Raw genomic sequence first — 144,179 nt, forward strand, 5'->3', positions numbered from 1 at the left:
GAGATTCAGTAGATCATCTTGCCGACTTGTATGTTCAGGACATAGTGAGATTGCACGGGGTCCCAGTGACGATCGTCTCAGATAGAGATCCTCGTTTTACTGCTAGGTTATGGCAGAGTTTGCAGAGTGCCTTGGGCACTAGGTTGACCTTTAGTATGGCTTATCATCCTCAGACTGACGGGCAGTCCGAGCGTACTATTCAGATCCTTGAGGATATGCTTCGAGGTTGTGTTCTTGACTTTAGTGGGACGTGGGAGAGGCACTTGCCCTTGGTGGAGTTTGCCTACAACAACAGTTTTCAATCTAGCATCGGTATGGCACCGTTTGAGGCCTTGTATGGCCGACCGTGTAGGTCTCCAGTGTGTTGGGCCGAGGTGGGTGATGCACCTTTGTTGGGTCCGGAGTTGGTTAGGGAGACGACGGAGAAAGTTGAGCTTATCCGTAGGAGGCTTGTTACAGCCCAGAATCGCCAAAAGAGTTATGTCGATCGTAGGAGGAGGCCTTTGGCGTTTGAGGTGGGTGATCATGTCTTCTTGAAAATATCACCTAGGCGAGGTTTGATGAGGTTTGGGAAGAGTGGGAAGTTATCCCCTCAGTTTATTGGTCCCTTTGAGATCCTTGAGAGGGTTAGCGAGGTTGCTTATCGTTTAGCTTTACCGCCGCAGTTGTCCGGAGTGCATGACGTGTTTCATGTGAGTATGCTTCGGAAGTATGTGCCGGATCCGTCCCATGTGATAGATTGGACCGACTTGGAGGTAGATGAGGATGCCTCGTATGAGGAGAGACCGGTTCGGGTCTTGGATAGGCGGGATCAAGTCCTGCGTGGCAAGACCATTCCTTTGGTGAAGGTTTTGTGGAAACATCACGGAGTGGAGGAAGCCACTTGGGAACGTGAGTTGGAAGTCCGCGAGAAATATCCGGACTTGTTTGTTGATATGTAACCATGTATTGGTAATTTTGTTATATCATTGAACTTTAAGAACATTATATGTGTCCTAAGTTGTAAAACATTGTGAATGTTTTGGCTAATGGAAATTTGTTATAACATTGCGTATGTTAAGTATATTGTGGAAATACAAGCATGTATTATGGAATTGTGGAAAATGAGTTGAAATTGGTAAATTTCAAAGGAATGCATGTTGATATGTAGGATGTTATGAATAATGTGATATGCCTCTTGAAAAGAGATGGGATTGACCGGTAATGGGTCGGGTTGTTTAATATTATGTTGTAATGTTGTTGAGAATTGAGAAAATCTTGTTTTCGAAAAAAAAACTTGTATTTAATTTCGGGGACGAAATTCTTTAAGGGGGGGAGGTTATAGCGATCTCGGTTGTCCCTTTACTGTTCTGTTGTATTCCGGACTCGGTTCCGTAATGTTGGCGGTGGTATACCTTGTTGTCATCCTTGAATTCCACTTGATTGAGTTTTAGGATGTGTTGGGCAGAGTTGTTACAGGTTGGTTAGGCTTTGGTTTCAATTCTTTGTTGCCCAGTTTTTTGGAGGTCCGCTCGAGCGGGTCTTCTTGCGCTCGAGCGGAGATTGCACACTCCCAGTTTTTCGTGTCCCTGCAAAACTTCTGTAGGTGTGATTTTTACGCTCGAGCGGGTCTCTTTACACTCGAGCGGTGGCGCTCGAGCGGGTACTTTGGCGCTCGAGCGAGTAGTACCTTTGGGTGTAAGTTCTGGGAGGGGGAAATCTACGTTCGAGCGGACTGGTTTTCGCGCTCAAGCGGATGTACTTTATTCTTGTGTCTTTGCGCTCGAGCGGGCCTTATTGCGCTCGAGCGGACCTAGTTTTTGTTCTTGACGCTTGAGCGTTGTGTTCTCCGCTCGAGCAGGAATGTCGTATATCCGTTGGCAGCTGGGCATTTTAAAATCACTTTTTACATTCTCTCTCTCTCTCTTACTTTCTAAAAAGACTTTTTGAGAGTTCCTCTCTCTAGAAACTCCCTTCTCTCTAGGGTTTGATCTAGCTAGAGTGTTTCCTTTCCCTTCGGCCTTTGTAAGAGTTGGGTTGATCGTCGAGGGCTACGCATTGATCCAAAAATATTGAGTTTTGGAGCACGTTGAGTTTCTTCATCTTCTTTCCTTGAGCTTCGAATTTGAGGTAGGGATTCCTACTCACTCTTATGGTCTTTGACCTAGATTTTTGGTTGTTTTGATAAAGTGTTGAAGTTCGGTAATTTTGGGACTTAGGGTTTCAAAATGTTGAAAGAGGGTTTTGTTATTTTGATTTCAAGAATGTGTATTTTGAGTTTCAAAATAATGATATTGTTGTTGGTTGTTGAAATATAGACCATTGGGTCAATATTGGGAAATGGGGTAGAAAACCCTAATTGGTTGTATAAATTAATTGGTATGATTAATTTGAGAAAATGGTGGTTATATGGAATTGAGTTGGAAATAATGAAATTGCCTCATTATATGGTTGAATAGTGGAGTTAGACTTATTAATCGCTCACTTTTGAAAACATTGATATTTTATCTGTTGGAGCTTTTATTATCTGTTTAGAAATAATTGCTTAGGCTACCGGTGGAAGGTAGTTTTGATTGTTGTAGACAATGCATGATGATTAGGCAAACTAAAACTAATCAATTGGATATGTCATAGAGTATGGCGGTTGATAGAATACATTAACGTTATGTATTGCTTGATTGTGTATATGACCTTTGTGTATATACATTGTGTGTGTGGGAGGAGATAGGGGATGTACTCCACGGTTTAGGGGAAGATAGGGGATGGACCTCTAAACCGGATGTTGTTTGGGAGGAGATAGGGGATGGACTCTACTGATACAGCTCATATGCTTGTCAGATATTGTGTTGATATAGCTCATATGCTTATCTTTGGAAGTGTTGATATAGCTCATATGCTTATCTTTGGAAGTGTTGATATAGCTAATATGCATATCTGTTGAAATGTAGATACAGCTTGTATGCTTATTGTCGAGATGTTGATACAACTAGTATGTTTATCTATTGTAAAAATGGGAAATGTTTAATATGAGTCACTGTCTCATATAAGTGGTTGGCCAGGTTCTGAACCGTTGATGTAAATTGTGAAATTGATAAGAAATGGAAATTGAAATGAAACATGAACATAGTGGTCATGAAATGGAAATGGGTTATGAATTGGTTTATGGAAATTGAACATTTATCAATTGCTAATGTCTTAGTCATTGCTCATACTGTGTTTAGCATATCTCTACTGGGCATTGGCTCACCCTTTATGGGACATTATTTTCAGGTACAGGTAGTATGCCACCTCCAAGGACATAGCTTGGATGATGATGAGAGTTGAAGACTCTTTTTGTTTATTTTGATGTATTACATGTAAATTCAACCCAAGGGCTTAATATGTATTGAGTTAGCACTCTTCTTTTTGTAACCAAGTGTTAACTTGGAAAGCTGTAAGCCCATAGGGCATTTTCTTTTGTTGTTAACATGTAATACGGTTGTAAGAATCACTCTGATGAATAGAAATGGTTGGTTTCTTTTATATCAATGCATGTCTAAAGTGTTGGGTTTTATGTAATATTTTGAGGGCGTTACACTTTGGACCAATACATATGTATTTTGGGTCTCAAATGAGGTTATTGTTGTTTGTTGTTGGTATTTGAACCTTTTTGGTCAATATTGAGAAAGAGGGAGAAAAGCCCTAATTTACTGTTATGAATTAATTTGTGTAATTGATTTGGCAAGTTATGAAAGAATGAAATTGGTTTTGTGAAATTAGAGGAATGATATTTGTTCTGTGAAATGGGAAAAGTGTTTTTGGAATAAGTGGTGGAACAAGTCGATTTTGAAAATGGAAAATGAATTTGGGAATTGAAATATTGTATCTTGAGTATTGAATACACACATTTGGGGTTTTACCTTTACTTATCATACTAGCGTTGTTGTTGGGTTTAAGATCTCACGATAGTTGAGTCTTTTAATAGATGTACTGAATACATGCATCTAGAAGTTTTGTCCTTGGTTATCGGTGAAGGATGACATGGTTGTGTTGAATTGTCGTGTATACATTACACCCGTGTTGATTGAACAATGTATGTAATGAAGTGCTATGATACATTATACATGTATAATTGTTAGGGAGGAGATAGAGGATGTACTCCAGTGCGTAGGAGGAGATAGGGGATGTACTTCACACATACCTATGTGTTTATATACTTTAACACATTGCTTTTGTATCTTGATAGTTTATGTATATGTATTACACTTGTTGGTTATACTCTGTTGTATCGTGATTATTGGTGTTATACCCTGCGCTTATAATCAGAGGTACCGTTACCTTCCAGCTAGCACCTGGTAAAATGGCATACCGTTGTGAGAGTTGTATCCTTGGCTTGCTGTGCATATAGCCGGTAGAGCAGAGTTTTATTGTTTTTGTCTCAGGCCTCGTTTGGGAAGGCTCTGTTTTAGCCAAAAAGTCAAAAAGTTACTAAATTAGCCAAAAAGCCAACAACCCATACCAAAAAGTCAAAGATTCTCTTTTCTCTCTACTTTTTGCACACCTTTTCGTAATTAGCCAAAAAGTCATCCCAAACATACTAGTTTTTTTTAGCTCATATTTTAGCCAAATAGCCAAAAAGTTACTAAATTAGCCTGTTCCCAAACGAGGCTATGTATCTGAGTATATTATGGATTGTGATGGTTACAATTTTGGAGGGCCGAGTTGCCTCATTTGTTGATTATATACATGTTGATGATTTGTTATCTCCCTTTTATTGAAGGCATGCATGTATAAATATGAATGTATTGGGAATAAACCAAAATGCCATTGTGGGATTTTGGGAAAGTGTGAAGGAAAATTGGGTATTTGAAAATATGTTTTGGAAAAGGGAAAATCTGTTGTAAGTATGGAAAATGGGAGAAAGGTAATAGGCTTAGAGAAATTGACTTTCTAAGAAGTTGTTATTGTTGTGAAAGTTTGGGAACAAAGGGTAGTGAAAAGAAAAGAAAGATGAATCGCTTATAGCGTTGAATGAATTGGCTGTTTTCGAGAAAAGTTCATACTTATGTATATTTTGTATAAACTGCCACATTATTATTCTAGTATGAGATTGGACATTCATGATCATAGCTATCTGTAAGTTGTTATTGTTGAGGGCCATGTTGAGATCCCTACTGGACTATATGTTCATCCCACATTGTTGAATCTTTTTCAGGTGTTAAGCAGGATATGCTACAAGATGTGGATCTTCTTATTTGTTAACCACGGGGCCTCTTTTGTGTTGGCGGAATGATATCTATGTAAAAGGGTTACACCCTTCATTTTGATTCTTTAATGATGTAAGCCTTCGAGTATTTTATTTAGTATGCTCATGTCGTATTTAAATTGCATTCGGATGAGAGAATTGTTATTTATTTCTAAGCATGGGACTAAAGAGTTTATTTCCGCATGTTATCTCTGAACTTGAATTAAGTTAATGAATTTGGTAATGACTTTGAGTAATAAAAAGTGGGGCGTTACAGACATTTTAGTGGTTGACCACCCGGTGGATGAATTATTTTTTATGAAATTATTTGTTGGCTTTTTGACTTTAGAGGTTGACTTTAGTGGTTCACTTTGTCTACTTTAGGTGTAGAAGTATATATTTCCACCCTTTGCTAATACATACATGTCTACTCATTTGCACCCTTTGCTAAGAAAAATGGTAACATTCATTAATATTTTCTTTTGCTGTTGTTTGGAGTCAAATTGTGTTACCAATCCCTGAAAATGTGCTCATACAGACTGATTTATTTTTTTTATTTATTTAATGTTTGGAGTGAAATTTTTATTTTAAAACTATGTAGATGTGCAAAGCTTTTGTTATTTGTTAATTTTAACAAATAGATTCTTGGAAGCAAAGTACTAAGTGATTGATGTGTTTTATTGATAATTTCTGTTGGAAACACAACTCATTTTGATAAATTGTTTAATTTTAGTAAAATTTGGTGGCGGAAAATGTTTGGTAGGTTATTAGTTTGGCATCTACATATCTATGTGATTTTTTATTAATTTCTTGAATGAGCTTTAATACAATTCAGTAGAGCTTAAGCCATCAATATGTTTGATTCCTAACAATAATATAGGAGCCATTGATATGTTAAGTACCTATTGATTGCTTCGTTTGGTTTGACTTAGTGAATTAAAATATGCTATGTATTTAATATTTATTTAGTTAAGTTCACTTTTGTATTACAGGTTTTGACAATACTAAGCTGCATCAACCTCTAAAATTTCCATCCATTTGTTATATTTATATAGATTTACAGTCTAAATGTGATAAGATATAGTGGGATAGTGTGTTTCAAATATAATGTGTTCAATATGTTCCGAATAATGGGTCTCAAATATAATGATAATGTGTTTCAAATATAATTTTAAGTTTCGAGTTATCCTCTACCGTCTATAACTTGTTGTTTAGTGGATGAAGCTCTCAACTTTGCTAAATAAACTTGCAATAGGCTTTGATAGTCAAATATGCCGGTTTTTTGACATTTTTTGGTCCTTACTTTGCTGGTTTTTCGATTTTCTGGGTGTTTGATTATTGAGAAAAATAGAGAATAATTTCATAGCTTCTGAAATTGTGAGATTGGGGTGGTTGAGTTTGACTTTATTAAATTACAGAGGATAATTTCATAGCTTCTGAAATTGTGAGATTGAGTTTGCCTACGTCAGGTGCAACAATATATATTTGTTGACTTTACTACTACACATGTTTCTACTCATTTGCACCCTTTGCCAAGTTGGGATGATGTGGCATATTGGACAATTTTAATATTTATTAATTTGTAAGAAAAATAGTAAGATTCATTATTACTTTATTTTGATGTTGTTTGGATTCAGATTGTGTTACCAATACCTGAAAATGTTTGGAGTCAAATTATTATTTTCAAACTGTGGATTTATTTCAAATGTTTTGTTATTTGTTAATTTTAATAAATACATTCGTGGAAACACAACTCATTTTGGTGGCGGAAAATCATTGTTGGGTTATTAGTTTGTCATATGTGTGATTTTTTTTTCCAGTGTGATTTTTTATTAATTCCTTGAATGAGATATTTTATCATATGAATTAACTGTGGATTTCAAAATGATTGATGATTTTTTATTAGTTTGTCAAATGAATTAACTTTATAAATTTTGCAATTCCATTTAACATCTTTTAGTTCAATTAAATTCAACAAAGCTTAAGCCATCAATAGGTTTGATTCCATTTAAGTATCTATTGATTGCTTCGTTTGGTTTCATTTCGTGAATTAAAATAACTTTACATAAGCTATGTATTCCAAAACCTTTACAGGTTAACTTTTGTATTATGTATTACTGGATTAATATGTATATACTGAAGTCAACTTTCGTATTACAGGTTTTGGCAATATTAAGCTGGAATGACCTCTAACATTATGGATAATGTAAGTTGTCTTTTTTAAAAAAAGCTGGTACATAGATTTTAAAAAAAGTTTTGTATTATAGGTTCTTATTATAAAAAAAAAAAGAATCCTCATTTTTTACAGCTAGATGGAGACTTACAATGAACTGTAATATTCGTTCCCTTTACTCATCGTCTTATAAAATTTCATTTTGTGTACATATTAGCTACTTATTTGTTTTTGTATGTATAGGTTTAGTTTCTTCAACAAAGAATGTCGGTGTAGTGATTCGCGATGAGCATGATTTCAATGTTGTTTGTATTTCTAATGTCAGTCCAAAAATCATTTTCTTATCATTTTTTATTTATTTATTTTTATTTCTTATACTTTGGTTATTTCTTAGACTTTGGTTATTTTGTAAAGGCAATGGAAAAGGAAAATGCAAAGGCAATGTCGAAAGGAAAAGAATAGGTGTCTTATGCTTCCAAGGGCAAGGGAAAGGAAAATGCATGTCTAACGGTATAGTTCTTAATGGTTTTTGTAAATTGTTTTTTTTTTTTTTAAATTGTTAGTTTTCGTATGTTTGTATTTTAAGCCATAATTGTATGTCGAATTGTTTATTTTAAGCAATAAACAATTGTTTATTTTAAGCCATAATTGTAGAGTGTTTTTGAAAATGCGTGTCCAATTATTTATTTTAAACCATAGTTGTATTTTTATCTTTTAAACTGTGCACTTTTGTAAGTGTCTCCTGTATATATGTGGAAATCTGCACTACTTTTCAATGTAACTGGGTGGAAATTTTGAGATAAAGAGAGGAGGGAGAAAATTGGCAACAAATTTTTTTTCTAGCTATGTGAATGGGGATACTTTATGAAGTTCATAAGTTGGCCGAACATTTGTTTGTTTGTATAGCAAAACCACACAATTTATTGTTATAGCGACCCCGGTTTTTTTCCATTTGATTATTGTATCCGGACTTAGGTTTCGTAAAATCTGTTATTGTATATTTGTTGTTGTTGTCCCTTATTTTCTTATTTGGAGTTATAGGATGTGTTGGGCAGGTTTGTTTCAGGTTGGTTGAGTTTAGAAACCTAGTGTTGCTGTCCAGAATTTTGGTTCTTCGCTCGAGCGAGTGGTTGGTCGCTCGAGCGAGATGTTGTTTTTGGTTCTTCGCTCGAGCGAGAGGTTGCGTCCAGTATGGACCTGTAGCATTGCATTCTTGGCTCGAGCGAGATTTTCTTTGCTCGAGCGAGGTTTTCTTGTGTCTGGTCGCTCGAGCGACTATGTCTTCGCTCGAGCGAGCCTGTCCAGTTTATATACGCAGCAGCGGATTTTGATCAGTCTTTTTCATCTTCTTTTTGGTTTCAAACCCTAGGTCCGACATCTCTCTCTCCCTACTCACCTTCTCTCTTAGATTTGATCCACTTAGGGTGTGTTTCTACCCTAGATCCTTCATTAAAAAGGTAGAGTGAGTCGAGGGCTTCCATTTAATCTGAACATTTGGCAATTTGGAGCACTTTGGTATTTGGGTATTCATCTCTGTCTTCTCCATTTGGGTTGTTTTTCTTCAAGGTAGGGATTTCCTACTCCATTTTATAGGTTTTGTTCTAAGTTTTGGTATATTGATATGTTGGGGTTACTTTGATAATTTTGGGAAAAACCCTAGTTGAATTAATAAATTAATTTGTATATTTAATTCATGGAAATGGGGAATTCTTTGATTAAATGGCGTAGTTGGTTAATTTAAATCACTCGTCTATTGAATTGTTGGTATATTTATTTCCAAGTCTAGAAATAACTGTTTTGGGCTATCGGTGGAGGATAGTCGTGCTTGTTGTAGACTCTGCATGTGGATTAGGGATAACTGAAACTAATCATTGATTAAGTCATCAAACTTGACTGTTGAATTAGTACAGACATTATGTGTATTGATTGTGTGTTGTATATGTTATGTGTTTGCATACATTGTTTTGTGTGGGAGGAGATAGGGGATGTACTCCACGGTTTAGGGGAAGATAGGGGATGGACCTCTAAACCGGATTTTGTTTTGGGAGGAGATAGGGGATGGACTCCATTAGCATCACTTTTATGTGTGCTTATCTATATTGAAGTGTTTTTATTGATACAGCACTAAAATGTGTATCAAACTGGAAGTATGAAGTGTTTTGATTTGAGCCTGAGTCTCAATTGTTTGTTGATATTGGAAGAATGTGAATTTGATATATATATGATTCACTGTTGTAAGTTTGGCCAGGTTCTGAGCCATATTGATAATGTTGAAAAGTAAAACGTATCTTAGACATTAATATCATGAAACTGTATAGAGATATAACTGATTATCTTGGTTAACCAATTATTGAATGCTATTGCTTTATTCAATGCTTATATTTGGTTTAGTATATTTCTGCTGGGCTGTGGCTCACCCTTTATGGGAACATCATTTTCAGGTTCAGGTGATAAGCTACCTCCAAGGACTTAGCTTGGGAGGGTTTGGGCTTCTGGATTTTGAAGAAGATTATCTTTAGTTAATTGTCTTTATTTATTAGTACATGTAAACATTCAAGCCTAGGGCTTTTCTAGTATTGAGTTAGAACTCATATTTTTGTATCCAAGTGTTGGCTTGGAAAGATGTAAGCCTGTTGGGCAACTTATTCGATGTTACATGTAATGCTTTTACTTAGTAATACTCTGATGAATGAATTAATAAAATGTTTTCATTAAATAATGTATGTCAATGATATATATTATGGGCTTATTTGGAGGGCGTTACAATTATATAGATTATAAATGACAAAAGTGACTAATTGTAAGGGCAAGCGAAAGGAAAATGCATGTTTAGCGGTATGGTTGCTATTGATTTTTGTAGAGTTTTTTTATTTTTTATTTTTGTATCTTCATATATTGTATTTTATTTAGCCATAATTGTGTTCTATTGTATTTTATTTAGCCATAATTGTATTTTATTTTTGAAACTATGCACATTTTTTAGTGTCTCATGTATATTCTTAGGAAGAAAGAAATATATAGGGGATACTTTATGAAGGAATATATAGTGAAAGGAATATTTAGTGTCTCCTGTAAGTGCATGGGCCCTACAAGAAAATGAGGATACTTTATGAAGCTCATCTACTGATCGAACATTTGTTCATTACTGTTACAAAACCACACAATCTGCTGGTCGAACATTTATTATTCTCATAAGTTGGTCGAACATTTGTTCATTAATGTAACAAAACCACGCAATTTATTATTATTATTATTATTATTATTATTATTATTATTATTAAACTATGGGTAGTCATGGGCAAGAGTATAATGCATTTTTTTTGGAAGAGGGGATATAAAAATAGAAAATGGTATTTTCTTTGGACAGTGGAAAATGGTACTTGATAACATTTTCATTTTAGGCATCCAATGATTTAATATTCATATTTTAGGGACCCAATGGTTATGTTATCTCAAGAGTTGTATTAGCTCAACGTGCACGACGAGAACGTGAAAGAAATGAAAATGCATGCTCTGCATATCAATCGGGACAACGCTTGCGATAGGAACGAGAGAGATTAGGAGCATATGTTAAAGACTTTCCTTCATTAACATTGAGTTGTCGTAGTCACGTTTGCCTAGAACAGGGTACAAAGACACTTGCGGATACTTCGTTGGCACAAAAATGAACAATGGTTACACATGCATCCACATGTTCGTTCTCTATGGAAAGCATATCTTTAGCTTGGAATTGGTAAAACATGTTTAATTCTTTAAATAATACTCTTACTTTTACATGTGTATAAATTTTAATTTATGCACAACAAATATTTGTTGGCCTAATTCTACAGTCACATTTTTTCAAGAGGATCTATGTACAGATGATGAATTAGAAGATATGACTATAAGTACTGCGATTAATACTCAATCACACATGAATTCATGTCGTCATTCTCTCGGCAAGATGGATGTGTTATGTCCTTACTGTTCAGTCTTACATTGGATGGACGAAAAATTAGCACAATCATCTCGAAAACGTCCCTTATTTAGAACTTGCTATTCAAAAGGAAAGACTAGGCTACCTTTGCTTATGACACCCCCTCCACCGCTTCAAGCATTATATGATGGGGATGATTATCAAGCAAGATCGTTTCGACGTTATACTCGAGTGTACAATGTAGCCAATGCTTTTACAAGTCTTGGTGCTACATTGGATCCAAGAGTACTAAGGGGAAGTGGCCTTAAACCATTTATTATCCATGGGGAATTGCGACATCGAATAGGATGTTTTGGGCAGGTCCGTTTCAGGTTGGTTGTGATTGGAAGCATATGGTTGCTGTCTAGTTTTTAGCTTTTTCGCTCGAGCCAGGACTTTGTCGCTCGAGCGAGCCTTGTGTTGTTGCTTCTTTGCTTGAGCGAGAGTTTGTACGCTCGAGCGGGATTTTCATGTCTTCAGGTTTTGTTCAGATGCAGCCTTGGCTGGAGCGAGCTGTTCTTCGCTCGAGCGAGAGAACTGTATGTTTTGGACTTCTTCGCTCGAGCGAGCGTTTCTGCGCTCGAGCATGCTTCTGGGTTACAGACCTGAAGTTTTGTGTTTTTCGCTCGAGCGAGGTTTTGTGCGCTAGAGCGAGGTTTCTTTGTGTTTGGTCGCTCGAGCAACCACTCCTTCGCTCGAGTGAGGAACGTATATATCAGTTCGCAGCAGTAGCTTCTTCTTCACTTTTTGATTTCCCCTTTTGTCTCAAACCCTAGATTCGACTCTCTCTCTCTCTCTCTCTCTACACTCACCTTCTCTCCAGGTATTGATCTAGTTCTTAGGTGTTCCTACTCTAATCTCTTTGTAAGAAAGGTAGAGGGTTGCGTGGGCTTCGTTTTGATCCGAAAAACTTTGGGATTGGAGCACTTCCCAGTTTGGCTCTTCCTCCCCTTGGGTTCTCCATTTGAGGTAGGGATTCTCCTTGTTCTTTTTCAATACTCCGTCTATAGATAGACATGTGGTAGTTTTGTATTGCATGAAAATCATATTATGTTGAATTTCTTTGAAAACCATGTGAGGGACCTAGGGTTGGTTGTTTGAGAATGATTTTTTTTTTTATTATTGATAGTTCTTTGGGCTAATTGGGGTATAAATTAGCATGTTACTGTGGAAAGAGGAAAAAGCCCTAAATTATGTTTTGATTTGGTAAATTAAAATGGAGGGTAGGTGAACAATAATTGTAAATTACCATTGTTAATATGAGTTGGGTGAATGTGTTAATGCCTAAGGGATTAACTATGGCTTTGGGGTTGTTTTGAAATGAATGTATTGAACCGAGTTGACTTATGGCTTTTATTATCCATGGAATTGGTTTTGTAAAATAAAAAGAATGGAATTGATTTTGTGAATGGGAAAAGTGTTTTTGGGAATAAGAGGTGTAACTTGTTGACTTGGAAAGTTTATGAAAGTTGACCTTGAAAATGGAAATGAAATGTTAACTCTATGTGAGTCTCGGAGAATGAATATGAGAATTTAATTATTGTATCATGAGTGTTGAATACACACATTTGGGGGTTTTACCCTTACCTATCGTACTAGTGTCATTGTTGGGTTTAAGATCTCATGTGAGTTGAGTCTTTATAATAGGTGTATTAAAATCATGCATCTAGAGGTTTTGTCCTTGGTCATCGGTGGAGGATGACATGGTTGTGTTGAATTGTCGTGTATGCATTACACCTGTGTTGATTGACCATTGTAGGTGATGTACTCCAGTGTGCGGGAGGAGATAGGGGATGTACTCCACACACCTATGTGTTCATATACTTTAACACATTGCTTATGTATCTTGAATAGTTTATGTGTACGTATTACACTTATTGGTTGTGCTTTGCTATATTGAGATGGTTGGTGTTATATACCGCGCTTAGAATAAGGGGTACCAGTACCTTCCAGCTAGTGCCTAGAGAACTTGGACTAGGTACCATTACCTTCCAGCTTGTGTCTGGAGAATGTGGCTAGTCATTTGATTGTAAGGTGTATCCTTAATTTACCGTGCTTATGGCAGGTAGAGTAGAGCTTTATTATTATTGTCTCAGTTTATCTGAGTATATCCTGGATTACGATGGTTACAGTTTTGGAGGGCCGAGTTGTCTCATTTGTTGATTATATACATGTTGTTGATTTGTTATTTCCTTTCTATTAAAGGCATGCATGTATAGATATGAATGTGTTGGGAATAAACCAAAATACCATTTTGAGATTTTGGGAAAGTGTGAAGGAAAATTGGGTATTTGAAAGTATGTTCTGAAAAAGGGAAAAATCTGTTGTAAGTATGGAAAATGGGAGGAAAATAATGGGCTTAGTGGAATTGTTTTCTAAGTTGTTATTGTTTATGAAAGTTTGGGAACAAAGGGTAATGAAAGGAAAGATGAATCGCTTATAGCGTTGAATGAAATGGCTACTTTCGAGAAAAGTACATACTTATGTATATTTTGTATAAACTGCCACATTACTATTCTAGTATGAGATTGAGCATTCATGATCATAGCTACCTGTAAGTTGTTATTGTTGAGGATCATGTTGAGATCCCTACTGGACTATATGTTCATCCCACGTTGTTGAATCTTTTTCAGGTAATAAGCAGGATGTGCTACAAGATTTTGGATCTTCTTATTTGTTAGCCACGGGGCCTCTTTTATGTTAGCAGAATGCCATTGTTGTAAAAGGGTTACACCCTTCTTCTTGATTCTTTTAAATAAATGATGTAAGCCTTCGGACATTTTATTCAATATGCTCATGTTGTATTTAATTTGCATTCGGATGAGAGAATGATTATTTATTTCTACTCATTGGACTAAAGAGTATATTTCCGCATGTTATCTCTAAAATTGAATTAAGTAATGAATTTGGCAACACTTTTGAGTAATAAAAAGTGGGGCGTGACATTAGTGATTCGCTAAAGTGGGTCTTCTTGAGCTCGAGTGGAGTTTGCACACTTTCAGCATCTTGTGCATCTGCAAAAGTACTGCAGGTTTGTTTTTTACGCTCGAGTGGAGTTCCTTACGCTCGAGCGGGTATCTTTGCGCTCGAGCGGGTGTTCGACGTCTGTAAAAGTACTGGAAGAGCTCGAGCGGGTTCCTTTTTGCGCTCGAGCGAGTGGTGTCTTGTTTTGTGCCTTGGCGCTCGAGTGGGTATTTTTGCCCTCGAGCGGGTTAAGTTTTTGTGTTTGACGCTCGAGCGTTCTATTTTTCGCTCGAGCGGGTCATACGTATATCAGTTGGCAGCTGGGTCATTTTAGATCACTTTTTCAACTCTCACTCTTTCTCTTACTTTTCAAAACCTATTTTTGAGAGCTTCTCTCACTACATTTCACCTTAAGGTTTGATCTAGTTCTAGTGTGTTTCTAGCCTTGTCCCTTTGTAAGAAGTGTGGGGTTTGGCTTGCTCTTCATTTTGATCCGAAAATCTTGAAGTTTGGAGCACTTTGGAAATTCTTCATCATCTCCATTTGGTTTCATCTTTTGAGGTAGGGATAACTACTCATTTTTATGATCTTTAACATAAACTTTTGGTCATTTTGATTTAATGTTGAAGTTGGGTGATTTTGGGTGTTAAGGTTTCAACTTGAATAAAGAGGGGTTTTGCTATTTTGACCAATATATGTATATCTTGGGTCTTAAAATGAGCTTATTGATGTTGTTGTTAATATTTGAGCCTTTGGGTCAATATTTAGAAAAAAGAGAGAAATGCCCTACTTTAATGTTATGAATTAATTTGTATAATTAATTTGGAAAGTTATGGAAATATGAAATTGAGTTGGAAATGATGAAATTGGCTTAAAATAAGGTTGAATGGTGGAGTTGGATTTATAAATCGCTTACTTTCGAAATTGATGATAACCTATCTGTTGATGCATTTATTATCTGTTTAGAAATAATTGCTTTGGGCTATCAGTGGAGGATAGTCTTGAGTGTTGTAGACATTGCATGATGATTAGGTGAATTAAAACTAATCGGTTGAATATGTCATTGAATATGACGGTTGGAATGATACATCGAATGTGTGTGTTGATTGATCGTGTATATGATAATTGTTTATATACATTGTATTGTGTGGGAGGAGATAGGGGATGTACTCCACGGTTTGGGAGGAGATAGGGGATGGACTCCTAAACCGGATGTTATTTGGGAGGAGATAGGGGATGGACTCCATTGATACAACAAATCTATATATCATTTATGAAGTAAGAAAGTGTTTTAATATGGCATTGATACAGCAAATATGTGTATCTATTGTGAATTATGGAAGTGTTTTATTATGAGTTATAATCTCATTTGAATTGTAGATATTGGAAGTGTAGCACTTGGGCCCTTTTAAAACTTTTGGGAAGTGTATTCGAATCATGTATTATGTCTTGAGAATCTTTGGTGTTGTTGTACCTTGGTTTTCGATGAGTGAAAATTTATTTAAACTTGTTGGGTTTGGTTGTTCGCACTTATTCTTGTCGAAAGTTCCTTGGAAACTTACAAATTCCATTCTAGGGTCGACACCAGCCTTTCTAGGGTCGACCCTTACCTGTTGATGAAGTTCTGGAGGTGTTGCTGGAACATATGGTAGACACCAGTCTGGGATGGTGTCGACCCTCTTCTGTTTGTGTGTTGGTTGCTGGGAGATAGGGTAGACACCAGTCTGGGGTGGTGTCGACACCTGCAGTGTAGTCAAAGCTTTCCCAGATTTTTTTTCCTTTTTGGTGTCAACACCACTGTTGCAGGGGTCGACACCTGTGACTTTTCCCAGATTTTTCTCACGGTTTGGACCTACCTTTTTGGGGATATTTTGACTAAATATTTTGAGTTGACTTTGGGGCTTATATCTATTTTGACCTAGTACTATATAAAGGCCCTCACTTGACCTTTTCTTTCACTTTTTCTTCCATTTCCTCTCTCTAAACCGTGAAACACCTTCTCTCTCTTTCTCAAAAGGTACTTTTACTCTAAGATCTCTAGATCTACTCACCTAGAGTGATCTTTTCACTATGGTCCTTTGAGATGGATTGTAGATCTCGTCAAGGGCTTCCTTTTGGTCTGAGTGGTTCGTGGTTTCGTCGCCGGTGATTTTTGGGTGGTTTTCTCTCCTAAGCTTGAGGTAGGGATTTCCTTGTTCTTTTTCAATACTTCGTCTATAGATAGACATGTGGTAGTTTTGTATTGCATGAAAATCATATCCATGTTGGATTTGTTTGAAATCATGAGAAGGAACCTAGGGTTGGTTGTTTGAAAATGGTTATTTTATCATTGATGGTTGTCTTGGGCTAATTGGAGTGTAAATTAGCATGTTATAGTTGAAAGAAGAAAAAGCCCTAAATTATATTTTGATTTGGTAAATTAAAATGGAGGGTAGTTAACCTATGATGTAAATCTCTATTGTTAATGCGAGTTGGGTGAAGGTGTTAATGCCTAAGGGGCTAACTTTGGTTTTTGTAATGGTTTTGAAATAAATGTAGTGGATTAATGTGAGTTGTGGCTCTATTATCAAGGGAATTGGTTTTGTAAAACAAAAGGGATGGAATTGATTTTGTGAAAACAAAAGGGATGGAGTTGGTTTTGTGAAAACAAAAGGAAACGGAATTTGTTTTATGAAATGAGAAAAGTATCTTTGATAAGTATGAAAATTGGATTGTTGTTTCTTGAGTGTTAAACACACACACGTGGGGGTTGTATCTTTAACTATCGTGTTAGTGTTATTGGTGGGTTTATGGTCTCATAGCAATTGAGTCTTTAATGGATGTATTATATATTTACATCTAGAGGTTTTGTCCTTGGTCATCGGTGGAGGATGTCACGGTTGCGTTGAATTGTCGTGTATACATTACACCATTGTTGATTGAACATCTTATATTATGAAGTGTTGAGATACATTATATATGTATACTTGTTAGGGAGGAGAGAGGGGTTGTACTCCAGTGTGTGTGAGAAGATAGGGGATGGACTCCACACACCTATGTGTTCATGTACCTTAACACATTGTTGGTATCCTGATAGTTTATATGTATGTTTTACACATGTTGGTTATGCCTTGTTGTATTGTGATTGTTGGTGTTATACCCTGCGCTGATAATCAGAGGTACCGTTACCTTCCAGCTAGCGCCTAGAGAACTGAATGCGCTGAGAATCTAAGGTACCACACCCTTCCAGCTAGCGCCTGGTAAATTGGTATGTTGTTGTGAGAAGTGTATCTTTGGCTTACTACGCACATAGTTAGTAGAGCAAAGTTTTGTTGTTATTGTTTCAGTGTATCTGGGAACATTGTGGATTGTGCTGGTTACAGTTTTGGAGGGCCGAGTTGCCTCATTGGTTTATCTTATGCATGTAGTTGAGTTGTTATCTCCCTTTTTATAAAGGTATGCATGTATAGTTATGATAGAATTGGGATTGAACGGAAACCCCTTTGTTCTTTTGGAAAGTGTGAACAAAATTGAACGTTTTAGAAATATGTTTTGAAAAGGTACATCTGTTGTTTATCTGAGAAATGGAGGAAAGTCGTGGTTTTAGTGAATTTATTTCCTAAGTGATTGTTAATGTTATGAAAGATTGGGAACGGGGATTAATGAAAAGAAAAGAAAATTGAATCGCCTATGGCGTTGATTGAAATGGTTGTTTTCCAGAAAAGTTCATACTTATGTATATTTTGTATAAACTGTCACATTACTATTCTAGTATGAGATTGGGTATCCATGATCATAGCTATCTGTATGTTGTTATTGTTGAGGGCCATGTTGAGATCCCTACTGGACTATATGTTTATCCCACGCTGTTGAATCTTTTTCAGGTGTTGAGCTGAATGTGCTGCAAGATTTGGATCTTCTGATTTGTTGGCCACGAGGCCTCTCTTATATGGGCAGAATGCCATATGTGTAAAAGGGTTGCACCCTTCTTCTTGATTTGTTGTTAATGATGTAAGCCCAAGGGCAATTTATTTATTATACTCATGTTGTATTTACTTGCATACGAATGAGAGCAATGTTATTCACCTCTACGAGTTGAATATACGAGTTTATTTCCACATGTTATCTCTGAAATGGAATTAAGTAAATGAAATTGGTAATACTTTGTGTAATAAAAAGTGGGGCGTGACAGGAAGGGTTTTTAACATGAGCCTTAGTCTCATGGGAATTGTTTGGCCAGGTTCTGAGCCATGTTTATAAATCGAAATTTGTTAAGTAAAGGAAAGTAAAATGAACATGGACATATTTGTCATGGGATTGGATGGTGTTGTAAGTTGGTTGACCAGTGTTAACATTTATCGAATGCTAATGTTTTAGTTATTGCTCATATTATGTTTAGCGTATCTCTACTGGGCATTGACTCACCCTATATGGGACATCATTTTCAGGTTTAGGTGACATACCACCTCTAAGGAAGTAGCTTGGGAGGCTTGAGGATGATAGCTCTTTTTGTTATCTCTTTTGTATATTACATGTATATCAAGCCATGGGCTTATTTGGTGTAAAGAGTTAGAACTCTATTTTGATGCACCCAAGTGTTGACTTGGAAAGTTGTAAGCCTATAGGGCATTTACTTTTGTTATCAACATGTAATATCTTTTGTAAGAATACTCTGATGAATGGCATTATGTTTTACTTTCTTAAGTTTATGGATGTAATGAATGCATGATTTGTGGGTTTATTTTGAGGGCGTTACAATGTAAAACAACATCTCTCATTCCAGTAACCTCAGTTCCATCACCTGGTATTACAATTGCAATCTCATCAGCAGTTGGTAGGTTATACCGTCGTCAGTCTGTTGCTGAACTGTAGTGAAGATGAGCAGGAAGATTTTGTCCAGTGAAGGCTAATTGATTCAAAATTGCACGAGCTTGGCGAAATTTGTCTACAAATGCATTAACTTGCAACAAACTATCTTGAATAGTTTTGAAAACATCCCTTCATAAGTGAGGATTTCTACGATTTCAAACTTCTAAAGTTGAATCAGGATCATAAATGTACAACTGAGCATAAGTCGCATCCTGACCTGGCTGTGGTAGAAGTGATCTTGTTCGATGTCGCAATTCCCCATGGATAATAAATGGTTTAGGGCCGCTTCCCTTTAGTACTCTTGGATCCAATGTAGCACCAAGACTTGTAAAAGCATTGGCTGCATTGTATACTCGAGTATAACATCGAAACGATCTTGCTTGATCATCATCCCCATCATATAATGCTTGAAGCGGTGGAGGGGGTGTCATAAGCAAAGGTAGCCTAGTCGTTCCTTGTGAACAGCAAGTTCTAAACAAGGGACGTTTTCGAGATGATTGCGCTAATTTTTCGTCCATCCAATGTAAGGCTGAACAGTAAGGACATAACACATCCATCTTGCCGAGAGAATGACGACATGAATTCATGTGTGATTGAGTATTAATCGCAGTACTTATAGTCATATCTTCTAATTCATCATCTGTACATAGATCCTCTTGAAAAAATGTGACTGTAGAATTAGGCCTACAAATATTTGTTGTGCATAAATTAAAATTTATACACATGTAACAGTAAGAGTATTATTTAAAGAATTAAACATGTTTTACCAATTCCGAGCTAAAGATGTGCTTTCCATAGAGAACGAACATGTGGATGCATGTGTAACCATTGTTCGTTTTTGTGCCAACGAAGTATCTGCAAGTGTCTTTGTACCCTGTTCTAGGCAAGCGTGACTGCGCCGACTCGATGTTAATGAAGGAAAGTCTTTAACATATGCTCCTAATCTCTCTCGTTCCTATCGCAAGCGTTGTCCCGATTGATATGCAGAGCATGCATTTTCATTTCTTTCACGTTCTCGTCGTGCACGTTGAGCTAATACAACTCTTGATATAACATAACCATTGGGTCCCTAAAATATGAATATTAAATCATTGGATGCCTAAAATGAAAATATTATCAAGTACCATTTTCCACTGTCCAAAGAAAATACCATTTTCTATTTTTATATCCCCTCTTCCAAAAAAAATGCATTATACTCTTGCCCATGACTACCCATAGTTTAATAATAATAATAATAATAATAATAATAATAATAATAATAATAATAAATTGCATGACTTTGTTACACTAATGAACAAATGTTCGACCAACTTATGAGAATAATAAACGTTCGACCAGCAGATTGTGTGGTTTTGTAACCGTAATGAACAAATGTTCGATCAGCAGATGAGCTTCATAAAGTATCCCCATTTTCTTGTAGTATAGCGATCCCGGGTTTACCCTTGTTGTACAGTGATCCGGACATGTGTCCGTGAATGTTGGTAGTTGTTTCTTTCCTAGTTTGCATCCTCTTTACTTTGTATTTTGAGTTATGGGATGTGTTGGGCAGGTTTGTTACAGGTTGGTTGTGCTTGGGAGCCTAGTGTTGCTGCCCAGATTTTTGGTCCTTCGCTCGAGCGAGGAGTTTGTCGCTCGAGCGAGAGTAGTGTTGCCCCGGTTCTGGACCTGAGAGTTGTAGTTTCTGGCTCGAGCGAGCTTTTCGTGGCTCGAGCGGTCTGGGTTTTCTTCGCTCGATCGAGAACTTCTTGGCTCGAGCGAGAGTTTTCTGTGTCTGGTCGCTCGAGCGACCAATCCTTCGCTCGAGCGAGAGTGTTTTATATCAGCGGACAGCAGCGTCTAAAACATCACTTTTTCACTTCTTCTCTTTGAGCAAACCCTTAATCCGACACTCTCTCTCTCTAAACTTATATTCTCTCTAAGATTTGATCTCCCTAGAGTGTGAATCTAGCCTAGGGCCTTTGTTAAAAAGATAGAGGGTGTTGAGAGCTTCGATTTAATCTGAAAAAGTTTGGATTTGGAGCAAGTTGATCTTGGAGTCTTCATCTCCTTTGTGGCTTAAACTTCAAGGTAGGGATATCCTACTCCTCTCTATGGGTTTTGTCTTTAAATTTTGGTATTTTGAGATGTTGGGCTTGGTTTGGTAATTTTGTAAAAGTTTGGGGCTTTTGTGTAATTTTACAAAAGTTGGGGTTTTATTCATAATAAACCTAGATGCATGTTTGGCATAGAAAAATGGAATGATTGCTGAATCATTGATGAAAATGGAACCTAAGGGTTGAAATATTAATTATGGGAATTGACCTAATTACATTGTTTAATTAATTGGGATAATTAATTGAGAAGAATGAGGAATGAAATGTTGATTGAATATCTATTGTGTGTTTATTTTCTGTTTAGAAATAACTGCTTTGGGCTATCGGTGGAGGATAGTCGTGATTGTTGTAGACAATGCATGATGATTAGGTAAACTGAAACTAATCAATGAAATGTGTCATGGAACTTGACGGTTAATTGAATACATTAATTGTATGTATTGTGTGATTGTATATAGAACCAATGTGTTTATATACGTTATGTGTAGAGGAGGAGATAGGGGATGTACTCCGCGGTTTAGGGGAAGATAGGGGATGTACCTCTAAACCGGATAGGTATTGGGAGGAGATAGGGGATGAACTCCGTAGACAGAGCTCATATGCTTGTCTAGAGAAGTGAAGATAGAGCTCATATGCTTATCTTTGTGAAGTGTGGATACAGCTTGTATGCTTATCTGTGGATATTGTTGATATACATATCTGTTGTAGAATGTGGATACAGCTTATATGCTTATCTGTGGATATTGTTGATATACATATCTGTTGAGAATGTGGATATAGCTTTTATGCTTATCTGAATGTGAGATATAGTTTTTATACATATCTGTGGAAATAATGATAGAGCTAGCATGCTTATCTGTTGAAAAAGGGAAAATGAAAAGTAATTGGGACTTGTAAGTCGTTGACATAAATATGTAATTTATGTGATTGTATCAGTGTTGACCAACTATCAATTGCTAATGTTTTAGTCATTGTCCATGGTTGGTTTAGTGTATTTCTACTGGGCTGTGGCTCACCCTATATGGGAATATCATTTTCAGGTGCAGGAAGCATGCCACCTCCAAGGACATAGCTGGGAGGCTAGTGGCGGGCATAGTTTTGTTGTTGTACTTTTGATGTATTACATGTAATTTCAAGCCAAGGGCTTAATGTGTAAACGAGTTAGAACTCTTTGTTGAATCCAAGTGTTAACTTGGAAAGCTGTAAGCCCGTAGGGCATTTTGTTATGAGGTTAACATGTAATACTTATGTAATGGAACTCTAATGAATGAAAGAATGTGGTTAGTTTATATGTAAATGTATGTCTTATTAGATGGGTTTATTGTTGTTATTTTGAGGGCGTTACAACTTGGTATCAGAGCGTACCGGGTTCGAATACTTTGGGTACGTGGGAAGTGATTAGGATCACAATGGGTTTGTCTCGCTTGATAGAGACTTAGATGTGGTATCATATGCTATGTGCTTAAGTGATAACATGCTTATGTGACTATGTGGGTATGGGATTTAATTTCTGGGATGTTGATTGGATCCTTGAGTTTCTGGAAGTCTTGTTGGAAAAGCACTTGATCAATGCTGTTTCTAACCGGAACTCTAGTAACGTCTTGGGACTATCATTATCCGGAAATGAAATTCGTAAGTGCTTATGTGTTTATGTGCTTATGTGGAGTGAATTACACTTGTCCATGCATTAGGATGTGAGTGTTTAGTTTCGGCACACCTATGAATGTGCTAACGTTCTGTGTTACCTTTATTAGGATGTCAGGACGAGGAAGAGGTGCTAGGCGTGGTAGACCTGCGAGGCAGGAAGTACCGTCACAGGGTGAGGTTCCAGCAGTGCAGGAGGGAGTGGGGCAGGCCAATGTGGCCGAACCAGTGGGTCAGCAGGCTATGGGTGCCTTGGCCAGAGAGATAGTAGGAGCTTTGGGTATTCTTAGAGCTGGGAATCAGGCAGCTGAGGCAGGGCCTTCTTTCTTGAAGAGGGAGTTCTTCCGGTGTAATCCGGACGAGTTTATCGGGGATCCTAAAGAGCCGCTTAAGGCAGATGAATGGCTCGAACAGACAACGAAGACGTTTGAGATGCTTGGCATCGAGGACGGAGCACTGAAAGTGACCTTGGCATCCTTCCAGCTGAAGGGAGATGCGGGTCAATGGTGGAAGTACGAGAAAGCTCGTGTTGGTGGTACTTGGGAGGCGTTTATAAATGCTTTTCAGGAGAGGTTTTTGTCTGCAGTAGCTAGGGAGAAGCTGAGGGATCAGTTTAGCCGGCTTAATCAGCAGGGCTTGTCAGTGGCCGAGTTTGAGGCTACTTTTACCAGTCTGTCTAGGTTTGCACCTAAACTGGTGGCGTCTGAGGAACGCCGTTGCTATGAGTTTGAGCGGAAGTTGAGGCGGGGCCTCAAGTTGAGAGTTGGTGGGTCCTATATCCGGCAGTATAGACACTTGGTAGATGCTGCAGCTCATATGGAGCTTATGATGCAGGAGGAGGATGAGGGGCAGAGAGGCTCCAAGAGGAGTCAGGATGGTCAGGGTGATGGCAGGAGGCAGAGGGGTTCTAACCCTCAGCAGTTGCAGGGTGGTGTTGTTAGATCGACCTTCCCAGTGCCGAGTGCAGGCTCCGGGAGAGGTGGTCAGGGGGAATTCACTTGTTACAAGTGTGGCCAGCTGGGTCACAAGGTTTCTGTTTGCCCGCAGAAGGGTGGAGGTCAGAAAGCTGTTTCTTCTTCAGCTAGACCGCAGAGTCAGAGTTTGGGCAGGGGGCAGCTCTTGACTTGTTATCAGTGTGGACAACCTGGGCACCTAAAAAGGTTTTGCCCACAGTTGAGTGCCACTTCGGGAGCGTCTGGTTCTAGGCAGACGCAGGGTTTTTAGCCAGCTCAGTCTGTGCAGGCCTCGAGGGCCAATCCGGGAGTTTCGTCATCCCAGTCTATGCAGCAGTCTTTTGCTCCGAGAGGTGAGCAGGTAGACCAGGGGCCTACGGGGCGCGTGTATGCCGTTACCGCGCAGGATTTAGTACCGGCTCCATCAGTAGTGAGAGGTACTTTTCTATTTTGCAACTCGGTTGCTAATGTGTTGATAGACACGGGTGCATCTCATTCTTTTGTATCTGCTGCATTTGCATCTGTTTTGGAACTGGAGTTAGCACAGTTAGCATCTCCTATTTGTGTGGTATCGCCTTTGGGTGGTGAGTTGATCCTGAAACAGGGTGTTAGAGGATGTGATATAGAGGTCGCCGACTATAGGCTTCCTTTTCCGTTTGTTGTCATGCCCATGAAGGGTTTTGATGTTATTTTGGGTATGGACTGGTTATCGTCATACCGGGCTGTTATTGATTGCTACCGCCAGAGGGTCACGTTATGTACCTTGAGCGGGGAGTGGTTCCATTTCTTGGGAGACCGGGTTGGTAGTGTTTTGCCACCGGGGTATGATTCGCGAGGGCGAAGTGAGCTTAGTGGTTTACTTGCTAGCCTTGAGAGTAGCGAGTGTGTTGAGACTCAGAGTGTGTTGCCAAGGGTGGTTTGTGAGTATTCGGATGTCTTTCCCGAAGATCTTGTTAGTTTGCCACCTCACCGAGAGATAGAGTTCTCTATTGATTTAGTGCCTGGTACGGCGCCGATTTCTATGGCACCTTACCGTTTTGCTCCAGCAGAGTTGGTTGAGTTGAAAGTTCAGCTCCAGGAATTGCTAGATAAGGGTTTTGTTCGCCCTAGTGTTTCGCCGTGGGGAGCACCGGCCCTCTTTGTTAAAAAGAAAGATGGTGCCTTGAGACTGTGTATTGACTATCGGAAGTTGAATCGGGCTACGGTTAAAAATAAGTACCCTATGCCCCGTATTGATGATTTGTTTGACCAGTTGAAGGGTTCCCGTTGTTTCTCTAAGATAGACTTGAGATTGGGTTACCATCAGTTGAGGGTCAGGGAGGAGGATGTTTCTAAGACAGCATTCCGTACGCGGTATGGCCATTATGAGTTTCTGGTGATGCCATTTGGGCTTACCAATGCACCGGCAGTCTTTATGGACTTGATGAACCGGATTTTCCGGGAGTTCTTAGACCGATTTGTGGTTGTCTTCGTGGACGACATTCTTATCTATTCGTCTTCTGAGGAGGAGCACGAGGCACACTTAAGAGTGGTGCTTGAGTTACTTAGAGCCCATAGGCTGTATGCCAAGTTTGGGAAGTGTGAGTTCTGGCTGAGGGAAGTCAAATTCTTAGGCCACGTGGTATCCGGGGAAGGGGTGTCTGTTGATACATCCAAGGTTGAGGCAGTGCAGGATTGGGCACAGCCTAAGAGTGTGTTTGAGATCCGCAGTTTTCTGGGATTAGCTGGGTATTACCGTCGGTTTGTGAAAGATTTCTCCAGGTTAGCGTCACCATTGACTAGACTGACTAGGAAGGGAGTCAAGTTTGTGTGGAGTGAGACTTGTGAAAAGTCGTTCCAAGAGCTGAAAGTTAGATTGACCACCGCTCCGGTGTTGATTATTCCGGAAAGAGGGTTGGGTTATGCGGTTTATTGTGATGCCTCACGAGAGGGTTTGGGTTGTGTGTTGATGCAAGAGGGGAAAGTGGTAGCTTATGGCTCACGTCAGTTGAAAATACATGAGAAGAATTACCCCACACACGACCTAGAATTAGCGGCTGTGATCTTTGCCTTGAAAATCTGGAGGCACTACCTTTATGGTGAGAAGTTCGAGGTGTCTCGGACCACAAGAGTTTGAAGTATCTGTTTACACAGAGAGACTTGAATCTGAGGCAGAGGAGATGGATGGAGTTCATCGAGGATTATGATTTTGAGTTGCATTATCATCCGGGAAAGGCCAATGTTGTGGCCGATGCCCTTAGTAGGAAATCTATTAGTGATGTAGCTTGTATAGCCATCCGGGAATGGGAGATGTTGGGAGCACTAGGCGAGTTTGATTTGCTACTGGGCGAATCTGTTGAGACTGCGGCTTTGTTTTCTGTTGTTGCGCAGCCTACACTTTTGATTAGAGTGTTAGAGGCACAGAGAGGTGACCTTGAGGTAGAATCCCTCCGCGAGAAGATCTCCAGTGGGAAAGTTGAGAAGGGTTTGACGGTGTATCCCGACCTGAGTGTGAGATACCGAGACCGTTTGTTTGTACCGGAGGCTTGCCGAGAGGAAGTACTCCGAGAGTTTCACCATTCGCGCCTTGCGGTGCATCCGGGAGGTACTAAGATGTATCAGGATTTGGATCGCCAGTTTTGGTGGCGGGGTATGAAAAGAGATGTGGCTGTTTTCGTATCGAAATGCCTTACTTGCCAGCAGGTGAAGGCTGAGCATCAGAGGCCAGCGGGTTTGTTGCAACCCTTGCCTATTGCCGAGTGGAAATGGGAGCATGTCACTATGGACTTCGTTGTAGGTCTTCCGAGGACTCAACGGGGTAGTGATGCTATTTGGGTGGTTGTAGACCGGTTGACTAAGTCGGCGCACTTTATTCCTATGCGCGTGAGAGATTCGGTAGATCATCTTGCCGATTTGTATATTCGGGACGTAGTGAGATTGCACGGGGTCCCAGTGACGATCGTCTCAGATAGAGATCCTCGTTTTACTGCTAGGTTGTGGCAGAGTTTGCAGAGTGCCTTGGGCACTAAGTTGACCTTTAGTATGGCTTATCATCCTCAGACTGACGGGCAGTCCGAGCGTACTATTCAGATCCTCGAGGATATGCTTCGGGGTTGTGTCCTGGACTTCTGTGGGACGTGGGAGAGGCACTTGCCATTGGTAGAGTTTGCCTACAACAACAGTTTTCAGTCTAGCATCGGTATGGCACCGTTTGAGGTCTTGTATGGCCGACCGTGTAGGTCTCCAGTTTGTTGGGCCGAGGTAGGTGATGCACCTTTGTTGGGTCCGGAGTTGGTGAGGGAGACGACGGAGAAAGTTGAACTTATCCGTAGGAGGCTTGTTACAGCCCAGAGTCGACAAAAGAGTTATGCCGACCGTAGGAGGAGGCCTTTGGCGTTTGAGGTAGGTGATCATGTCTTTCTGAAGATATCACCTAGGCGAGGCTTGATGAGGTTTGGGAAGAGTGGGAAGTTATCCCCTCGGTTTATTGGTCCTTTTGAGATCCTTGAGAGGATAGGTGAGGTTGCTTATCGGTTAGCCTTACCGCCGCAGTTGTCCGGAGTACATGACGTGTTTCATGTGAGTATGCTTCGGAAGTATGAGCCAGATCCATCACATGTGTTGGATTGGACCGATTTAGAGGTAGATGAGGATGCCTCGTATGAGGAGAAACCGGTTCGGGTCTTGGATAGGCGGGATCAGGTCCTGCGTGGCAAGACCATTCCTTTGGTGAAAGTCTTGTGGAAACATCACGGAGTGGAGGAAGCCACTTGGGAACGTGAGTTGGAAGTCCGAGAGAAATATCCGGACTTGTTTATTGATATGTAATTTTGTATTTAAATTTTACATTTTGTTGAACTTAAGAGCTTTTATATATGTCTTAAGTTGTGAAACATTGAAAATGTTTTGGTTATTGGAAGTATGTTTGGAACTTGCCTCATATGGAAGTTGAATGTAACATTATAGGTGTTTAGTATATTATTGACATTGGAAAGTTAGTGCATAATGTTGATGCATGTTAATAATACATATGTTATTTACATACTGTGATATGTCTCTTGTTAAAGGGATGGGATGACCAGTAATGGGTCGAATTGTTGAATGTTAAATTGTAACATTGTTTAAAATGGAGGAAAACCTGTTTTTTGAAAACTTGTGCTTAATTTCGGGGGCGAAATTCTTTAAGGGGGGGGGAGGTTATAGCGATCCCGGGTTTACCCTTGTTGTACAGTGATCCGGACATGTGTCCGTGAATGTTGGTAGTTGTTTCTTTCCTAGTTTGCATCCTCTTTACTTTGTATTTTGAGTTATGGGATGTGTTGGGCAGGTTTGTTACAGGTTGGTTGTGCTTGGGAGCCTAGTGTTGCTGCCCAGATTTTTGGTCCTTCGCTCGAGCGAGGAGTTTGTCGCTCGAGCGAGAGTAGTGTTGCCCCGGTTCTGGACCTGAGAGTTGTAGTTTCTGGCTCGAGCGAGCTTTTCGTGGCTCGAGCGGTCTGGGTTTTCTTCGCTCGATCGAGAACTTCTTGGCTTGAGCGAGAGTTTTCTGTGTCTGGTCGCTCGAGCGACCAATCCTTCGCTCGAGCGAGAGTGTTTTATATCAGCGGACAGCAGCGTCTAAAACATCACTTTTTCACTTCTTCTCTTTGAGCAAACCCTTAATCCGACACTCTCTCTCTCTAAACTTATATTCTCTCTAAGATTTGATCTCCCTAGAGTGTGAATCTAGCCTAGGGCCTTTGTTAAAAAGATAGAGGGTGTTGAGAGCTTCGATTTAATCTGAAAAAGTTTGGATTTGGAGCAAGTTGATCTTGGAGTCTTCATCTCCTTTGTGGCTTAAACTTCAAGGTAGGGATATCCTACTCCTCTCTATGGGTTTTGTCTTTAAATTTTGGTATTTTGAGATGTTGGGCTTGGTTTGGTAATTTTGTAAAAGTTTGGGGCTTTTGTGTAATTTTACAAAAGTTGGGGTTTTATTCATAATAAACCTAGATGCATGTTTGGCATAGAAAAATGGAATGATTGCTGAATCATTGATGAAAATGGAACCTAAGGGTTGAAATATTAATTATGGGAATTGACCTAATTACATTGTTTAATTAATTGGGATAATTAATTGAGAAGAATGAGGAATGAAATGTTGATTGAATATCTATTGTGCGTTTATTTTCTGTTTAGAAATAACTGCTTTGGGCTATCGGTGGAGGATAGTCGTGATTGTTGTAGACAATGCATGATGATTAGGTAAACTGAAACTAATCAATGAAATGTGTCATGGAACTTGACGGTTAATTGAATACATTAATTGTATGTATTGTGTGATTGTATATAGAACCAATGCGTTTATATACGTTATGTGTAGAGGAGGAGATAGGGGATGTACTCCGCGGTTTAGGGGAAGATAGGGGATGTACCTCTAAACCGGATAGGTATTGGGAGGAGATAGGGGATGAACTCCGTAGACAGAGCTCATATGCTTGTCTAGAGAAGTGAAGATAGAGCTCATATGCTTATCTTTGTGAAGTGTGGATACAGCTTGTATGCTTATCTGTGGATATTGTTGATATACATATCTGTTGTAGAATGTGGATACAGCTTATATGCTTATCTGTGGATATTGTTGATATACATATCTGTTGAGAATGTGGATATAGCTTTTATGCTTATCTGAATGTGAGATATAGTTTTTATACATATCTGTGGAAATAATGATAGAGCTAGCGTGCTTATCTGTTGAAAAAGGGAAAATGAAAAGTAATTGGGACTTGTAAGTCGTTGACATAAATATGTAATTTATGTGATTGTATCAGTGTTGACCAACTATCAATTGCTAATGTTTTAGTCATTGTCCATGGTTGGTTTAGTGTATTTCTACTGGGCTGTGGCTCACCCTATATGGGAATATCATTTTCAGGTGCAGGAAGCATGCCACCTCCAAGGACATAGCTGGGAGGCTAGTGGCGGGCATAGTTTTGTTGTTGTACTTTTGATGTATTACATGTAATTTCAAGCCAAGGGCTTAATGTGTAAACGAGTTAGAACTCTTTGTTGAATCCAAGTGTTAACTTGGAAAGCTGTAAGCCCGTAGGGCATTTTGTTATGAGGTTAACATGTAATACTTATGTAATGGAACTCTAATGAATGAAAGAATGTGGTTAGTTTATATGTAAATGTATGTCTTATTAGATGGGTTTATTGTTGTTATTTTGAGGGCGTTACATGTAGGGCCCATGCACTTACAAGAGACACTATATATTCCTTTCAATATATGTTCCTTCATAAAGTATCCCCTATATATTTCTTTCTTCCTAAGAATATACATGAGACACTAAAAAATGTGCATAGTTTCAAAAATAAAATACAATTATGGCTAAATAAAATACAATATATGAAGATACAAAAATAAAAAATAAAAAAACTCTACAAAAATCAATAACAACCATACCGCTAAACATGCATTTTCCTTTCGCTTGCCCTTACAATTAGTCACTTTTGTCATTTATAATCTATATAATAAATTATGTGGTTTTGTTATACAAACAAACAAATGTTCGGCCAACTTATGAACTTCATAGAGTATCCCCATTCACATAGCTAGAAAAAAAAAATTTGTTGCCCATTTTCTCTCTCCTCTCTTTATCTCAAAATTTCCACCCACTTATATTGAAAAGTGGTGCAGATTTCCACATATATACAGGAGACGCTTACAAAAGTGCACAGTTTAAAAGATAAAAATACAATTATGGTTTAAAATAAATAATTGGACACGCATTTTCAAAAACACTCTACAATTATGGCTTAAAATAAACAATTCGACATACAATTATGGCTTAAAATACAAACATATGAAAACTAACAATTTAAAAAAATAATAACCTTTGTAAGCGTAAGACACCTTTTCTTTTCCCTTCGACATTGCCTTTGCATTTTCCTTTTCCATTGCCTTTACAAAATAACCAAAGTCTAAGAAATAACCAAAGTATAAGACATAAAAATAAATAAATAAAAAATGATAAGAAAATGATTTTTGGACTGACATTAGAAATACGAACGACATTGAAATAATGCTCATCACGAATCACTACACCGACATTTCTTTGTTGAAAAAACTGAACCTGTACATACAAAAACAAATAAGTAGCTAATATGTACACAAAATGAAATTTTATAAGACGATGAGTAAAGGGAACGAATATTATAGTTCATTGTAAGTCTCCATCTAGCTGTAAAAAATGAGGATTTTTTTTTTTTATATAATCAGAACCTATAATACAAAACTTTTTTTAAAATCTATGTACCAGTTTTTTTTTTTTAAAAAGACAACTTATGTTATCCATAATGTTAGAGGTCGTACCAGCTTAGTATTGCCAAAACCTGTAATACGAAAGTTGACTTCAGTAAATACATATTAATCCAGTAATACATAATACAAAAGTTAACCTGTAAAGGTTTTGGAATACATAGCCTATGTAAATACAAAAGTTATTTTAATTCACGAAGTGAAACCAAACGAAGCAATCAATAGATACTTAAATGGAATCAAACCTATTGATGGCTTAAGCTTTGTTGAATTTAATTGAACTAAAAGATGTTTAAATGGAACTGCAAAATTTATAAAGTTAATTCATATGACAAACTACTAAAAAATCATCAATCATTTTGAAATCCACAGTTAATTCATATGATAAAATATCTCATTCAAGGAATTAATAAAAAATACACTGAAAAAAAAAAATCACACATATGACAAACTAATAACCCAACAATGATTTTTCGCCACCAAAATGAGTTGTGTTTCCAAGAATGTATTTATTAAAATTAACAAATAACAAAAGATTTGCAATAAATCCATAGTTTAAAAATAATAATTTGACTCCCAACATTTTCAGGTATTGGTAACACAATCTGAATCCAAACAACATCAAAATAAAGTAGTAATGAATCTTACTACTTTTCTTACAAATTAATAAATATTAAAATTATCCAATATGCCACATCATCCCAACTTGGCAAAGGGTGCAAATGAGTGAAACATGTGTAGTAGTAAAGTCAACAAATATATATTGTTGCACCTGACGTGGACAAACTCAATCTTACAATTTCAGAAGCTATGAAATTATCCTCTGTAATTTAATAAAGTCAAACTCAACCACCCCAATCTCATAATTTCAGAAGCTATGAAATTATCCTCTATTTTTTTCAATAATCAAACACCCAGAAAATCGAAAAACCAGCAAAGTAAGGACCAAAAAAAGTCAAAAAACTGGCATATTTGACTATCAAAGCCTATTGCAAGTTTATTTAGCAAAGTTGAGAACTCCATCCACTCAACAACAAGTTATAGACGATAGAGGATAACTCGAAACTTAAAATTATATTTGAAACACATTATCATTATATTTGAGACCCATTATTCGAAACATATTGAACACATTATATTTGAAACACATTATCCCACTATATCTTATCATATTTAGACTGTAAATCTATATAAATATAACAAATGGCTAGAAATTTTAGAGGTTGATGCAGCTTAGTATTGTCAAAACCTGTAATACAAAAGTGAACTTAACTAAATAAATATTAAATACATAGCATATTTTAATTCACTAAGTCAAACCGAACGAAGCAATCAATAGATACTTAACATATCAATGGCTCCTACATTATTGTTAGGAATCAAATATATCGATGGCTTAAGCTCTACTGAATTGTATTGAAGCTCATTCAAGAAATTAATAAAAAATCACATAGATATGCAGATGCCAAACTAATAACCTACCAATCATTTTCCGCCACCAAATTTTACTAAAATTAAACAATTTATCAAAATGAGTTGTGTTTCCAATGGAAACTATCAATAAAACACATCAATCACTTAGTATTTTGCTTCCAAGAATCTATTTATTAAAATTAACAAATAACAAAAGCTTTGCACATCTACATAGTTTTAAAATAATAATTTCACTCCAAACATTAAATAAATAAAAAATAAATCAGTCTGTATGACGACATTTTCAAGGATTGGTAACACAATTTGACTCCAAACAACAGCAAAAGAAAATATTAATGAATGTTACCATTTTGCTTAGCAAAGGGTGCAAATGAGTAGACATATATGTATTAGCAAAGGGTGGAAATATATACTTCTATACCTAAAGTAGACAAAGTGAACCACTAAAGTCAACCTCTAAAGTCAAAAAGCCAACAAATAATTTCATAAAAAATAATGCATCCACCAGGTGGTCAACCACTAAATGTCTCCAAGATATAACTAAGCTAACCTTTGTTTATCAAAAGATAGATATGATAAAAAAAATATTTCAATGTACATAAGAAATAACCTTAAAAGATATAAGAATTGACTTTCCAAGATTGTTTCATTTTTGTGAGAAAAAACAAAAAAGAAGCGGAAAAGATAAAAAATAAATTGGTTTACTTAAATTTTTTTTTTTGCTTCCTCAATTTAAGAAAAGTTATGATACACTGCTTTAGGCATTGAAACCATATAAATCCCCAAACATATCTTATGTTTTGCATTGGAAAACGTCTTAACTATGAACAAAAATAAATAAAGCCAATCCCAAAAGATGTGTTATATTTACCATAAGTCTTAATGGCACTTCCAAACACAATCAGACTCAAATCAAAATTGGGTGAATTCTTGTAACGAAGCTAATTAATTCTAGAACTTGAGATCCAACTGATGCTATCTAAGACCTGGAACACATCTTATAGAAAAGGTAAGAATTGGAACACATCCAAGACATGAAACAAACAATAGAAACCAATACAGTGTATACAAACCAAACTGTTTTAAAATTTTTTTTTAAAAAAATGTAGTGATATTGTACGATTTCCTGAGCTGATAAATAAAATAAAATAAAACATTCCCTTAGTTTATTACCAAATAGGATAGAATATTTTCCAAATCCTTAGAAACACAAACACAAACACATATGGAGGCCATTATTGGCCAAAAACAACCATTTATTTGCCAAAAACTGTCCAATTTACTGATTAATCCCCAAAAACTGTTTGACACAAAAATTTCGGATTTATTAAAGCTTGAACAGTATACAATACCACAAATTCAAACCAAAGTATGAATTTAAGAAATCAAATAGTACGATACTACAGTATGAATTTAAAAAATTAACTCATGAATTTATAAGGGCCTTTTCGTTGAAATAGAAAAATATGAAATGTGGTTTAGATATCCACACTTGCCACATCTGTAAAATTAATTTAACTCCTAATAAAATTAATAAAATTCAAACTAATAATAGATTAATTTAACTCCTAATAGATTAATTTTACAAACTAATAAAATTCAAATGTTATCAAATGTTACAAACTAATAAATTCGAATGTTATCAAAATGGTATACAAACTAATAAACATGTGTTTTATGCAATAAATAAAACTCAAACTAAGGCCTTGTTTGATTAACAGGTTAATAAAATAGTACCACTAATACTACCAATCAAACATGCCCTAAGTATCATTCAAGGAGAAAAGAAGAAAAAAAAAAAAAAAAAAAACAAAGATTAATTTAACTCTTATCTATATTGGTTAAATTTGAAACATTATATAAAAAGTCAAAAACTAATACAAAAAATAAACCCATTCAACACAAAAAACATGCCCTAAGAGGCGGAGGAAGGTATGTTTATTTTCTTCCTCCAATTTTTCATTTTTTTTTATAAAAAAAAAAAGCCCTATGTTTGGTTGCCTAGAAAGCAGAAACCCACTTCGGTTTGTTAATTAATTGGCACAGGTTTTGTTAGACATGGCTTTCTTAGACATGGTTTTCAATATATATATACATACTGGAATCATACATAAATAGAGGGTTTGGGGTTTGGAATCATATATATACTGGGGGTTTGGGGTTTGGAATCATATAGATATATATATATATATATAAATCATATATAAAAATAAAAAAAAATTAATTTACCTTGTTTCGATATGAAAGGTCTTAAGAAACTCCACAATGCTTTAGACTCAATGCTTCTATAGCGATCCCGGTTTTCCCTCTCATGTTTACTGTATTCTGGACTCGGTTCCGTTGATAGTAGTTGTTGGCTATATTTCATTTTCGTCCTTTAACTCTTTGTAATTGAGTTTAGAATTGTTTTGGGCGTGTTTCGAATAGGTTGGTTGAGCTTTTGTCCCAACTCTTGTTGCCCAGATTTTTGGTGATTCGCTCGAGCGGATTTTCTTACGCTCGGGCGGAGTTTGCATACCTTTAGTAGTTTGTTCGTCTGCAAAAGTATTGCAGATGTGTTTTTCACGCTCGAGCAGATTTCCTTACGCTCGAGCGGGTCACGCTCGAGCTGACCTTTTTGCGATCGAACGGGTGTTCAATATCTATAAAAGTACTGGAAGAGGGTAATCTACGCTCGAGCGAGTTTCCCTTTGCGCTCGAGCGGGTGTGTTTTGCAGTTGTGTCTTGGCGCTCGAGCGGGTCCAGTTTTTGTGCTTGACGCTCGAGCGTCCTATTCTCCGCTCGAGCGGACTAGTCGTATATCAGATGGCAGTTGGGTGATTTTAAATCACTTTTCACACTTTCTTTCTCTCTCTTACTTTTCAAAGCCTCCATTGGAGAGCACCTCACTCTAAAATTTCAACTTCTCTCTAGGGTTTGATCTAGTTTGAGTGATCTTCTACCCTTGTCCCTTTGTAAAAAGTGTGAAGCTTGTTGAAGGCTACATTTTGATCCGAAAATATTGGGGTTTGGAGCATTTCGAATTTCTTCATCTTCCTCATTTGAGCTCCGAATTTGAGGTACTCATTTCTATGGTCTTTGACATAAACTATTGGTCACTTTGATGTAATGTTGAAGTTGGGTAATTTTGGGTGCTTGGGTTTCAAAATTAATAAAGTGGGGTTTGGATATTTTGACTCATAAATGTGTATCTTGGGTCTTAAAATGATGGAATTAATGATATATGGGACCTTTGGGTCATTGTAGAGAAAAGGGGGAGAAAGCCCTAAATTGTTGTATGAATTAATTTATATAATTAATTTGGAATGTTATGGAAATATGGACTTGAGTTGGAAATAATGAGATTGGCTCATTATAAGGGGGAATGATGGAGTTGGATTTATTAATCGCTCACTTATGAAATTGTTGTCAAATTATCTATTGATGCATTTATTATCTATTTTGAAATAAATTGCTATGGGCTATCGGTGGAGGATAGTCTTGATTGTTGTAGACAATGCATGATGATTAGGCGAATTAAAACTAATCAATTGAAAATGTCATTGAATATGACGGTTAGAAAAATACATCAAATTTATGTATTGATTGATTATGTATATGATATGTGTTTATATACATTGTGTTGTGTGGGAGGAGATATGGGATGTACTCCACGGTTTAGGGGAAAATAGGGGATGGACTCCTAAACCGGATATTATTTGGGAGGAGATAGGGGATGGACTCCACTGATACAACAAATATGTGTATCTATTGAAGTATTGATACAACGAATATGTGTATCTATTGTGAAGTATGGAAGTGTTTTATGTGTTATTGATACAGCAAACATGTGTATCTATTGTGAAATATGGAAGTATTGTTGATATGACTTATAGTCTCATTACATTATTGGCCAGGTTCTGAGCCTTATTCATAAATTGAGAACTGGATAAGTAATGGAAAATGGAATGAAACATGGACATATTTGTCATGTAATTGAAATGGATTATGAATTGATTTATGTGGGTTAAACATTCATCAAATGCCAATGTTTTAGTTTTTGCTCATATTATGTTTAGCATATCTCTACTGGGCGTTGGCTCACCTTATATGGGACATCATTTTCAGGTTTAGGTGTCATGCCACCTCCGAGGACGTAGCTTGAGAGGCTGGAGGCTGTTAGACTTTTTTTTTTTTTTTTTTTTTTTGTGTTTTTGGTTGTATTACATGTATATCAAGCCAAGGGCTTACTTTGTGTAGAGCTAGTACTCTCCTTTTTGCAACCAAGTGTTGACTTGGAAAGTTGTAAGCCTATAGGGGATTTACTTTTGTTGTCAACATGTAATACCTTTTGTAAAAATACTTTGATGATTGTAATATGAAATCTCTTTTCCTTATCATGATTGTATGATGTTATGGGTTTATTTTGAGGGCGTTACAGCTTCAAACCTGTTGTCAATATTATTGAAACAAAAGATTATTGAAGATTATTAAAGATATCCAAAAATTAAAGATATCCAATTCATTAATATTTTGAAAGATTATTGAAACAAAAGATATTCAAAGATAGAAATATAAAAATCAAAGTCTAGGTTTCCATTTTCCCAATTGTTAGCTACTAATTAATGCTTGGTTGGTTGTGTATGAATGACATTTAATAAATCGTAGAGGTTATTTGCAAATCAAATTTGAATGTTATCAAAATGCAATACAAACTAATAAACGGGTAGTACCTTTGATTAACAGGTTAATAAAATGAATAACAGGTTAATAAAATAGTACCACTATTACTACTAATCAAACATGCCCTAAGTGTCATTCAAAGAGAAAAGAAGAGAAAAGAAAAGAAGATTGTTAGGACCCTTGTTCTTGTCAATCCCGCGAACAACTTCGTTAATCGAGTTGTAAAATTTCCTTACTGTTTTGTCTTCCTCGCTCGAGCGAAGGACTGCGTTTGGCTTAAAACCTGAAAGAGCTGAATGTGCGCTCGAGCGAAGAACTACATCTGCATAAAACCTGAAAGAGTTCATTTCTCGCTCGAGTGAAGGTTTTGTGGCTCGAGCGAAGTCACTTATGGAAATCACGCGAGATAAGGTTCTCGCTCGAGCGAGCTTCAGAATTCGGGATTTCTATAAGTAATTGGTTTTCTTCAAAGACTAGTATTACTTTTCCAGATCTACTTTGAGGTTTTCTAAGTTTTTCTCCTGAAGAGTTTTGGTGAGTTTTCCTTGATGTTTTGAGAGAGTTCTTCACTCATGATCTAAGGTACATACATCAAGGAGGTTGATCGAATACATTCAAGAGTGTTATTCTTCGGTAGATTCCGAAGATTCAAACGTAGAGTTTCAAAAGGCGTTTGATTCTGTACGTAGTCGTTAATTCGACAAGTGAAGCTGTGGATTCAACTTTAGGTGGATCAATTTCGAGACGAAGGCTTAGTGAAAGAGTTACAGAAGATTTGAAGGCAAATTGACTGAGTTGGGTAATTTGTGTATTATCTTTGTAATCTTTCTTTCTTCAGTAGTGGATTGATTAGTGGCGTTTCGCCCATGGTTTTTTATTACAATTGAAGGTTCTTCAATTGTGATTTTTCCACGTAAAAATCGTTTGTGTCGATTTATTGATTATTCATAAAACAACAATCTAAATCACTTTCGTAAGTGCTTGATGATTTAGATCGAGTGTTTTAAATATTTGGGAATTGAATTTTTTTAAATCCTGATCTAATCACGAATCACTTAAGATTTTCAATTGGTATCAGAGCAGGTCACTCTTTGTTTTTTTTTTTTAAAATATAGGAGTGTGATTTTGTGTGACTAGTGATATGGATTCTATTCGTGAAGGTAACTCGACCTATAGACCTCCTTTACTCGATGGTATAAACTATTCTTACTGGAAAGCTTGTATGAGAGCATTTTTAAAATCCATCGATGAGAAAGTTTGGCACAGCGTGATCTATGGGTGGAGTGAACCTACTGTTACCATTGACGGTGCTGATATTCCTAAACCCCTTGATAAATGGGACACAACTGATTATCAAAACTCAAGTTGGAACAGTAAGGCTCTTAATTCCTTGTTTTGCTCCATCACACCTGAAGAGTTTCGTCGTATCTGCACGTGTGAGGTAGTAAAAGAGGCTTGGGACATTTTGGAAATGATTCACGAAGGTACTACTTCTGTCAAAAGGTCAAAACTTCAACGTCTCACCTTCGCTTTTGAAACCCTTTTTATGCGCGATGATGAGACGTTTGATGATTTCTATGCAAAACTTAGTGATATCGTGAATTCCTGTTTCATACTCGGCGAAAAAATCCCAGAAGCTAAAGTTGTTGGAAAAATTTTGAAGTCATTACCCGAGAGGTTCCAATCAAAAGTGACAGCCATTGAGGAGGCTCAGAATGTTGATACCCTCAAGCTTGATCAGTTGGTTGGAAACCTGCTGACTTATGAAGCCCACCAGATTTCAAAGAAAAAACAAAAAGAAAGTGTGGCTTTCACAAGTGCTCATGAGACTACAAAAACCCTGGAGACTGAATTTGATTTAGAGTCTGAGATGACGGCTATGTTTACTAAACAGATTAAAACAATTTTGAAGAAAAAGAAGCCTAATTTCAGAGACCCTATTTCAAAAGACAAGAGAAATGAAAAATCCAAAACTTTTCCACCAAAACTTGCTCCCAAAATTGAAAGGAAGATTGTAAAGGGACAAGGGGTCAAGTGCTATGAATGTCAAGGGTTTGGTCACATTGCCCTTGAATGCCCTTCGAAAAAGAATCGAAAGAAAGTCTATACTGTGACTTGGGATGATGAAAGCGGGTCGGAGCAAGAACCCGAAGAACCTGAATTTGGAGAAGACGGGGATAGTGCTTTCATGGCATTTGGTCCACTTTCACTCAACCTCTTCCAAAGCCAGCGGAGTTAGCTCGTGGTCAGAACCTGCATCATGCTCCCACCTTTGATGGGAGTAACTACCTGTATTGGAAGGTTAGAATGAGGGCTTTTCTGAGAGCTTTTGATCCAGAAGGCTGGCAGGCCATTGAAGAAGATACAAAAAGTGCTGACAATTCGAGCAATCAAAGAGCTCTGATTACTATTCGTGGAGCAGTTTCTGATGAAGAAAAGCAACGGGTTGCTCACTGCACAAAGGCTAAAGATGCATGGGAAATTTTGAGCCAATTTCATGAAAGAGGAGATTCACTTTCACCACCATCCAGCAACTTTCCTGCCTTAGTTGCTAGATTGGATGAGGTTAAGGAGAATGAAGAGCAAAAAGAGGATGATGAAACATCAGAAGACAATGATGAGAATAATGGTGATGAACTGCAACAAGCTTACGAAAAGCTTTACGAGGAATCTCTAAATTTGTCCAAAATTAATGACAAACTCTCTCTCAAACTCAAAGCATGTGAAAGTGAGAATGTCAAGCTGAAAGGAGAACTTGTAGCAGCAAGGCAGAATATCATCAAGATCTCAAGTGACAGGCAAGACTTATGTAGAAAACTTATATCCTGTGAAACTAAAAGGAATGAACTTCTGAAGGTGTATTCCACATATGAAGAGAAGCTTGAAAGCCTTGAGATGTCACAAGCTGCATTGGAAGAGATAATCTGTCAAAAAGATGAAGAACTCCGTATTGCTAGAGCCACTATTGCCATGTGGAACAAAGGTTCCAAATCTTTAGAAGACATCCTCGGGTCTCAACAAATGGGGTGTGACAAAAGTGGGCTAGGCTATGGTGCGACAGCTCACAAGGGACAAGCCTCTACTACACGTGACCCGAAGACTCAAGCAAAGGGAAAGCTGAAGATAGACCAGGATGATCCCTCTCTTCATCTACCTAAAGGGGGTAAGATTAACAAAAGGGAGGTAAAACCTGTTTTTATTTGTCATCACTGTGGTAGGTATGGGCACATTCATCCTTATTGCTATGAATTGTTTGGTAAGGTGTCTCAAAAGGGTAGAAATTCGAATACTTTTTGGGATAGGAGACAACCTTACATGTCTAGGCGGAATACCAAGATTCATGAGGGTGTTCACAACGCCAATACATTGACTAAGACCAAAAAGATTTGGGTGAGAAAAGATGATTTGACTTGTTTAGTTGTTCACACCACCCTAAAAGCATGTGACTCACACATGTGGTATCTTGATAGTGGTTGCTCTCGTCACATGTCCGGTAACAAATCCTACTTCACTTCCCTTGAAAAATATGAAGGAGGAATTGTTAGCTTTGGAGATGGCGGCACTTCTAGAGTCATTGGTAAGGGCTCTATAAGTGTTGCTGGTTTTCCCAAGCTCGAAAATGCTCTTCTTGTTGATGGTCTGAAAGCAAATCTTTTGAGCATTAGTCAAATGTGTGATTCCCATCATGAAGTATTATTTTCAAAAAATAAATGTGAAATTTGGATAAAAAGGAAAACACTGTCTTGCATGGGATTCGCACATCTGATAACTGCTATGGGATTGTTACTACTAATGATCTCACTTGTCACTCTGCCATCATGAGTAACATTGATTTGTGGCATCAAATATTAGGTCACATGAATTTCAAAGACCTAACTAAGATAGCTAACAAAGAGCTTGTGAGAGGAGTACCTAAACTGGGTAAAAATCTGAACCATGTGTGTGGACCATGTCAACTTGGAAAGCAGACTCGTGCCCCTCACAAAAAGGTGAACAGATTTACAACCAAACGTCCTCTTGAATTGGTTCACATGGATTTAATGGGCCCTACTCGCACTGAAAGCGTTGGAGGTAAAAGATATATTTTTTTAACTGTTGATGATTTTACCCGATTTTCATGGGTAAATTTTTTAAGGGAAAAATCTGATACGTTTGATGCTTTCCAGGCCTTAGTCCTTAAAATTCAAAATGTTTCCATTGGGCGTATCATAAGAATCCGAATTGATCATGTTCGTGAATTTGAAAACAGTTCGTTTTCTGATTTTTGTGGTATGCATGGAATTAAGCATGAATTTTCTACACCTATTACTCCACAACAAAATGGAGTGGTTGAGAGGAAGAATAGAGTTGTTCAAGAAATGGCTAGGGTCATGCTCCTTAGTAAGAAACTTTCTCCAAAGTTTTGGACTGAAGCCCTAAATATTGCTGTTTATGTCATAAATCGCGTGTATTTAAGGTCCGGCACTTTACAAACTCTATACGAATTGTGGAAGGGATTGAAACCTAATGTAAAATACTTCAAAACTTTTGGGAGTAAGTGTTACATTTTCAAAGATAGAGAGCCTTTGGGCAAATTTGACTCCCGAGGTGATGAATGTATTTTTCTAGGGTATTCAACCACTAGTAGGGCTTTTCGAGTCTATAACCTGCGAACTTCTTCTTTAATGGAATCTATCAATGTGGTTATAGATGATACAAGTTCCCCTACTCCAGTAACAAATGAGGATGACAATGGTGAGTCTCCAATCTTGGATACTGAACCACAAAGTCAAAGAGAAGCTGAGGTCCAATCACAAGAAATTGTTACAGCACCATCCTCACAGGTAAGTTCAAGTCCAAAGAGTGCTCAAAGGGACATCACTCCTGTTGCTTCTGTCACCACAAGTCCTAAGTTCAAACCATCAGCAAGGGTGAAACTGAATCATCCAGCTCAACAGGTGATATCAGATCGAATAAAAACCCGAAGACAGATTCGGGATGAGGTATCACATATGTGTTATGTTTCATTAATTGAACCTAAGAACTTTAAAGAGACCTTGCTATATGATAGTTGGGTTAATGCTATGCATGAAGAATTAGGTCAATTTGAACGTAACAAAGTTTGGACTCTAGTTCCCAGACCTAGAGACATGAATGTGATAGGTACCAAGTGGATCTTTAAAAATAAATCTGATGAGAATGGTACTATGGTTAGGAATAAAACTAGGTTGGTTGCTCAGGGCTACACACAAGTAGAGGGTGTTGACTATGATGAGACGTTTGCCCCAGTTGCACGTCTCGAATCTATTAGTATTTTACTTGGTGTTGCATGTTTTCTTGGTTTCAAATTGTTTCAAATGGATGTGAAAAGTGCCTTTTTGAATGGGTACTTGAAAGAAGAGGCATATGTTGAGCAACCAAAAGGGTTTGAGGACCCTAAATGTCCGAATCATGTCTACAAGTTAGACAAGGCTTTGTATGGGTTGAAACAAGCTCCTCGGGCTTGGTATGATAGACTTACTACCTTTCTTCTTGATAATGATTTCCGAAGGGGTAGTGTGGATAAGACCTTATTTGTGAAACATACTAAGTCTCATATTCTTGTTGCTCAGATTTATGTTGATGATATTGTGTTTGGATCCACTGCTGATCATCTTGTGAAATATTTTTCGGATTGCATGACACATGAGTTTGAGATGAGCATGATGGGAGAGTTGTCTTATTTTTTGGGTCTTCAAATTAAACAGTTTCCTTCAGGTATGTTTGTTTCTCAGTCTAAGTATGCCAAAAATCTTGTGTCAAAGTTTGGTCTTGAGTCTGCCAAACATGCATGCACTCCCATGAGCACCAGTCTTCACCTTTCCAAAGATACTTCTGGTACTGATGTTGATCCTACCCTTTATAGGAGTATGATAGGGAGTCTTCTTTACCTCACAGCCAGTCGTCCTGATATTGCTTTCAGTGTAGGTGTTTGTGCCCGTTACCAAGCCAGTCCTAAAGAGTCTCATCTACTTGATGTCAAACGCATCATTAAATATGTTAATGGGACATTGGGGTATGGGGTTTGGTTTTCAACTGATACTACAACTGAAATTACTGATTTTTCTAATGCCGACTGGGCAGGGTGTACTGATGATAGGAAAAGTACATCCGGGGAATGGTTTTTTCTTAGGAATAATCTGGTTTCCTGGCATAGTAAAAAGCAAAATGCCATCTCGCTTTTGATTGCTGAGGCTGAGTACATTGCTGCAGGGAGTTGTTGTGCACAAATGTTGTGGATGAAGCAAAAGCTTCATGATTATGGGATCGAACAGGACACTCTCACTCTTTTTTGTGATAACACAAGTGCCATAAACATTTCAAAAAATCCTGTCCAACACTCTCGTACCAAACACATTGACATTCGTCATCATTTTATTCGAGAGTTAGTAGAAGAGGGCCTTGTTGTTCTTGAGCATGTTCCCATTGAGCATCAAAAAGCTGATATTTTTACAAAACCCCTTGATCTTCTTCAGTTTGAGTTCCTTAGAAAGACCTTGGGTGTCATGCTCGATCACTAGAGTGTTACTTGTTTCTTGAGTGGGTGTGAGTGTTTGGCTTTATGTGTGCTTGGATGCTGTAATCTTATTGTCATTGATATCTGTTTTTCTTGCATCCAACTTTTTATGTACTGTGACGCCCCAAATTTTTTTTTTTAATATCAAGGGAAATTAAATAAACAAAATGACTTAATAAACCAAAAAAGTTGACAACTTAATAGGGTAAGCCAACTCTCGTACATAACCAAATGTCCAAATAACAATAGATAAAAACTTAAAATTATCCAAATACAACCTCAAATGAAATTATAAAGTCCTTAATAGCTACTATATAAAATAATATAATTTATTCGGCTCTACTCGGGGTTTCAGGTCAGCCAAGGCTCTACGTTAGCGTCGACTTCATTTCAGCTTCACTTATTCTCTTGCCAAGACCTGGCATAAAACGCCAGGGCAACAAAAATATATGCCATGAGTTTTGCAACACAGTAAGAAAACATAACCAACCTACCATTCTTTTTAAGAGAGAAATAATGAGATTATAAACACGAGATAATAATATAATTGCAAACATGAATTACAACCATTAAAATAATTTCAATAATTTTAATAAATTAGGTGACACTCGAAATCTCACCAAAGAGATTGAACTTACCAACCACTAAGCATGGCAACGGTTAATTTGAAACCCTCCCTTGGTCAAATATTTAAGTGTTACCAACCGTAACTACCAGGGATGCCTACGTCCGGAGTTATATACCCAAGTAGTAGCATCCGTGGTTTGCCCCAAGGAAACGGTTTGCCAGGGGTACGTAATCTCCCTGTGTGCCACCGGCACATCCACCCTTATTCCAAAACCAAATACCGAAAAGGGTTCAAATAAGTCCCGTGCCATCTTAGAGTTTCGTAACACAATTTACATGAGAATTCTCAAAACCAGGGCTTACCTTGAACAACCGGTATTAACCGTCAACCCTTAATTTCGTACACTCTTTAAAACCAAGACTCACTCTGAGCAACTGGTATTGACCGTCAATTGTTAACTTCGTATATGCCGTTAATCATTTCAGTTAATTTTGATATTACTCACAAATAATTCCAATTTTTAATCATAATTGATGTTACACCAACTCATTAAAATTCCCAACATAAAATATTACACATGTCACACAATAATAAATAAATGTACAGCATTTAAATAAACAATTTATTTAAACCATGGTATGAAATAATAATTTAGACACAGAGAAAATAAACCAAAGTAACACACGTGCATGGATTTTTAATTTACAAGATTAGACTGCCACAATATTAAATAAACTACAATACACCCATACATGGATTACTAATTTACTATATTTGATGAATTGGACCAACACAATAACTGATTTTTATCCGAATAAATAATTGAAGTCATGATCTTAAACCTGTCTAGAAATTTTCAGGTTATACCTTAGGTAATAAAAATTATAAATAAATTATTTATACAGCTCTAAAATTCGTGAAAATGTACAGGATATTCAATAAATATGTTTGGGTCATTTTTCAGAAATAAATTCCCAAAAATGAGTTATAAATAATTCTGTAAAATTCCCAGAAATTTTATGACCCAGATTTATCACATTTCCTTAAATTAATTCCATACTTAAATTTTATAAATAAATTCCATGATCTAAAAATTTATTATGAAACTAGACTTCTCAAATTTCATTTTTTGCTTAGAAATTATCAAATTTGGTTTAATATAAAATTTTTAATGATTTTTCAAAGACATAACAAAATTTATCTATAGCTCCAGATTTGGTTAAAAATCTGTATAAATTCATACAGAACTTAATAATTGTTGAAAAATTTTGTGGATGAACTAGACATCATTATCAACAACTTTGTAGAAGAAATCATCTTCAAATTTTGAGTATAAAATTGTCTAAAAATTAGTATAACTTTCTGGCAGATTTAAAGGGCCAAATAACATCTTCAATAATCTTTTTAATGGCATAAACTACACATGCAAGTCCAAATTTGATGTACCATCATAAATTTTCATACAATTATAAATAAAATTTTATCTACAAGCTTAGACATTTTATCATATGTATATAATTTGAAAATTTCAAATATATAAAAAATGAGAGGGTTGAGAGGGTTTTCTTACTATGTTAGGTTGCTAGCGATTTATCGTCCGAATTTGATTTATGATTCTGATCGTAAGATATGACCGTCCTGGCTCCATGATCGTCTTGCTGAAATTTTACATTAATCGGACATGATCTCACCGTTGATCTTTCATTGGATTCTCTTGGAACCTTTAGTTGTTGATCATCATCTTAGACTTAGAATTTGAAAGATCTAACCCCAAAAATGGATTCTACACGTCGAAAAACCTACGGGTGGTCATCCCCAAAGTCATAGGACCACTAGATTAACCTAAATGTGCTAGGATGCACCGTAGCACCATGAGCCGAGAAACACTGGATAAAATTTAGTTCATCTTCTCCAACAACAGTAGCACGCACGAACAGAGAGACCCAGAAATTTAGTTTCAATGTCCCCAGTTCAAATACTTGTATCTTCTTCATCGTAACTCTGTTTTATCTTATTTTTCTGCCATTGGATTCACCTCACGGCCTAGTTTTTGGTTCACTACTCACACGCCTTGTTCCATCTCTTTTTGCATGCCGTCGGATCTCTAAAATTTGATGAAAAATTAGATTTTCTTCCTACCATCTCGGACATTTCTTCGAACCATTTTTCAGACTCCATAACTTTCTTAATTCTCAACGGTTTTACTTCATTCTTTCGCCAATCTCTTCAACTTACTCCGTACTTCATCTTACATGACCTATTTTTCTCAATTCTTCCCGGAATGGATGGTTTTGGCATGCCGAAAGTAAGCTGAAAACCAACTTTTGAAATTCAAAATAAATTTCTCTAACTCTGTTTCTTTCTCCTCCATCTTCTTTCTTTTTCTATTTCTTCACCTACAACACATTTGTGAATGGTGGTTCTAGATGATAATTGAAATAGGTGATGGTGGTGGTGGCGGTCCGACGGTGGGCCAATGGTGGTGAAGTTCGCGGGTTGGTGTTTCGAATGGTGATAGTATGGGTTGAGGCCATGGCTATGGAGGTTGGGGGAGGAGGAAAAACATAGATAAAGAAGGAGAAAGAGAGTTTTGAGAATGAGAGGTGGAGGGAGAGGGAACAGAGAGAGATGAAACTGGAAGTGAAGAGAAAGATGAGGAAATGTGAGGAAAAGCTAGGCTCAATTTATGATGAAGACAAATTAAAAAGAAGGGAGGTGTATAGCTTGCATGTCCACCACATTTTCTTTACAGAAAATGATTGCACGTGGAAAGTGGGAGGTGAGAAAACATGGGGAGCAAGCCCATGGTTTTTATTTATTTATTTATTTTTTTTGTTTGGATTGGATTGGATTTTAGTATAGAAAATATTAGGTTCTAGTGTAATTTGATTACAAAAAAATATAGAGAAAAATATAATAAAAATATCATAAGGTTAGAAAGTAATATTGAGTAATAATATAAAGTCAAAAAAATATTTTATTTTATTTTATTTTGAATAAATGGTCAGTATAAAAATATATATTATTTTTTTTATTATATAAAAATACGGGGTTTCACATGTAAACTACTCATGCTGCTTACAAGATCTCATTGTTCTTTGTTCATAGCGCATTTTGAATGCCCAAGCTCATTAACCTCATGAACTCATTCTGTACACATCCTTGAGATAAATTGTTACAGGGGTTTCCGCACAAGTGATCAAAGTTCTCTATGGACCACTAACAGTGTTTCTTGTACTTTCACAGTGGAATTGACCGATACTAGTATATCATGGGTGATGTTGAGTCTCTTAACCATGTACCATCATTTTTCACTTCCACGGTTTCTCCCTTAGTTCATTGGAGTCCGGGCATTAGGAAAAGGCTACCTGAGAGGCACCAACCAGGCCATCATTATTGATTTCATTCTTCTCTGGTTTGGTTTCCATACTCTTGAGCGTGAATGCCACTAGTGAGTGCCCACAAGAAAGAAAAAGTCAAAAAAAAAAGGACTCATTGATTGAGGGGGAGCCTCCGCATTTACTCAACAAATACCCCATGATTCCTAGTGGTTTGACTTTTCTCTGTGATGTTCAGTTACTCTTGCCGGAGGTCCAGCCATCCGATCACTACGAGGATTAACTCTAACTCAGTGGACTCTCATGGATTGCACACACACACACTTTATTTGTGAGATCTCATGTTGGATTTTGAGTTGTACATTCTCATGTTGCTTATGATCACTGATTATATTTTATCTGCTTTGCTCATGATTTCCAGTGTCATTGTTTTTTTAAATTTGCAAGTATACAGGGTTCATGATATGCGGATTATTTCATCTTAGTGTCAAGTTTGGCCAAATGTGATCATCTACTTGTGTTCCAGGTCTCACTTCATGTTTTTGAGTATCTTGTTTTTGTTATTAAAAAAAAAAAAAAGTAGTTTTTTTTGGGGTCTTGTTTTCTCTTCTTGGCTCGAGCGACGGAGTCCTCGCTCGAGCGTGCTTCTGCTACTACATTAGACCTAAGAGCATGTGTTTTTGGCTCGAGCGACAGGTTCTTGGCTCAAGCGAACCCTTGTGCATAGGTGTCATCGCTCAAGTTAGAAAGTCTTCGCTCGAGCGACCTGTCGAGGTTCAAATTCTGAAACTGTGGCTCTTCAGTTCATTTTTTCCCACCTCTTCGTATTTTCTCTCTCTCTCCCCTCTAGGGTTTTCGTGGTTGTCATTACTGGATCTTCTGCTGTTTATCTCTTGCTTTCGGAGTATTTTCCTTTCCTTCATCTGCTGTTTCAGTGTTTGGTAAGTTTTTTTTTCTTTGTTTTTATTTCTCCGATTTTAATGGGATTGTGCCTTTGCTCTGTTATTCTCTAGGGTTCAACATTGTTGCTTTTGGTTAAGTACATCTTGTTCTAGAGTTTGACTCTTGCATCTAGGGTTCATGGTTTGCATCTTGTACTTTGCATTTAGTTCGGGTGTTGTTAGGGTTTAATTTGGGGCTTTTCTTTAGTTTATTTTTTATTTTCTATTGCCCTGTGAGAATCACTTGCTGATTGACTCTCTTCTCATACTGTCCATGCTTTTCATACATTGTTCCCATACATTGATGTTTTCATTTATTAATGGCTTTAATATATTGTTTTCTCTGTGGCTGATTGTTGTCTCTGTAGCACTGCTAATCATTTCATTTCTATTATGCTAATGCTATGAGTTTAACTGCTTTTCTAACCCCTATTGGACTAATGTGTTTTGATTGGCTACTTGTGTTTTGTTTTGGGGGTTTTCTGATGTTGTTTATTGGGTGTTCCTTATCTGTCTGGGCTCTGTGTTTGTCTTGTTTCTGTGTGTTTTGTTTAGTCATGGCTGAGTCGTCTAAACGTCGCAAGACCACTGTTTCCCGTCCCCCTTTCAACACTGATAAGTTTGAGTCAAAAGAAAAGGCTAAGTTGTTTAGGGAGTCGTTTGCGTCTCGTAAAGTCCATTTAGAGCGCAATATCCTCCCAAAGGCCTTTGAGGTTCTTCCCATTTGGTCTTTATTTGATTCGTTAGGCAGAGATCAAGTGTTGCATTTTTCAGGTCCACAAAATTTGAGTCTCATTCGGGAATTCTATTGCAATATCCATTCCATTCGGAAAGAACTCCCGGCATCCTTTAAGACTTGGCTTAGGAAGCAATCACTTGTTATCACTGGGATGTGTTTCGGCTTTTTCTTGATCTTCCTGAAGTTAGTAATTGTCATTTTTCATTTCTTACTCGGTCAGGTGTTGATTTTGATCATGTTGCATCTGAATTATGTGGAGTTGACCGGACTTGGCTTGCTGGGGCACTCATTCAGCAAAATGAGTTGCTTCCTCGGTTCTGTCTTTTGAATATCATTGTGTGTGCGAATCTTTATGTCACCACCCATTCCTCGCACATTTCCCAGAACCAAGGACATGTGTTGTATTGTATTCATCATAGACTTCCAATTGATCTTCTAGAGATGATTGTTTCTAAAATGATTGGGGTCTTTGAGGGTCGAAAGTCTTTGGGGCTTCCTTATGGGTGTCTGCTTACTCGGTTTCTCACTTCTCTTGATATTCTTGTTTTTGATGGCAATTAGTTTGCACATCCTATAAAACCCATCACCAAACTCACAGTTTCCCAGAGTCAGGCTCATGTGAGGGGGGGTGTGTCAGGGGTTGGGAGTTCTGGTGCAGGTGATGATGATCCTTTTGTCGAGGAGGAGGAGTTTGAGGCAGCCACTACCGGTGCCCCTAATCTTCCTGAGCTGCGTCCTCACTCATTTCGTGGCCAGCTACGGCACTTTGAGCAGTCAGTTACACGTCGCCTTGATCTTTTGGATGCACGCCTTGATGCTTTTGATGGCCTCCTTGATGAGCAGAGTGCCATGCTTGCTCAGATACTTTCTCTTCTTCAGTTACAGCAGCCACCATCTTCTTATTCTTAGCTTTTGGCATATGCTTCTCTTGGATAGTTTTTGTTCTTACTTTGGATGGTTTTTTATTATAATGTCTTTGCCTGTTTTTGCGTCACTCCCGGACAAAAAGGGGGAGTAGGTTTTGCGTATATCATATGTTTTGCAGGGTATATAAGTTTGGAATATGTTTTGCTGTATATGTGATATAATTTGCAGGGGTCTATGATATGTTTTGATGTATATATATGATACTCATGATATACTTTTGCAGGCAGCAGTTGGTCTTTGTCTTGATGGTTTTTATGTTGCATAATTAATTTTTTCCAGTTGATGTTGTGCAGGTTGGTTACTTTTGTGCAGAATGTTTGTCCCTCAAGATTGGTTTGCAAGTTGTTACTTTTTCTGGTTTTTAGATGGTTTTTAGTTTGGTTGTTTGGTTAGGAGATTGTGTTTAGAAAGTTTTGTCCGGGTATTGACAAAGGGGGAGATTGTTAAGACCCTTGTTCTTGTCAATCCCCACGAACAACTTTGTTAATCGAGTTGTAAAATTTCCTTACTGTTTTGTCTTCCTCGCTCGAGCGAAGGACTGCATCTGGCTTAAAACCTGAAAGAGCTGAATGTGCGCTCGAGCGAAGACTAGGTGGCTCGAGCAAAGAACTGCGTCTTCGAGCGAAGGTTTCGTGGCTCAAGCGAAGTCACTTATGGGAATCACGCGAGATAAGGTTCTTGCTCGAGTGAGAGAAGCCTTGCTTGAGTGTGCTTCAGAATTTGGGATTTCTATAAGTAGTTGGTTTTCTCCAAAGACTAGGATTACTTTTCCAGATCTACTTTGAGGTTTTCTAAGTTTTTCTCCTGAAGAGTTTTGGTGAGTTTTCCTTGATGTTTTGAGAGAGTTCTTCACTCATGATCTAAGGTACATACATCAAGGAGGTTGATCGAATACATTCAAGAGTGTTATTCTTCGGTAGATTTCGAAGATTCAAACGTAGAGTTTCAAAAGGCATTTGATTCTGTACGTAGTCGTTAATTCGACAAGTGAAGTTGTGGATTCAACTTTAGGTGGATCAATTTCAAGACGAAGGCTTGGTGAAAGAGTTACAGAAGATTTGAAGGCAAATTGACTGAGTTGGGTAATTTGTGTATTATCTTTGTAATCTTTCTTTTTTCAGTAGTGGATTGATTAGTGGCGTTTCGCCCGTAATTTTTGATTACAATTGAAGGTTCTTCAATTGTGGTTTTTTCACGTAAAAATCGTTTGTGTCGATTTATTGATTATTCATAAAACAACAATCTAAATCACTTTCGTAAGTGCTTGATGATTTAGATTGAGTGTTTTAAATATTTGGGAATTGAATTTTTTTAAATTCTGATCTAATCACGAATCACTTAGGATTTTCAAAGATTAATTTAACTCCTATCTATTTTGGTTAAATTTGTTTGCGAATAGGAAAATTAGCTAAAAAGCCAAAAACTAACACATAAAATCAACCAATTCTCTCTATTTAAAAAGCCACAAAAAATAAAATTAATAAAAGAAACAATATCACATACATACGTACATAAAATACAATTATAGACTTGTATCCAAAGACAGAAATATAAATACTAAAGAAAAATCAAAACTCAGTTTTCCATTTTCTCCATTATTTGTAAATCAAATTCAAATGTTATCAAAATTTATATAACAGTGACACTTTTTACTAAGAAAGGTAATATATTTTGTATATAAGAATAGCACTATCACATTCTCTCTTCTTCCTTTTTCATCTTGTCGCACTCAAATGCCTCTCCAACTCACAGAAAATCATGCAGTGGAATGGAATACATCTATTGATCCTCCATAGTCATTCTATTTTGAGATTTTTAGACAGCAAATATTTCAAGATTTTGTTTCATAAAGTCAAAAAGCCAACAAATAATTTCATAAAAATAGTACCACTTTGATTAACAGGTTAATAAAATAGTACCATTAATACTATTAATCAAACATGCCCTAAGTGTCCTTGAAGGAGAAAAGGAAAAAAAAATTTAATTCAACGCCTAATAAAATTAATAAAATTCAAACTAATAATAGATTAATTTAACTCCTAATAGATTAATTTTACAAACTAATAAAATTCAAATGTTATCAAAATGCTATACAAACTAATAAATTCGAATGTTATCAAAATGCTATACAAACTAATAAACATGTGTTTTAATAAATAAAACTCAAACTAAGGCTTTGTTTGATTAACAGGTTAATAAAATAGTACCACTAATACTGCTAATCAAACATGCCCTAAGTGTCATTCGAGGAGAAAAAAAAAAAAGAATAATTTAACTCCTACCTATATTGGTTAAATTTGAAACATTAGATAAAAAGTCAAAAACTAATACAAAAAATAAGCCCATTCAACACAAAAAACATGCCCTAAGAGGCAGAAGAAGGTATGCTTATTTTCTTCTTCCAATTTTTCATTTTTTATATATATATATCTAAAAAAAAATGCCCTTTTGTTTGGTTGCCTCGAAAGCAGAAACCCAGGCACAGGTTTTGTTAAACATGGCTTTCTTAGACATGGCTTCTCAATATATATATACATACTTGAATCATACATAAATAGGGGGTTTGGGGTTTGGAATCATATATATAGATATATATACATCCATAATCATATATAAAAATAAAAATAAAAGATTAATTTAACTCCTATCTATATTGGTTAAATTTGAAACATTAGCTAAAAAGTCAAAAATTAATACAAGAAACCAACCCATTCTTTTCTCAACCCACAAAAAATGTATGTTTCTTTTCTTCTTCCAATTTCCAATTTTTTTTTTTTTTTTTTTTTTTTTTTTTTTTTTTTTTTTTTAAAACACCCCCTGTTTCGTTATGTAAAATTAGAATTCTTTACTCAGAAAGACCCACTTCAGTCTTCGTTCCATAGAAAATCTTTTTATAAATCAAAAGCTTTTTAAAACCATAGAAAATCAACACCCATTTCCCATTAAAGAATCAAACCTATTTCATAAATCAAAACCATGTGAGAAATCAAACATTTCAAATTAATTTTATAAATGCAGAACTCAATGCATATAAATATCAGATCGGGATCAAACATATCAGACTGGGATCAAAATGCATATAAATAAAGCAAAACTCAATAGATACAAATGAAAGCACAATCAAAGTAAAGTAGAAATCACAATATACAGCAAAGGTCCAATAATTCAAACCTTGGTGCCAAAAGGTCCAACTGGATAATTCATCTCTAGAACATTCCTTCCCTAAATGAAAGAATCAGATTAAATTCAGATTCAATTCTCTCTCAAACTATCAAATGTATATGGTATTACATATACGTATCAGACACATGAATTGAACTGAATAAACAATAAGATACCTTGAGTTCGGCCTCAAGTTCTTTACGCTCATGACCTGTAGCAATTGGCATAACATCTGCAACTCTCTTCTTCCCCTTCAGAATAATATCTGCCATCCATCAACAACTAAATGATATTTCGAATCCTTACTCTTCTTTTTTCATCAAATTCAATTGAAATCTTGGTTAAAAACTTAATTTGATAGGAGTACTCCAATCCTTACTGTTTTTCTCTTTTTTTTTTCAACAAATCTTTTTGAAAAATTCCAAACGTATCCTAAAATCAGCTTTAACCATTTTTAATAAAAGAAAACCATCTTCAATCCTTACTCTTTTACAAATTAAAACCATCTTAAAGCCCATTTCAAAACCATCTTCAAAACCCATTTCAAAACCATCTTGAAAACCATCTTCAAAACCCATTTTAGATCAAGTAACCATAATCGTATCTATATATAAAAGAGTTGATTCAATATTTGGGATATCTGCATTCTCAATATTTGCATTGTCCCTAATCATATATAACCAAATGTCATGTGGACTTGTGTCACGCCCCACTTTTTATTACTCGAAGTCATACCAAATTCATTAGCTTAATTCAATTACAAGGATAATATGCGGAAATAAACTCATATATTCAATCCGTAGAAGTGATTAACTATACTCTCATTCGTATGCAAAGTAAATATTACATGAACATACTTAATAAATTGCCCTTGGGCTTACGTCACTTAAGGTACAAGAAGAAGGGTGTAACCCTTTTACAATAATGGCATTCCGCCAATATAACTGAGGCCCCGTGGCCAGTAAACAAGTAGATCCCAATCTTGCAGTTCAACCTGCTTAATACCTGAAAAAGATTCAACAACGTGGGATGAACATATAGTCCAGTAGGGAACTCAACATGATCCTCAACAATAACAACTTACAGATAGCTATGATCATGAACACTCATTCTCATACTAGAATAGTAATGTGACAGTTTATACAAAATATATATATATGAACTTTTCTTGAAAACAACCGTTTCATTCAACGCTACAAGTGGTTTGTCTTTCCTTTTTCCTTTCATTAACCTCCATTCCCAATCTTTCATAACATTAACTATTACTTAGGAAGTAATCTCACTAAGCCCGATACCCACTTCCATTTCCTATACATACTCAAATGTACCTTTTCAAACATGTTTATCTTTAAAACATACATTCTCCCCCACACTTTCCAAAAGACAAAAGACATTTTGGTTCGTTTCCATTTCTATCATAACTGTAAATCAAAACACAAAACATGCAGCGGAAAAATATTTAGATCATACCTTTAGATGATAGAACCTCGTGGGTAAATCACGTGCTTCCAGAGTGTTATAAACCAACCCAGCAGTGAAGTGATATCACAGATTGAATATCACCCACACAAATCACAGTGCAAATGACTTGATCGTTGTTCTTTTGGGAGAGAGTCAGTGTATGGGTAAAACTCAGATCATACGTTGTTTCTCTCTTCTTCACCCATAACCCATATACCAGATATATAATATAATATTATTATCTATCCATATTAGTTAATGGAGATAATATCTATATCCAGAGGGGTTATCCTAAATAGGTTTGAATTCAATTTCAAAACCTATTTGGATAAGATTCAAATTCAAATTCAAATGGTCATGCCACATGGGCGCCCATTACTAACAATAACTATACATGCATATCTTTGTAAAAATATAAATTTACAACCCACCAACATGTATACAATCAACCAATGGAGTAACTCGGTCCTTCGAACTGTAACCAATCAAAATCCATGATATTTTCAGTTACAACGAAACAACAACAATCCCATTTCACTCTACTAGCTATGTGCGTAGTAAGCCAACAATACACCCCACTCAACAACGTTAACAACAAGCCAGTTTACCAGGCGCTAGCTGGAGGGGTATGGTACCTTCGATTTTTAGCGCAGCAAGCCAGTTTACCAGGCGCTAGCTGGAGGGGTATGGTACCTTCGATTATTAGCGCTGTCAGTTCTCCAGGCGCTAGCTGGAAGGGTATGATACCTTTGATTCTAAGCGCGGGGCATAACACCAACAATCACAGCATATCAAGGCATAACCAACATGTATAATGCATATACATAAACTATCAAGACACCAGCAATGTGTTAAAGCATATGAACACATGACTATCTCCTTCCGAGCAAATATACATATATATAATGTATCTAGCACTTCATCACATACGATGTTCGATTAATCAATGGCAAAATGCAAACCCGACAATTCTACACAACCATGTCATCCTCCACCGATGACCACGGACAAAACCTCTAGATGCATAAAGTTAGTACATCTATTAAAAGACTCAAATTTCATGAATCACAAACCCAACAACAATATTAACATGGTAGTTAAAGAAACAACTTCTACATGTGTGTTCAACACTCAAGACACAACAATCCAATTCTCAAACTTATTTCGAAAACACTTCCCTCATTTTCACAAAAACGATTCCATTTCCTTTTTGTTATCACAAAACCAACTCCACTAATCTTGTTTCCATAAAATCAACTCCAAAGCCATGGATAATCCCTTAGGCATTAACACCCTTACCACACTCATCTTGACAAAAGAGATTTACACACAATGGTCAACAAACCCCCATTATAATTTACCCAATCAAAATATAATTTAGGGCTTTTCTTTTATTAACTACAACATGGTAATCTATATTCTAATTAGCCAAGACAACAATCAATGAAGCCAAAACCATTCTCCACACAACCAACCCTAGATTTATTTCATGATTTTCAAACAAATCCAACATGATACAATTTTCATGCAATACAAAAATTACCACATGTCTATCTATAGACGGAGTATTGAAAAAGAACAAGGAGAATCCCTACCTCAAATGGAGAACTCAAATGGAGAAGATGACCCGAAATCAAAGTGCTCCAAATCCCAAATTTCTTGGATCACAACGAAGCCCTCGACGATCAACACACTTCTTACAAAGGCCCAAGGTGAGGAAAACACTCTAGCTAGATCAATCCTAAGAGAGAAGTTAGGTTTTAGAGTGAGGTGCTCTCCAATGGCTTTTTCAGAAAAGTAAGAGAGAGAAAGGAAATCAAAAAGTGATTCAAAAAGCTGAATCTCGGTGTGTTATACAGGTCGATCCGCTTGAGCGTCAAACTCCCCGCTCAAGCGTCACTCACAGATTCCCGCTCGAGCGGCGGATACCACCATCCAGAAGTTTTGCAGAATAGGTCCCCGCTCGAGCGTCCAACTCCCCGCTCGAGCGTCACACTCAAACTCCCGCTTGAGCGTCAAACCTCACGCTCGAGCGTCCAACACTACAGAGGAAGTACAGGGAAGGTGATTTTCCCGCTCGAGCACCGAAACCCCCGCTCGAGCGGAGAGGCTAAAAAAACTGGGCAAAGATCCTAAGTTTTAAAACACAACTAACATAACCCAACAAGTCTAACACAACCCAAAACTCTAAGATAAAGAGTAAGGGACAGAAAAGAGAATGAGACAACAACAACAAATCTATGGAACCGAGTCCGGATTACGGTTCAATAACAACAGGGAATATCGGGATCGCTATAACTTGCAGTTCAATTTTCAAGTTTTGGCCCAAAAACATAAAATTGATACACTAATATGGAACCAATTAAGGCCATAAATAAGTTGCCCACAGCAGAAGTTATTAAATGGGAAGACTTGCAACTTATTATGATTATACCACATGTAAACAAATACATACAATTGTTTTACATATTTGATAATACAGTCCGATATGCATTAAAACTACATAAAATGGATGCTTAAATCTGTTCATTAACATGCTCAGATTTAGTGCGCATTCATACACATTTATCAAAAGAAACACCACAAAAAAAATGTCAATTCTGTTTATTACTATCAACATATCGATGGCTCCTACATTACTGTTAGGAATCAAACATATCGATGGCTTAAGCTTTCTTAAATTTTATTGAACTAAAAGAGGTTTAAATGGAACTATAAACTAATAACCTACCAATCATTTTCCATGAATAAAATATCTCATTCAACGAATTAATAAAAAATCACATAGATATGCAGACACCAAACTAATAACCTAACAATCATTTTCTGCCATCAAATTTTACTAAAATTAAACAATTTATCAAAATGAATTATGTTTCCAACGGAAACTACCAATAAAACACATCAATCACTTAGTACTTTGCTTCCAAGAATCTATTTATTAAAATTAACATATAACAAAAGATTTGCACATCTACACAGTTTTAAAATAATAATTTGACTCCAAACATTAAATAAAAATAATGAATCAATCTAATATGAGGACATTTTTAGGTATTGGTAACACAATCTAACTCCAAACAACATGAAAAGAAAATATTAATGAATCTTACCATTTTTCTTACAAATTAATAAATCCTAAAATTTTTAGATATGCCACATTACCCCAACCTAGCAAAGGGTGCAAATGAGTAGAAATATATGCAGTAGTAAAGTCAACCAATATATACTTCTACACATAAAGTGGACAAATAGATAGAAAAGCAAACAAAAAATATATATAGAGACAATGTTTAAGTAAGAACACAAATCAAATTCTTACCACAATGTTTCGATATGAAAGGTCTTAAGGAAGTCCACAATGCTTCAGACACAATGTTTTAATCACAAACTGTAAACATCAATAAAGCAATTAAATTAGACAACCTGCTGTCAATATTATTGAGTAACAATTAAAGATTATTGAAACAAAAGATATTCACAAATTAGAGTAAAGATTATTGAAACAAAAGATGCTGAAATAGGTGAGGTTTAAACAGAGAGCAAGAGAGAAGTGGCATTACCTTGATGGTGATCCGTTGAAGAGAGAGCGAGAGAGAAACGGGAAGAGATGATGCTACAGAGCCACTGAAATGGATTTCAAATGGGATGAGCTTGCAACTTTGAACAGTACAGTTTCGTTATTAAATTGAATTGTAAACTGAATCAAACGTCTTGTCAAAGCTATCTAAGCTATAATCATCACCATCGAAAATGATATAGACAAATGTCCCTTCAAAATTAAAAAAACGGAGATTTAAATAATCAAACTCTTCCAAAAATGCTAATAAGATGTGGGTGTTTCACAAAAGAAACCAAAACTCAACATTTGAAACCAAAACTCCACTGCCATAATCACATTGTTGAAATAAAAGCTTCAAACACGTCATGATCAATTCAAGAAAGGCAACACCCAACTCACAACAAAAATAAATAGAAGGATATGATTCTGAGGTTTGAAAAAGGTATTTTAGGAGAACAAATAAATAGAGAAAAAGGTATTTTAGGAGAAAAAAAAAAACTATGTGATCATCAAATACACACTTCACTAAATGATGCTGAGACATTCATTCTATTTAAATACCCACTACTCTAACATCCACCAAAACCACTCACAGTAAAGCTACTGAGACTTCCACAATACACTTTGGACAAAAAAGATAAAGAAAACCAATAAAAGAATGCGAAACTTATGGAAAAAAGTGACTAAACTTATGGAAGAAAGTGACCCGATGGTTGAAGCAAACCACAAAAAATAAAAATAAAAAGTTCTAGCAGTACTATTTTTTATCAGGAGCTACATTATTGGCCACTGCTCCAAAGTTACTTCCACTCCCAATTTTTCCACTACATACCAGTCTTATTTTGCTTCATTGCTCATATTCTCTTTTATGCAAATGGAAAGGGGGAATTTTTTTAAATAAAAAATCAAGTGGCTAAAATAAAAATGAAATGAAGATAAAAATACAATAGTGAATATATAAAACATGAGAGCAAAATAAGATCAAAAGGAAAAATAAACATGAGAGCAAAATAAGATCAAAATAAAGAAAACATTTACTATATGAGCAATGAATAATTCTTCATGAGATGCAAAGCAAGTTCACCTTGATTTATCGATAACTTGATTACCAACAAAAATAGAAAATAAACAAAAGAAATATTAAACTTACATTCAGAACTATAAGTTTAATGTTGAATGCCCTGTCAAAAGACTCTGTTTTCCAAGCTGAAAACTTACTATATCACAAATAATTTTAAGAGTTAATTAAAATAAACGTTGAAAAATTCTTTGATACACATGGTGTTTATGATGAACTTGGTTATTAGACTTTTTGTAGTGTTTATGGTTAGAACCCATGGTGCTTTTGGTTATGAAATTTTGTGATGTTTAATTATAAATTTAAGTGGCCTTAGGTATGAGGATTTATGATATTTTTTTAAGATTATGAACTAATATGATTAAAACTTTGGATGCATATCGTTAAAGAGCTTTTGAGGTGTATATAAATTTAATATGACTTATTGGGTTATTCTATCAAACATTTGCAATAAATGACTTGTTGGGTCATTCTATCAAACGCGTGTAATGATCATAATTGATTTGAGTCTAGTAAACTCACACCAAAAAATAAAAAATCAAAACAAAAAAACATGATTGGTTTATTTCCTGAACACGTGTTCAGGAAATGGTATATAAAGAAAACTTATTGGGTCATTCTATAAGATGAAAAAAATGAACAAAAAATAAGATGAAAAAAAAAAAATGACAACAAATTAAGGGTTTAAAAACTGTCTAACCCAGAACAGAAATAAATAAATAAATAAATAAATAACTAAATAAATAAATAAACAGAGTTGTCTAGACTAATATGGTAAAAAAGAAATTAAAAAAAAAAGAAAGAAAAAATAGGCAACCCAAAACAAATCTTCCCTACCACAACAAAAAACTGTATAGATTAATCCCCAAAAATGTCCGATTTGTTGATCATTCTATCAAACACATGTGTAATGATCATAATTGATTTGAGTCCAGTAAACTCACACCAAAAAATAAAAAAACAAAACAAAAAAAATATGATTGGTTTATTTCCTGAACACGTGCTTAGGAAATGGGTTCTAGTTGTGTGCCTATATAAAGAAAACTTATTGGGTCATTCTATTAAACACTTGCAATACATGACTTATTAGGTAATTCTATAATATGAAAAAGATGAACAAAAAATAAGATGAAAAAAAAAATATGACAACAAATTATGGGTTTAAAAACTGTCTAACCCAGACCAGAAATAAAAAAAAACAGAGCTGTCTAGATTAATATAGTAAAACAAAAATTAAAAAAAAAATGGCAAAATAGGCAACCCAAAACAAACCTTTCCAACCATAATTCTAATGATTTGTGGCATTTAGTTATAAAATTTTGTGATGGTCAAATTTATGATAACTTGGTTATTAGACTTTTTGTAGTGTTTATGGTTATAACCCATGGTGGTTTTGGTTATAAAATTTTGTGATGTTTAATTATAAATTCAAGTGGCCTTAGTTATCAAGCTTTTGGGGTGTTAAAACTTTGGATGCATATGTTAAATTTTGTGATGTCAAATTTATTAAAACTTTGGATGCATATGTTAAAAAGCTTTTGGGGTGTATATAAATTAATATGACTTATTGGGTCATTCTATCAAGCACATGTGTAATGATCGTAATTGATTCGAGCCCAGCAAACTCACACAAAAGAATAAAAAAACAAAACAAAAAAACATGATTCATTTATTTTCTGAACATGTGTTCAGGAAATGGGTTCTAGTTGCGTGCCTATATAAAGAAAACTTATTGGGTCATTCTATCAAACACTTGCAATACATGACTTATTGGGTCATTCTATCAAACACTTGCAATACATGACTTATTGGGTCATTTTATAAGATGAAAAAGATGAACAAAAAATAAGATGAACAAATTAAGGGTTTAAAAACTGTCTAACTTAGAACAGAAATAAAAAAAAAAAACAAAGCAAACCTTCCCTACCAAAATAAAAAATTGTCTAGATTAATCCCCAAAAAACTGTCCAATTTTGATACAAAAAACTGTCTAGATTTATCCTCCAAAATGTCCGATTTGTTGATTAATATGAGAGAAAACTACTAAGAAAATCAATAAATTTATAAATGATTAAACAACAAATAAAATTCTTTACCTATGTGGATTTGAAGGAGGGTTCACAGATTTGACTGTGGTTTTTGGATGATTGAGAGAAATTCTTTGCCTCTGTGCCAGAGCCACGCTAGTTGTAGAGCTCGGATTCAGCCACCGACGAAGTTAAAGAATTTTGGGGTGGTTCAGAGGGATTGAGATGGGTTTGTTGTGGCGGTTCAGAGGGATGGAGGAAGAGAGAAGATGAAGAGAGTGATGCAGATAGAGAGAGAGAGAGAGAGAGAGAGAGAGAGAGAGAGAAAGAGAGAGATTCTGAGCGTGTGTTCAAAATTTGTGTGTGTGAGAGAGAGAGAGGGGATCTGTATTGACAAAGGGGATCTGTATTGTGTGTGTTCAAAATTAGACATTGTAAGCCATTGGATTGGATTGAATTCAATCTAATGGTCCATGTATTGACAAAGGGACAAAAGTCCCATCAAGAGTAAAAATTTGAGCTTCCATGTTATATAGAGTAGTGGATGACCCGTGCCTACGGCACTCTAAGTTTTAAAAAAAAAATGACATTCAAGTTAATACATTTTGACCAATGAAAAATAAAAGTTAAGACAAACTAATATAGCACTTCCATACTGGTAAAAATTCACCACATTGTAGGATCCATTAATAATTCTTCATATTCAAGGTTAAACACCGTTTCACAGTGTATACGAAACTTTCAGTATACACATATAGACAATTACAACCATTTTTAATTCCCTTGTCCTTTTACTTTGTAATTACAATATGAAATCAGGAGAGATTTACTTAATACATATAGTTCATGAATTAATTTGAAAGCAAAACATAAATAATCATGCATTCTATATGTATAGCCTCAAGTGTAGTCCCACTTTAAACTTGATTCAACATCTCTATATGCATTTTAGATCTGATTATTTCTTATTGCCAATAGCACGCCACCATAAATGCATGATGCTTGAAAAAGATCAAAAGATCCATTTGCAAATCCAATTGATCTTTCAAAGGGAATTACAATCTCACAAACAAATATCTTTCAAATGGAACCACTTGATCTATTCACGTTAAATAAATTCATTCTATCCATTACTTTATACGCATACATATGTGTATGCATTTATAGTATTTAAAGAAGGAATGACAATAAAAAGAAAAGGCTTTTTACGTTAGATACGCGTTGTCTCCCAGTTGTGCAATCCATGTCACCCGCTTGTATATTCCATCACCTAACAGCCTGTAATTCAAGTGATGAAAATGAACAATAGAAGGGGGAAAGGAAAAAAAAAATCATAGAAAATTTTAAAGAGCGGAGAGTAGTATTTTAAGAAGAGCCATTTGAGGAAGTAGTGCTTACATACCGGCAAAGAGGAAAGACGAAGTGGGTGCAGTGGCTATTGGGCATGTCAACATCGTTAATTCCTCTGTATCAAACTAATAAACATCAACCCAACTTTGATTTTGGTGGCTGAGTACATGAGAGAGAGAGAGAGAGAGAGAGAGTGAGAGAAAGGGAGAGAGAGCTTAGCCATTCAAAAAGCACCCAAATGGTTGTTACTCCATAATTTTTCTGAAATTTTCTTGTTACTCCATAATGGCACATTAGGAAATACAAATTAAAAACTGAACTGATATTTGAACTAAACATCCAATGTCATCGCCTAGATGTAAACAAAGAAAATTTTGGAAGAAGAAATGATAAAGCTCACAAATTACAATTTAACGATCAACTTAATGATAAAAACTTAAATTCCACAATTTAGGAAAGAGGGCAAAACTACCAGTTATGCCAAATCCACTTGGGAAAAAATAATAGTTCAAATATGATTCTGTGTTTAAGTAAAAAAAAAAAAAATGTAATTAGCATAATCATGCTTGTATAAAAAATGTGATATAATCAAAAACCCACAAATGAAACCAAATAAGTAGTAGAAAATGCTAGAAAAGTTATGATGAAATTCAGTCAATGGTGGCTAGTACTCCAAAACCAAATTTCAGTCATGACCACAACATCTCACACCTTCAATTCAACTTAAAAAAATAAAAATTTTATATTTTGAATTCCACACAAACTAAATCCAAAACCAAACCAGTATAAAAATTAAAAATTAAAAATTAAAAAGCAAATTGAGATTTAGTTGAGAGAGGGAGGAAGTGAATCAACAACTATTAACAACTTTATTGAAACTCTATTCAAAATCACTAAATGACAAAGGTTACATGCAAAAACAAAATTAAATGTAACGCCCTCAAAATAATAACATTAAACCCATCAATATAAACATGCATTGATATATATAAAAGCTCCACATTCTTCTATTCATCAGAGTTCCATTACCAAAAAGTATTACATGTTAACGACAAAAGCAAATGCCCTAAAGACTTACAGCTTTCCAAGTTAACACTTGGTTACAACAAAAGAGTACTAACTCATTTACACATTAAGCCCTTGGCTTGAATATACATGTAATACATCAAAGAAATTAAACAACAAAAGTCCGCCCGCCTCTAGCCTCCCAAGCTACGTCCTTGGAGGTGGCATGCTACCTGTACCTGAAAATGATGTTCCCATATAGGGTGAGCCACAGCCCAGTAGAAATACACTAAACCAAATATGAACAATGACTAAAAGGTTAGTAGTTGATAGATGGCCAACATTGACACTTTCCCTTATCACACTTTACGGTTTCATGACATACAAGTCCATGTTACAATCCATTTTCCAATTCCTTTAAATTCTCAATTTATAACCATGGGAACCTGGCCAAACAACTTATATGAGACAGTAACTCATATTAAACACTTTCCCATTTCATAATAGATAAGCATACTAGCTATATCACACACCAACAGATAAGCATACAAGCTATATCATCACTTCCATAGATATGCGTAAGAGCACTATCACACTTCCAAAGACAAGCATATGAGCTCTGTCAACACATTACTAGATAAGCATATGAGCTTTATCTATGGAGTCCATCCCCTATCTCCTCCCAACAACATCCGGTTTAGAGGTCCATCCCCTATCTTCCCCTAAACCGTGGAGTACATCCCCTATCTCCTCCAACACAACACAATGCATATAAACAATAATTATACACATCACCACACAACACATAAATTTAATGTATTCTTTCAACCGTCATACTCAATGACATATTCCAGTGATTAGTTTTAGTTTTAGTTTGCCTAATCATCATGCATTGTCTACAACAATCAAGACTATCCTCCACCGATAGCCCAAAGCAGTTATTTCTATACAGAAAATAAATGCAACAATGGATATATAATCAACATTCCAACTAGGTGAGTGATAAATAATCCAACTACACCCTTTAATCCCATATCTTTCCAAATTAATTCCTCACTTCTCATAATTAATTATGCAAATTAATTAACCAATGTAATTAGGGCATTTTCCATAATTAACATTTCAATCCTTCACGGTTTCATTTTCATTAATGGTTTAACATTAATTTCACTTTTCCATGCCAAACATGCATCTAGGTTTTATATAGCTAAAACCCCAACTTTTGTAAATTTACACAAAAGCCCCAAACTTTCACAAAATTACCAAACCAACCCCAACATCTCAAAATACTAAAATTTAAAGACAAAGCCCATAGTGAGGAGTAGGTTATCCCTACCTCGAAGTTAGAGCTCGGATAGAGAAGAGACCAACCAAAGTGCTCCAAAGACCAAGATTTTCGGATCAAAACGACGCCCTCGACGATCAACACAACTTTTACAAAGGCCGAAGAGAAGGAGGACACTCTAACTAGATCAAACCCTAGAGAGAAGGGAGTTTTTAGAGAGAGAGGCTCTCAAAAAAAGGTTTTAGAAAAAGTAAGAGAGAGAAAGAAAAGCAAAAAGTGATTTAAAATCACCAGCGGATAACTCATATACGTATGACCCGCTCGAGTGGAGAACATAACGCTCGAGCGCCAAGAACAAAAATCTGGACACGCTCGAGCTCAATAAGGCCCGTTCGAGCGCCAAGACACAAGAATAAAGCACTTCTGCTTGAGCGTGAAAACCAGTCCACTCGAGCGTAGATTTCCCCCTCCCAGAACTTACACCGAAAAGGTACCACCCGCTCGAGCGCCAAAGTACCCGCTCGAGCGCCACCGCTCGAGCGTAAACAAATCCGCTCGAGCGTAAAAATCATATCTGCAGAAGTTTTGCAGGAACACGAAATACTGGAGGTGTGCAATCCCCGCTCGAGCGCAAGAAGACCCGCTCGAGCGGATCGCCTAAAAACTGGACAACAAGGAATTAAAACTAAGGCCTAACCAACCTGTAACAACCTTGCCCAAAACATCCTAAAACTCAATCAAGTGGAATTAAAGGACGGCAACAAGATAGATACCACTACCAACTTCACGGAACCGAGTCCGGAATACAACAGAACGGTAAAGGGACAACCGGGATCGCTATATTAAATGTCCCAAATGAGCAATACCCAACAAAACAGCCCCATCCACAAAACTTTTTAGTTCAAACTTCCCAATTTCATTTGATTATTCAAATAAAAATGATAAAATTTACAATGAAATCATGAAACTGTCCTATTTATACCCAAAAGACAGTATATATTCATTTTACTATTACCCAATACTATTAATTTAACTAAATTGAATCAATCTGACAAAGATATGAGCTATTGTACTATGTTTTCCTACGCATTTTGTTAGTTTCTTTTGATCAAGAATCAAACCATCTATTTCAAGCAATCAATCAAAACCACACACATATGCATATGCCAAACTAATAATATAAAATTTATGCTAAAGATGCACTGTTTTATGTCAATATCAATAACCTACCAATCAATAATACCAAGAACAAATAGAGATTAGATTCCACAATGAACATAGTTAAATCATTACACTATGAAAAAAATAGAATTTGGAAATCAAATTGAAAGTAGGCTAACAAATAGAAGGCTTCTCTGTTAAACCAACTAATAATGATGAAATTCTAAGAGGATTCTATGTAAATAAGAATACTTTTGTTAATCAGATTAATCAAAAATTGAACTGGATGATATTACAAATCTAAATAATTAAGTTATGAAATTCAAAACCAATTAATTGGAAAAAAAATTCAAATATTAATCATTAACACAACTTCTATAAGTAAATAAAAACTTGAAATTAAGTCATGAATTTGAATAAAAACTTGAAATTAATCATTAATCATGAATTTGAAATCTTAGTAAATAAAAATTCCAACTTATAGCGATCCCGGGTTTACCCTTGTTGTACAGTGATCCGGACATGTGTCTGTGGATGTTGATAGTTGATTATTATCTTGTTTACATCATTTTACTTCGTATTTGAGTTATAGGATGTGTTGGGCAGATTTGTTATAGGTTGGTTGAGTTTAGAAACCAAAACTAGTTGCCCAGATTTTGACCTGTCCGCTCGAGCGGGGGTTTTGGCGCTCGAGCGGGAATTGCACCCATCCAGTATTTTCTGTGCAGTGTTGGACGCTCGAGCGTGGTATTGGCCGCTCGAGCGGGGTTGTGTGAGTGCTGCTCGAGCAGGGAGTTGGAAGCTCGAGCGAAGACCTGGTTCTGTAAAAGTTCTGGGAGTGTGTATCCGCCGCTCGAGCGGGATTGTTGACGCTCGAGCGGGAGTCTGTGAGTGACGCTCGAGCGGGGTGTTTGACGCTTGAGCGGGTCGACTGGGTTTAAGTTCCGTGTTTTGAATTTTCAAATCACTTTTTCACTTTCTCTTCTCTCTCCTACTTTTCCAAAAAACACCATTGTTGAGCCTCTCACTCTAGAACTCTACCTTCTCTCTAGGTTTTGATCTAGTAGGAGTGATTTGCTCACCTTTGGCCTTTACAAAAAAGTTGTTGATCGTCGAGGGCTACATTTTAATCTGAAAATTTTGAGATTTGGAGCACGTTGGGTTTTGTCTTCTTCTCCCTTGGAGCTCCGAATTTGAGGTAGGGATATCCTACTCCTCTCTATGGATTTTGTCTTTAAATTTTGGTATTTTGAGATGTTGGGGTTGGTTTGGTAATTTTGTGAAAGTTTGGGGCTTTTGTGTTATTTTATAAAGGTTGGGGTTTTATTTATAATAAACCTAGATGCATGTTTGGTATAGAGGAATGGAATAAATGTTGAATCATTGATGAAAATGGGGCCCAAGGGTTGTGATGTTAATTATGGAAAATGCCCTAATTACATTGATTGATTAATTGGGGTAATTAATTGAGAGAATTGAGGAAATGAAATGGAATTGTCGAGATTGGGAATGTATGGGAAAAAGAGGTGTAGTTGAACTATTTATCACTCACCGAATTGAAATGTTGATTGAATATCCATTGTGCATTTATTTTCTGTATAGAGATAACTGCTTTGGGCTATCGGTGGAGGATAGTCGTGATTGTTGTAGACAATGCATGATGATTAGGCAAACGGAAACTAATCAATGGAATGTGTCATGGAATTTGACGGTTGATAGAATACATTAACTGTATGTATTGAGTGATTGTATATAGAACCAATGTGTTTGTATACGTTATGCGTAGAGGAGGAGATGGGGGATGCACTCCGCGGTTTAGGGGAAGATAGGGGATGTACCTCTAAACCGGATAGCGTTGGGAGGAGATAGGGGATGAACTCCGTAGATACAGCTCATATGCTTGTCTAGAGAAGTGAAGATAGAGCTCATATGCTTATCTTTGTGAAGTGTGGATATAGCTTATATGCTTATCTGTGAATGTGGGATATAGTTTTTATACATATCTGTTGAGATGATGATAGAACTAACATGCTTATCTGTTGAAAAAGGGAAAATGAAAGGTAACTTGGACTCATGAGTCGTTTGACATAAATATGTGATTTATGTGAATGTATCAGTGTTGGCCATCTATCAATTGCTAATCTTTTAGTCATCGTTCATGGTTGGTTTAGTGTATTTCTACTGGGCTGTGGCTCACCCTATATGGGAATATCATTTTCAGGTACACGTAGCATGCCACCTCCAAGGACATAGCTTGGGAGGCTAGAGGCGGACATACTTTTGTCGTTTTATTTTTGATGTATTACATGTAAATTCAAGCCAAGGGCTAAATATGTAAATGAGTTAGTACTCTTTTGTTGTAACCAAGTGTTAACTTGGAAAGCTGTAAGCCCGTAGGGCATTTTGCTTTTGTTGTTAACATGTAATACTTTTGTAATGAAACTCTGATGAATGTAAGGTTGTGGGACTTTTATATATCAATGCATATTTATTTGATGGGTTTAATGTAGTTATTTTGAGGGCGTTAGACAACTCAACTTCTATACGTAAAAAACAAATTAAGTCATGAATTTACCTTTTATATCTATAACTCATGCCTCAACTTGAAAATGCTTCCATTGGTAAAGTTTTGAATTCCATGGAAATTGAATAGATTTGTACCAATTAAGAAAACCAGAATTGTATTTAGATATAACTAAGATAGGGGATGGGAGTGAGTGCGAATCATTCCATTATGAATCTTCAGCCTAAAACAAAATCCAAACACATGTGGGCTCAACTGGTGGTGTATGATGAGATTACAAATGTACATTAAATATTGGGGGAAAAAAAATAAAGGTGAGAAAGGTTCAAATGAAAACCTCTTTGTACAATAATGCAATAACAACATACTAAAAACCCCAAAATCCCGTACTAATATGCCAATAAAAGCACGAAATAACAACCCATTCACATGAAAAATATATCTAAAAATCTAAGTTTGGTGTTCACCACGAAAAAGTTATCGAACCCATTAAATATAAATCTTGAGAGAGAGAGAGAGAGAGAGAATCACCACAAATCAACTATGTAGAGCATATGTTGTAACGCCCTCGGAAATAAACCCATTAAATATATATAACATCAACATGCAATGTTAAAAAGTAAACAGTTCATTATAATATTCATCAGAGTCTTACTAAACAAAAGCATTACATGTAACATCAAATTAAATGCCCTACAGGCTTACATCTTTCCAAGCCAACACTTGGACACAAAAGTATGAGTTCTAACTCAAATACAAATAAAGCCCTAGGCTTGTGTGTTTACATGTACTAATAAATGAAAGCAAATAACTGAAAATAATCTTCAAAATCCAAGTCCTTCCAAGCTATGTCCTTAGAGGTAGCTTATCACCTGAACCTGAAAATGATGTTCCCATATAGGGTGAGCCACAGCCCAGTAGAAATATACTAAACCAAATATAAGCATTGAATAAAGCAATAGCATTCAATAGATGGTTAACCAAGATAATCAATTACATCATTATCCAATCTCATGACATTATTGTCAACGACACGTTTCACTTTCCAACATTATCAATATGGCTCAGAACATGGCCAAACTTACAATAGTGAATTATATATATCATATTCACATTCTTCCCATGTCAACAAACAAATGAGACTCAAGCTCAAATCAAAACACTTCATACTTCCAGATTGATACACATTTTAGTGCTGTATCAATAAAAACACTTCTATATAAATAAGCACACGTAAAAGTGATGCTAATGGAGTCCATCCCCTATCTCCTCCCAAACAAAATCCGGTTTAGAGGTCCATCCCCTATCTTCCCCTAAACCGTGGAGTACATCCCCTATCTCCTCCCACACAAAACAATGTATGCAAATGCAATGCTCAATCAATACACGTATTTTCTGAATTAATGCAATAGTCAAAATTAATGACTTAACCAATGTGATTAGTTTCAGTTATTCCTAATCCACATGCAATGTCTACAACAATCACGACTATCCTCCACCGATAGCCCAAAACAGTTATTTCTAGACTGGAAATAAATATAACAACAATTCACTAGGCGAGTGGTTTAAATTATCCCACCACACCATTTAATCAATGAATTCCTCAATTTCATGAATTCAACCAAATTCCCTTAAACTAATTATACAAATTAATTTATTAATACAACTAGGGTTTTTCCCAAAATTACCAAAGTATCCCCAACATATCAAAATACCAAAACTTAGAACAAAACTTATAGAATGGAGTAGGAAATCCCTACCTCGAAGTGAAGAACTCAAACAGAGATGATGACCAAAGACCAACGTGCTCCAAATCCCAAGTTTCTCAGATTAAAACGAAGCCCTCAACCCACTCTATCTTTTTAATAAAGGACTAAGGTTAGATACTCACCCTAGGTAGATCAATTCTTAGAAAGAAGACAAGTTTAGAGAGAGAGAGAGAGAGAGAGAGAGAGAGAGAGAGAGAGTTGGCTCTAGGGTTTCAAAAGAAAAGATGATGAAAAAAATCATGTTTAACCCGCTGCTGCCTACTGATATATAACAGGCCATTAGGACCTTACAGTTACACCAAAAATAATGACCATTAAACAAGAAAATGGTTACACCAAAATAATGACCATTAACCAAGTTCATGAATTCTATTTATCCTCCATTTATGACCAAGAGGTTACCAAAGTAATGAAACCCCATAAATAAATATAAGATAGTAAGGATTGGTCGCTATAATGGACCACTAATAAGGATAGTAACTGAACCACTAATAAGGATATTAAATGAACCATTATGAAAATTTAATGGACACTAACCCTTGGTTTCCAAATACAACCAACTTGTTTTAAACCTACCCAACACAACCCAAGACTCATATACAAAGAGTAAAGGATGGAAACGGGAAAAAGAGAACAACACATCTACGGAACCGAGTCTGAAATACAATTAAACAATGAAGGGAAAACTGGGATCGCTATAACCTCCCCCCCCTTAAAGAATTTCGTCCCCGAAATTAGGTAAATAAATTTCAACAATATGATTTCTCAATTCTCAACAATATTGCAATTCAATATTCATCAACCTGACCTATTACCGGTTATTCTATCTCTATTCAAGAGGCAACTCACAACATATAACATAGTTCACAATTCCATAACATATTCAATGCCAATAATATATTTGCATTTCTATAACACATTTAACATATACAATGCTAAATTAAACTTCTATTTCCAAGGCATGACCAACCATTACCATACTTCCAATAACCAAAACATACTTAATATTTTTCAACTTAAGACACATTCAGTGCGCTTAAAGTTTATCAGTACAACAAAATTCCCAATACATGGTTAAATATTAACAAACAAGTCCAGATACTTCTCACGGACATCCAACTCACGTTCCCACGTGGCTTCCTCCACCCCGTTATGTTTCCACAACACCTTAACTAATAGAAAAATCCTGCTTCGCAAGACTCGATTACAAAGATAACAGTATGACACAATCAACCACTACAGTGTTCTGAGACATCCACCACGTCTCGACTACTGACAATACTCAGACCAGTATCTAGTACTTAATACCTCAACATAGGAAACACGAAAACATTCGTACACCAGGCCTCCGGTCAACTTTCACAGAACGAGGATGTAAAACGAGACACGGGTAATGAACAACATACGAACCAAGCACTATCACACATCGTACTAGGCAAAACCTCCTCACTTACTGCAAGTTATCTTACGCCCATACTGAATCCCTCATTCAGGGATTTCACTCGCCACCTCGACTAAACTTATAATAACAAAATTTGCATACTCATTCCCTCGTACCGAATTAGCTAACATGGGTTTACCACGCCGCAACACTTATCACTACCACATAACTGTTCGTACCGAACACAAGCAAATATAGTACCTTCACTCCTTAATGACCTATAGGGTCTACTCTTTATTCCGCATCCTACTTGTCACTCGTCTTGAGAGTACAATCAAGACACTAAGCCTCCGTGCCAAATCATTTGCCACCACTACCACTGAACCACTGCTTAGAACCAAACCCTGGCGCAATCGCATGTCGCCGACAAGGCTTTCAAAGACGCACCATCCTAACTCTCCAGAAGAGTAAGAGTCCTCACCCTCATCGCTATCAACTCAAACCTTCGTCTGCAAACACCATACCACTGTGACTCTACTCACGGGTCACATCTTAACCACGGGTTATACACCCAACCAACCCTACCGACAACATCTCCTAACCTAACCAGTATTAAGGTACACACCTAATGCATTTAAACATAGCAAAAGAATCCTGAAACTTAAGAGAATATCCATTATACTACTACCCAGGATATAATACCAGTTGCTCACAACACGCCACTCCCCGATGCCAACAACCACAATCTTAACAAGGGCTAACACTCCCTCAAATGAGACAACCATTCAGTACGTATGCAAATTCGGTAACGTCACCTACCATGAGGGTGTAAGTCTACTCCTAACGAAATTATGCGCTATGCCTCCGTAAAACATCATGCTAAATATACAAGACCTAGTAGTAATCGCACACTTCACATCCTCTCGAAGAGTTCTCACGACAGTTGGCCACAAACTCTACCACTCACACAAGATTAAATAGGTAACACCCTTGAAATTTCGCACACCCGGCAAGTATAACTGTTCTCGCCCCATAGTAGTCCTGACTAAGATACGCATCCCTCAATAATTCTTTCTAATTTCAAAACATGGCTCACCAGCCCTCATTCTCCCAAACCAAATCACACGCATACCGATGCATTGTTACAAATATTTTACGGTTTCACAACTTGTCACATTAATAAAACTTTAGAGCCACAACATGTTCCAGTCCGCCTAACCCAAGGAAATTGATAAACACAAACATATATATATAAACAAGCAGTTTTGATGTTTCAACATTCCTAAAACACATTGGTTACACAACAGAACCCATGATTTCAAAATGATAATTCACCGATTACAAAACGGATTAGTCAAAACAAAACCATACTATTGGTACTACCACTGTTATCGTCCCCCACTCACACAGCCTACTCTCAAACTCCGAACAACGCAGCTCCTCCGTCTCCACTAACTCTGGGGCAAACCTCGACAGGTTAGCAAACCATGCTTCAAACTGTACCAAAGGTGTAGTACCTTGGCGTAACTCCACAAACTGTTTCCACAACTCTTCCCGTGTGGAAGGAGGGAAATCACAACTTCCTCGTCTAGGCATCCTAGTAAAGGTAACAAAGATATTAGCACATTAATAAATGTGCCGAAGCTAAACACCCACGTCCTAATGCATTGGACAACAATAATTCATTCCACGTAAGCACATAATCACATAAGCACCTACGAATTTCATTCCCGGATAATGATAGTCCCAATGCGTTACTATAGTTCCGGTTGCAAGCAGCAGTGATCAAGTGCCTTTCCAACAAGACTACTAGAAACTCAAGGGTCCAATCAACATCCTAGAAACTACATTCCATACCCACATAATCACATAAACATGTTATCACATAAGCATATAACATTACACTAAGTCTCTATCAGACGAGACGAACCCATTGTGATACTAATCACTTCCCACGTACCCAAAGTATTCAAACCCGGTACGCTCTGATACCAAGTTGTAACGCCCTCGGAAATAAACCCATTAAATATATATAACATCAACATGCAATGTTAAAAAGTAAACAGTTCATTATAATATTCATCAGAGTCTTACTAAACAAAAGCATTACATGTAACATCAAATTAAATGCCCTACAGGCTTACATCTTTCCAAGCCAACACTTGGACACAAAAGTATGAGTTCTAACTCAAATACAAATAAAGCCCTAGGCTTGTGTGTTTACATGTACTAATAAATGAAAGCAAATAACTGAAAATAATCTTCAAAATCCAAGTCCTTCCAAGCTATGTCCTTAGAGGTAGCTTATCACCTGAACCTGAAAATGATGTTCCCATATAGGGTGAGCCACAGCCCAGTAGAAATATACTAAACCAAATATAAGCATTGAATAAAGCAATAGCATTCAATAGATGGTTAACCAAGATAATCAATTACATCATTATCCAATCTCATGACATTATTGTCAACGACACGTTTCACTTTCCAACATTATCAATATGGCTCAGAACATGGCCAAACTTACAATAGTGAATTATATATATCATATTCACATTCTTCCCATGTCAACAAACAAATGAGACTCAAGCTCAAATCAAAACACTTCATACTTCCAGATTGATACACATTTTAGTGCTGTATCAATAAAAACACTTCTATATAAATAAGCACACGTAAAAGTGATGCTAATGGAGTCCATCCCCTATCTCCTCCCAAACAAAATCCGGTTTAGAGGTCCATCCCCTATCTTCCCCTAAACCGTGGAGTACATCCCCTATCTCCTCCCACACAAAACAATGTATGCAAATGCAATACTCAATCAATACACGTATTTTCTGAATTAATGCAATAGTCAAAATTAATGACTTAACCAATGTGATTAGTTTCAGTTATTCCTAATCCACATGCAATGTCTACAACAATCACGACTATCCTCCACCGATAGCCCAAAACAGTTATTTCTAGACTGGAAATAAATATAACAACAATTCACTAGGCGAGTGGTTTAAATTATCCCACCACACCATTTAATCAATGAATTCCTCAATTTCATGAATTCAACCAAATTCCCTTAAACTAATTATACAAATTAATTTATTAATACAACTAGGGTTTTTCCCAAAATTACCAAAGTATCCCCAACATATCAAAATACCAAAACTTAGAACAAAACTTATAGAATGGAGTAGGAAATCCCTACCTCGAAGTGAAGAACTCAAACAGAGATGATGACCAAAGACCAACGTGCTCCAAATCCCAAGTTTCTCAGATTAAAACGAAGCCCTCAACCCACTCTATCTTTTTAATAAAGGACTAAGGTTAGATACTCACCCTAGGTAGATCAATTCTTAGAAAGAAGACAAGTTTAGAGAGAGAGAGAGAGAGAGAGAGAGAGAGAGAGAGTTGGCTCTAGGGTTTCAAAAGAAAAGATGATGAAAAAAATCATGTTTAACCTGCTGCTGCCTACTGATATATAACAGGCCATTAGGACCTTACAGTTACACCAAAAATAATGACCATTAAACAAGAAAATGGTTACACCAAAATAATGACCATTAACCAAGTTCATGAATTCTATTTATCCTCCATTTATGACCAAGAGGTTACCAAAGTAATGAAACCCCATAAATAAATATAAGATAGTAAGGATTGGTCGCTATAATGGACCACTAATAAGGATAGTAACTGAACCACTAATAAGGATATTAAATGAACCATTATGAAAATTTAATGGACACTAACCCTTGGTTTCCAAATACAACCAACTTGTTTTAAACCTACCCAACACAACCCAAGACTCATATACAAAGAGTAAAGGATGGAAACGGGAAAAAGAGAACAACACATCTACGGAACCGAGTCTGAAATACAATTAAACAATGAAGGGAAAACTGGGATCGCTATATATGTTGGGCTTCAAAATTAAAGAATCATGGAAAATTATTGAAATCAACTTCCAAACTGCCTATGATAGCTATCGACATTGGTCGATAAAAGAAAATAATTAATTATCCAGAAAAATGAAAACCAATATAATGGCTCATAACTCTATATAAGCAAAGGAAACCAAACCAAAGCCAATGGATTTTAAGTGAAAACAAAGCAATACCACAACAAATTATAAAACAGAAACCCCAATGGATTTTAATTGCCTTGAAAAATTAGACTTTCATTTGGGTTTAAAGTTCTATGTATGGTGGCGAGGATCATCACTTATATTTGAACAAACTTGCATGTGTTCAAATCATTAGAATGTTATTATTACAACCAAAAATTAGAAGTTATACCTTACCTTTTGAAGAATTTATGGATAGGCACAGAAAGATATTTGAATTGTTTTCTATGGGATGACCAACAAAAGGAAACGTTAAAATGCTTTAGTAAGAATGCAAATCAGATAGTTACCACAATGTTCAGATGCGAAAGGTTGTTAAGAAGTTTCACTTCTTCCTCGAGCTCTCTAATGTGAACCTATTAAGCAAATTTAAAGAAATGATTCAGATATATAGGACTACAAACACAATGCTTCATATACAAATTACCATAAATGTAAATAAAGCAATTAATCTAGAAGTGATTTTCAACTTTGAAGCACTCTTACTACAACTGAAACATTCTTAGATATATACCAAAAAATAACAAAAAATATATAAATATATCCAAAAGAATCACCATAAACAAAATATATCTTTTAGAAATAAAGGAGCACCAAATCCAAAATCTGGGAGAGCACTTCTCAAAATAATAATAATAATAAAAAAAAAAGTATAAGAACATTATCCCAAAACAAAACCACTGCTCACATCTGTTTTTCATCACAATTCATCATCATTCTGCAAATCACTACTAAATAATGTTCTAGATAAAGCTTAAGTAAATACAAAAGTATTCAATAAATACCAAAAATATTTTGTCTAATTAGAAACTATGAATAAAAAATATGACCATCTATATTATTTTCAGCTTAATGTTAATAGTCAGGTTAACCTTAATGTTCACATTAACCCATTTAATGTTAACAATCCTCAACCCATTTAACTAACATGAAATAAAAATGGGTATTAACATGAAACCAATTTCTTCCTTTAACCCCCGTTCGATTTGACAGAGAGTGAGAGCTTTGTTGGTGATGGTGGGGATGATGGGATGACAAAAAACAGAGTACCCAAATTTGTAGGGAAAAGATAAGTTTATTACTGATTCTATTCACAGATAAATTCAGCACTGACAATTGGAAAAGAAATTTTAAATCACAATAAGGAAAAAGAAAAGAAATTTGTACAAAAAAATTAATTCGTCTAATATAGACTTGTAACATTAAATAATAATTAAATCATACTTGAAAAATTATTGAATATTCTTCGAATGCCATAAAAGTATATACATACGGTACTTCTGATCAATAAGATTGCAAAATTAAAAAATGAATGAGAATGACTTTATCTCTGTCAAATTGACCAAAGTAGGTCAGGTCAATTTTGACAATTTCTTTTCTTGTACAAAAAGCCCAAGTTTAGGTTTGATCTGTTTTTGTATAATTTATTTTTTTAATTCTAACCCATAATTTATTTGTTTAAGGTTTCAATCTTGTTCTTTGATTTTTTTTTTTAACGCATTCTCTTGTCTAAATATTGATTTCTCATATATTAGGGGAAATTAATAATGTCCACACTTAAAAGGATGCAAATCATATTAATAAAGTTCGTTTATTTGTCAAAAAAAAAAAAAAACGATGCACATCAGAAGATAGTTATGAATTTTTATGATGAAAATTACAAATGTGTGTGGTGTGTGGTGTGTGTTAAAGTCAATTTGTGTATGTGTAAATTTCATTGAAACATTTTATCAATCACTTAATAAGCAAAGAAGATAGAATGGTTATCAAACATTTTTGTAACAACCAAACAATAGTAATGGCACAACAACCATTCAATAGAGTAACTCAATACAATAGTCCCACTAATTCCTACTAAATCAAAGTAAATGGGTTTCGTGAAACCCAACCAACTCTTCATATATATGTGTGTGTATATATATACATAGATAATATATATGAATAAGAAAAATCAACAAAACCCATAAAAGTATACCCAAAATCCTACATGCATCTAGAAAATTAAGGAAAAACAATACTCACAGTTTGATTTTGGGAATCGTTTTTTCTCTATTCCACTAATGATCAATTGATGGTCTCTATGGCTTCAAAGAAAAAAAACAAAAAAAATCTATAATCAATATATATACACACAATAATCTATTAAGAAAGAGATGAGAGTATTACTTTTACTTTGCAGAACAGAGCATCCAACAAACCCAACAAACCCATAATTTATTCCAACAAACCCAACAAACCCATAATTTATTTGTTTAAGGTTTTAATCTTGTTCTTTGAATATATATATTTTTAATGCATTCTCTTGGCTAAATATTGATTTATCATGTATTGATTTCTAATATATTAGGGGAAATTAATAATGTCCACTCTTAAAAGGATGCACATCATATTAATAAAGTTTGTTTACTTGTCAAAAAAAAAAAAGATGCACATCATAAGACAGTTATGAATTTTTATGATGAAAACTACCAATGTGTGTGGTGTGTGTTAAAGTCAATTTGTGTGTGTGTAAATTCCATTGAAACATTTTATCAAACACTTAATAAGCAAGGAAGATAGAATGGTTATCAAACACTTTTTAAACAACCAAACAATAGTAATGCCACAACAACCATTCAATAGAGTAACTCAATACAATAGTCCCACTAATTCCTACTAAATCAAAGTAAATGGGTTTCATGGAACCCAACCAACTCTTCATATATATGTGTGTATATATACACATAGATAATATATATGAATAAGAAAAATCAACAAAACCCATAAAAGTATACCCAAAATCCTACATGCATCTAGAAAATTAAAGAAAAACAATACTCACAGTTTGATTTTGGGAATTGTTCTTTCTCTATTTCACTAATTGATCAATTGATGACCTCTACGGCTTCAAAGAAAAAAAACAAAAAAAATCTGTAATCAATATATATACACACAATAATCTATTAAGAAAGAGAGTATTACCTTTACTTTGCAGAACAGAGCATCCAATAAACCTAACAAACCCATAATTTATTTGTTTAAGGTTTCAATCTTGTTCTTTGAATATATATATTTTTAATGTATTCTCTTGGCTAAATATTGATTTATCATGTATTGATTTCTAATATATTAGGGAAAATTAATAATGTCCACTCTTAAAAGGATGCACATTATATTAATAAAGTTTGTTTATTTGTCAAAAAAATAAAAATAAAGATGCATATCGTAAGACAGTTATGAATTTTTATGATGAAAATTACCAATGTGTGTGGTGTGTGTTAAAGTCAATTTGTATGTGTGTAAATTCCATTGAAACATTTTATCAAACACTTAATAAGCAAGGAAGATAGAATGGTTATCAAACATTTTTTTAACAACCAAACAATAGTAATGGCACAACAACCATTCAAGAGAATAACTCAATACAATAGTCCCACCGATTCCCACTAGATCAAAGTAAATGGGTTTCGTGGAACCCAACCAACTCTTTATATATATGTGTGTATATATACATAGATAATATATATGAATAAGAAAAATCAACAATGCATCTAGAAAATTAAAGAAAAACAATACTCACAGTTTGATTCCACTAATGATCAATTGATGATCTCTATGGCTTCAAAGAAAAAAACAAACAAAAAATCTATAATCAATATATATACAATCAATAATCTTTTAAGAAAGAGATGAGAGTATTACCTTTACTTTGAAAAACTGCTTAAGAAAGAGATGAGAGCATTACCTTTGTAGAACAGAGCACCCAACAAACCCACCATCAGCGAAGTAGCAGATCTGCTAATGAGGTTGAGGCTATGACTGCTGCCAGTGAGATTGAAGATGAAGAGTGAGCTCTGAGACCGACAACTCAATTTTGAATTTTGAATGTGTGTGTGTGTGTGTGTGTGTGAGAGAGAGAGAGAGAGAGAGAGAGAGAGAGAGAGAGAGAGAGATAGAGAGAGAGAGCTGAAGAGAAAGGGATGGAACGGAAGAAGAAACATGAGGAGAAAATGTATATCGCCTAGGATGTATGTCAACAAACAATTTCAACCATTGAAAGATAATTTGTCTCTTGGACATTTTTAAGCTATTGAATTGAATTAATCTAAAGGTTCACATCTTGACAAAGGGACAAAAGTCCTATCAAAATTCAAAAACTACCCTTCCTTGTTATATAGATGTACATCCATATTGAAATCATATCTATAGATATATATACATCCATAAATAAAAATATATATATATATATATTGGATATATATACATCCATATTGTCATATATAAAAATAAAAAAATAAAAAGATTAATTTAACTCCTATCTATATTGGTTAAATTTGAAACATTAGCTAAAAAGTCAAAAACTAATACAAAAAATAACCCATTCATTTCTCAACCCACAAAAACTAAACCCATTCAACACAAAAAACATGCCCTAAGAGGCAGAGGAAGGTATGTTTATTTTCTTCTTCCAATTTTCCATTTAAAAAAAAAAAATGCAGCAGAAACCCACTTCAGGTTTTGTTTCATTGGCACAAGTTTTGTTCTTAGACATGGCTTCTCAATATATATATATATATACTGGAATCATACATAAATAGGGGGTTTGGGGTTTGGAATCACATATATACAGGGGGTTTGGCATCATATATTTAAATATCTAATTAACAAAACAGCTCCGTTTTTTTTCCTTGATGGGACTTCTGTCCCTTTGTCAAAATATGAACCATTGGATTGAACTTAATCCAAGGGCTCACAGTGTTATACTCTCCATTTTCAACCCACACCCTCTCTCTCTCACACACTCTCATCTCTTTGTTTCTAGATTCTGATTTCAAATTTTGAAATCAGACCCCCCTTCTCTCTCTCTCTCTCTCTCCATTAGATGTGCTACCCTGTCGGAGCCCAACCCTTGCCGACGACCGAATCCCAAACCCCCTATTAGTCTCTTCCCTCTCTCCGCTATCCTAATCGTCATCTTCTCTCTTCCGACCGAATGAAGCCACTATAAATATGATTCAGAGATGGGAGATTCAGAGATTCGGAGACCGAATGTATGTATGTATATGCATTTGTGTGTATTATATACATAATTTTATATATGATTATATATGATAAATGTGTGTGGATGACCCATGCAAACAGAACAATGGTTTCGATCTCGTTGGACTGTCCTCCACTTGATCTCACTAACAGAACAATGGTTTGTCTTCTCAAGCCCTTTCAATTTCATTCAGTTACATATATGCATATCTTATCTCAATTCCATATATTTGTTTCATTAGCATTTTCTGTGAATAATTTTTGGTTTCTGGATTCAATCAAAAGTGGAGCTCTTTGTATTGGTTCTGTGATGCATTAGGGGTTTTTGTGAATTATAAACTTCAATATTGTGTGCCTCAAATGTGTGTGGTTGCCTCAAATGCAAATCATGTATACGAATTAAACTATTATATATGATAAATGTGTGTGGATGACCCGAATGAATGTGAATGTGATTATATACATAATTTTATATATGATTATATATGATTCAGAGATTTGGAGATCGAATGATTCCAATATGTATGTATATATATATGGATGTATATATCTATATATATATGCTTCCAAACCCCCTGTATATATATGATTCCAAACCCTAAACCCCCTATTTATGTATGATTTAAGTATGTATATACATATATATTTCTTGAGAAGCCATGTCTAAGAACAAAACCTGTGCCAATGAAACAAAACCTGAAGTGGGTTTCTGCTTCATTTTTTTTTTTGAAAAAAAAATGGAAAATTGGAAGAAGAAAATAAGCATACCTTCCTCTGCCTCTTAGGGCATGTTTTTTGTGTTGAATGGGTTTATTTTTTGTGGGTTGAGAAAAGAATGGGTTATTTTTTGTATTAGTTTTTGATTTTTTAGCTAATGTTTCAAATTTAACCAATATAGATAGGAGTTAAATTAATCTTTTTATTTTTTTATATGATTATGGATGTATATATATATATATATCTATATATATGATTCCAATATGGATGTATATATATATATATATCTATATATATGATGCCAAACCCCCTGTATATATGTGATTCCAAACCCCAAACCCCCTATTTATGTATGATTCCAGCATGTGTATATATATATATATATATTGAGAAGCCATGTCTAAGAACAAAACTTGTGCCAATGAAACAAAACCTGAAGTGGGTTTCTGCTGCGGTTTTTTTTTTTTTTTTTTTAAATGGAAAATTGGAAGAAGAAAATAAATATACATTCCTCTGCCTCTTAGGGCATGTTTTTTGTGTTGAATGGGTTTAGTTTTTGTGGGTTGAGAAATGAATGGGTTATTTTTTGTATTAGTTTTTGACTTTTTAGCTAATGTTTCAAATTTAACCAATATAGATAGGAGTTAAATTAATCTTTTTATTTTTTTATTTTTATATACGACAATATGGATGTATATATATCCAATATATATATATTTTTATTTTTTTATTTATGGATGTATATATATATCTATAGATATGATTCCAATATGGATGTATGTCTATATAACAAGGAAGGGTAGTTTTTGAATTTTGATAGGACTTTTGTCCCTTTGTCAAGATGTGAACCCTTAGATTAATTCATTTCAATAGCTTAAAAATGTCTAAGAGACAAATTATCTTTCAATGGTTGAGATTGTTTGTTGACATACATCCTAGGCGATATACATTTTCTCCTCATGTTTCTTCTTCCTTTCCATCCCTTTCTCTTCAGCTCTCTCTCTCTCTCTCTCTCTCTCTCTCTCTCTCTCTCTCTCTCTTTCTTTCACACACACACACACACACACACACATTCAAAATTCAAAATTGAGTTGTCTCCATCATTTCTCACTCTCAGAGCTCACTCTTCATCTTCAATCTCACTGGCAGCAGTCATAGCCTCAACCTCATTAGCAGATCGGCTACTTCGCTGATGGTGGGTTTGTTGGGTGCTCTGTTCTACAAAGGTAATGCTCTCATCTCTTTCTTAAGCAGTTTTTCAAAGTAAAGGTAATACTCTCATCTCTTTCTTAATAGATTATTGATTGTATATATATTGATTATAGATTTTTTTGTTTTTTTTGTTTTTTTGTTTGAAGCCATAGAGTTCATCAATTGATCATTAGTGGAATCAAACTATGAGTATTATTTTCCTTTAAATTTCTAGATGCATTGTTGATTTTTCTTATTCATATATATTATCTATGTATATATACGCACATATATATGAAGAGTTGGTTGGGTTCCACGAAACCCATTTACTTTGATTTAGGAGGAATTGGTGGGACTATTGTATTGAGTTATTCTCTTGAATGGTTGTTGTGCCATTACTATTGTTTGGTTGTTAAAAAAATGTTTGATAACCATTCTATCTTCCTTTCTTATTAAGTGTTTGATAAAATGTTTCAATGGAATTCGCACACACACAAATTGCCTTTAACACACACCGCACACATTGGTAATTTTCATCATAAAAATTTATAATTGTCTTATGATGTGCATCTTTTTTTTTTTTGGCAAATAAACAAACTTTATTAATATGATGTGCATCCTTTTAAGTGTGGACATTATTAATTTCCCCTAATATATTAGAAATCAATACATGATAAATCAATATTTAGCCAAGAGAATGCATTAAAAATATATATATTCAAAGAACAAGATTGAAACCTTAAACAAATATATTATGGGTTTGTTAGGTTTGTTGGATGCTCTATTCTGCAAAGTAAAGGTAATACTCTCATCTCTTTCTTAATAGATTATTGTGTGCATATATATTGATTACAGATTTTTTTTTGTTTTTTTTTTTCTTTGAAGCCATAGAGACCATCAATTTATCAATTAGTGGAATAGAGAAAAAACGATTCCCAAAATCAAATTGTGAGTATTGTTTTTCTTTAATTTTCTAGATGCATGTAGAATTTTGGGTATACTTTTATGGGTTTTGTTGATTTTTCTTATTCATATATATTATCTATGTATATACACACACACATATATATGAAGAGTTTGTTGGGTTCCACGAAAACCATTAACTTTGATTTAGTAGGAATTAGTGGGACTATTGTATTGAGTTACTCTATTGAATGGTTGTTGTGCCATTACTATTGTTTGGTTGTTAAAAAAATGTTTGATAACCATTCTATCTTCTTTGCTTATTAAATGTTTGATAAAATGTTTCAATGGAATTTACACACACACAAATTGACTTTAACACACACTACACACATTGGTAATTTTCATCATAAAAATTCATAACTGTCTTACAATGTGCATCTTTTTTCTTCTTTTTTTTTTGACAAATAAACAAACTCTATTAATATGATGTGCATCCTTTTAAGAGTGGACATTATTAATTTCCCCTAATATATTAGAAATCAATACATGATAAATCAATATTTAGCCAAGAGAATGCATCAAAAATATATATATTCAAAGAACAAGATTGAAACCTTAAACAAATAAATTATGGGTTTGTTGGGTTTATTGGATGCTCTGTTCTGCAAAGTAAAGGTAATACGCATCTCTTTCTTAATAGATTATTGTGTGTAAATATATTGATTACAGATTTTTTTTTGTTTTTTTTCTTTGAAGCCATAGAGACCATCAATTGATAATTAGCGGAATAAAGAAAGAACGATTCCCAAAATTAAACTGTGAGTATTGTTTTTCTTTAATTTTTTAGATGCATGTAGGATTTTGGGTATACTTTTATGGGTTTTGTTGATTTTTCTTATTCATATTATAGCGATCCCGGGTTTTACCCTTGTTGAACAGTGATCCGGACATGTGTCCGTGGATGTTGGTAGTTGTTTATTATCTTGTTTGCATCCTTTTTCTTCGTATTTGAGCTATAGGATGTGTTGGGCAGGTTTGTTACAGGTTGGTTGTGTTTGGGAGCCTAGTGTTGCTGCCCAAATTTTTGGACCTTCGCTCGAGCGAGGAGTTTGTCGCTCGAGCGAGCGTTGAGTTGTGTCTGGTGGGTCGAGCCAGGGTGGCTTCGCTCGAGCGAGCGATGGCGTCTGGTTCTGGACCTGAGAGTTGTGTTTCTTGGCTCGAGCGAGCTTTTCTTGGCTCGAGCGGTCTGGTTCGTTCTTTGCTCGAGCGAGAGGTATGTCGCTCGAGCGTGCTTGTGGTTGCAGACCTGAGGGTTCGAGTTGTTGGCTCGAGCGAGCATTCCTTCGCTCGAGCGCACTTTTGAGTTTTTGGCTCGAGAAAGAGTTTCTTGGCTCGAGCGAGAGTTTTCTGTATCTGGTCGCTCGAGCGACAAAGGCTTCGCTCGAGCGAGCGTGTTTTATATCAGCGGACAGTAGCATTTTAAACATCACTTTTTCACCTTCTCTTTTTGATCAAACCCTAGATCCGAGACCCTCTCTCTCTACACTTATATTCTCTCTAAGAATTGATCTCCCTAGAGTATGATTCTAGCCTAGGGCCTTTGTTAAAAAGATAGAGGGCATTGGGAGCTTTGTTTTAATCTGAAAAAGTTTGGATTTGGAGCACGTTGGTCTTCGAGTCTTCATCTCCTTTTTGGCTCAAACTTCAAGGTAGGGATATCCTACTCCTCTCTATGGATTTTGGCTTTAAATTTTGGTATTTTGAGATGTTGGGGTTGGTTTGGTAATTTTGTGAAAGTTTGGGGGCTTTTGTGTAATTTTACAAAAGTTGGGGTTTTATTCATAATAAACCTAGATGCATGTTTGGAATAGAGAAATGGAATAAATATTAAATCATTGATGAAAATGGGACCTAAGGGTTGAAATGTTAATTATGGGAATTGACCTAATTACATTGTTTAATTAATTGGGATAATTAATTGTGAGAAATGAGGAAATGAAATGTTGATTGAATATCCATTTGTGCATTTTTTTTTCTGTTTAGAAATAACTGCTTTGGGCTATCGGTGGAGGATAGTCGTGATTGTTGTAGACAATGCATGATGATTAGGCAAACTGAAACTAATCAATGAAGTGTGTCATGGAACTTGACGGCTGATAGAATACATTAACTATATGTGTATTGAGCGATTGTATATAGAACCAATGTGTTTGTATACGTTATGTGTAGAGGAGGAGATGGGGGATGTACTCCGCTGTTTAGGGGAAGATAGGGGATGTACCTCTAAACCGGATAGTGTTGGGAGAAGATAGGGGATGAACTCCGTAGATACAACTCATATTCTTGTCTAAAGAAGTTAAGATAGAGCTTATATGCTTATCTTTGTGTTGTGTGGATATAGCTTATATGCTTATCTGTGGATATTGTGGTTATACATATCTGTTGTAGAATGTGGATATAGCTATTTGCTTATCTGAGTATGTGGATATTGTTGTTATACATATCTGTTGATAATGTGGTTAGTGCTTATATGCCTATCCGTTGAAAAAGGGAAAATGAAAGGAAACTTGGACTCAAAGGACGTATGACATAAATGTGTGATTTATGTGAATATATCAGTGTTGGCCATCTATCAATTGCTAATCTTTTAGTCATTGTTCATGGTTGGTTTAGTATATTTCTGCTGGGCTGTGGCTCACCCTTTATGGGAATATCATTTTCAAGTACAGGAAGCATGCCACCTCCAAGGACATAGCTTGGGAGGCTAGAGGCGGACATACTTTTGTCGGTTTACTTTTGATGAATTACATGTAAATTCAAGCCAAGGGCTTAATGTGTATGAGTTAGTACTCCTTTTTGTGTAACCAAGTGTTAACTTGGAAAGCTGTAAGCCCGTAGGGCATTTTGCTTTTGTTGTTAACATGTAATACTTATGTAATAAAACTCTGATAAATGAAAGAATGTGGAACTTTTGAATATCAATGCATGTCTTATTTGTTGGGTTTAATGTTGTTATTTTGAGGGCGTTACACATATATATTATCTATGTATATATATACACACATATATGAAGAGTTGGTTGGGTTCCACGAAACCCATTTACTTTGATTTAGTAGGAATTAGTGGGACTATTGTATTGAGTTACTCTATTGAATGGTTGTTGTGGCATTACTATTGTTTGGTTGTTACAAAAATGTTTGATAACCATTCTATCTTCTTTGCTTATTAAGTGTTTGATAAAATGTTTCAATGAAATTTACACACACACAAATTGACTTTAACACACACCACACACCACACACATTTGTAATTTTCATCATAAAAATTCATAACTATTTTATGATGTGCATCTTCTTTTTTTTTTTTTTTTTTGTGACAAATAAACAAACTTTATTAATATGATTTGCATTCTTTTAAGAGTGGACATTGTTAATTTCCCCTAATATATGAGAAATCAATATTTAGCCAAGAGAATGCGTTAAAAAAAAAAAAAAAAATCAAAGAACAAGATTGAAACCTTAAACAAATAAATTATGGGTTAGAATTAAAAAAATAAATTATACAAAAATAGATCAAACCTGAACTTGGGCTTTTTGTACAAGAAAAGCAATTGTCAAAATTGACCTGACCTACTTTGGTCAATTTGATAGAGATAAAGTCGTTCTCATTCATTTTTTATTTTTGCAATCTCATTGATCAGAAGTACCGTATGTATATACTTTTATGGCATTCGAAGAATATTCAATAATTTTTCAAGTATGATTTAATTATTATTTAATGTTACAAGTCTATATTAGACGAATTAATTTTTTTGTACACATTTATTTTCCTTTTCCTTATTGTGATTTAAAATTTCTTTTCCAATTGTCAGTGCTGAATTTATCTGTGAATAGAATCAGTAATAAACTTATCTTTTCCCAACAAATTTGCATACTCTGTTTTTTGTCATCCCATAATCCCCACCATCACCAACAAAGCTCTCACTCTCTACCAAATCAAATGGGGGTTAAAGGAAGAAATTGGTTTCATGTTAATACCCATTTTTATTTCATGTTAGTTAAATGGGTTGAGGATTGTTAACATTAAATGGGTTAATGTGAACATTAAGGTTAACCTGACTGTTAACATTAAGCTAAAAATAATATAGATGGTCATATTTTTTATTCATAGTTTCTAATTAGACAAAATATTTTTGGTATTTATTGAATACTTTTGTATTTACTTAAGCTTTATCTAGAACATTATTTAGTAGTGATTTGTAGAATGATGATGAATTGTTATGCACAACAGATGTGAGCAGTGGTTTTGTTTTGGGATAATGTTCTTATACTTTTTTTTTTATTATTATTATTTTGAGAAGTGCTCTCCCACATTTTGGATTTGGTGCTCCTTCATTTCTAAAAAATATATTTTGTTTATGGTGATTCTTTTGGATATATTTATATATTTTTTGTTATTTTTTGGTATATATCTAAAAATGTTTCAGTTGCAGTAAGAGTGCTTCAAAGTTGAAAATCACTTCCAGATTAATTGCTTTATTTACATTTATGGTAATTTGTATATGAAGCATTGTGTTTGTGGTCCTATATATCTGAATCATTTCTTTAAATTTGCTTAATATGTTCACATTAGAGAGCTTGAGGAAGAAGTGAAACTTTTTAACAACCTTTCGCATCTGAACAATGTGGTAACTATCTGATTTGCATTCTTACTAAAGCATTTTAACGTTTCCTTTTGTTGGTCATCCCATAGAAAACAATTCAAATATCTTTCTGTGCCTATCCATAAATTCTTCAAAAGGTAAGGTATAACTTCCAATTTTTAGTTGCAATAATAACATTCTAATAATTTGAGCACATGCAAGTTTGTTCAAATATAAGTGATGATCCTCGCCACCATACATAGAACTTTAAACCCAAATGAAAGTCTAATTTTTCAAGACAATGAAAATCCATTGGGGTTTCTGTTTTATAATTTGTTGTGGTATTGCTTTGTTTTCACTTAAAATCCATTGGCTTTGGACTGGTTTCCTTTGCTTATATAGAGTTATGGGCCATTATATTGGTTTTCATTTTTCTGGATAATTAATTATTTTCTTTTATCCACCAATGTCGATAGCTATTATGGGCAGTTTGGAAGTTGATTTCAATAATTTTCCATGATTCTTTAATTTTGAAGCCCAACACATGCTCTACATAGTTGATTTGTGGTGATTCTCTCTCTCTCTCTCTCTCTCTCTCTCTCTCTCTCTCTCAAGATTTATATTTAATGGGTTCAATAACTTTTTCGTGGTGAGCACCAAACTTAGATTTTTAGATATATTTTTCATGTGAATGGGTTGTTATTTCGTGCTTTTATTGGCATATTAGTACGGGATTTTGGGGTTTTTGGTATGCTGTTATTGCATTATTGTACAAAGAGGTTTTCATTTGAACCTTTCTCACCTTTATTTTTTCCTCCCAATATTTAATGTACATTTGTAATCTCATCATACACCACCAGTTGAGCCCACATGTGTTTGGATTTTGTTTTAGGCTGAAGATTCATAATGGAATGATTCTCACTCACTCCCACCCCCTATCTTAGTTATATCTAAATACAATTTTGGTTTTCTTAATTGGTACAAATCTATTCAATTTCCATGGAATTCAAAACTTTACCTGACATGCCCCACTTTTTATTACTCGAAGTATTACCAATTTCATTTACTTAATTCCATTTTAGAGATAACATGCGGAAATAAACTCGTATATTCAACTCGTAGAAGTGAATAACATTGCTCTCATTCATATGCAAGTAAAAACAACATGACTATAATAAATAAATTGCCCTTGGGCTTACATCATTAACGAATCAAGAAGAAGGGTGCAACCCTTTTACACATATGGCATTCCGCCAATACAAGAGAGGCCCCGTGACCAACAAATAAGAAGATCCAAATCTTGCAGCACATTCAGCTCAACACCTGAAAAAGATTCAACAACGTGGGATGAACATAAAGTCCAGTAGGGATCTTAACATGGCCCTCAACAATAACAACTTACAGATAGCTATGTTCATAAATGCTCAAACTCATACTAGGATAGTAATATGACAGTTTGTACAAAATATACATAAATATGAACTTTTCTCGAAAACAATCATTTTAATCAACGCCATAGGCGATTAAATTTTCTATTCTTTTCATTAACCCCCGTTCCCAATCTTTCATATCATTAACAATTCCTTAGGAAATAAATTCACTAAGCCCACTACTCTCTTCCATTTTCCAAACATACACAGATGTGCCTTTTCAAAACATATATTTCTTTAAAAAAAATCCGATCTCCTTCATACTTTCCAAAAGACAAAAAGACATTTTGGCTTCTTCTCGATACAATCAAATCTATACATGCACCGTTATAAAAAGGGAGATAACAACTCACCAACATGCATAAGATAAACCAATGAGGCAACTCGGCCCTCCAAAACTGTAACCGACACAATCCATGATATTCCCAGACACACTAAAACATCAACAACAAAACTTTGCTCTACTAGCTATGTGCGTAGTAAGCTAAAGATACACCTCTCACAACAACATGCCGGTTTACCAGGCGCTAGCTGGAAGGGTTTGGTGCCTTAGATTCTCAGCACAGTTAGTTCTCCAGGCGTTAGCTGGAAGGTCACGGTACCTCTGATTTTTAGCACAAGGTATAACACCACCAACCAAAACACAACAGGGCATAACCAACATGTATAACACATATACATAAACCATCAAGATACAAGCAATGTGTTAAAGTATATGAACACATAATTAATTTCCCCCGAGCAGGTATACATATATAATGCATTTTAGCATTTCATCACATACAATGCTCAATCAATAGTGGTGTGATGCACACACGACAATCCAACACAACCATGTCATCCTCCACCGATGACCAAGGACAAAACCTCTAGATGCAAGTATTTAGTACATCTATTAAAGACTCAATTATTATGAGGCCACAAACTCAACAACAACACTAATACGGTAGTTAAAGATACAACCCCCACGTGTGTGTATTTAACACTCAAGAAACAACAATCCAATTTTCATACTTATGTCAAAGTTACTTTTCTCATTTCATAAAACAAATTCCATTTCCTTTTGTTTTCACCAAAACCAACTTCATCCCTTTTGTTTCTATAGCGATCCCGGTTGTCCCTTTACTGTTCTGTTGTATTCTGGACTCGGTTCCGTAGAGTTGGTAGTTGTATCTATCTTATTGTCGTCTTTAAATTCTATTTGTTTGAGTTTTAGGATGTGTTGGGCTTGTTTTGAACAGGTGGCTTGAACCTTGGTTTGAAATCTTGTTGCTAGGTTTTTGGTCGTTCTGCTCGAGCGGAGATTGCACACTCCCAGTTTTTCGTGTCCCTGCAAAACTTCTGCAGGTGTGATTTTTACGCTCGAGCGGGTTTCTTTACGCTCGAGCGGTCGCGCTCGAGCGGGTACTCTAGCGCTCGAGCGGGTAGTACTTTTCGGTGAAAGTTCTGGGAGGGGAAATCTACGCTCGAGCGGACTGGTTTTCGCGCTCGAGCGGATGTACTTTATTCTTGTGTCTTGGCGCTTGAGCGGGCCTTCTTGCGCTCGAGCGTACCTAGTTTTTTGTTATTGACGCTCGAGCGTTGTGTTCTCCGCTCGAGCGAGAATGTCGTATATCAGTCGGCAGCTGGGCATTTTAAAATCACTTTTTTACATTCCCTCTCTCTCTCTTACTTTCTAAAAATTTGTTTTGAGAGCTCCTCTATCTAGAAACTCCCTTCTCTCTAGGGTTTGATCTAGTTAGAGTGTCTCACTATCCTCCGGCCTTTGTAAAAAGTGTGTGGATCATCGAGGGCTCCATTTTGATCCATGGATCCTTGAGTTTGGACCATTTTGGTTTTCTTCAACTTCCCCATTTGAGCTCTAACTTCGAGGTAGGGATATCCTACTCCTTCACATGAGTTTTGTCTTTGAATTTTAGTACTTTGATGAGTTGGGGGTTGTTGGGTAATTTTGAGAAAGTTTGGGCCTTTGTGTAATTTTACCAAAGTTAGGGTTTTGTTTATATAAACTTATCTGGATGTTTGGCATAGAGAAATGAGATCAATATTGAATTATTGGTAAAAATGGAACCTTAGGGTTGTGATGTTAATTATGGGAAATGCCCTAATTACATTGATAAATTAATTGGTATAATTAATTTGAAGAAAAGAAGAATTAAATTGAGAATGTTGGAATTGGATGTGTATGGGATTAAAAGGTGTAGTTTGATTTGTTCATCGCTCACCTAGTTGAAATGTTGACTATATATCCATATGGTGCATTTATTTTCAATATAGAAATAACTACTTTGGGCTATCGGTGGAGGATAGTCTTGATTGTTGTAGACAATGCATGATGATTAGGCAAACTAAAACTAATCGATTGAGTATGCTATTGAATATAGCAGTTGGAATAATGCATCGACTTTATGTATTGATGGTTTATGTATATGATCTATGTTTATATACATTGTGTGTGTATGGGAGGAGATAGGGGATGCACTTCACGGTTTAGGGGAAGATAAGGGATGGACCTCTAAACCGGATTTTGTGTGACATTGATACAGCACTATAATGTGTATCAAGTGTTGATTATGGAAGTGTTTGAATTGATTTGATATAGCACTAAAATGTATATCGTTATCAATTGTAAAGTATAGAAGTGATTCTATGTTATGTTGATACAGCACCGAAATGTGTATCTTTCGAAAAGTATGGAAATGGTTTATGTGTTATTGATACAGCATTAAAATGTGTATCCCTCAGAAATTTGGAAAGTGTTTTAAAGATGAGTCTAAATCTCATTAAGTTATTTGGCTAGGTGTTGAGCCTTGTTTTCAAACTCAAAGTTGGAAAAGACATGAGAAATGAAATGTAGCATGGACTTAATGTCATGAAATTGAAATGTGATATATGTGGATGTACCTGTGTTGACCATCTATCAACTGCTAATCTTTTAGTCATTGTTCATGGCTGGTTTAGTGTATTTCTACTGGGCTGTGGCTCACCCTTTATGGGACATCATTTTCAGGTACAGGTAGCATGCCACCTCCAAGGACATAGCTTGGGAGTCTAGAGGCAGACAGACTACTTGTTAATTGCTTTCTTTTGATGTATTACATGTAAATTCAAGCCAAGGGCTTAATATGTATTGAGTTAGCACTTTTTTTGTAACCAAGTGTTAACTTGGAAAGCTGTAAGCCCGTAGGGCATTTGCTTTTGTTGTTAACATGTAATACTTTTGTAAGAACTATTCAGATTAATGGAAAGTTAGTTGGTTTCTTTGTATCAATGCATGTCTAGTTGATGGGTTTTAATGTCATTATTTTAAGGGCGTTACAACTTGGTATCAGAGCGTACCGGGTTCGAATACTTTGGGTACGTGGGAAGTGATTAGTATCACAATGGGTTTGTCTCGCTTGTTAGAGACCTATATGTGACATTATGTGTTTATTTGATAACATGTTTATGTGACTACTTAGGTATGGGATTTAGTTTCTAGGATGTTGATTGGATCCTTGGGTTTCTGTGAGTCCTGTTGGAAAAGCACTTGATCAATGCTGTTTCTAACTGGAACTCTAGTAACGCCTCGGGACTATCATTATCCGGAAATGAAATTCGTAAGTGCTTATGTATTTATGTGCTTACGTGGAGTGAATTATAGTTGTCCATGTATTAGGACGCGAGTGTGTAGTTTTGGCATACGTTTGAATGTGCTGACGTTCTTCGTTACCTTTATTAGGATGTCAGGATGAGGACGTGGTAGGTGTGGCACACGTGGTAGGCAGGAGATGCCTTTACCGGATGATATTCCGGCACAGTAGGAGGGGTTGGCTAGGCCAATGTGGCCAAGCCAGCAAGTTAGGAGGCTATGGGCGCTTTAGCCTGAGGGATAGCTGATATTTTGAGGGAGTCTGTAGGTATTTTCCGAGCTGAGAATCCGGTTCAAGCTCCAGTTCAGGCCCAGGTTGTTGAGGCAGGGCCTTCCTTCTTGAAAAGGGAGTTCTTCCAATCTAACCCGGACGAGTTTATTGGGAATCCGAATGAGCCACTGAAGACTGACGAGTGGTTAGAGCAAATGAGTAAGACGTTCGAGATGCTTGGCATCGAGGACGGAGCGTTGAAAGTGACCTTGGCATCCTTCCAGCTTAAAAGGGGTGCGGGTCAGTGGTGGAAATACATGAAGGGCCGTATTGCTGGCATGTGGGAGGCTTTTGTGGAGGCTTTTCAGAAGAAGTATTTGTCTCCAGCAGTCAGGGAGAAGCTGAGAGACCAGTTCTGTCAGCTTTTGCAGTTGAGTTCTTTAGTAGCCGAGTATGAGGCTGCTTTCACTAGCTTGTCCAGGTTCGCACCTGAACTTGTGGCGTCCGAGGAACGCCGTTGTGTTGAGTTCGAGAAGAGGTTGAGGCGCGGCCTCAAGATGAGGGTTGGGTTGGAGGTTCGATGATCCGAGATAATGGGCGCTTGGTTGATGCTGCAACCCATATGGAGATCATGATGCAGGAAAAGGAGGGACAGAGAGGCTCCAAGAGGAGCCAAGATGGTCAGGGTGATGGCAGGAGACAGAGGGGTGCTAACCCTCAACAGTCTCAGGGTGGTGTTGCTAGGTCGACCTTTCCAGTGCCGAGTGTAGGCTCGGGGAGGGGTAATCAGGGGGAGTTCACCTGTTACAAGTGTGGTCAGTTGGGCCACAAGGCTTCAGTTTGCCCACAGAGGGGAGGAGGTCAGAGAGCTGCTTCATCTTCAGCTAGACCGCAGGGCCAGAGTCAGGGCAAGGGCCATCCCTTGTCTTGTTATCAGTGTGGTCAGCCTAGGCACCTGAAGAGGTTTTGCCCACAGTTGAGTGCCACTTCGGGCGCATCTAGTTCTAGGCAGACGCAGGGTTTTCAGCTAGCTCAGTCTGTGCAGGCCTCGAGGGCCAATCCGGGAGCTTCGTCGTCCCAGTCAGTGCAGCAGTCGTTTGCTCCGAGGGGTGAGCAGTTGGATCAGGGGCCTACAGGGCGCATGTATGCAGTTACCGTGCAGGACCTAGCACCGGCTCCATCAGTAGTGAGAGGTACCTTTCTGTTTTGCAACTCGGTTGCTAGTGTATTGATTGATACGGGTGCATCTCATTCTTTTGTATCTGCTGCCTTTGCATCTGTTTTGGACTTGGAGTTGACACAGTTAGCATCTCCTATATGTGTAGTATCGCCTGTTGGTGGTGAGTTGATCTTGAAACAAGGTGTTAGAGGTTGTGATATAGAGGTCGCCGACCATAGGCTTCCTTTTCCTTTTGTTGTCATGCCCATGAAGGGTTTTCATGTTATTTTCGGTATGGACTGGCTATCGTCATACCGAGCTGTCATTGATTGTTACCGCCAGAGGGTCACTGTTTGTACCTTGAGCGGGGAGTGTTTCCATTTCTTGGGGGATCGGGTTGGTAGTGTATTGCCACCGTTGTATGATCCGCGAGGGCGGACTGAGCTTAGTGGTCTACTTGCTAGCTTTTTGAGTGGTGAGTGTGATGAGACCCAGATTGTATTGCCGAGGGTGGTTTATGAGTATTCGGATGTTTTTTCCGAGGATCTTGTTAGTTTGCCACCTCGCCGAGAGATAGAGTTCTCTATTGATTTAGTGCCTGGCACAACGCCGATTTTTATGGCACCTTATCGTTTTGCCCCAGCTGAGTTAAGTGAGTTGAAGATTCAGCTCCAGGAATTGCTAGATAAGGGTTTTGTTCGCCCTAGTGTTTCGCCGTGGGGAGCACCGACCGTCTTTGCTAAGAAGAAAGATGGTGCCTTGAGATTGTGTATAGACTACCGGAAGTTAAATCGGGCTACAGTCAAGAATAAGTACCCTATGCCCCGTATAGATGATCTGTTTGACCAGTTGAAGGGTTCCCGCTGTTTCTCTAAGATAGACTTGAGATCGGGTTACCACCAGTTGAGGATCAGGGAGGAGGATATTCCTAAGACGGCATTCCGTACGCGGTATGGCCATTATGAGTTTCTGGTGATGCCATTCGGGCTTACCAATGCACCGGCAGTCTTTATGGACTTGATGAACCGGATCTTCAGGGAATTCTTGGATCAATTTGTAGTCGTTTTCGTGGACGACATTCTTATCTATTCGCCTTTTGAGGAGGAGAACGAGGAACACTTGAGAGTGGTGCTTGAGTTGCTTAGAACCCATAGGCTGTATGCCAAGTTTGGGAAGTGTGAGTTCTGGCTAGGAGAGGTTAAATTCTTAGGCCATGTGGTATCCAGGGAAGGGGTGTCTGTTGATACATCCAAGGTAGAGGCAGTGCAAGATTGGGCACAGCCTAAGAGTGTTTTTGAGATTCGCAGTTTTCTGGGATTAGCTGGGTATTACCGCCGGTTTGTGAAGGATTTCTCCAGGTTAGCTTCGGCGTTGACTAGGCTGACTAGGAAGGGAGTCAAATTTGTATGGAGTGACACTTGTGAAAAGTCGTTCCAAGAGTTGAAAGTTAGGTTGACCACCGCTCCGGTTTTGATTATTCCGGAGAGAGGGTTGGGTTATGCAGTTTATTGTGATGCCTCACGAGAGGGTTTGGGTTGTGTGTTGATGCAAGAGGCGAAAGTGGTAGCTTATGGCTCATGTCAGTTGAAAATACACGAGAAGAATTACCCTGCACACGACCTAGAGTTAGCAGCAGTGATCTTTGCCTTGAAGATTTGGAGGCATTACCTTTATGGTGAGAGGTTCGAGGTGTTCTCGGACCACAAGAGTTTGAAGTATCTGTTTACACAGAGAGACTTGAATTTGAGGCAAAGGAGATGGATGGAGTTCATTGAGGACTATGATTTTGAGTTGCACTATCACCCGGGAAAGGCCAATGTTGTGGCCGATGCCCTTAGTAGGAAATCCATTAGTGATGTAGCTTGTATAGCCATCCGGGAATGGGAGATGCTGGGTGCACTTGGCGAGTTCGATTTGCTACTGGGCGAATCTGTTGAGGCTGCGGCCTTGTTTTCTGTTGTTGCACAGCCTACACTTGTGACCCGAGTATTAGAGGCACATAGAGGTGACCTTGAGGTAGAGTCCTTCCGAGAGAAGATCTCCAGTGGGAAAGTTGAGAAGGGTTTGACGGTGTATCCCGACCAGAGTGTGAGATACCGAGACCGTTTGTTTGTGCCGGAGTCTTGCCGAGAGGAAGTACTCCGAGAGTTTCATCATTCACGCCTTGCGGTGCATCCGGGAGGCACTAAGATGTATCAGGATTTGGGTCGCCAGTTTTGGTGGCAGGGTATGAAAAGAGATGTGGCTGTTTTCGTATCGAAGTGCCTTACTTGCCAGCAAGTGAAGGCCGAGCATTAGAGGCCAGCGGGTTTGTTACAACCCTTGCCTATTGCCGAGTGGAAGTGGGAGCATGTCATTATGGACTTCGTTGTAGGTCTTCCGAGGACTCAGCGGGGTAGTGATGCCATTTGGGTGGCTGTAGACCGGTTGACTAAGTCGGCGCATTTCATTCCTATGCGCGTGAGAGATGCGATAGATCATCTCGCCGACTTGTATATTTGGGACATAGTGAGATTGCACGGGGTCCCAGTGACGATCGTCTCAGATAGAGATCCTCGTTTTACTGCTAGGTTGTGGCAGAGTTTGCAAAGTGCATTGGGTACTAAGTTGACCTTTAGTACGGCTTATCATCCTCAGACTGACGGGCAGTCCGAGCGTACTATTTAGATCCTTGAGGATATGCTTCAAGGTTGTGTCCTTGACTTTAGTGGGACGTAGGGAGGCACTTGCCCTTGGTGGAGTTTGCCTACAACAACAGTTTTCAGTCTAGCATCGGTATGGCACCGTTTGAGGCCTTGTATGGCCGACCGTGTAGGTCTCCAGTGTGTTGGGCCGAGGTGGGTGATGCACCTTTGTTGGGTCCAGAGTTGGTTAGGGAGACGACGGAGAAAGTTGAACTTATCCGTAGGAGGCTTGTTACAGCCTAGAGTCACCAAAAGAGTTATGCCGACCGTAGGAGGAGGCCTTTGGCGTTTGAGGTAGGTGATTATGTCTTCTTGAAAATATCACCTAGACGAGGTTTGATGAGGTTTGGGAAGAGTGGGAAGTTATCCCCTCGGTTTATCGGTCCCTTTGAGATCCTTGAGAGGATTGAAGAGGTCGCTTATCGTTTAGCTTTACCATCGCAGTTGTCCGGAGTGCATGACGTGTTTCATGTGAGTATGCTTCGGAAGTATGAGCCGGATCCGTCCCATATGTTAGATTGGACCAACTTGGAGGTAGATGAGGATGCCTTGTATGAGGAGAGACCAATTTGGGTCTTGGATAGACGGGATCAAGTCTTGCGAGGCAAGACCATTCCCTTGGTAAAAGTCTTGTGGAAACATCACGGAGTTGAGGAAGCCACTTGGGAACGTGAGTTGGAGGTCCAAGAGAGATATCCGGATCTATTTATGGATATTTAAGCATGTATTGTATATTTTGTTGTATTGTTGAACCTTAAGAGTATTGAGTATATCTTAGGTTGTAAAACATGGTTTATGTTTTGATTTAATGGAAGTATTTTGAAACTTGCCTCAAAATGGAAGTTTAATGTAACATTGCATATGTTGGATGTATTGTGGAAATGGAAATATATCATGAATACTGAATATGATATAGAATTGTGGAATGTAGTATTGAAATTTGTGAAATTTCAGGGAATGCATAACTATAATGCATGTTGTGGAAAATGTTATAAACTGCCTCTTGAAAAGAGATGAGATGACCGGTAATGGGTCGAGTTGTTAAAATTCGCATTGTGATAATGTTAGGAATTGAGAAAATCTTGTTTTTGAAAAACTTGTATTTAATTTCGGGGATGAAATTCTGTAAGGGGAGGAGGTTATAGCGATCCCGGTTGTCCCTTTACTATTCTGTTGTATTCCGGACTCGGTTCCGTAGAGTTGGTAGTTGTATCTATCTTATTGTCGTCCTTAAATTCCATTTGTTTGAGTTTTAGGATGTGTTGGGCTTGTTTTGAACAGGTAACTTGAACCTTGGTCTGAAATCTTGTTGCCAGGTTTTTGGTCGTTCTACTCGAGCGGAGGTTGCACACTCCCAGTTTTTCGTGTCCCTGCAAAACTTCTGCAGGTGTGATTTTTACGCTCGAGCGGGTTTCTTTACGCTAGAGCGGTCGCGCTCGAGCGGGTAGTACTTTTTGGTGTAAGTTCTGGGAGGGGAAAATCTACGCTCGAGCGGACTGGTTTTCGCGCTCGAGCGGATGTACTTTATTCTTGTGTCTTGGCGCTCGAGCGGGCCTTCTTGCGCTCGAGCGTACCTAGTTTTTTGTTATTGACGCTCGAGCGTTGTGTTCTCCGCTTGAGCGGGAATGCTGTATATCAGTCGACAGCTGGGCATTTTAAAATCACTTTTTTACATTCCCTCTCTCTCTCTTACTTTCTAAAAAGTTGTTTTGAGAGCTCCTCTCTCTAGAAACTCCCTTCTCTCTAGGGTTTGATCTAGTTAGAGTGTCTCACTATCCTCCGGCCTTTGTAAAAAGTGTGTGGATCGTCGAGGGCTCCATTTGATCCGTGGATCCTTGAGTTTGGAGCATTTTGGTTTTCTTCAACTTCCTTATTTGAGCTCTAACTTCGAGGTAGGGATATCCTACTCCTTCACATGAGTTTTGTCTTTGAATTTTAGCACTTTGATGAGTTGGGGGTTGTTGGGTAATTTTGAGAAAGCTTGGGCCTTTGTGTAATTTTACCAAAGTTGGGGTTTTGTTTATATAAACTTATATGCATGTTTGGCATAGAGAAATGAGATCAATATTGAATTATTGGTAAAAATGGAACCTTAGGGTTGTGATGTTAATTATGGGAAATGCCCTAATTACATTGATAAATTAATTGGTATAATTAATTTGAAGAAAAGAAGAATTAAATTGAGAATGTTGGAATTGGATGTGTATGGGATTAAAAGGTGTAGTTTGATTCGTTCATCGCTCACCTAGTTGAAATGTTGACTATATATCCATATGGTGCATTTATTTTCAGTATAGAAATAACTGCTTTGGGCTATCGGTGGAGGATAGTCTTGATTGTTGTAGACAATGCATGATGATTAGGCAAACTAAAACTAATCGATTGAATATGCTATTGAATATAGCAGTTGGAATAATACATCAACTTTATGTATTGATGGTTTATGTATATGATCTATGTTTATATACATTGTGTGTGTAGGAGGAGATAGGGGATGCACTCCACGGTTTAGGGGAAGATAGGGGATGGACCTCTAAACCGGATTTTGTGTGACATTGATACAGCACTATAATGTGTATCAAGTGTTGATTATGGAAGTATTTGAATTGATTTGATATAGCACTAAAATGTATATCGTTATCAATTGTAAAGTATAGAAGTGATTCTATGTTATGTTGATACAGCACCGAAATGTGTATCTTTCGAAAAGTGTGGAAATGGTTTATGTGTTATTGATACAGCATTAAAATGTGTATCCCTCAGAAATTTGGAAAGTGTTTTAAAGATGAGACTAAATCTCATTAAGTTATTTGGCTAGGTGTTGAGCCTTGTTTTCAAACTCAAAGTTGGAAAAGACATGAGAAATGAAATGTAGCATGGACTTAATGTCATGAAATTGAAATGTGATATATGTGGATGTACCTGTGTTGACCATCTATCAACTACTAATCTTTTAGTCATTGTTCATGGCTGGTTTAGTATATTTCTACTGGGTTGTAGCTCACCCTTTATGGGATATCATTTTCAGGTACAGGTAGCATGCCACCTCCAAGGACATAGCTTGGGAGGCTAGAGGCAGACAGACTGCTTGTTAATTGCTTTTTTTTGATGTATTACATGTAAATTCAAGCCAAGGGCTTAATATGTATTGAGTTAGCACTCTTTTTGTAACCAAGTGTTAACTTGGAAAGCTGTAAGCCCATAGGGCATTTGCTTTTGTTGTTAACATGTAATACTTTTGTAAGAACTATTCAGATTAATGGAAAGTTAGTTGGTTTCTTTGTATCAATGCATGTCTAAGTTGATCGGTTTTAATGTCATTATTTTAAGGGCGTTACAGTTTCCACAAAACCAATTCCATTCCTTTGTTTTACAAAACTAATTCCATTGATAATAAAGCCATAACTCACATTCGTCCACTACATTCATTTCAAAACCATTCCAAAGCCAAAGTTAACCCCTTAGGCATTAACACCTTCACCCAACTCACATTAACAATAGAGATTTACAACATAGGTTAACTACCCTCCATTTTAATTTACCGAATCAAAATATAATTTAGGGCTTTTTCTTCTATCAACTACAACATGCTAATTTACACTCCAATTAGCCCCAAACAACCATCAATGATAAAATAACTATTTTCACACAACCAACCCTAGGTTCCTTCTCATGATTTCAAACAAATCCAACATGGATATGATTTTCATGCAATACAAAACTACCACATGTCTATCTATAGACGAAGTATTGAAAAAGAACAAGGAAATCCCTACCTCAAATGTAGAACCCAAGGAGAAGAAGAGCAAAACTCGGAAATGCTCCAAATCCTAAATTTCTTCGATCAAAACGAAGCCCTCAACGATCAACACACTTCTTACAAAGGCCCAAGGTGAGGAAAAAACTCCTACTAGATCAAACCCTAGAGAGAAGTTATGTTTTAGAGTGAGGAGCTCTCAAAAATCGATTTTGGGAAAGTAAGAGAGAGAAAGGAAAAGTGAAAAGTGATTCAAAAAGTGATTTCACGGACTGATATAAAACATGTCCGCTCGAGCGTACAACACCCCGCTCGAGAGTCCAAAGATCCGCTCGAGCGCCGGGTATTGCTCTGCTGTCAGGTATGGAAGCAGCTACCTACTTTTGAGTCTACTAATTGTGGTGTTGCTACTATTTTTGTTCCAGATTCTGTTTGGAAGCAGCTAGCTGCAAGTTTTTGTGATTGTTAAACAGGATAGATGTCTTAACTGATTTGCTGGTTTGATATGCTAAGCTGTGGGTAGATCTTGTTGTGCTTTTGTTGTTGACGTGTTTTCTTCGGTCTCTTTGGTCAAATTTTGCCTCAGCTTTGGTGTGGCCTTGTCTGGTTGCTGAGGCCAGTGACAGATTCGGGTTGCTGATTTTGGTGGATCTTTGTTTTCCTATCCATATGTGCTGATTCTGCTAATTCTGCTTCTGCTACCTTTTGCTTCTTGGCTGCTTAGGTTGTGGTCACCCTCCCAGAATTTTCTGCAGACGACCAAAATGCTGAGAGAAGAAAATTCACGCTCGAGCGTCCAAACTACCGCTTGAGCGGAGAGGCAACAACAAAAGCCCGCTCGAGCATCAAAGCGCCGCTCGAGCAGAGAGACCAAAACCTGGGCACAAATTCTAAATTTTAAAGCACAACCAACTTATTCCCAACTTGCCCAACACAACCCAAAACTCTAAAACAAAGAGTAAGGGATAGAAATGAGGATAAGACAACAACAAATCTACGGAACCGAGTTCGGATTACAGTTAAACAACAACAGGGAATACCGGGATCGCTATATTACCAATAGAAGCAATTTCAAGTTGAGGCATGAGTTATAGATATAAAAGGTAAATTCATGACTTAATTTGTTTTATACTTATAGAAGTTAAGTTGGAATTTTCATTTACTTAGATTTCAAATTCATGATTAATGATTAATTTCAAGTTTTTATTTAAATTCAAATTCATGACTTAATTTCAAGTTTTTATTTACTTATAGAAGTTGTGTTAATGATTAATATTTGAATTTTTTTTCCAATTAATTGGCTTTGAATTTCATTACTTAATTATTTAGATTTGTAATATCATCCAGTTCAATTTTTGATTAATCTGATTAACAAAAGTATTCTTATTTACATAGAATCCTCTAATTGGTTGTTTAGAATTTCATCATTATTAGTTGGTTTAACAGAGAAGCCTTCTATTTGTTAGCTTGCTTTCAATTTGATTTCCAAATTCTATTTTTTTCATAGTGTAATGATTTAACTATGTTCATTGTGGAATATAATCTCTATTTGTTCTTGGTATTATTGATTGATAGGTTATTGATATTGACATAAAACAGTGCATCTTTAGCATAAATTTTATATTATTAGTTTGGCATCTGCATATGTGTGTGGTTTTGATTGATTGCTTGAAATAGATGGTTTGATTCTTGATCAAAAGAAACTAACAAAATGCGTAGGAAAACATAGTACAATAGCTCATATCTTTGTCAGATTGATTCAATTTAGTTAAATTAATAGTATTGGGTAATAGTAAAATGAATATATACTGTCTTTTGAGTATAAATAGGACAGTTTCATGATTTCATTGTAAATTTTATCATTTTTATTTGAATAATCAAATGAAATTGGGAAGTTTGAACTAAAAAGTTTTGTGGATGGGGCTGTTTTGTTGGGTATTGCTCATTTGGGACATTTAATTTTGTTTTTGCATGTAACCTTTGTTATTTAGTGATTTTAAATAGAGTTTCAATAGAGTTGTTAATAGTTATTGATTCACTTCCTCCCTCTCTCAACTAAATCTCAATTTGCTTTTTAATTTTTATACTGGTTTGGTTTTGGATTTAGATTGTGTGGAATTCAAAATATAAAATTTTTATTTTTTTAAGTTGAATTGAAGGTGTGAGATGTTGTGGTCATGACTGAAATTTGGTTTTGGAGTACTTGTCACCATTGACTGAATTTCATCATAACTTTTCTAGCATTTTCTACTACTTATTTGGTTTCATTTGTGAGTTTTTGATTATATCACGTTTTTGATACAAGCATGATTATGCTAATTACATTTTTTTTTTTTACTTAAACACAAAATCATATTTGAACTATTATTTTTTCCCAAGTGGATTTGGCATAACTGGTAGTTTTGCCCTCTTTCCTAAATTGTGGAATTTAAGTTTTTATCATTAAGTTGATCGTTAAATTGTAATTTGTGAGCTTTATCATTTCTTCTTCCAAAATTTTCTTTGTTAACATCTAGGCGATGACACTGGATGTTCAGTTCAAATATCAGTTTAGTTTTTAATTTGTAGTTCCTAATGTGCCATTATGGAGTAACAAGAAAATTTCAGAAAAATTATGGAGTAACAACCATTTGGGTGCTTTTTGAATGGCTAAGCTCTCTCTCCCTCTCTCTTACTCTCTCCCTCTCTCTCTCTCCCACTTAGTCTTTCCTCTTTGCCGGTATGTAAGCACTACTTCCTCAAATGGCTCTTCTTAAAATACTACTCTCCACTCTTTAAAATTTTTTCTGATTTTTTTTTCCCTTTCCCTCTTCTATTGTTCATTTTCATCACTTGAATTACAGGCTGTTAGGTGATGAAATATGTAACGCCCTGAAAATAATAACATTAATCCCATCAATTTAGACATGCATTGATATAAAAGATAAACATCATTCTATTCATCAGAGTAATTCTTTACAAAGCATTACATGCTAACAACAAAAGCAAATGCCCTACGGGTTTACAGTTTTCCAAGTTAACACATGGTTACAAAGATGAGAGTACTAACTCAAATATACATTAAGCCCTTGGCTTGAAATTACATGTAATAAAACAAAAGATAACACAACCACAAACATCTGCCTGCCTCTAGCCTCTCAAGCTATGGCCTTGGATGTAGCAACCCTCACCTTACTCTTGTCATACCTGCATACATTCATGCATGATCTTGTCTTGTTATGTTGTTTTGCAAGTTTTGCCTTGCCTTGTTTTGTTTAAGTATTGCTTGCATGATTTTGTTCCTTGCTTGGTGTGTAGCCGAGGTCATCTTGAGCTTAGTTCACCTCTGAACCTTTGTATTTAGAACTGTTTTGGAACCGCATGGTCGACCCCCATCTTTACCCCGGGCTTGTTGCTGAGATGTTTTGCACTTAGTGATCCTTGTCCTTGGGCAGGTATGACCTAGACCGAGGTGTGGCATATCTGGGCTGAGGTGTGGCACAGCTTAGTCAAGTGTCGTCCTCCCTAGCCGATGTCTTTGTTACCCTGTTGCCGAAGCTTTGACTTTAGCCGATGTCAGTACTTGTCGGTGTGTCTTGCCTTAGCTTGCTGCATACGCTTTGTCATAGAGTTGTCTTATGAATCAGTCACCCTTTGAGTTGAACCAACCCGGAGGCGCCACGTGTCCGAGCTGAAGGTTAAGTCAGCTGGCAGGCCTGTGAGCATATCATTCTTTTGTATCATTTTGTTGCAAGTTTTGTTCTTGAAGAGAGAGAACCTCTAGAAGAGGGAGAAGGAGTTTTAGAGTGAGAGAGTAGATTTTCGAGTTGACCTTTGGAGTTGAGCCGTTAGATTCGAGCTTTGGGGTCCTTGATCTTTGCTTTGAGCCCACACCCGAGGAGATCTATGTGAGTGGTATTTTTAATAAAGCTATGTTATACTGTTTTGATAAATCTTGCTTTGCTTTGTTTTAACGAAAGTATTTGTTAAGCATGAATGAATAGCTCTGTTTTGATGTATCAAGTATAAGCTTTGTTTTGATGTCATCCTTGAAAAGTCCCTTGTGCTGGAGGACTCTAAACTTTCGCAGCACTAAGTATAAAAGGATACGGTCCTTTCTTGGAAAGACTATCGTGTTAAAGCGGGCTACGGGCCTAAGTAACACAAGACTATCGTGTTAAAGCGGGCTACGGGCCTAAGTAACACAAGTCTATCGTGTTGAAGCGGGCTACGGGCCTAAGTAACACAAGACCATCGTGTTAAAAAGAGCTACGGGCTTAAGTAACACAAGTCCCTTGTGCTGGAGGACTATAAACTTTCGCAGTACCTTCGACTAATCGATTACGGATCGTGCAGTCTTTGTTTTGCCACTGACGGTTTACCGCGTGGATTTGTTTGTTCGGAAAGCTTGATTTGTGTTTTGCCGATGCCAGTAAGCATCCCTTGAGACTTATAAGACTTGACAGATGAATACGGTTCATCTCTTGCTTTGATAAAGTTTTGATGTGTTTTGCTCTGAAAGGATCTCGGCTAATATTCGTATGGTCTTGGCATGTTTTGTTTGGAAAAGACTTCGGCTATATTCATGCAAAACCTTTATTACTAGTACTATTCACTGAGTATCCAAGCTCACCCTCTCTATATATATGTAGGTGATGAGCAGGACGGCGGCGACGCCTAGAAGTGTTTTGCCAAGCTTGTTTTGGATTCTTGTCATGTCGGCTTGACTTGTTCTATGTCGAAAAATTTGTATTTACGTCGACAAATCTTGAAGATTATGCTTCTTTGGCTTGTAATCATTGTATTTGCACACGTCGGCTCTAGAAGCCTTTTGATCAAGATTCTGATATGTATTTCGTTTATTATCAACCGAATGAGAAACTATGTCATGTATGTCATTACATTTGATCTATGCACAGCTCTTATGGACCACTTGTATTTTGATTTATCGCTTCTGTATCTGTGAGCCCCCTATACTATACTCTGATTGTGTTAAACTTTTGAAAGTTGGCCTTCGGTAATCTCGGATTGCTGGCCATCACGGCACCAAACTACTAGGGGCGGTTTGGGGTCGTGACATTGGAGGTGGCATGCTTCCTGTACCTAAAAATGGTGTCCCATATAGGGTGAGCCATAGCCCAGTAGAAATACACTAAACCAACTATAAGCAATGACTAAAAGATTAGCAGTTGATAGATGGTCAACACTTGTACACTCGTTTACCTCACATTACTGTTCCATGACATTCGTGTCCGTGTTACAATTCACTTTCCATTTCTTATTTAACTTAGAGTTTGAAAACAAGGCTCAGTGCCCTGGCCAAATCATTTGATGAGATCATAATTCCCCACTAGAACACTTTCAAAATTCATGATGGATATACATGTTGGCGTCATATCTAAGTCAAACAAAACATTTCCATATTTCTCAACAATATACATTTTAGTGCTATATCAAATCAAACAAACAATTCCATATTTCACGAATGATAATGATATACAATTTAGTGTTATATCAAGTCAAAACAAACACTTCCATAAGTCTCAAATAATACACATTGTAGTACTGTATTAATGAAATAAAAACACTTGTAATTCGCAGCCTGATACACATTGTAGTGCTGTATCACTGTCACAAGATTCGGTTTAGAGGTTCAGCCCCATTCTTCTAATAAATCGTGGAGTACAGCCCCTTTCTCCTCCCACACAATACAATGTATATAAACAATTATCATATACAAATTCAACCTATCAATACAACATTTTGATGTATTAAACCAATTGCCATGTTCATTAGCATACTCAATGGATTAGCTTTAGTTTGCCTAATCATCACACATTGCCTACAACAATCCAGACTATCCTCCACCGATAGTCCAATACAGCTATTTCTAAATAGGAAAAAAATGCACCAATTTGATATATTATCAACAGGTTAACTAGGTGAGCGATAAGTGAGTCCAACTACACCCTTTAACCCCATATCTTTCTAATCTGAATATTTCCTATTCAATTTCTCAATTCCTTAAATTTCTTGTACAAATTAATTTATCAATGTAATTAGGACTTTACCCATAATCTACATAACAACACTAAGGTTCCATTTTCTTCAATAGTTCAACATTAGCCTCATTTCTCTTTATCAAACATGCATATAGGTTTACATATAACAAACCCCCATCTTTTGTAAAATTACACAACGACCCAAACTTTCTCAAAAATACCCAACAACCCCCAACATATCAAAATGCTAAAATTCAAAGACAAAACTCATAAGGAGGAGTAGGATGTCCCTACCTCAAATTCGGAGCTCAAAGGGAGAAGATGACGAAACCCAAAGTGCTCCAAAACTCAATATGCTCAGATCAAAACGTAGCCCTCGACGATCAACACAACTTTTGTAAAAGCCAAAGGTGAGAAAATCACTCATACTAAATCAATACTTAGAGAGAAGTTGAGTTTTAGTGAGAGAAGCTCTCAAATGGCTTTTTCGGAAAAGTAAGAGGAAAAGGATGTTGAAATGTGATTCAAAAATGCACAGCTGCCAACTGATATACGCATGATCCGCCCGAGCGGAGAATAGAATGCTCGAGCGTCAAGCACAAAAACTAGACTCGCTCGAGCGCAAGAAGGCCCGCTCGAGCGCCAGGACACAAGAACAAAATACATCTGCTCGAGCGTGAAAACCAGTTCGCTCGAGCGTAGATTACCCCCTCTCAGAACTTTCGCAGACAATGAACACCCCGCTCGAGTGCCAACAGACCCGCTCGAGCGTGACCTGCTCGAGCGTAAGTAAACCCGCTCGAGCGTGAAAAACACATCTGTAGAAGTTTTGCAGAGGCACAGATACTGGAAGTGTGAAAACTCCGCTCGAGCGTGATATGGTCCGCTCAAGCGTACAACTAAAAAAAAAAACCAACTCCGTTCGAGCGTAAGGGTACCTGCTCGAGCGTACCACCAAAACTCTGGGCAACAAGGAAAGGGACTAAGGCTCAACCAGCCTGTTCGAAACACGCCCAACACATCCTAAAACTCAGACATACAGAATCTAAAGGATGATAACAAGACTTACAACCACCAACTCCACGGAACCTATGACCGGAACACTGTACAAAAAGGGAACAAACCCGGGATCGCTATAAAATATACAAGTGGGTGACATGGATTGCACAACTGGGAGACAACGCGTATCTAACGTAAAAAGCCTTTTCTTTTTATTGTCATTCCTTCTTTAAATACTATAAATGCATACACATATGTATCCGTATAATGTAATGGATAGAATGAATTTATTTAACGTGAATAGATCAAATGGTTCCATTTGAAAGATATTTGTTTATGAGATTGTAATTCCCTTTGAAAGATCAATTGGATTTGCAAATGGATCTTTTGATCTTTTTAATGCATCATGCATTTATGGTGGTGTGCTATTGGCAATAAGAAATAATTAGATCTAAAATGCATATAGAGATGTTGAATCAAGTTTAAAGTGGGACTACACTTGAGGCTATACATATAGAATGCATGATTATTTATGTTTTGGTTTCAAATTAATTCATGAACTATATGTATTAAGTAAATCTCTTCTGATTTCATATTGTAATTACAAAGTAAAAGGACACAGGAATTAAAAATGGTTGTAATTGTCTATATGTGTATACTGAAAGTTTCGTATACACTGTGAAACGGAGTTTAACCTTGAATATGAAGAATTATTAATGGATCCTACAATGTGGTGAATTTTTACCAGTATGGAAGCGCTATATTAGTTTGTCTTAACTTTTATTTTTCATTGGTCAAAATGTATTAACTTGAATGTCATTTTTTTTTTTTTTTAAACTTAGAGTGCCGTAGGCACGGGTCATCCACTAGTATATATACATCCATATTAGAATCATATGTATAGATATACATATACATCCATAATCATATATAAAAATAAAAAGATTAATTTAACTCCTATCTATATTGGTTAAATTTGAAACATTAGTTAAAAAATCAAAAACTAATACAAAAAATAACCCATTCTTTTCTCAACCCACAAAAAATAAACCCATTCAACACAAAAAACATGCCCTAAGAGGCGGAGGAAGGTATGTTTATTTTCTTCTTCCAATTTTCCAATTTTTTTTCAAAAAAAAAAAAAAAAAGCAGTAGAAACCCACTTCAGGTATTGTTTCATTGGCACAGGTTTTGTTCTTAGACATGGCTTCTCAAGATATATATATATATATACATACTGAAATCATACATAAATAGGGGGTTTAGGGTTTGGAATCATATATATACAGGGGGTTTGGAATCATATATATATATAGATATATACATCCATATATATATATATATATATATACATACATATTGGAATCATTCGGTCTCCAAATCTCTGAATCATATATAATCATATATAAAATTATGTATATAATCACATTCACATTCATTCGGGTCATCCACACACATTTATCATATATAATAGTTTAATTCGTATACATGATTTGCATTTGAGGCAACCACACACATTTGAGGCACACAATATTGAAGTTTATAATTCACAAAAACCCCTAATGCATCACATAACCAATACAAAGAGCTCCACTTTTGATTGAATCCAGAAACCAAAAATTATTCACAGAAAATGCTAATGAAACAAATATATGGAATTGAGATAAGATATGCATATATGTAACTGAATGAAATCGAAAGGGCTTGAGAAGACAAACCATTGTTCTGTTAGTGAGATCGAGTGGAGGACAGTCCAGAGAGATCGAAACCATTGTTCTGTTTGCATGGGTCATCCACACACATTTATCATATATAATCATATATAAAATTATGTATATAATACACACAAATGCATATACATACATACATTCGGTCTCCGAATCTCTGAATCTCCCATCTCTGAATCATATATATAGTGGCTTCATTCGGTCGGAAGAGAGAAGATGACGATTAGGATAGCGGAGAGAGGGAAGAGACTAATAGGGGGCTTCGGGTTCGGTCGCCGGCAAGGGTCGGGCTCCGACTGGGTAGCACGTCTAAATTAGTCTAATGGAGGGAGAGAGAGAGAGAGAGAGAGAGAGAGAGAGAAGGGGGGTCTGATTTCAAAATTTGAAATCAGAAACTAGAAACAAAGAGATGAGAGTGTGAGAGAGAGAGAGGGTGTGGGTTGAAAATGGAGAGTATGCCCATGGATTAAGTTCAATCCAATGGTTCATATTTTGACAAAGGGACAGAAGTCCATCAAGGAAAAAAAACTGAGCTGTTTTGTTAAATATATATATATATATATATATCATATAAAATCATTATATGATAATTCAACTATACCATATTATATTTAATTTTTTTAATATATTTTATATAATTTCTATTTCTACATATTTTTTATTTTCCAAATGAATATAAAAGAAAATTAAATAGTTAGAATTACTTTTAATTTTATATTACTAATTTTTCTTCTAATTTAATTATTATTTTTAATATTAAAATGAGTATGTATTTTACTATTTTATAATTTAACATATATCATATAAAATTATTTTATAATAATTATATTTTTATAATACGATAGAACTGAAATTATTAAAATACACAAATAATTTAATTAAATTTACTATATATATAACTATTCAAGTAACAATTTATAGAACAATAGCATTAATATTATCAAAATAAATAATTAAAACCATACTTTTTAAATTAAAATTAAAATTATTCTTTTATAATACACATTGTACTATCAAATATTATTTTAAAAAAATAACACGTGCATTGCAGTGAAGAACTGCTAACATTTTAATTAAAACAGTCACTTTCAAAATAAATCTTAAAAACGTGACACCGACTGAAAACCATCTCCACGACCCATTCAAAAATAAGTTTATTCCCACACTTTGATAAACTTTCAAAGTTCACATACTTCGAACTCCCACAGATCACGTTTGTTTAGATGGATTGATTTATATTGGTTGAAGATCATGAGAAAAGATTAAAAAAAAAAAAGTACAATTAATTTTGTAATTTAACCAATTAAGTTCAAATCTCTCACTATTCCCATTTTGCATCCCACCCTCATGAAATTCAATAATATCCCTATATAGGAAGTGTAAGATCATGTTTTTTTTAATTTTTATTTTTAAAGTTAGATTAAACATATATTCCATAGCTTAAACATCAATGTATATCATTCGCATAATACTATACGGCAATGATTCAGAACACTAATTTTGATCCTCTAATAGAACACTAAAGACATGATAAGAGAAAAAAAAAGAAACGAAAAAATCAAGATCAAAACATTACATCAAAGTGGTGGGATGACAGCCAAGCTTTAGAGCTCAAAACATTTTTCAATAATATAACAGTAAAAATTCATTAGAATCACAGTAGGTAGGTATACATATTCCAAATCCCAACTACAGTATTATACAATGTTATGTTCATGAAAACAAAGTTTCTAGATTTGAAAACAAAACTCTGATGATTTTAGATACCAGAAACCCAATTTCCTTGGAATTTTGCTTAATTGGGCAAGCAGGTTAACTTTTTCTACTGGATTATTATTGGGTTAGGGCTTTAAATAACCCACACCCAAAGTTCAAAGCCTGAGTTTTTTTCTCTGATCATGAAATGGAAGGAAAATGAACACTTTTTTTCCTGTTGGAGAGAGAGAGAGAGAGAGAGAGATTACCTGAAAGTGACTGCTACTGGTCTTCTTCTTCTTCGCTGATCGCAGTGACTACTTTAGCTTTTCTTGTTTTTCTTCTCCATTATTGCTCATAGATACGCCTAGGGCTTTTTGTTAGAACAAATTTGGATATATTTACTTTTTAATTAAAATTGCACTTTAATGTTTATTATTTTGATCTAAAAAATATTAACCTTAAACTTTTAGTCAACTTTTTATTTAATTATGGGAAATTTTTTTTTAAGATTCCTGATGTTAAAATTTTTTAGGATAAATGATATGTAATATTTTTCATGATAGTTGGGTTCCTCACATTTTTTTAAAGAAATTTCGATTTAAATTTTTTTTCTAATTTTCTCTATATTTTCAAATTTTCTTTGTGTTTTGAAATTTTTCTGATTTATTCACAAATTTATCTGATTTACTCACAATTTTCACTGTATTTTGATCAATCTTCTCTGACTTATTCACAATTTTCTATGTTTTGACCAAATAGAAATATATATAGAGAGACCGTCACAGTCCTAAAATCATCGACTCTCTACACAGCTTCCATGACTACAATTACAGGAGTGTCACCACCTCTTCAATCAAACGTTCATTTCTCTCCATTTTCATCACCTTCACATGTTTCTCTCTTCAACCCCATTTTCACTGCACCTAGAATCCAAACCCAACCCTACCTTAACCACCACCACTCTATTCTCTTCAACCATTTTCAAATCTGCCATAGTGTCATCGTCAAAACTCTCCGGCAGCGGATATCGATCTCTTATCGTTCGCATAGCAAAAGACAAATTTGAGCAAAAGAAGCCTCACGTAAACATCAGAACAATCGGCCATGTCGATCACGAGAAGACCACTCCCACCGTTGCCATAACCATGGCGTTGGCTTCCATGGGAAACAATGCTCCCAAGAAGTATGATGAAATCGACGCCGTGCGAGGAGAAGCGAGCAAGAAGAATCACGATCAATACCGCGATGATCGAGTATGAGACAAACAATCGGCATTACGCTCACATCAATTGCCTTGGCCTCGCTAACTATGTCAAGAACATGATCACCGATACTGCCCAAATGTTAGACAATCATGGGTGAGAGACATGAGAGGGGAGAGGGAGGAGAGATGAGAGAGTGGGTGTGATATACGAGTGAGGGACCTTAGGCTACGCACACACAAAACAAAAAATAAAAAAAATAAAAAAATTGTGAATCTCTAAAAGTTAAAAAGAAATTTTAAATTAAAGCAAAGTATCATGTATACTGCCCATGTGACTAGCATGTGTTCATGTTTAATTTAAATGAAAATATAAAATTAAAATTTAAGATATTATTATTTAAATTAAAATAATAATAATAATAATAATAATAATAATAAAAGTGAAATTTACAACAGCGAGGAGCAAAAATTATATAGTCTATCTCCAAACACCACAAAATAGCCAAATAAGTAATAATTTTGCAATTTTCTCAAATTACATGCCGTGGATATTGGCGCTGTTTGGGAAGTGGCTAGAGAGGCTATTATAGCCTAAAATGAAAATTTAGCCAAAAAACCCACGGTTGCAAGCTTTTTCAAAAAAAAAAAAAAAAAAAAAAAAAAAAAAAAAAAAAAAAAAAAGCTGCACAGCCGGCAAGCTGCAGAAATTGTTCCATCAGTGCATAAATTACAATTTTACCCCTTGATAGCAATTTAAAAAAATATATTTTTAGAAACAAATTTGTCATTCTAATTTCAAACATCATTTCAACACATTTTTCAATACAACAATTCAAATAAAATCCATCTCGTCTTCCCAAATACAAAAACCAAAATAGCCAAAAAGCCAAATAGCCTACTAAAATAGTCACTTCCCAAACGAGACCATTATGTTCCAAGAAAATAATATAGTTGGGGGCAAAAAACAGTTTAGATCACTTTAGGGTTGTCTGTTTTCAATTTCGGATTATTATTATTTTTTATTTAACTTGGATGTACTCCACCCTCTAGCATTTCGTGTCAAAAATGGGGAAAAAGTTTAAATGAATTATATGCCCACGAATCTATCATGAATCTAAAAGAAAATCAAGGCCTTTTCATACAAAAGAGATGAGAATAGTTTCTCTCTAGTCTGGATATAAACAAGTGAATCTAGTCTGAATTTATAAATTATGCCGCATCAGTATTTTTTTTAAGAGTCCTGCTCAAGCTTACATATTATGCCATGTGAAAGAATATTGAGAGTATAATAATGACACCATTTACTAATATTGCAAATGAGATTTGTAAGTATTCTCTCAGTAATATAACAAAATTATGATCTCTGCAACAAAATAAGATTGCTTATTACCGTTGCATCTAAAATTTACTCATGCCATGTGGGCATTTTTTTGTAGACTAAAGGTTCATCTCTTTTTGTAAACAATAATTGTTGACACGGCACAATCTGAAAGCACAAATTGAATTCTCTCCAATCAACAAGCTCAAAAAGAGAGAGAACCCAGGAACAAAACTATACCTAGCAGTGACAATGAAGGTTATCATCCGACAGGTTTTGCAAGCAAAGGCAACAATCACAAGCCCCAAGTGAACAATGTGAGTAGAAACCATAGCACAAGGACTCCCAGAGAAATGGGGCCACGAAGCATATCCTCATCAACAAGGAGCATGATGCTCTTCAGCTCTGCTCATCAGAAACCCAAATTATCAGAAAATGGAGAAATAGAGATGAAGTAAAAATAATTTCTTCATAAAATTTTGGGACATTTTGAGCTTCCTTGTACACCACTGAAAACCAAAATCCAAATTGTTTCACTTGTGCCAATCAAGCTCAAATTCAAAAAATGTAATAAAACTCTATGACACCAACTTCACACCGTGTATCTTGAGGTATGATCAATAAGCCTTGTAGATATGATATCAAGTGTTTGACACTTGAAGAATTTGGTTCAGTTGCTAGGGAATGAACATTGGACTCAAAGAACAATGCCAATCCAATAGTTTGAGTGACTATTCAATCTCTTGTATTTGACCATCTGCAGCAACATTGAGATCTCATCAGCATTGCTGAATTGATTGAATCAGAAAAAAAAAAAAAAAAAAAGCAGCAGATTCAATAGGATCCGGGGAAGGTCTCACCAGCAAGACAAGCACCAAAGTTTGCTTCAGCATCAGCCTCGGAGTTCAAATCCTTTTGAAAATTAAACAAAAAAAAAAAAATTAGAATGTTGTGAAGAGTAAACGTGGCGAAAGAAACAGCCACAGGAAACTATGGCGAAGCAAGTAATTTACCACTCTACTGGTATCCTAATAAAAAGTTCTGGATGGATAGAATTGCATAATCACATACAAAAAACCGTATGGCCAAAAGCTATCATGCATTTGGTGAAGAAATTTACTTTAACATACCCGCAGAACATGATTGATCTCGAAAGAAAGAAACTTGTCCTTCAGTTGCTTTGCCTCCTCATACAAGTTGGACATGTTTTGGTGTCTTACCCTCCATAGACCCTGAAGCTGTTCCATAAAGTATTCATAGTAGGAAAAGTTAAGGAAATGAACAATTTGACTAATTAACAACATGAAAAGGACCATCATGGATAAGAAAGCAAATATCATTGAAGATAAATGCAATTTGCACTAATTGGCTTTAAGCATGGAACATCGCGATCAGAAGTTGAAGTGTAAGACTAAAGTCCCGGGTTTCCCAGCTAGAATTGTTCCTACGATAATCATAAAGCTTTATTCACCAATCAAGTCGTTGCATTAGAATACTTTTTGAAAAATAAAATAAGTAAATAAATAAAACTAAATAAGTAAAAAAATACAACTTCCAACAAACAAAAGTAAATAGAATGCATTGTTAATTTGAATCATGGATCGACCTTGACACCCAAACCCAGTTTCTTCCTACCTTCTTGTTCTTGTAGCACCGTCAACTTGCATTATGTATCAGGCAACACATTACAACTAGACAGTTGAACATGGTTGACATGACAAAACTATTTTAACAATTCTTTTCTCACCTTGAATTGTTCAATGCTACCTTTAGTTTCTCATAAATGCTTATATATATTTTTTCATTATTGGTTATTCAATTGCCCATCAACATCCATAACACCACCCTACCTTTTTGAGGTTGTGCTCATTTTATGAACACGCAGTTTCTTTACCAGCTAACAATATCACAATGAAGTAAACAAATAACCAATACATGGAAATTAAAAATGAACCTGCATACAAACGAGTTTGGAGTCCCCCAAAACACGTATATTTGTAAACCCTTTCTTGAGTGCATATTTCAGCCCTAAAATCAAGGCTCGATATTCAGCAGCATTATTGGTTGCTATGCCCAAACCTTCACGCAATCTACATATCTATACAAAATGCAGAATTACAGACAGCAAATTTGGAAAAGAATAGAAAAAAAACTAGAAACCCCCAAAGGTTCGACTATGTACCAAACTTCCATCATCAGCTCGCAGCACAGCTCCTGCACCAGCTTGTCCAGGATTTCCTTTTGAAGCACCATCAAACTCAAGAATACAAGAGCGCTGCACGGAATCACAGAAATCATGTCAAACCACAAATTCATGACAAGTATCAGAATATAACTGTACTCATCAACTGATCCTGACAATACATTTTTAGAAATTTATTGTCTTACCAAAATAAATAAATAGGCAAAGAAGGAAATAAGAATTCCCCCATTAATTAATTTTATCAAAATTTCAAGAAATTTGTGATATGTAGCTCTATCCAATGAAACTCAGAGACTTTAACTAACAAGGAAAAAGAAAAACAAAGGTATCGTTTGGTAGAGTTTTAGAATTATGATTTGAGAATAGAGTTGTATTTTGAGTTTGTGAGTTTTGGAATTATGATTTGAGTGTGGAAAATTTGTTTGGTTTTGAGTTTTGAATTGAGTTTGGAATTTTTGATGTGACATATGATATTTGATTAAAAAACTTACAACTCATAACCAAACACACAACCCAAAATTCTATTCAAAGCTCATAAAAAATTTAAAAAAATTTTGAAAATATTTTTTATTTAAAATATAAAAAATAACCAGTGCCAATTGCCCCCCCCCCCCAAAAAAAAAAAAAAAAAAAAACAAAAACACTGTTCTGGTCAACCGGGAGGACCACCGGCCAGACGTTCGAGAGGACGACCGGATAGGCCAAATTTCAAAATTCAAAACCCTGCCTGGAACGAGTTTTCAAAAGTGGGTGTGGAATTAATTTTTGAAAGTTGTATCCAAACACCACACTCAAATACGGGGTGTGGAGTCATGATTAGAACTCCACACTAAACACAACCAAAGTATTTCGTGTTAGTCACTGTATCCATTAGGAATCATCAGAACATCCACTCACACCAGAAGATAGAACTTGGGCCATGACTTGAGGATCTTCCTTGAAATGCTTTCTCAAGGGGTTATAGACAGATGTTGATCCAGCTGCTTCCTGCAAAATAAAATACACATAACCAAAAAACATGCAGAACAGCATCAAGCCAACAAATCTCCTCCAAGGTATATAACCCAATATACCTGCAACTATGGCAAGTCTGAGTCATCTCATATGCAAACCCACACTATAAAATAGGCTACAGCAAGGTCAACGACAGTGACCCTTACTAGTTCATTAGTGGTTGAAAGAAAAAGAAAAAAAAATGGGGCAATTACAGCTGTGAAGAAATCTTCTAAACATGTGCAAATGCTATGAGCAGTCTAAAACAGGAAATCACTCAACTTCTGCTGAAGTTTGTCATAAATCTAAAATATAATCTGAGGTTAGAGAACCCAACTCAACATTCTGCCCTGCTGATTTCAATTTTTATTCGTTTATCACATGGATGGAACTGGCTACAACTTCTACCGAAGTTAAAACTGATTTTTGTTTATGTCTTATTTTTTGGGGGAGGGGTTGTATTCTACCACAAAGAGACCTTCACAAAAGCTACTACCATTTCCTCTTTCATTTTCAATTTTGGTTCTTTAGTTTACATGCCTTTTCTTTTTACTATTATAGAGAAGCTTTTCTTCTTTCATTGTTGAGCTGGCATCTCACAACAATGAAGATCTCAATTTACAATATCAAAGATAATTTAAACTTTAAATGACTACTTAATCTATGACTGCGAAATAGTGAATAGAGTAATTGAGCAATTATCTGATACAATAGATAAATAGCTACGACTGCAAAATAATAGTTGCAGTCAGATTCCACTTGAACAACAGGGTTTCTTTTGAGAACCTTCATCACTTTGAAAAATTAAGTTCAATCCTATGAGAAAAAACAGACATGACGGAGAAAAAGGAAATGGTAACGGTCAGATAGATTCCACTTAACAATGAAACAGTTGTAATTCTGACCAATCCATTGAGCATGTCTTCAATCACAATTTTTTATGGTCATAACAGAGTATCATAGATTTATTCATAGCACTGAAGGGGAAAGAAAAAAAAAGCAAACAAAACACTGAAGCCCCGAAGGGAACACTCAAGGGAAAAAGAGACATACATAACAGATAATTACAGATAATAGTTCCCTGAATGATAATTAAGAAAATTGATGGCTATGAATCTTATGATAATATGCAGCTGAACTTCAGGTGTACGAAAGGGAATAACAACATTCACAAAGTAAATTCTTATGGTACACTAATGTCACTTCTTGATTATGTTCTTGAAAATACATGTTTCCACTTCAGAAGTTTCTGATTTGGAACTTACCACACTTTCTGCTCCCAGTACTTCATGTGACCTCTTTTTTCGCATATCCTTGTTGGATGCTTCACCTTTTGAAGAAGATGGTTGCTGAAAGCAAAATGACAACTCTCTTAAACATGTGATCAGTTAGAGAGAGAGAGAGAATAGTCATTCATCATCAGCTAAATTCCAGCAGTTTTGACTAGAGTTTAATATTTCAAGGATTAGTCCCAAGCCCAAGAAAGGATGGAGAGAAAAGATTTGTCTTAGGAAGAAAGAAAACATAAGACACTAATTCAAACTTTCATGAATATGATACAAAAATAGGAAAAGCACTTCACTTAATGTGAAAATTTGCAATAACTTTAAAGTTTTTAATTACTATGCAGATTTTTTTCTTTTTTCATGGCAAAATGTATGGTCACCAAGAAAGACAAATTAATAACTGCAAACTTGATAACAAATATGTCCAACAAGGTTTCCAACTCTATAGCCGCCACTGTAAATGCAATATTATTAAACCATGTGACAACTTCAAGGGCTATTCCTCCAGTTTCTTGGTGGCTATAATGAAGTCAAATGCACAATTTCATGGTTGTAAGATAAGGGTAAAACTCCAACATTTGATATTTGATATCATCAATGCAAAATCATTTATGCAATCAAAGTTCACAATCACATCAAACGGACGAAGACAATTACTTCTCGAATAATGACAAAGTTTCTATTATGAAATCTATATAAATCACTCACCTGAAATGGGCAAGGTATGAGAGGGCCAAAAATATCCTCTTTTAGATCTGCAGCTCTGATGGAATATAGAGCATTCTTAAGTCCACAAGAGAGAAGATATTCCTCAGTGTCCTTAGGCATACAGTGTCCTTTGTACACACTGACAGGAGGATCACATATCTATCAGGAAAAGAAAAGAGCTCATCATCTGTTTATTCCATTTCAACAAACAATGAAAAACAGTACATCTTCTATCCTAAACTTTCTAATATAGCCTATGATGATCAATTTAGCAAAGAAGCAAGCAACATATATTCAAAAATACCACCAGAGAACATATTAGCACACTGGCATCTTCCAACAAACTTCTCATTACTTTACTTTACTTTTTTTAAACAAAGACCACAGCACCCATGGATGCATTTCCAATACAATGCAATCAAACAAGAGTGAAATCACAAAACAAGATGGAAACTTCTTGAAACAAAGAGGTTGCCTGATATCCCCCATCAAGTACTAGAGAGTTAAATATTTTAGCACATCTATTATTTGATTTAGATAAAGCTTGATCAATTCACTTAAAATTTAAAATGCACTTAAAATGATCTTAATTTTAAGTTAGGACTCAACATATCACTGAATCCTTAAACACTCATCATGATGTAGTTTTAGATTTCAATTTTAATTATAAAAAAAAAAAAAAAAAAACTAAATCACTGAAATTCAAAATTCAGAACTTAAAATATTTCAGGCTGTCAAGAAAACAATTTTAGAATAACTAGTTTAACCAATGAAATTTCAAATGGACTAAGTTCAGACATCAGTAAAAATCATAAATATGCCCACACAATCTGAAGCTCTTCTGCAACTTTAAACATTTTTTTTTTTTTTTGTTGATAAATCTGCAACTTTAAACATTCAATAAAAATGTCAAATCCCAAATAAGAATAAAAAAAAATTATACCATCAAAACCTAAGAAGTACGGACACAGACACGTGACATGACACGAACACGAACACGCGGACATGTAAATTCTCAAAAAATAAAGGACATGACACGTTAGGACACGTTCAAAACATATATTTTTATATTTTTATTATATGCATAGTTTTAAAATATTTAATATATACTTTATGTCAAATATTTAATTTTATCAAATTCATCAACCTTGCGTATGCTATTTTAGTAAAAAAAAAATTAAAAAAAAAAATTTAATTTTTTCAAAGAAATAATACTCAGCGTGTCCTAAAGTGTCCTTAGCGTGTCCTCAACGTATCTCTTGCATGTCCTCATTGTATCTCAACGTGTCCGTAGCGTGTCCAAAGTGTCTTAGTGTGTCCGGTGCATGTTATCTAACACGTGTCGGACATTGTACGCGACCTCCGGAGAGGCGTCCGTATCAAAACCATAATAAAAACACATTAGTTCTATATATATACACACAGAATACAAATCCGGACAACAGAAAATATGGTGCGAAAAAAGAATTACCGAAGATCCAACTTGAGCCTGACATTCACTAAGACTCTTGTAAACACCAACAATATCCCCCTTTCGCACAACAAAGAACGCAGCCTTCTCTTCCTCCATCACTGGTTTTGGTTCCAACTTTTGTGAACGAGACTTTCTTCCACCTCCCTTTCCAGATGAATAGCACTGAACGCGCAACTGAGTCAACAAAAGCTCCAAACGAACCGTTCTAATACTAGCATGCTCAAAGCTAATTTCCCATGGGGGAGTTGAGAATCCACACAATGAACTCCTACCAACAAAACCACCAGTCCTTGAAAGTATAGCCGCAGAACATGCACGAAACAAGCAGTTCATCACAGAGTATTTTTCCCCAAAATTTCCAGATTTCTGGCATATCAAATTTTCTCAAATGAATACCATTCTGATAAACAGGGTTCAATATTTCATTTTGAAGGTAGAAGATTTTTCGGTAACAATCTTAACCCTTTGTTTGTTTCCCAAGAAACAGAGTAAATGAAATTTGAGTCACGAGTCTCATCTCGACTAACTGAATTGTTGAATTTGAGGTTTTAAATTTTTTGATTTTCAATGTCCTAAATTCCAATGATTGTAAGATTAAAAAATTGGATTTTATTTTATTTTCCTACATTTTCTTAGCAACCAAACGGAGAACTTATAGGTGAAAATGGTTTAATCAGGTTTGGGATCAAAACTGGTCCGTTTGGTTGCTGAGAAAGAACAAGAAAATAAGAACCCTAGCTAAGTAACAAACACTGAGCAACGAATAAAAACATACCACTTGAGATTAGGAGATGAAGCTGTGCCTACTGCCCAGTCTGCGAAACTCTCTTCGCGGCCTCAACCGTTTAGAGAGAGAAGAAGAAGAAGAAGAAGAGAGAGAGAGAGAGAGAGAGATAGGAGTTTTATGCCGGGTGGGATTTTTACCGGGTCTAACCGGGAGGGTTTTGGTTCCTTTCTAGTTTTATTTATTTAAAAAAAAAAAAAAAAAAACTGATTAAAATTTTAAAAACAAATTAAAAATGAAATAAAAACCTAACCTTCTTTTATCTTTGTTTTAGTACTAAAATCTTAATTAACCCCATTTTATATAAAAAAAAGAAAAAGAAAAATAATTTACTTGAGTAGGAGAAGGAGAGGATAATGTCGCATAGGTTGTAAAATGAACTAAATTACTTAATTTTTATTCTTATTTGACACATTAAAATTTTATTTAAGATCAACTTGCTATTTAATTAAATAAAACTTTTTAAGTCAAAATTATTGTATTATTACTCAATTCAATAATTTTATATATAGTATAAAAAGTCAACTTATTATTAACTCGGATTTGTTTGAGATTGATTCAAAAAGTTAAAAAATCAAATTTAAACACATTTTTAAAAATTGTTAAGTTATCAATTTAAATTTGAAGAACCTACTACTTGATTTAATTCAACTCATTTATAAACCTAATTTATAAAATATTATGTAAAATTACTAAGAAAGTATATAAGACACCAGCAAAAATAAATCCCAAAAAAATTATTTAGAGAAATAGGCTTGTGAGAAAACATGTTAGGCTTTGTATTAATTCTTTAACCAATTCAAATGCCTTATGATTCCTAAAGGTAAAATACTCCATAGTGCAGGTAGAAAGTTGCACATTATCTTTGCAATGACCTGTAATTTCATGCAGTAGTTTTTATATTTTATTTTTTCCATTACTGCTCCATTGACATTAGAATTGAATCCACTGATTACTAGTCTTTCTGTATTGGTTTGGAGATAACTACTGATGCATCAAAACCCTCAGTCTTTTCCACAACACTTCAAAAGAAAAACAAACAAACAAACAAACAAAAACTGTAATTGGGTAAAATCTGAACTAGGGGGGGTTTAAAGTACGGCCAGAATGGTTTTCATCAAAGAAAAACAGTTCATCAGACAACAAATAACGGGAAGAGAACAAAAAATTAATTGACATTCATAACAATCATCTCTCTGGTATACTTAATCTCGTGTTTGCAGTAATGTTCATAGCCATAGCAATCTCAAGGAGAAATAAAAAACTACAGATCAGCTCTGTTCTTTTGAAGCTGAAGAGGCTTGTACTGCATACTTGGAGAGCACACCAGTTAGCAAAGCCTTCTCCTTTATTTTCAACCTGCAATTTGGAGTATTTACAAGGATAAAAAGAGTGAAAAGAAAGAAAAAAAAAAAAAAAATTTGAAGAAAAAATTGCATGTAATCTGTATATAGCAGCATACCTATTTGCAGATCCGGGAATGTTCAATTTTGGATCCTTTGTTCCCTTTCTTTTAGCTACCAACTTTTTTTCATTTCTTCGGACTTTTGCTTGCTTCTTTGAGATTAATGCATCAGAAGCAGACTCGGTTCTTGCTTCCATGCTATCAACAGCATTGTCATCTGATGAACTGAAAGATCCCAAATTTTCACCATCATCTTCCCATTGTGCTTGTACAAATTCATCATCTGCAGCCTTGGATTCATCAGAGGCAGCTACCTCCCACGAATCTGGGGAAGTATCATCAATGTCAAAATCAGCATCCGAGCCTTCCCCCAAACTGCGAAACACTAGTTGAGTAGCACTGTAACTTCTGTCTGATGACTGTTCATATGCTGAGGTGGGAGATTTTGAATTCATAATCTCACATTTTATCTGCTTCTGAATCTTCCCAAAGCTAATACTTTGTCTTGAAAATGTTTTAACAAACCTGTCAATACATAATATCAATGTAAGCATGCAACACTTGCAAAGATCTGACAAATGATCTCGACGTGCGAGTGTGTGTGCATGCGTACATGTATGTGAACTTGTAATTTGATTTTGAGTACTTTGAATATAAACCTATTCGCATCCTCCTCGGATTTTAGATCAACAAATGCAAAGCCCTTGCATATGGGATCCCTCGTCTTTTTGTTTCCAGAAACAGCTGGAGCTATGGTAACAACCCCAGGGACACCTTTAAAAGCTAGCTGCAGATCCCTTTGGATGTTCTTTTTCTTAGGAAGATTGACCAAACGTACACGAAATCCACTTGGAGGTGGAACAACTTCAGGGGCTGCAAAAGTCCAGCATTATGATGCAAAATTAGACTCAAGTTGCCATGCAAAATTAAACTCCAGCACATATATATATATATATATATTTCATACAAATTAGCTTGAGAACAAATTCCAATTCAATCAAAGACCCATTTCAAACCAAGCAGAGTTGACACTGAAAAGCATCAAATTACGTGATCCTTCATAGACTAGAAAATTATGATTCCCATGAGCCCATGAGGAAACTGTTAAGTCACCAATTATCCAAAATGTTTTAAGTTGTTTGGAAATAGACCCAACAATGTATATCAAGTTATCCAACATCCTCCTCCCTCACGTACAACCTCGTCTTGCATGTGCACATGGAGATACAAGTGTCCATACATACATAGAAGAAAGAATACAAAGGAGAAAAGAAAGAATGCAAAAAGAGAAATTTGAACCCAAGATCACCCCCCAACCTGAGCTCTAATACCATGTTAAATCACCAATTATTCCAAAAGCTTTAGTTACTAGGAAATGGGACTGATATTGTGACTTCAAAACACTTTATATAGCCATTAAAACATAGAAGACACGTGCCAAGAGCTAATTTTACAAACATGTAATAGTGAACAGCTACGAGATATGTTCATCTCTGTACGCAACCTTCATCTCTTTCACATTCATGCACAAGATATTTGGCATATGAAAATGTCTCCAGTAAAATTTTGGCATAGAGCAAAGTTGTACCTTCTTTGACAACTCTCTCTCTCTCTTCTTTTGCTTTTGATTGCTCTGGTGCTTCTTCTAAAGGTTCAAGTCAAATGACTCAAATCCAAACAAGTATCTCAACTTAGGCCCTATTTGGTAATTGCTTAAATAGCTGCTTTTTTCCTATTTCAGCCAAAACAAATTTACCATTTGCCAAAAGTTTAAGCTTTTTTAACTATCTATTTTTTCCAAAAAAGCCAGTGAAGCTTACTGGTTAGGAAGCAATGTGTATTCAGTACTATGGCAAATTCCACTGTCAATCAAAAGGAAAGCAAGCTTGCTTGTTTTGAGTTTTCATAAACACTTTTCAAAAAATTCTACACTTTTATTTTTCGTATTTTTTTGTTTTTACTGAATTTTTTTAATATTTTAAACATTTTTTTACTTTTTAGACACACCTAACATAAATACACCTAAAAAATAAAAAAATTATAAAAAAAATCTTTTAAAAATCCACTAAATACCAAAAATACAAAAAAAATACAAGAATTCAATAATTTTTTGTATTTTTATGTATTTATTAATTTTTTTAAAATATTTTTTCATAAATTTTTTATTTTTAAATACATCTAACTAAGATGCATCTAAAAAAAAGTAAAAAAAATGTTTAAAATTTAAAAAATATTCATTAAAAACAAAAAAAAAATACAAAAACTAAAAAACCCAATTTTAAAAAAACTTGAGAATTCAAACCAAACACATTCTTGATTTTATCCGTTCCTAGTTATTAAAAAATTTGGGCAAATGGGAAAAACCAATCAGAAATCAATAGACTATGGAAGATATAGCAAAGTGAAATTCAAGAAGAAACCAAAAACTAACCTCTCTGTTTCTGAGTAATTTCTTTCTTGGAATTAGGGTTTTCAGGGCTGTTCTTGAGCCTATTGATATTAGCAAGCTGAGCTTCCCTACTCTGCAGCATTTCTTCGAGCAGGTTGTCTTCAATTGAAGTATCATACAATTTCCCTTCACCAAACCCAGAAGGCTTGTTCTCAATCCACTTCTTCATATTCATCAATGGCACAAACATCTCTTCATCTTCTTCATCATCATCACCATCTTCATCTTCATCTTCATCGTCAAAGTCATCATCGAAATCTTCCATTTCCAAGAGCCTATTATTGTCTCCTCTTCCTCCACTTCGACCCTTTAAAGCAGAAACACAAAATCTAGTAGGAATTTGGTGAAGAACAGGACAGAAATTGAAATGGGTCAATCCATCTGAGAGAAAAGCGAGATGGGTTTGGTGGGTTTTGGATGGAAAAGGAAGAAATTGAGAGATGGTGTGGTGATGGGTGGTGTTGCATGGTGGCGGAAACCGTCCTAGGCTGAGCATTGTTGGGGGTTATGTCTCTCTCTAAGCTCTGCTACACTGCTTAATTGGTGGCGTAAATATATGTAATACGTATGCATATGGATATGTATACCCGCAAGGTTAGTGCTGTAGCTGAGGAGTTTGCTTCTCCCCAAGGCCCGTTTGTTTTCACACCTAGAATGGAATTGGTGAAAGAATTGTTGATTGAGAAAAATTGGGTGCGTGTGATTTGTGTTTTAAAACATACGTTTAGAAGAAAATTTTTAAAAATATGTTTGGTTATAAATATTTTTAAAAAAATTTCATAATTATTTTTCTTTTTATTATACATTAATCAATCATTTTTTTCTTTTCTCTCTTATTCTCAATCACTTTTTCTCTCATACACATTTACTTAATTATAACAAAATATTAAATTATTCCAAACTCCCAAACTCAAAAATTATTTTCAAAATATACAACTGAACAAATTAAAAAAATTTCTAAACTCTCTTTCCAATTTTTTTTTTGAAAATTTATCTCAAAACACAAACCAAACGCACCCATTGTGTTTATTTGATAACTAGTGAATTACTAATAATTCATATTTGTTTTGAGAGACGAGAATAGGATTAGCCATATAAAATTTCACAAATAGTCTTTATATTATTATTAAATTTGATCTTATACCAACTAAAGAACAAATAAATTTTTACTCAGGATGTTTTGAGAAATTGGTAAAAAATTGACTTTTTTGATTTTTGATTTAATATTTTAAAAAGTGTCACATCACTTTAAAATGACCAAAAGATGAGGGTAGTTTGGTAAATGGCCGAGTTGCGTTTTTGGGTCTTCCCAAATAGTGTCTTCAGTGTTTTTGCACACACCAGCGTTTTTTCCCTAGCCTAAAAACGTAGCTTTTTGTCAAAGTTCCCAAAACGGCACTCAATGTTATTCTTCTTCTTCCTTTTTTTTTTTTTTTTTTTAAATATTAAAGAATTTAACTATCAACTTTTTTTACTCGATGTTATTCTCTCTTTTCTTTTTCTTTTTTTTTTTGGTTGTAAATATTAAAGAATCCAATATCAATAAAATTTTACTCAATTATTTATTTTTAATATTACATGAGCTATATTATGAGGAGATTAAGAAAAATTATGTTTGTTTGTAATATATTTTAGTGAGAGTATTAACTATATAAAATACCATAAATACCCTTTGGTGTTTTTGATATATTTTAATATTAAAAATTATATTTTTGTACTATATTATTTTTTGTTGATATATTTTTTTTGGGGATAAATATATTATTATACTATTTTGTTTTAATATTAAATTAATTTTATAAAATGGGGGACAAAATAATATTTTTATCTCCAATTTTATGGGATTAAATATCAATGCCACCGTTCCCATGGGATTGTTAGTCTCTTCCTTGGAGGCAATTCATAGTCACATGGGACTCTTAATCCCATGACCACTTTCCAAAACAAATATATTTTTTTGAATCCCATCTCACTACTAATCTCAATCCCATCCTTCAACTTTAGAAACAAACAGGGCCTAAAAACTTTTAAGTGTAATAAATTCTTGTAATTTTATTTTAGTTTTAGACCTCACTAATGAACGATAGAATTTTAAAAATTAATCGAAATACGTGTAAACTAAATATATAAAATATCAACATATATATATATATATATATATTATATAATAAGGGAAGAGGATTTTTGAATTTATCCTAGAGACAATTGTTCTACTAGGACATTTTAACGGTCATGATTCATTTCTACTTGTAGATTGTCTCTACTAGGACATTTTAACGGCCATGATTCATTTCTACTTGAAGATGGACGATAGAGATGAAAACCTTCTCACTCACAACTTCTCGCCCAAGAGCCACAAACTTTGCAACCACCCATCCTCATCTGTCGCACCTCACTTTTCCAAATTTCAAATTTCAAAACACACCCATCCACTCCCTATAGAAGAGAGACCCACGCTCATCGAACTCTCTACTCTTTCATCTCTGCCCAAATCCTTCCTCTTTCTCATTTCAGAGAAATCCTCCCTCTTTCATACGCTCTTCTCTCTCTCCTCCTCTCCTCTGACGACGACACCGCTACTTACCGACTACCGACCACCTCTCCTTGCCTCTTGCTGTCATCACTCCTCTCGACTACCGACCACTGACTCTCTTCTCTCACCCTCCTGTTTCGCCTCTCTCCTCTTGCGACGACATTGCAATCATTTAGAGGTAAACTACAACTTACAAATTTGCAATCCATGATATTTTTGCGGGTTTCTCTCCTCTTAGATTTGGGTTACAGTATTTTTGGTTCTTGCTTGAGTTTGGTGATGGGTTTGATATTTTTGGGTTTCAGAATTTTAGTGTTTCTTTTTGAATTATTTTTCATATGGGTTACAATACTAGATGTGTTTGAAATGTTACAGTACTAGATGTGTTTGAAATGTCTGAAATTCTAGATGGATTTTGTCTGCTAGAGAATTAAGGAAATGTTTGAAATTCTAGATGTGTTTCTGGTGAAGTGTTTGACTTGAGTTGCTATTGCTATTGATTTCTACATCTTTGGTGAAGGTGAGTTCTGTTATTGACTTGAGTTTTGTTTATTAGATGGGTTTACAGTACTAGATGGGTTTTGTTATTGTTATTGCTATTGCTATTGACTTGAGTTTGGTGAAGGTTTTGTCTGCTATTGATTTCTACATCTTAGAAATTCTATTGATTTCTATTTCTATATCTGGGATAAATAGCATTGAAAATTTTACATCACCCTCATACATATGTACGTACGGTTACCTCCCTTCTCTCTCTCAAGCCAATATCTCTAGAAAGGAATCTCTATCTCTATCCAACAATAATGAAGGTATATTAACTCTATTTATAATTCTTAGTTAAAAAAAAAAAGACCCATGCCTATGCCCATTATATTTAATTTAATTTTTCAAGAAAAGGGTTTTCCCCCATGTTTATCCGAACAATTGTGCTCTAAGTTGTGGTCAATTGTTTATTTTTTTGCCTAGCAGTTTATTTTTTTGGTATTTATTTGTTTGCTGTCATTTGAATAACCATGTATTTACTTGACGTGAATTTGCTTTCATCATCAGTTGATAAAGAAAAGCTCCCAAGGAAGATTTGAAGCCCAATCCTACTACCCATGACTCTCAGAAGTATCTCTCTTCTCTTATTTTGGAATTCCTTGTTTCTTTATTTTTGTTTTTTATTTTTTTCCCTGGTTTATTTTCACTCACATACACCAACACAAAAACAAACTTTTGATAAACTTTTTTAATGTAAATTTCATGCTATTGATTGATTGTTTTGCTCATTATTCTTTTTTTTTTTTTTTATTTTATTTTTTTTTTAAAAAACTCAAGTCATAGCAGAGTAACATCTATAAAGTAAGCACACTGTATCGTATGTTTCATTATCTTTATCTACCATATGTTATTTAATACTTTGTTTTTTTGTTTTTTTTTTTTTTACATTGTGTAATGAGTACATCTAACCATAAAGGGGTGGAGAAATTCTGTTTCTCCCCTGTCTATGCTTCCATTCACCTAGCTATGTTTACTGGGTCCATGAGAATATCTTTGTTAAAATTTTGTTAGATAGTGGATAATGACATATGTAGGGTTATTATTTTGGTTACTAATTCTTTGTTATTTGGTTTTTGTTCGATTACGGGATTTTACTAATTCCTTTTTTGTTTTTTCCCTCAAGGTTGGTGTTGATGGTACTTGAGGTCTACAACTAGATGGTGTTGATGGTACTTGAAGTTTTTTTCTAGAGCTATTGCGTCCATTGATAGCATTGATTGCTTTTTAGGTATTATAAGTGCTTTTTAGGTATTATAATGATCAACAACATTCAATTGAATAGGTCATAATTTATGAAAACAGTAAATAGCATGCTAAAATACTCTCAAATAAAAATCCTTTCTATAGTACATGTTTCATTAGTTTCAAATTAGGAAGATGCTATGTAAAAAAATGCATATGGTATGCCTTTTATGGCCGCTAAGTTGGCCATAAATGTTTGAATTACCTTTGCTCAAATAAATGTAAGTGATTTGGTTTTGGTTTGGTTTATGTATTCCACTTTGGTTTGATTGGCCATAAATGTTTATACATATGAAGTGTTGTTGGCATGGATAATAAATAATTAATTATGATTTTAGATTTATTTTTTAATTTTTATATTTTTTTCTTGCTGTGATTTTGTAATTTTATTATATTTTATTATTTTTCTTGGTGTGATTATGATTTGGTTTATATATATTTTTTATTATTGTAATTTTTTTTCAGGTGTGATTTTTTTTTTCCAGGTGGTATGGGCATTCAAGTTTATTTTAATGAATTAATTATTGGCAGAGCTTTGTTAGGAAAAAAAAATTATGTTTCTATGTTACTTTTGTTAGATTGATTTTCTTTTTTTCCTGTCATTTTGTTTGCTCTTTCTCTCTCATTTCACATAATGCAGCTATTTGTTCCGGATAGGAAGTTTCATTTGCAGGTAGGATAGAGTTGTGGATGCTAATGTTAAAACCTGTTCTTGGTTCTCTTACCATGCAAATTGATCATTGAGAAGCAGCATATTATTGTCCGAACTTCAAAGTCAAGTTTTTGTTTTTGCATCATGCAACTAAAGTGCTTACTTTATTGCAAATTACAGGTGGGTCGAAAAGGGAAAAGACTACAGTAGCAAATGTTTGTTGATATGGACTATGTGATGTAGTCTTTGTTTGCCATTTATAAAAAAATAAAAAAGAAAAAGATATTGTCTTTATTTGTTGATTGGTAATTTTTAACTATTCTTTTGTTTCTACTGAATTTTGTTCTTCTTTACTTACATTTATATGAGTAAAAAAAAAAAGAAATTGTGTCATCTCCATTTTCAGGTTTTCTTGATGAACTTGCAACAACTTCATAGTGTCCATGACATCACCTCCACCACTGCTAATCATGGACACCACCATTTTTGTCTGAGTAAGTTGCCTTTGTTTATGCACCTCTCTCTCTCTCTCTCTCTCTCTCTCTCTCTCTTTAAAAGGTGCTACGTTTGCAGGGGTGGTGGAGATGTTGGGCTTGATTGCTGCAAGTTTCTTAATTCCACAAGTTATTTCAAATGATTAAAGCATGTAGAATTTATATAAAGCATTTGGATTTGTTTCTTGATACTTCTATGGTTTGTTTTTGGTAATTTTCCATTTTAATTATGTTCACACTATTTTGGAGCTTAATAAGTTGGTTTCTTTAAATGCATTCTTGGATGTTTAAGAACTTAAGACTACACATGTACGCTGTAACACCCTCAAAATAATAGATAAAACCCATCTCATTAGACATGCATTGATATAAAATAAGCTAACCATTTCTATTTATCAGAGTAATTCTACAACTGTATTACATGTTAACAACAAAAGAAAATGCCCTAAGGGCTTACAACTTTCCAAGTTAACACTTGGTTACAAAAAGAAGAGTACTAACTCAATACATATTAAGCCCTTGGCTTGAATTTACATGTAATACATCAAAATAAATAAAAGAAGAGTCTTCAACTCTCATCAACATCCAAGCTATGTCCTTGGAAGTGGCATACTACCTGTACCTGAAAATAATGTCCCATAAAGGGTGAGCCAACGCCCAGAAGAGATATGCTAAACACAGTATGAGCAATAACTAAGACATTAGCAATTGATAAATGTTCAATTTTCATAAACCAATTCATTACCCATTTCCATCTCATGACCACTACGTTCATGTTTCATTTCAGTTTCCACTTCTTATCAATTTCACAATTTACATCAATGGCTCAAAACCTGGCCAACTACTTATATGAGACAGTGACTCATATTAAACATTTCCCATTATCACAATAGATAAACATACAAGTTGTATCAACATCTCAACAGGTAAGCAGACAAGCTGTACCCACATTTCAACAGATATGCATATTAGCTATATCAACACTTCCAATGACAAGCATATGAGCTGTATCAACACATTATCTGACAAGCATATGAGCTGTATCAGTGGAGTCCAACCCCTATCTCCTCCCAAACAACATTCGGTTTAGAGGTCCATCCCCTATTTTTCCCTAAACCGTGGAGTACATCCCCTATCTCCTCCCACACACACAATGCATTTATACACAAAGGTCATATACACAATCAATCAATACATAACGTTAATGTATTCTGTCCACCGTCATACTCTATGACATATCCAATTGATTAGTTTTAGTTTGCCTAATCATCATGCATTGTCTACAACAATCAAAACTACCCTCCACCGGTAGCCCAAGCAATTATTTCTAAACAGATAATAAAAGCTCCAACAGATAAAATATCAATGTTTTCAAAAGAGAGCGATTTATAAATCCAACTCCATCATTTCACAACATAATGAGCCAATTTCATTATTTCCAACTCAATTCCATAATTTCACAATTTCCCCAAATTAATTATACCAATTAATTTATTCAACCAAATTAGGGTTTTCTACCCCATTTCTCAATATTGACCCAATGGTCTAAATATTAACAACCAACATCAATAACACCATTTGAAACCCAAAATACATATTATGAGCCCAAAATCACAAAACCCTCTTTAACACATTTTGAAACCCTAAGTCCCAAAATTTTCCAAATTCAACACTTTATCAAAACAACTAAAAATCTAGGTTAAAGACCATAAGAGTGAGTAGGAATCCCTACCTCAAAGATGAGACCCAAAGAAGAAGATGGTGAAAACGAAGTTGCTCCAAACCACGAGTTTCTCGGATCAAAAGATAGCCCTCGACGATCAACAACCTTTTTGTAAAGGCCAAAGGTGAGGAAAACACCCTAGCTAGATCAATATCTAGAGAGAAGGCAAGGTTTTAGAGAGAGAGGCTCTCAAATGGCCTTTTCAGAAAAGTAAGAGAGAGAAAGGATGAGAAAAAGTGATTTAAAACCACCTCACAGCCAACTGATATACGACATTCCCGCTCGAGCTGAAAACACAACGCTCGAGCGTCAAGAACAAAAACTAGGTCCGCTCGAGCGCAAAAGGACCCACTCGAGCTCCAAGACACAAGAATAAAGTAAACCCGCTTGAGCGCGAAAACCAGTCCACTCGAGCGTAGATTTCCTGCTCCCATAACTTACACCCAAAGGTACCACCCGCTCGAGCGCCACCGCTCAAGCGTAAAGAAACCCGCTCGAGCGTAAAAATCACACCTGCAGAAGTTTTGCAGGGACACGAAAAACTGGGAGTGTGCAATATCCGCTTGAGCGCAAAAGGACCCACTCGAGCTCCAAGACACAAAAATAAAGTAAACCCGCTTGAGCGCGAAAACCAGTCCACTCAAGCGTAGATTTCCTGCTCCCAGAACTTACACCCAAAGGTACCACCCGCTCGAGCGCCACCGCTCAAGCGTAAAGAAATCCGCTCGAGCGTAAAAATCACACCTGCAGAAGTTTTGCAGGGACACGAAAAACTAGGAGTGTGCAATATCTGCTCGAGCGCAAAAGGACCCGCTCAAGCGGAACAACCAAAAACCCGGTAACAAGATTTCAGACCAAGGTTTAACCGACCTGTTCGAAACAAGCCCAACACATCCTATAACTCAAACAAACGGAATTTAAGGATGACAACAAGATAGATACAACTACCAACTTCACGGAACCGAGTCCGGAATACAACAGAACAGTAAAGGGACAACCGGGATCGCTATATACGCATACACATGTTGTCAAAGTTTATGCAATATTTTCTGTCTAAATATCTCAAAATAGAATGACTATGAGGATCAATAGATGTATTCCATTCCACTGCATGATTTTTTGTGAGTTGAAGAGGCATTTGAGTGCGACAAGATGAAAAAAGAAGAGAGAATGTGATAGTGCTATTCTTATATACAAGATATATTACCTTTCTTGGTGAAAGTGTCATTGTCCACATGAAGTCACTCTAATATTTTGGGCACCAAAAAATGCCATCACACATGAGAAATGTGTTTGGGGCTTCAAGAATATGTTTTTTTGCATTTGTGTGCAAGTGGCTTCTTAGTTTGTCATGGTGGCTGACCACAATCACCCTTCAAAATAGGCAATGGCTTATTGTTATTATTATTATTATTATTATTATTATTATTATTATTTGAAATTGATTATTTTATTGTGTACAATTTTATTTATGCAATCGATCCTATTTGATGAGACTTAAGACTTGGTTTGGTTTAGTTTGATTTACTCATCTAAATTTGATTGTTTTATTTTTAGTTTAATAGTGATTACTAAAAATTTATGTTTGTTTCATCCGAGATGGTCCTAGAACAATTTGTGATCAATGTAACTTTTGATTTGAATTCTTTATTGTATTTTCACAGGTTATCTTGAACCAATCAAAAGTTTCATGTAGTGGTCTTTCTATGGTTTTTTTGATATACTACTTAGGGCTATATTTGTTTGGGTATGCTACATAATTTCTCTTAAAAGTTTTACAAAAAATCATCTAGCCTTTGTTGGTTGGTCGATTGATTGATCCTAAACATTTTTGGTTGTTTGATCACAACTTTGAGACACTTTTCATAAAACATTTTTATGGTTGTTAACATTTTTGCAACACATAGATTGTAATATAAGAATTTCATTAGATAGTGCCTTCAAGCACGGGCAATCTCTAGTATATATATATATAACAAAACAGCTCAAAATTTGAATCCGGATGGGACTTTTGTCCTGTTGCAAAAATTTGAACCATTAGATTGATGCTGAAAATATCTCACTCACTCTCTCTGGACCATTTTCAACGCACATCCTCCCTCTTTCTCTCTCACACACACTTATTCCTCTCATCTCTTTTTGATTTCAAATTTTGAACACGCACCCCTCTTTCTCTCTCTACCTCCATTGGAGCCCATTCACATGCTTCCCTGTCGGAGCCACCCCTTGCCGGCGACCGAACCCCAAACCCCTTATTACTCTTTTCATCTTCTCTCTTCCTCCCTCCCTCCCTCCCTCCGCCACCCCAATCGTCATCAACAGTGGCAGCCCCAAACCCCCTTCAAGATTGACGAAGACCGAATGGAGCCACTGCCGAATGAGCCACTACCAAAAGAGATCAGATAGATTCAGAGATGGTAGTCGAAAAGGAAGTCCTCATTGCCGGAATCGAACCCAAGCCTGTCCCCGGTCAGAGCGTTACCGTCCATTGCACCGGCTACGGTTACCCCGCCCCTCTCTCTCTCTCAAGCCAATATTTGTGAGATTTTTGATTTGTGGATATAATTTGTGGTTTCAATCTTATTGTCCTTGGTTTTTAATTCATCCAAATTAAAATTTGCCTTTAATCTAATTATCTTGCTGATAACAGTTCACACCACCAGACCAACTTAGTAAAACATTCTTGAATTGGGCGCCTGCCAATATGAGACCAACTCAGTGAAGTAACAAAATTTCTTTGTAACCTGTTTAGTTTTGAAATAGAAAATTGAACTATCCCTGAAAAGTTTTCAATTCTTGTGGTGATTTACATTTTGATATATTCAAGGCTCAACTTTGAACTTTTTAATGTCATTTGTTAACCTAATGTAAATGGGAATCATGTCTTTTCAATCATCTTATGGTTGCCTTTTACCAATTTTGTGTACCGTAACTAATAATACCTTTATTTTCACTTCATTTAAGTAATTTTGCTGAATACTTTCTTTTTCTTTTTAGGGTAAGTAATTCTGCTGGATACTTAATAAGTTTATGTCCTAATTGCAAATTCCTCATCATTTATGATTGAGATTCTGTGTGTGCACTGGAATTTTGTTAACCTAATGTAATTTTTTTTCCCCAGGTTTGAGCACTACTAACCTGATTTTTTTTTCCAGGTTAGTCAAATGAGTTGAGGATTGTTAGCATTAAAAGGGTTAATGTGAAAGGTTAACCTGACTGTTAACATTAAGCTGAAAATAAAATAAATGGTCATATTTTTACTCATAGTTTCAAATTAGACAAAATATTTTTGGTATTTATTGAATACTTTTGTATTTACTTAAGCTTTATCTGGAACATTATTCAGTGGTGATTTGCAGAATGATGATGAGTTGCGGTGCATAGAGGATGTGAGTAGTGGGTTTTGTTTTGGAGTAATGTTCTTATACTTTTTATTTATTTATTATCTTAAGAAATTTTGGATTTGGTGCTCCTTCATTTCTAAAAGATATATTTTGGTGATTCTTTTGGATATATATATATATATATATATATATATTTGTATTAGTTTTTTCAATTGTTTTTGGCATTGGTATGCATCTAAGCAACTGTCAATTGCAGTAAGAGTGCTTCAAAATAGAAAATCACTTCCAATTTAATTGCTTTATTTACATTGATGGTAATTTGTATATGAAGCATTGTGTTTGTGGTCCTATATATCTGAATCATTGCTTTAAATTTGCTTAATAAGTTCACATTAGAGAGCTTGAGGAAGAAGTGAACCTTCTTAAGAACATTTCGCATCCAAACATTGTGGTAAGTATTTGATTTGCATTCTTACTAAAGCATTTTAATGTTTCCTTTTGTTGCTTATCCCTTAGAAAACAATTCAAATATCTTTCTGTGCCTATCAAATAATTCTTCAAAAGGTAAGGTATAACTTCCAATTTCTGGTTGTAATAATAACATTCTAATGATTTGAGCACATGCAAGTTTGTTCAAAATTATACAAATGGTCATACATAGAACTTAAACCCAAATGAAAGTATAATTTTTCAAGGTAATTAAAATCCATTGGGGTTTCTGTTTGATAATTTGTCTTGGCATTGCTTTGCTTTGTTGACAGCTATTATGGGCAGTTTGGAAGTTGATTTTAATAATTTCTTACTTCCATGATTCTTTGATTTTGAAGACCAACACATGCTCTACATAGTTGATTTGTGGTGATTCTCTCTCTCTCTCTCTCTCTCTCTCTCTCTCTCTCTCAAGATTTATATTTAATGGGTTCAATAACTTTTTTGTGGTGAGCACCCAAACTTAGATTTTTAGATATGTTTTTCATGTGAATGGGTTGTTATTTCATGCTTTTTTGGGGGTTTTTAGTATGTTGTTATTGCATTATTGTACAAAGAGGTTTTTATTTGAACCTTTCTCACATTTGTTTTTTCTCCTCAATATTTAATGTACATTTGGATTTTGTTTTAGGCTGAAGATTCATAGTGGAATGATTGTCACTTGGTTTTATTTAATTGGTACAAATGTATTCAATTTCCATGGAATTCGAAACTTTACCAATGTAAGCAAGAAGGTAAATTCAATAAACCAAATATAAATTCAATATCTATAAAATTTTGGTTTATTGAGTTATTGATATTGTTTAATTGGTATGAGTTATTGATATAAAAGGTAAATGCATGAGTTAATTTGTTTTAGACTTATAAAAGTTGAGTCGGAGTTTTTATTTACTAAGATTTTAAATTCATGGCTCCCTTGCGTTAATGATAGAAATTTGAATTTTTTTCCCCCAGTTAATTGGTTTTGAATTTCATAACTTAATTCTTTGGATTTGTAGTATCATCCTATCTTTGATTAATCTCATTAACAAAAGTCTTCTTATTTACATAGAATCCTCTAATTGGTTGTTTATAATTTCATCATTATCGGTTGGTTAAACAGAGAAGCCTTTTATTTGTTAGTCTACCTTCAAATTCTATTTTTTTTTCGTAGTATATTGATTTAACTATGTTTATTGTGGAATCTAATCTATTTTTGTTCTTGGTATTATTGATTGGCAGGTTATTGATGTTGACATAAAACAGTGCATCTTTAATTTTATATTATTGATATTGGCAGGTCTAGAATTTTATATTATTATGTGTGTGGTTTTGATTGATTGCTTGAATTAGATGGTTTGATTCTTGGTCTAAAGAAACTAACAAAATGCACAGGAAAACAATGTGCAATAACTCATATCTTTGTCAAATTGAATCAACTTATACTGTCTTTTGGGTATAAATAGGACAGCTTCATGATTTCATCGTAAAAAAACCACATTTCATTGTAAAATAACCACCCGTGCCTACGGCACCCCAAGTTAAAAAAACAAAACAACATTCAAGTTTTTTTTGACCCTTCCCTTAAAAAAAATTCCCCTTTAAATATTTAGCTTATACTTGAGATTTGAGCTCATTTCCCTCTTTAGTATGTATGGGATTACAAGATATTTTTTTGTTCATGTGATTACAAGATTTTTTTTTTCTCTATTTCTTAATCTCGGACAATGTTAAGAAGCTGAGATCTTCAAAATTGAATTTGGAACTCTCACACTCAGATTTTAGTTAGTTTTGCTGAAGGGAAAACATTAGTTGCTATAATTGAGAAAACTCATGGTGATCAGTTTTTCAATTGATACATTGTTAAGTTTACTCATTTTCGTTATTTTTTTTTCTCATTCGACAATGCCATTGTCTATTAAAAAGAGAAACTATTGTGTGATAGTGTGTGTTGTCTATTACTAATACACCATTACAACCGTCCAATTTTGGAGACAAGTAGAGTGAGATCAACCGACGACGCTAAGCTAGGATAAGTTCTATGGTAATTTCTTTTTTTACTTTTTTCCCCAGCCATACGCACTATCAATCTAATTTGTCATTACATACATAAATGAGGGATTTTAATATCTAATTTGTTCATTCTATTTCATGTGATATTTGTTATTTCTTTATGATTTTGGGGTTCTCATGTAGAGAGTTATACTAAATATAATATTTACGTGGCCAATTTGCAGCTTGACAATAGGATGGCGTTACTTGCTTGAAGTCAGTTGCTTTTGTTGAGTTGATTTTTGGATTCTATGATTTTGTCAAAGATCATTTACTCCACTTAGTAACCTAATAGACGCCAAGTAGGTAGATCAAGTACTACTAGGAGCACATCCTCCTTATTGTTCCTTTGCTAAGAGGAAATGTAGCATCACCTGTAAATTAAGACAACTCTTCCTAAAAGTTGGTTAATGTTTAAAACTTGGTCCGCTAAACATAATGGTAGTCTCTTTGTTCTTGGTGCTGTTTATTCTAATTTTACATTTCTATTATGGTTTCAGTGTATTAGTCTTTGCAGGACACAGCATTAGAACAATATTTTCTAATTTTATATTTCTATTATGGTTTCAGGACATAGCATTAGAACAATCAAGCCTAGCCTCTTAATTAAATTATATTGCCAATGGGTTTAGTGGAAGAACCAATATTTTGGCTTGGGGGCAACATTAACCAAAAACCTAAGTTTATATTGCCAATGGATATAGTGGCAGAAACAATTTTTTGGTTTGACAAAGTTTTGTCCAGTTTCACAGACTTATTCCTCACTCAGTTATGTAGTTATTGATTATGGTTTACAAATATCACATCTCTATCCTTACGGTTAATTTTACATTTGATCAATTAACTGGTTTAAGGATTCCTAGTGGCAGAGAATATATTAGGGGAACTGCGTGCGTAGTAATTTGCTTCTTTCTTTTTCTTTCTTGGAAGTTTTCTATTTGATTCTCAACTACAACCATATGATTGGTGGTTTGATTGGATGAGGGTGGGTGATGATTTGGCTATAATGTCTGTTTACCATCTGATTCTCGCATAAACTGTAATGTCTCTTAATGTTTATGTTTGTGATTAGGTAATGGTTTTCAATTTATGTATTTAATCAATTAATGGACTGGTGTGTTTAGAAGCAGAAAGAGAATCAAATCTCTTGATCCTTTCGTTAATTGTTAATATGATAATGAAAGAGTTGTTTTCATTTGAAAAATTTGACTTTATTCACCCTTGATTGTTTAATGTTAGTTTGATTTTTACTTTAAGTTAAAGTTTTTTTTACACAACGTGCATGGTTTTAAATTACAACTTTGAGCACTCAAGTACGATCTCTTCAATCATTACAGTTTTTTTTTATCTTATTGAGGTGGTGGTAATTTTCACTTTATAGTTAAGCCTTCTAATTGTTGAATTTAAAAAAGCCTTCTAATCATTTCATTAGACACTACTTAATAAATTGTAATATAAAAATTTATTACACATATAATTGTTCAATCTCTTCTCATCACCAACATTAATTGTTCGATCTCATGTAATTGTTTTGTTTTTTGTGAATCCTTCGCACTTGATTAGAGTGATATATTTTGACGTTGACTTTTAAATTTGTTTTTTTCCTTCAAATTTCAGGTGTATAGTAGTGGCAATTGTCCATGCTATTGCAGAAGGAAACATCTTTGTATTTAGATTTTTTTGTATTGGGTTTCTCATTACGCATTCTTTTGCTATGATGAGTATATTGAAGAAAAAAAATGATGGTGAGAATTTTGAGTAAATTGTTGTATAATGATTAATTGGGCAAAGCTTTTTGTCATGAGCCTGCCTGTAATGGGATTCTAAATTAGATGTAATTTTTTAGTTTCATTTGTTTTCGTGTATTATCTAAATTGTTAAATTCTTCGTGCTGAATTTGAAAAAGAAAAGAAAACATATACTTAGCAATTCATATTCACTTTTTTTTTCCCGATACAATTCATATATTCATATTCATTAAGCAGCAACATGTGAACTCACAAGTCATGATATACACTAATCAAGAGACTTGGGAACTAAATTGAAAGATGCTTAGTTATTGGTTTTTCTGTTTCTCAAAGGTATTTTGATGTGATTTTTCCTGCTATGATTTCTTTTAATTGATTTTTTAAAGTGAATTCAAGCATTGGAGTGATTTTGTTGCAGGTGACTAATCCACCTTAGAAATGTTGGGATTTTGTTGTTTTTTTATGTGACTAATTTAGACACATCCTTTTATTGAAGGTTGTCTCATTCTAACTGGCTATACATGTGTTATTTTGGCATGAATATCTTTGCTTATATTGTACATAACATTTTTATTTTATAAATTTGCTATTTCGACTTTAATTATGAAGTTTTGTCAAAACTGTAATTTGCTATTTCGACTTATGTGCGAAGTTTTATATTGCAATGAAATTGTTATCATTTTGAATTAATTTATTACAATTGATTTTTGTAGCAGTGAAATTATTATCATTTTGAATTGATTTATTTTAATTAATTTCTGTAAAGTATGTCATACCAATTTTATTTATACCGTGTCTTCAGGCATGAGTATTCACTAGTATATATATGTTATTTGTAGGGATTGCTTTATAGTGTTGGAACAATCTTCTGTGTAAATAAAATATATTGAAACAAAGTCAAACAAATAAATAAATAACGTATCGAATTTATTTATCGAACCGAATTAAAAATTAAAAAACCAAGTCGAGTGTGTGACACTCTGTTCTTAAGACAGATTCGCCCCGCTACGGTACTTACGGTTGAGTGGCTTCTATCTCCCAGGATACAATGATCTTCACAAATTTGTAGTAGCACTCCACACAAATTTGTACGGCGAACTAGAACCTTGTGTTCTAATACTCTCTGAATATTTCTCTAAATTACTAATATGAAGAATAATGTAAACAAATGAAATCTGGACAACAAATACTAGATTTTCAGACTTTTTTTTTTGTGGATCATATGGGCTGCAGGAAATGGATCTATATATAGGCACAAAAGGTGACCAAAAATCTGTCCGAACAGGTGCATAAACTGCCGAACAGATGTGACACTGTTTTGAACAGATTTAGTTCAAATTTTGAACAGATCTGCAACCTGATTGAATCTGTAACTGCTGGCAGTTTTCCAGCAGTTAAAAACCTGTTAAATAGTTTGGGAAAGAATGGAACTTGGAGACACAATTATTGGACAATAAAATTTGAATTCAAATTCAAATTGCAAAATTTAAATTAATTTTTCTCGCAAGAAATTTAGGAAAAATTCAGATAAATTAATCTTTAGAACCGACCCACCACCCACGCCCGGATGGCGGCGGTGGCGCGCGCGCATGTGGTGATTTGGGCTATGGTTCACTTTGTCCATAATTCCTCCTTTCTACAAACTTGGGGTGCCTCTTGGGGCCCAACCCAAGTGTTGTAGTCTAGAGCTTATATACATACACAAGTTCTCTTAAACTTTCAATGTGGGACAAACCACAAAAAGGAAACCCACATTTAAAACTTAAATGTTCAATTCCACGAACCTGAAAACGACGTCAAGTTCCCATTCACTCATAAATGGTTTTGACGAACCGTCTTCACCATGTGACTTATCACGCGGCAAGAAACACATCGCCTCTTCGGACCCGCCCCAAAAGACGTTCGGGGCCCACTCAATTTTGGGCTCAAAGATGGCCCAAAATAAGCCTTTATAAACCAATTTTTCCAACATATAGTTGATAACTTAGAAAATTAGAGAAGAGAGAAACGATGTTGTCAAGGAAATAGTTGGTTTATCCAATGAGAACATTACAATTTCACTCATTATGATAATCATATGATAAAAAGTGAAATTAAAATGTGATGTGAACTTAGCACTTTGGGCTTAACAATCGACTTCACGAGTTTTATATTTTGCACTACGACTTGTTTAAGAATTTATCATTTTAATAATTTTTTAAATTTTGTTAAAATATGAGATAAAAAAATTAATATATTTAGAATGATTTTTTATTTTTTAAGAAAAAATATGCAAAAAGTTGAGACAAAATAGAATCTGTGATTTTTTTTTTTGGGGATGTAATTTGTTGGCATTTTAATTTTTTTAATGACTTATTGACTTTTAAACTAAAATATACACTTACCAAACGAGGCCGCCATAATGTCATTTTTATTGTTTGGACAATTACACCTAAAATTCCTATAATTTTTCTTTTCAAAAATTTCACATTGTGTCAATTTTATTCAATTAATAATAATGTCTTCTTAAAAAGTTTGGTGAAATTAAAAGACAATAATTAATTCACCCTCATTTAAGAGATTACAAGAATTGGGTCTAACTTTGAATGAATTTTTTTTTTAGATAGATCATTTTTCTCTTTTGAATGAATTATTTTACTCTTAATTTTCGTCTAAGTTTTTAATGAATGTTATATATTTGATTAAATTAACAAAATGTAAAAATTAAAAGATAAAAAATAACTCAATTGAAACTGTAGATCAAATTTATAAAAATAAAAATTACGTACCCAAAAGGTGTAATTTATTTATTTATTTTTCTTTCTCCCTTGAAGTCCAAAATATATGTAGAAAGGGTCGTGTTGTAGTGTGCAACCCTTTATGGGTTGCACACCATATGCACCTTCATTGTTGGCCATCGGATTACACAAGTTGATCCTGACCATTGAATTATTTAATTTTGAAAAATTGGACACCGGAACAACCGGTTGACCCATCTGTATTCTCTCTTCTTGCATAGTGTATTCTCTCTACTTTCACTTTCATCTCTCTGTCGCCCCCCATCACTCTCTCTCTATGCTACACCTTCCTTCCATCTCTTCCCCTGCTCCTCTCGCTCTCTTCTCTCTCTACTACGCTCATTCCTCTCTCTTTCTCTGGCTCGACTGAATGCAGGCCGAAGTGGTTGTTCTGTTTAAAACCCTAATCTAACCCGGTGAGCCTCTGTTTGGTTTCTAAGAAAATAAATAATTTTTTTTTGAAGAGCAATCACCAAGGTATGCCTCCCTCTAATTATTTCTGAAACCCTTCCTCTTCTAAAACCCTCTTCCCCATTTTTTACTCTATTTTCTCTCTCTGAATTTGTATTCCAGTCTCCCCTAGCTCACATTGATTCGAAATTTGTACAAATGAAGCAAGGCTTTGTGAGGATTTTATTCTATTTTGCTATTTATATATCTCGGTTGAATTTGTAATGAAATGATCTTTTTTATCACAAGCCTCTCAAGCATGTTGTTTAAAGAAATTAGATCCATGTTGGGTAGAAATTGCTCTCCACTCAAGATGGAGAGCATCCTTAATGCAAGCTCAGATGTAATGAGCTCCCTTCCAAGCTGCCCAAAACTCTAGAAGACAAGTAATTATCTGTCAAACACACCAGCAGTTACCAATCTGAGACTATTGTATGCTGAACGA

The 144,179-nt window shown here is 35.5% G+C and overlaps 3 protein-coding genes and 1 long non-coding RNA gene across 9 annotated transcripts; all 4 read right to left on the reverse strand.

The window, feature by feature from the left end:
* Window positions 1-19,298: 19,298 nt before the first annotated feature.
* On the reverse strand, window positions 19,299-19,700 carry LOC145792052 (uncharacterized). Its single transcript, XM_082872535.1, has one exon. It carries the CDS (start codon window positions 19,698-19,700, stop codon window positions 19,299-19,301), a length of 402 nt encoding a protein of 133 aa, XP_082728661.1.
* A 108-nt stretch (window positions 19,701-19,808) lies between these two features.
* LOC114265841 (uncharacterized) lies at window positions 19,809-112,262 on the reverse strand. The gene is made up of 2 exons (XR_014330961.1): window positions 112,151-112,262; window positions 19,809-20,212 (listed from the first exon to the last, which is right to left on the reverse strand). It is a non-coding gene; the product is annotated as an uncharacterized LOC114265841 (long non-coding RNA).
* A 2,110-nt stretch (window positions 112,263-114,372) lies between these two features.
* LOC114262561 (uncharacterized) lies at window positions 114,373-122,060 on the reverse strand. Of its 6 annotated transcripts, none has more exons than XR_014330960.1 (11): window positions 121,846-122,060; window positions 121,068-121,359; window positions 119,597-119,755; window positions 118,868-118,951; window positions 117,507-117,596; window positions 116,589-116,681; window positions 116,361-116,504; window positions 115,537-115,644; window positions 115,267-115,318; window positions 115,005-115,163; window positions 114,373-114,811 (listed from the first exon to the last, which is right to left on the reverse strand). XR_014330960.1 is itself a non-coding variant. In XM_082871360.1 (10 exons), exons 2-10 carry the CDS (start codon window positions 121,164-121,166, stop codon window positions 115,138-115,140), a joined length of 855 nt encoding a protein of 284 aa, XP_082727486.1. In that variant the 5' UTR covers window positions 121,167-121,359; window positions 121,846-122,060; the 3' UTR covers window positions 114,373-115,137. The 6 variants fall into 6 exon arrangements, 4 of the variants coding, with proteins under 4 accessions (XP_082727486.1, XP_082727487.1, XP_028058728.2 ...); XR_014330958.1 differs by having other exon boundaries at window positions 121,068-121,436; window positions 121,846-122,015; XM_082871360.1 differs by having other exon boundaries at window positions 114,373-115,163.
* Window positions 122,061-122,942: 882 nt separating this feature from the next.
* On the reverse strand, window positions 122,943-126,437 carry LOC114262562 (RNA-binding (RRM/RBD/RNP motifs) family protein). Its single transcript, XM_028202928.2, has 4 exons — window positions 125,691-126,437; window positions 123,919-124,132; window positions 123,317-123,784; window positions 122,943-123,213 (listed from the first exon to the last, which is right to left on the reverse strand). Exons 1-4 carry the CDS (start codon window positions 126,202-126,204, stop codon window positions 123,126-123,128), a joined length of 1,284 nt encoding a protein of 427 aa, XP_028058729.2. The 5' UTR covers window positions 126,205-126,437; the 3' UTR covers window positions 122,943-123,125.
* Between the last annotated feature and the right edge of the window lie 17,742 nt (window positions 126,438-144,179).

This window comes from Camellia sinensis, chromosome 5, assembly GCF_055761805.1.
Source record: "Camellia sinensis isolate YWXY chromosome 5, ASM5576180v1, whole genome shotgun sequence".
NCBI classification, from domain to species: Eukaryota; Viridiplantae; Streptophyta; class Magnoliopsida; order Ericales; family Theaceae; genus Camellia; species Camellia sinensis.

Excerpts from the sequence above, each read along its gene's own strand:
- LOC114262562 (XM_028202928.2), bottom strand. The coding sequence starts at position 126,204 with ATGCTCAGCCTAGGACGGTTTCCGCCACCATGCAACACCACCCATCAC. Across the intron at positions 124,133-125,690 it reads AATTACTCAGAAACAGAGAG|CCCCTGAAGTTGTTCCACCT; the intron begins GTTAGTTTTTGG and ends GGACTTTTGCAG. Across the intron at positions 123,785-123,918 it reads TCCGAGGAGGATGCGAATAG|GTTTGTTAAAACATTTTCAA; the intron begins GTTTATATTCAA and ends ATGTATTGACAG.
- LOC145792052 (XM_082872535.1), bottom strand. The coding sequence starts at position 19,700 with ATGGATGTGTTATGTCCTTACTGTTCAGCCTTACATTGGATGGACGAA.
- LOC114262561 (XM_028202927.2), bottom strand. The coding sequence starts at position 121,403 with ATGAACTGCTTGTTTCGTGCATGTTCTGCGGCTATACTTTCAAGGACT. Across the intron at positions 115,645-116,360 it reads CCAAACTCGTTTGTATGCAG|CTTCAGGGTCTATGGAGGGT; the intron begins GTTCATTTTTAA and ends TTTATGGAACAG. Across the intron at positions 115,164-115,266 it reads CTTTGGTGCTTGTCTTGCTG|ATGGTCAAATACAAGAGATT; the intron begins GTGAGACCTTCC and ends ATGTTGCTGCAG.